Raw genomic sequence first — 144179 nt, forward strand, 5'->3', positions numbered from 1 at the left:
AAGGTAGTTTGAATTTAATGAGGCACATGGAAAAATTCTGCCCACTGGTCAACTTATTCAAAACTACCATATTTTTATTTCCCCTGTGAAACCTAAACCAAATAAAAAAATGCTGGTAGAAATTTTAGAGGCTATAAAAATACAGCTATTGTTTCCAAAAATGTTATCAAAATGATTTATGCTTGAATATTTTCTCTATAAATGTTCAAAAATTGCACTTGTGACTAATTTCCACAAAAAACGACATTTTCAGACACATGTAAAAATCACACGTATCACATGAAAGTCATAACAATCTCTGTAACCACGGTATAGAACACCAACTTTAAAATGGAGTTAGATTTTGAATTTATTTGTTGATAAATCTAATGAAAATGATTATTCCGCTTATTTTTTGTTGCAATATGCCACGTTTTAAACTTCTAATTACAAAAAAGAAACACCAATAAGGTGACTGAGTTTTTTGATATAGCTAGCTCTAACCTTCCTCTTTCACGAAAATTGAATCTTAAGTTGTTCCCATGAGTGATGGTGCTTCCATGATTTATTTAGAGATGGTTGTAAAATGGCAGGCTACGGCACTAATGTTTCACGGCTTTCCCCAAGCGGTGAGTGGAATTTGAGTATTGAGGTTCCTGTAAACTCCTATCTTCCTTTAAATTTGGCAGCCAATCTATTTTTTATTTCTAAAGTTAATAAAATGGCAAACTTAAGCAAATATATGGATATACTGAGTGGAGTAGCTACGACTCCTCGGGATGATAATGTGGTGGTTTCCCCTTGCCTTCCACATCGCAGTACTACAGCCGTTAAAGTAAATGTTACCAGTGGAATGTGTGTCGCTGTACTGATCTGTATAGTCTCCACCTTCGCACATGTGAAGAGGAGCTGCTGCCCTCTACCCCGGATGATGACAGGCATAATTGTTGGCAGCCCCCAGTCGCCAAGTCACGGTATCTTCACAGATTTCGGTATCATTTAAGTGGTCTACCTTACCCAAGGGCAGCCCAATACCCCCTCAGAACCCCACCGCTTTTTGTCCAGGACTGCTTATTCGACGAGAGAACTCGCTTATCTTGCAGCTAGCATCTACGCCTAGAGGTCAACCCACCATCCGCAGTCCGGTGGACGCACTCGGTGGCTTTAAGCTCAGCGCGGATGTGAAAGAGAAGAAATACGTCGCTATGAAAAGGATAGCGGATAGGAGAGAGGAAAGGAGAGCTGCGTCAAACCAATCTTCGGATTGGTGACTTGTGATGATGTTGGATATACTAGATAGTTGCAGTTAGTCAAGAAATTGATTACATATTTGAAAAATAAGTACATACCTCTGACCTCTAAGCCTGAGGCTAAGCATTCCAGGACTTCTCAATTGCAGTGACTGCGAAATCATCAAGTGAACACAGGTGTATCAGGGAATAGTTTTCATGACATCGGCAGAGTGAAATTGTGATAATTATTCTGATTTCGATGCAATTATAGAGAATCTCAAACAGAAATGTAAATAATCAGACCGGTAAAAGCAGTTTTCTATTTTTACGGTAGTGCCAACAAGGTGGAGTATATTACAAACTGCTGAAGTATTCAATCTAACTGATTACCAAGTGAAGCAAGCTCGAGATATGAAGAAAGGTAAAGGTATACTTCCAGATGTGACCCAGAAAAACGGAAAACAGCTAGCTGAGGATGTCAAAAAAAAAGTGTAATTAAATTTTATGAAAGTGATGAGTTTAGCCGCATTTGTGTCGGAAAGAAATTCACAGTGAGTCTTGCCATTGAAGGCAATAGAGTGCTGGAACTACAAGAGCCCGTTCACAACGACTCAGTGAACAACACATTTCATCAGTGTGTGATTTATTTGAGTGGGTTGATAAAAATGTTGAAGACATTAGAGCATTGTATGCTTTCAGTGAGGATGTAGAGATTTGGAAACCAAAACTGAGCATGCGGTTTAAAACTTTAAAACAATTGAGGGAAGAAGAACTCATCACTGCTTCATTCCAATCAGTGGCAGTGAGTTACTAATCAATTGATTTTCTCTGCCCAATTTCAGTGTCGAAAAAAGAATATTTTCAAAAGAAAAAGGCAAAACCATGTGCCAAGAACATTATTAAACCTCTGGAAAATATGTCATCACTATTTATGAAAACGCTGTGCATACATACGCGTGCGTTATGCGGGCCCCCGAAGCTCGGGGCCCTCGGCGATCGCTGACCAGCCGACCTGGCCAGACTGCCCCTGCCAATAGCAATTATGCACATGCCTCTTTTTTTACTTCTGCCATGCCTTTCAGATCTCTAAGATGTTTTGGAATGCAATTAAAAATGTAAGGTACGTAGTATTCTGCTTATGTTTTACCGTTCAATTGCAATATCAATGTGTCACTAGTACTGGAGAATTTCTTTTTGACATATAGTGCGTGCTTGTACAAGGAATCTTATACTCTTTCTGTAATGATTTTCCATAATTATTACCCATTTCATCAATTGATTAGCAGCTAGCACATTATATTGTTTACACAAATGTCTTAATTCAGAATTATCGCCAAATTTACCTCTGTCTTCATCAACCAATTTCAATATTCTCTTCCTAATAATTGATTTCAGGAGAGTGTTAGAAGCCACACCCCAAACTGCTATTACCTACCTCAAAACACTTTGCACCATTGCGTTGTACATCAAGAACTTTCTGGGTGCCGGTATCTTCGAGCATGTAAATTATTGCCATGTGACCGTAAGTTTAACCTGCACAAATCAATTTGAAGTCTCTTGTGGCAAGTTTCATCAGCAGTCGTTATAGTCTTGATGCGTTTAGCAACTAAAACTATATCATGTGCATAAATGAGTAATAGGAAAGGCCCCGAAATTGAGCTTTGAGGAACTCCTTACCTCGTGAATTCAGTATCGCATTTGAAGACGAAAGTCAATGGTTCACATTTCCCCATAGCCAAATCAAACCTCTTATTCTTCATGTACTCCACCTATTTGTCCAGAGGAATTACTAGCGTACTTATTTATAATTTTCGTACATTTTCGTTTGATATCTGATGAAGCCGAGGTTTTTCATTACGAAGACTGCAAAGGAGGAAGATTCTCTAATAGGCATCGAGGGGAGTTGTCACGCACCTCGCATTCACAAGGGTTTCCAAATGTCGCCACTCGCGTCGCTGACGGCCACAGCGATCACAAATTCGCAGAGAAATGACTGCCGCTCTAAATCAAAATTTATATTTCTGTAATACATCGTATTTATAACTCTTCAATACTATTTCTCGCGATTGTAAATATAATTCCGTAAATATATTGATCTGTACTCATTAATCGCGGCGCTGTTGATGCTTTTGAAAACCGATTAAAATGCTTCCAATGTGGTGGGAACAAAAGTCACGCTTCCAGGGGACACCCATGATGAAAGACCACAAATCGTTATTTCCACCCTTTTTAATTCCAAATTTTAACAACCGACGAAGGCGTCGGCACATTGTGTCATTTTCAAGGTCGTGAAAGGTTTTGAAAAAAAATTACTCATTGTGTTGAAACCATTGTCGGTTGTTGAGTTTTGGAATAAAAAAGGTGAAAATTACGATTTGTGGTCTTTCATCATGGACATATCGAACTTCCACCAAATCAAGCCAGACACGGTTACATGCTTCCATATGACGGCCTGCTGCGTGTACTCACAGATGGATCCTTTATATTTACTCACCGGCTTTTAACCGATCACGCGGGTCCGATTTTCATTTGCTCCGACACCATGCACGTCGTAGGCGAAGTTATGGAAGAGGTGTTTGCTTGAACAGCAGTGAGGGGGGTGCAGCAACGACTGCCGTGCCTCTCCTGGGGAGCAGAAGGGCGCTTACTTTGCGTCGTGTGCCGAGTGAGACCGGACATAAATATGGATGCATTCACGCCTGAAGCAGTGCAGGTACTCAAAGCTGTGTGTCATTCATGAACGAACTGTTCCAACGGAAGATTCGTTCTAATGAATAGAAAAACTTGAATCGCTTTTCTTACTGGAAATCGTCCATAACGAGCGATGAATCTAAATCCAGTTTAGTTGGTTGTGGTTGAATGCGGTGCCACAGAATCGAAATACGCTGTTAATATCCGAAACATTACTCGTTCTAAATGGTAAATTTAGATTTGGTGGATTCAGGGTGAATCGGTTTTGGATTTTGTTATAACCATGAACAGGAAATCACTGGGGGGAATATCCTGCTTTACCACCTTTGGCGGTTGTCAATGTTAGGTGGTTGCTTATTGGAATCAAATTAATCGTCATGTTAGTTAGTATAGCTCGGTTATGGAATGGAATGCGACATATTTTAATTTCCTTGAACGTTAGTCTACGACGAATTCCAAAATTGGTTCCACTTCGCGTGCATCATGAATTTGGGAATTATGTTCAAACAAGGAATCGTGGATTTCTCCGGCTTCGTTCATAATGAACGATATGAGGAGTCGCGCTGTCACGAGTCAAATGATGTTGACCGGGTCTCGAGAACGAATCGGAGCCCACAGCTCTGGTTGGCGGCTGTGCGTCTTGGCTGGGCGAGGAGGGAATTCCTGCGGAAGTGGACGCTCGTACTTAATTACGACTCCGATGCCAGGAGACCTTCCATGCCTTCGATCGCCATGGGAACCGGTTCCGGCGGCGAGCGCACAAAAGGCCGATCTCTATTGGTTGACAGCATCTCGTTAGTCGTGGCGGCGCAGGACAGAAGCCGACGCCGCGGCGGCCTTCTCACAAGGGAGGGGAGGGGTGGAGGGGAGGGAGGGAATTTATAGGGGAAGGATCTTCCCAAGACATTCCATATCGTCCTTCGGATGAGCGCTGTGCTCCTGGCGGTTGCTCGCGGCAACGGCGAAGATCAAAACGATGACGTAAGACCCGCGAATTGTAACAATGATAACTAGGGACCCTTCAGTCGATTTTACCCTAAAGTAGAAAAGAAAACTCCCTCTGTGACGTAGGCGGGATCATTTAATAGCCTATTTTCATTTGCTTATATCCTTCTAAGATCCAAGGAATATCACTCCAGAATTGTTTTCGGAGTCAATCGTTATTTGGCCATCTGAGCCTGACACTTGACAAATAAAGCAGCTACCATAAAACATGAGGAAAAGTAGAAAATAACTAAAGGGAAATTACGAGCACCAGCCAATCAGACGACACGTAAACTCAATTGCTAAGCCTTACTTACGGTCAGTGCAATTCATTGCGAAATCTTACTCGGAAAGATAAACAACGCTTCCTGAAAATAGAAAGCAAGTCGTCTTCCGGAATGTCAGTGGAAAGGAAACGAATAAAGGCAATCGTTTTTATCCCGTTGTTGCTAATATCTCATCGGATCTGCCAAATCCAGAAACGTGTTTGACAATATTCGGATTGTTATAGCGAACATACCTTATCTAGTTTTCACATGGTATAGGTTGGCAAATCTTATAAATAAAACGATCAATTGAAAAATGTACCTGGCAGCAAAAAATTACATTATGCCGTTCTCCATTTTATTCTCCATTAGTAGCGCATATTGCGGTCAGAAATGTGTTTACCCTATGCTTTAAAAGACTGCGAATCCTCATCAGTCCGTGCTACTTATATCAACCACACCTAAATATATTTTGCCGTATCTTTACGGAACGTCTGTTACGTTGTCAAAATGAAGGCAAAGCTAGAAAGATTAAAATATTTTCATTCTCGCTGTAGTAAGAATATTTATGCAATAAGTGCCTGTTTATGCTTTGGTTGTCACGGAAACTTTAATGTCTTATGCGATTAACACCTGACAATGAGACCTAAAAAAACAACAACGAAAATTATAAAAATAATGAATTAATTCTTTTTTCCTCATTCAATACCGAAATGCACAAAAATTCCGAAAAGTTTGCCCGTAGAAAAAATAAAAGGAGCCCTTCTTTGTACAAAGAGATGGCAGATGGAGATTGTCAATCAGCAACAGTCCCAACAAAGTAGAAATAATTCTCATTAGGGGGTTTTAACTACGCATTTAACCTGAAACCCTTTTCAACATTTTCGCTGAAACTTACAGTTGGAAATTCCACCTCCATATATTCTCAGAGGTGATTTTCTTATGATCGAGATGAAGACAAATGTGGACGAAATCCTTCTCTATACTGTCTTAAATTACCAATGTGACAGCGTATGAATTGAAGGGGTCAGAGGCCCAATTTTTTTTTAACCCAATGGCAGTCGCCAGTCGGGGAATCAAAATATTTCGTTTCATTTGAGGGAATTTCCGAGCTGATCCCATCTGAGCTTCGTCCCCACACCATCGAAAACAAATTCTCGCCCTGCGCACCTGCCGTAATGGCTACGCGAAGGCAGCACCGTCGCCTAATTCCGAAAGGCCTCCCGCAGCCAAAGTGGCCGACAATTTATGTTCCGTGTATAATGTGCGCGGAGACAGGTGAGGCATTTGAGTGCGGCCAGAAGTGTGTGCCTCCTCAAATGGAGAGGAAGGGACCCGCAGAGATGGCTGTTGGTAATATTTCAATTAAGATTCAAGCCTACCGATCGATGGAACAATACGATGGAGGCAGCCATCAGGGCGAGATAAAACGAAGGAACAAAATTATTTATAAAACCATTGAATGGCCTATTGTGGTACCAGAAAATATATGCATAGGAAAAAACGAAGATTCCGGAGAAAAATAATTAAAGAGCGTAGTAATAAGCGAGAGTTAAAGGGTTTGTCCACGAATGGAGAATGGGAAAATTATAATTTTGGTGGTTTCCTATTATTTTTTTATTGCCTAAATCGAAATATTATTACTCCTAGAGTACGTATTTCACGCTTCTAGATTTTTAAATGACGATATCTATTTTTCGCGATTAAATGAAAAGTGAAAATTTTCAAAGACGTGAAAACGCGACGCCAAAGTATGAATGCTGGGAAAACTCCGTGTGACGTTACGTCGCTCTGGTTTCCGCTGCCGCAAGTGAGATGACAGGTAGCAGAGTACCCTGCTAGCAGGTAGCGCTTGGCTTAAATAAGGATTATTTATACCTTATCAAACGAAAGAAACGTTCCAATCTTAGCCAGTTTTAACAGCCGGTGATTATTAAGACATGTTCCCCTGAGCTCTGTGCCTCATGAATGCATTAGTAATCTCAGACAATGTAAATCTCCTATGTACTCATATAGAAACTAGGTCCCTGTGACGTCACGTGGAGTGGCATCGCATGGGCGCCAATCTGGCCTTTTTCAAATGAGGATAAAATTAACCATTGCCATTCGTCTACACTGGGATTTCTAAAACCAAATTACTTGTATATTATGACTGCACTAATGGTGGGTAACGAATCGCAATCAATGCATTCCGTTTTCTTTGATGAAGAAAACTACCATATTAGGGTGGGAATGAAAGGGTCGCAAAGGTGAGCCGGCAAATCGAAAGAAAAGGAAGAATACGGAATGAAACGATGAGAGTCTCACATTACAAATTATCATTCACGGGATCACGAATATGAATAACAAAGGAGTTGAGGCAAAATCACGGCAGTTGAAGTGTGCAGGCACTAATAAGAAGTATAATTCTCGCAAAAGAAATTGGGTAACTGCGGAAGGGAGGCGACGGAGAGAAAGGCCTAGCAGAAGCTGGATGCGGAGAGAAATGGCCGAAAGAGAAACAGATGAAGATCGGGATGCGAGGAGATTGGAAATTGGAAGACGATGTACCTATATAGAAATCGTCAAAATCCGATACGTAATATGTAGAAATTGCTGCCAAGGATTATATTACATTCCCAATAGATTACGGAGCCAGTGCAACAATGGGATGCTAAACAAATTTATTTCTCATTGTTGCGCCCACAGCATCTGCATGCCCATTAGCCTGTAAGCCATGCATGAGACTACGTCACAACAACTGACTATCGGATCTGTCAGTTTTGGACATTACTGGAAAGTAGGTATGCGTTAAATATCCATTTGCATGGGATATCAAATTTTTTCGACATATTTTGTGTCAATTAAAATGCAAATGCACCACATTTAATGCTTGCTTTTAAATTCCAATGTAATGAATTATTGCAGTCACAAATGACTTCATTCAGTTCAATATGCCTCCATCTCGACTGATGAGTGGACTAACCCCTTTGCTGAAATTGCGAATTAATCGCAAATTGAACAGCAGATTGTGAAATGAGAGAAACACTACGTTCCGTTTTTATATCGTAGTTATACCATACTTTTCAGGAGCATATTTATTTTAAACTTTGAGTTTTTTTAAATATATGTTGAAATATCATAGGTATATAATTAAGAGATTATTTTCAGGAAAGATTATGGTTTTTGTTTCGGGTAAAATTAAAATGTTTAGTACTTAGTCAATTGACGATAAATGAGAAAAATATAATCAAAACGCTTGCCATTAGGAGTAGATAGACTGATGCCAATGCTGATTCCGAATGGTGCAGATTCCGACGATGTCGTGGGTTTGCGTGTTGTTCATTTTGATGAGCAAATTTAATTTCCGTTTTATTCGCGAAGGAATAGAGGCTTATAATAAAAACTATTTATAAACATTCCACCTGTTCCTTATCCATTTATCATAACGAAGCTGAAGTTGGGGGTTTTGAATGTTGGCTAAGCTCTCGATTTGATGCGAATCCATCATGCACGCTACTGTGTGCATTTCCTTTGAGAGAAATCCTGAATCCTTATCACTGGCATCCCTAACAGCACATTTGCATTTCCTCATCACTGTTGCTCTCCTTGTTTCATCATAGCTCCTCGTAGCATCCATGAATCCATTCTTTCTAACGCGTGCAATGTTATCGTTTGTAATTTATTCTTTTCCGCGAAAAAAAGAAACCTTTCCATGGTATCATGACAGCTAACTCAAATAAATATAGCTAATGGTTAACGTTGGGGGGGGGGTTGATAATTTGATATCCTATTGGAACAACACTGCTCACTGTTCAAGAGAGAGACCCCTCGTCTCTTCAAGGCTGCCACTCGAAAGGCCGTTTTACACGGAATAGGGTGGTTTCCTATTATTTTTTTATTCCCTAAATCGAAAGATTATTACTCCTGGAGTACGTATTTCACGCTTTTAGATTTTTAAATGACGATATCTATTTTTCGCGATTAAATGAAAAGTGAAAATTTTCAAGCGCGCGAAAACGCGACGCTTAAGTATGAATGTCGGGAAGTCTCTCCGCGTGACGTATTTCTGGTTCCCCCTCCCGCCCTGCGAGGTGACCTTGAGGCGAGGCTTAGCGCTGATACGACGCAGGCTGCTAGCGGCTAGCCTAGTACCCTGCTGGCTGGTAGCGCTTGGCTTAAATAAGGATTATTAATAACTAATCAAGCGAGGAAAACTTTCCGACCTTAGCCAGTTTTAATAAGTGATTGTTAAGACATGTTTCCCTGACCTCTGCGCCTCATGCATGCAATGGTAACCTCAGACGACGCATAACTCCTATCTTCTCGTATAGAAACTAGGTCCCTGTGACGTCACGTGGAGTGGCATCGCATGGGCGCCAATCTGGCCCTTTTCAAATGAGGATAAAAATGGACCATTGCCATTCGTCTAACCCGGTATTTCTAAAACAAAATAATTTGTATATTATGAATACACTAATGGTGGGTAACGAATCGCAATCAATGCCTTTCGTTTTCTTTGATGAAGGAAACCACCCTATTGCGCAATCTGACGTACGTGCGAAGGCGCAATCAAAAATGCGTCGTGTAAAGCGGTGAATTGCTAGAACACATGCGAGAATGCGTGGATGCGAGACGGCAAAATAGCCCGTTCTAATTTCGTTCATGCATTCGCGCAACTCCACGCCATTTTAGAAATTAATGCAGCTCTAGCCTGCGCAATTCCGTGCCCCGTGTAAAACGGCCTTAAAGGGCATCTCCTTTGCAATTTCTTCCTTGCGTCGCCTCCCACTTCCTTCATTTCGCTCCTTCGCGGCATTTGAACGTTTTCTTTCGGCCCCATTTGACGTCTCACTCGAGAGGAAATTTCTCTAACTGAGCAATATCACGTTTCCCTCCATTGCATTTCCTTACACTCCAACAAATTTTCTGCTTCACGATGCACCTTTCCCTGTCCCGTAAAAAAATTATCTCCCACGACGCGTCTTCATATCGTGCGTATTTCTTCGCCCTCGCCACCCATTTCTCATATTTCTCACACATAATTCACCGCGGCTTTAAAAATAATCTTTATCGTGGATGTCGGCCCCGACCGTATTATAAAAGCCACCGCCAAAGTCGTCCGAATTGTTCCCATGGAGTCGCGGACGTTTTGAAGCGCCTCTAATGCGTCTCACGGCTCGTGGAAGGCGCCACCTATCCCCTCCCCCTCCAACTGCGGTCGCAACGGTCGTAAACCTCAAACGCGGTGAAGAGCTCCCCCCAGCCTCATCGCTTAGCGACGGTCGTATTTCAAACCCCTAGGATGCGTTTCATTTAACAGCCCTTGGCTTTTATATTCTCCCCTCCCGAGCGGCGTTCGCTCACTCCCAGTTAAATGGCTCGTTCCGGGCCATTTGACTCCGATGCCGTAAGAGGAGCGGTGGCCTAAAAGATTACTTTCCGGTATCGACACAAATAATCCTAGTACCCTTTCAGCGCCTAGTACTTACTGCGAGGCGATTATTTCGACTACTCGCGTAACCCACCTGTGCCCACTAACACTGTCGATTACCTTGGCCGACTTCCAGTACCACCTTGAAGATTCCGGGCCAACTTAAATATCTCCATTTTCAGGAATTGACGTTTCCCGTATTTCGACTTCACGAACACTATGAGAAGTACTCTGGCTGATACAGCTCAAGTCGTACTTTGGAGCTGTACCATCCTCACCGAGGAAAAATGGCGGACAACGAATCGATGACCATAATATTTGCTTTTAAAATATTTTTTTACTTTTCCGATAAAATTGTACCTGCACTTTTCCGATAAAATTGTTGAAAGTATTCAGCTTATTAAAACAACTTGTCTGTTTCCATACTATTTTATTTTTACCGACCATGGTTTCGGCAGCTTGTGCCATTGTCAAGACCTTGACAATGGCACAAGCTCCCGAATAATATAATAAAATAAAATAGTGTGGAAACAGACAAGTTGTTTTAATAAGCTGAATATCAAAGATTTCCACCGCATCCCGCCGGACACTGTATCTTTTATTGTTGAAAGTACTTACGTTTAAATGTCTCATATGGAAAGGTTTTCTCCTCATTTTTGACTCGTAGTTTTGCTAGTATACGTAACAGGTAAAGAAAGAAGAGATGAAGTTCACCTTTGAGTTACGATAACTTCGAGCTTGTCTTGGGGAATGCAGGGAGGAAATACTCGAGGCGGGGCTTTGAGCAAGTTAGGATTCGTCGATCGTACTGTAGGAAGAGCTGAAAAAGTGCAAGAGAATTGCTATTTCGTGCTCGTCCGACCACACCTTGAATATGCACCGAGCGCATGGGATCCGGCGAAGACAGACGTCATCCGTTGACTCGGCTCTTTCTAACCCAGAGCTGTTTCTGAGAGAAATCTAATTTCGAGATTTCTTATTTGGTAAACTTGAAAATTTTGCATTTAATCATAATTATCGTGGCAGCTAACTATTTTGTCATTAAACTCTACACCAAAAAATAATACTTGTTTAGATATTTCCTAAATAGAGGTGGAAATTCATACATTTTTGAAGTTGCTTAGAAGCAAAATTGGGTTATAATGGGTTAAAAAAATTCAGAGGAAAGCTGTGCCATACTCAAAAACTCACACAGAAAGCGTTACTAACTAAGATGTCAAACGATTTAGACTGAGAGACGCTGGAGACTCAGACTACGTGTTGGGCTTGGATGGCCGAAGCAATTGAGAATGGACTTTTCAGTGCGACACGGTAAATTAATAGAGATATGTTGGCGATCGGATTGGTTCGCTTTTCCTCCGAACCATATAGGAATTTAGGCGTAATTCCGTCCGAGCATTTCCGTTTTATTTTTCAATGGCTGGTTCCATCCCCACCACATGCCTATGGTAGCCGCTAAAGAGGTACCTAGTATGTAAATGCGATCAGTGGCCGAAGAAAGCTAAATGTTCAATTCCTCGTCGAGGGAAGTTTTTTCTCATGGCAATTTCACCGCTTTGCACACGACAGGATTGACTTCCACAAAACTGAAATTCTGCGAATGCGATCAATTCCTGCGGAGACTCTCCGTTCTTTTCTAAAGTAGACTTCACGCCCAGCGCGCACCAATCCCATGCCTACTCCACATCATACCCAGTATACCTATCACTCATTCAACGCTCACACATTCTATTTTCCGCCTTCCCCCTCTCTCTGATTGTATGATCTCTTTCTCATCCCTCTTCAATTAGTCACTCTCATCATCACTCCTTTATTCACTTTCCAAACGATCCTTGCCATTCCCTCTATTTTGACGACGCTGTCATCTATCGCGAAATTAGTGATCACTCTGACCATGAAATTCTATCGTCTGACTTAAACAACGTTCATTTGTGGAGCCAAGAGTGGGGACTCGAACTTAATCTGAGCAAATGCATGGCGGTACATTTCTTGCGGTTTTCGTCCAACTCCAACCATGTTTATGCAGTGGATGGTATTAACATAAAGACAACAGACGAAGTGAAGTATCTGGGAGTTACGATAACCTCGAACCTCACGTGGGGAACACATATAAAGAATATTTGCGGCATAGCCCTGAAGATATTAGGATTCGTCAAGCGTATTGTGGGAAGATTTTCGGATGAGAAAGTAAAAGAAAGGTGCTATTTCGCTCTCGTCCGACCGCACCTTGAAGATGCAGCGAGCGTATGGGATCCGGTGCAGAAAGACTTAATCCGCAAACTGAATAAAATACAAAGGAAGACTGCGCGTTTCATCAAAAACTGCTACGGGCGTAAAGACAGTGTTACCCAGATGTTAAGCGAATTAGACTGGGAGCCGCTGGAGACTCGGAGGCTGCGCGCTAGGCTTAGATTGCTTGAACAATTAAGAATGGATATCTTTAAGAGCGATACGGAGAACATAATATTAGAGCCACACTATATTTCCAGGTCAGATAGAAGCGATAAATTAAGAGAGATGTTTTGCCGAACGGATAGATAGGGGAATTTGTTTCTCTCCCGAACCGTAAAGGACTTTAATAAATGCTACTCCCAACTTCGTTAGAGCACTTCATTTTTTTTTAAGTTGTAAACTGCTGGTGTCCTAACACCCCCTGCCACACGCCTTTTAGGCGACTTGCGGGGTATTTTGTGGATGTATTGTGTTTTATACATATGTTTATATTGGACCACTTTAAATCGGAAATATTATGCCTGTACGTGGACCTTTCCGATGAAACTAATAATTTTTAAATTTGAATTTTTGTTGCATTTATGTGCGGCTGAAATGGGGATTATTATGTGTGGAGTTCATCATAACTGTGCAGAAACGTAAATCCTTTAAAGAAAATGCGCGTATCGCGTCACACTCTGCTTTCTGTGCTTGGATACTTTCTGAATGAGCGTGCGATGAGAAATCCAATTAATATACCGTGCATCCATGATGCACAAAATGATGCGTGATGTGCAACTTCGTTAGGAGCTGGCACGATAAAACTTAGTGTTTTCAAAAAATGAAATTATTTCTTCTTATTTTTTGCGGGTCCCGCTGTTGTGCGATGCACAATGGCTGTGGGTTGGCACGGTCAAAATCGCTTCGTCTTCGTTTGAGGCCTCTGCTTTGCAACTCTAAGGCCGTTTTTCACGGTACACGGAAATGCGCAATCTGACGTACGTGCGAAGGCGCAATCAAAATTGCGTCGTGTAAAGCGGTGGATTGCTAGAACACATGCGAGAATGCGTGGATGCGAGACGGCAAAATAGCCCCTGTTCTGATTTCGTTCATGCATTCGCGCAATTCCACGCCATTTTAGAAATTAATGCAGCTCTAACCTGCGCAATTCCGTGTAACGTGTAAAACGGCCTTAAGGCAACTTCACTTTGCAGTCGCCAATGATGACGATCGTCCTTATGTTATTCTTCCCCTTTCAAATATTATAAATACTTGTATCCACAACAGGAAAGCCATTTATGCCAAAATCTGTGCTTTGCCGCGGGTGCGTGACGATGAAGGTGTTATTACTTTCATTCATGCGAAACCGTCACTCATTTGCATCGTTCTCATCGCTCTAAGTGACAAAATTGACCCCATCATGATGTATTATAAATCCCATCGAACATTATCAGCCGCACTCCCGATATCGCAATACACCAAATGAATTCGGTGGAGATATGTGATGACGCAAACAATCATCCCTATTAAGTCGTTCTCACGCAGGTTTAAGATAGGAAAAATTCGCGAAATGTGCCGCCCACTTTTCATGAGTTTGTGGCATCATTAAGTTCTCATGCATTTAACCGTTCAGGGTGAATCTTTCATGCAGGGAAGGAATCACCCTAAAGTTTGTAAACGGCAAACGAAGACCCACGCACAAGACCGAGAAGTAGCTATGAAGCGGAAACGTATGCGGCATGAGTTCGTGACGTCACCGACTTGTCTGTTTAAGGATTAGGCAGTCAATTTTTCTCCGAAAATAGCTCAGAATGTAGGCAACGGATCTGAAATCGAAAAATCGTGGGTCACTTTATTTTTTTAACCTCTATTTCAAATCGACAATAAAACACAATGGAGATCGCGTTCACTATTTTATGGACACGATTTTTGTCGCATTGAACCACTGTAGCCGCCATTTTGCTATGCGGCAGATGAAGTCGTCATGGCCACCGCCTCTTTGATAAAGGCCTTCCCTCCTCTCCCCCCCCCCCCCACCAACCCCGCGAATTACAATCACAAATGTGCCTGTCCCCCATGAGATCCGTAATGTCGCCATGCATCCGAATAAATGAATGCCGCGAGGAGGAGCATTTCAAAGCACGCACTCCTTTCTTCTTTTTTGCTTCGCAGCGCCAATTAATGTCCAATTGGACGGCGTTTTCACGCTTGAAGCCTCATTGTTCATCATGCATGCCGCGTGTCACTCGCTCGGCGATTGGCCGCAAGCGTTGTGAAATATTGATTGCTCCATTCGTGTGGGCTGAAGGGCACAAAAAACACATTACTTACAGCCATCTGGAATTATGATCCTCATATTCCAACGACACATACACTGCCTCATCAAGTTACTCTTCTATGAGTCTTTGCTATGCCCTGACCTCCTCCTAATCTTAGGTTTCATTATTCATGAATTCAATTTCAACGGTATTTATTTGTTTGTATTAAAAAGTAAATGTAAAAGAATTATAAAAAATATATAAAATTACAATGGAAATGTTTTTGCTAATGCTATGAAGCAAAGATAAATTTAAAAAAATACTTAAAAAGATCAAAAAGGTATGACAAAAAAGTAATAAAATATTTGAAAAAAAATTATTAAAAAAAGAAATAATAATAATAAATAACGTACATAATTGTATCCATTGTAATTTTATATATTTTTTTATAATTCTTTCATATTTATTTTTTTAATACAAACAAATAAATACCGTTGAAATTGAATTCATGAATAATGAAACCTAAGATTAAGAGGAGGTCAGCACATAGAAAAGACTCATAGAAGAGTAACTTGATGAGGCAGTGTAGGTGTCGTTGGAATATGAGGATCATAATTCCAGATGGCTGTATAATGTAATAACATCTGTAATGTTGTACCAATGTAATGGCTACCAAAAAGCCAATATTCCTGTTTTAAATATTTTAGTTATAAGTTTCTATTTCACCCAGACAACACAATACACCCACAGCAGTACACGTGCGCCATTTTTTAAATTGATCATTGTTAACTGGCTGGTTGGGGTGAGCCAAGGCTCACCGGTACAGCATTAAATGGCGCCTTGGGTGCGACCAGGACGTGACTAATTGTGTGAAGTCGGTCACTTGCCTGCGGATATTGCGAGTCCAATTCGAGGGACCAAGTGATGGATCGGGAAATGGATCGCAGACTTTGTGGGTTCTGTAAAGGCATTCTGAACCGATGCGACAGAGTGCCAGCCTCACATCTAAGTGTATTCCCACATCTTGTAAAGGCATTAATTTGATGAGCGAATGATATGCATTTTAAAGGCTACACTACTGTGATAATCTCGCGGGGCAAAATCGTCAGTAATTTTAATTTCCCTAAAATCTCGCAACCCTCAATACTTACTCGTTCCTGAAGTTTCTTGCTTTTTTTTACCTCGTTATCATATATAGATTTCTTTTTCGCCTATAAATGCAAATGCAATATACCACCGGGCGATTAGGTTTCTGTAGTGGCTTGTGTGTGTTTGGCCCGGGTTCAAATCCAGGCGGTGGCAGAGAGTTTTCAATGATTGCCCAATCACTGCTCGACTGATATGGAATGGAACGCTATTAAAACGTAGCACTGTGTCCGTCGGATGGGACGTAAAGCCATGATCCCCTTGGCGCCCTTCTCTCATATCGTGCAATGCCCCTTAGATCCCTCGTCCATTCAGGGCCCACCAAGTTTTGATCGGGCTGTCACAATCACCGGCCACAACCCCACCAACGCCCACCCCTAACTTGCTCTTCTCCACCCCTTGAATTTCCCGAATATTTACCACACTTGATGGTGGAGGGAGTTTATTGTTTCGTGAATAGTGGCGACCTTCGCTCGGGTCAACGCCATTCTTAGCGGGCGGATTTCCATCACTCCGAGTTATACGAGGACCTCTTTAAACACAACATTGGAAGTAATTACACTATCCTCTGTTAAACGCACATGACGACTCATACTTACGTATCAACAGAAGACTGGTATGTGGAATCAGCCGCATTTTGATATAAGTTATTTAAAGAATGCGAGATATTGTTGCAAATGAACAAATGTATCAGTTTGTGCGCCGTTAACGTCAGGAATATTTAACGTTTTTTTAATATTTAAAAACCAATTTTAGGAAACAATAGCAATATTTAGGAAGTAAGATATGCCATCGCATGTTCTCTGATAAATTCTGTGCATTTTGGTACCTAATTTGTAGAGTTTGGTTGCGTATAAGTTGGGAAAAAGGTATCTATACAGATGAAATAATATAGAAGATGGGAAACCACCCTATTATCTCCATCTACTTGTAATCCAAAATATATGGGTATCTAGTAATCATGAGTCCCGATATGTTTGTCTCCTTCTTATAATTAGTTCTCATGAACTCGTGTTTTGGTGAAGCTCCGTCATGTCTCTATCACAAGGACATGCACGTGAGGAACGATTCTTTAAAAGGCATCATCTGCCGATTGGGTAGCTTCCTCAGTGTTTCCGTGGGGACCCACTCCTGGCCAATTGCAAGAGACACATCAGTACCCCTCACCCCGTCATCATAGAGTGTCAGTGGTGAGCAGCGCCAGTAATCGACGAGCGGGCAGCGGGAGAATTAAGACGAGTGGAACTTTGAGCGCTTATCTTGGTGCAGAAAGGCTAGCCCATCGGTGCAGACAGATAGCGGATTTCCTCTGATGACTCAACCATGTGATTGACTAGCAGCAGTGGGGCAGCGAGGGGGGGGGGGGGGGGTTTGGGAGATAAACCCCCTAGAGCTCAGAGAAATGTTTAAGTTTAACTTTTTTACTTATTTGCACGCTAATTAACATCACTTGTAGAATAGTGAAAGGATTAATAAAATATTCCTCCGAAGGCCGCAAAACTCACCATTTTGAATCATTTATATTAAATTTTTTTGGAGCAGGGCCCCTGCACCTCCCGCTTACCCTGGCGGGTATGCAATAACCGCAAGACTCCCAGAATTAGTTGCGCCTGAAACCCTCCCCCAGCCTTAATTCCTAGCAGCGCCCCTGACTTGCAGCGCCATATAGCACCTGTTTGGGAGATTTGACTGCTGAGTCCCTCCTAGCATTTGTTCTTCCTTATTATTTCTTATTACTCTTATTACTTCTGCCATAAATAAAAATATAGGAAGTTCCAAGAAGACGTTCTACGTGACGCCTTGAAAGTTATCTGTTTTTAATTGATCAAGCAAGCTAAGCCATGCGGCACCCTTGGAATATCTAGTGACTATTGATCCAATGCATATGTAAGCCGTGAAGCGCTCTTCGCGATCTTAAAACAGTTGCAAACGAATCGCATCAATTATCCTGGCCATTTTCTTAGCTGACGGATTATCTACATCTGTATACGCTGGATCCTCTGTTATATGATCTATGCTGATTCGACGTGTGGCCATCACAAATGCGAAATATCGTCCCTATTTCGATTTTTTGTCTGACTACCTTCCCAAAACACGCTTCATGAACACCTATGTTATTCAGGGATCTGCCACAATTGTTCGCACGGATTCGATAACAACTGCTCCCGTTGCAGCTGTCGTTTCTCCGTGTACCCATCGTGTGTCATACGCCCATCAGCCGGTTCGCCAAATTCATGCTTCTGACGACACATTAAAATGAACGAATGATACGTGTCTCTTTATATTTAAACTCTTGATATATGTAGTTGACAGCCCCTCGCGTGACGTCTTGATAAATATCAGGCAAAATTAGTTGCTAAAAATATAAAGAAACTAAATTGAGAAGAATTAGGTTTCGAAGTAAGACTTCATTTTGAGGTCTATCCTCGACAGTGTGAGCACTTCTAACAGTTCCCCCCGGAGGTACACAAGAACAGTTGTTCCTGTAGAGTAAGTATTTAAATGTAAGCGATAGGCTTAGCTTCAATTTGTTGGAGTATTTCAATCGTCATAAGAAGAAGAACAGTTATAATATTCCACACTAACAAAAATTAGGCCGACCTGGCTTCCAACGGATAACTGATATCTTGAGAATGGCGGCTATTCGTTGAGTCCTAGGTCGGTATCCGTATAATTTAAGTGTGGAAAAATCTTAAAGTTTGTTTATCTATTAATGAATATTTTAAGGCCGTGTAGCAGTTGAGTGAAGTAATTCTCCAAGACCATACTGCGGAGTGGTAATAGAAAAAAGCGAACGCCGATAGAAAAGTATTGGGCCGGAACACTCGAGTACGTGTGTACCACTGACCTCCGTCTGTCCTTGGGAGCAAATCTGCTCTTTAGGTGAGAGAGTAAGTGCTTTTGACTTCTTTTGTTTATATCTTTCCTTCCCCCTTTTTCATAACCATTTTGCTCTTCGCATTCCGTTGCTTTTTTCCTTTTCCTACTTAACAACACTTTCCTGTTACCATTGCCCGCTAACGAGTGCGGCTTTGACAATTACTTTGCTCAAAGGTCTAAGTGCTCTTCGATCATCATGAGATGTCGTCCTCGGATGAGATGATTCCTAGGGATGTCGTCGCACGTCGAAACTCGAGTAGTTTCAATTCAGTTCTTTTTTTGAGTGGAACAACGAAGTCAGCCTAGGAGTCAATTCTATAATCGTTTTTGGAGAGCTTTCGACAGTATTATGGCTATTAATTGGAAATCCCTTTTTAATAGTTGCAATAGTAAAAAGTTGACCTCTTCTCAACTAATAATTGAGCTCAAAATTGCGTCGTGTCACTCTCATTTTCAAACTCTGTCATAATATTGAACGTAAAATGGATTTGGAGTGAGCGCCCATACCATTTGTTGTATTGACACAGCGGAATATTCCCTTCGGCCATTAGCATTCCAACGAAGGAGTTCTCCCGATGTTCCCCCTGAGCCCAATGTCAACTCGGCAATTCCCACCGACTGTTGTGTCGTGGGAAAAAAATCCTCTCTCTCTCGTCCGACTTGGCGTCCTTAAATAATTATAGAATCCAGCATCACTCCGGAGCCGAAAGCGACGACGAATGCTTTATGGCCCACAGGTCGTGGATGAGCGCTGGACGCTGTGATTTATGTCTCGGCCGCTCGGGGGCAGTGCGAGCGGCCGATAATGCAGTCGAAATAATGCTTACATGGTGGGGTGGGTGGGTGGGTTGGGGGTGGGGATGGTTTGTCCAATGCTTTCTCTCGTTATATGTGTCTCTCGTAAAGGAGCAACGGCGGCAGCGATGGAGGGATGGGCGATCGCAGCGCGAGATGCTGGCAGCGGCGCCCCTTTGAAGTTACCTGTGTGACTGTGGCGGCCGCCGCGCGCGAAGGACGTTTCCCTCCCCGCCCCCCCACTTCACGATCCCTCCCCCTACCTGTTTGTTCCAAATCTGCTCCACCACCTCCCCCCCCCCCTTCATAAACCTGCTCCGCCACCCTTTACTATATGTATACTTACGTAGTGATGGACAGAGTCGGTCGTTTGAGAGATGTCGATCACCGTTCACCATTCAATCGAGCGAGTCGATCGCGAATCGGACGCTAAATATTTTCAATTGCGACCGGCATTGGTAGCGACAGTTTTCTCGTAATTTTGGCGCCAAATAATCGGCATTCATTCATTATAGTATTCTACCGATTAAGGTAGGTTTCCATGGAGTATTCAAGAAGTGATCTGGGAGCCTCCCTTTCCTTCCAGCACTGCCTTCTTTAATTCACTGTAAGGCCTACTCCCTCTCAATCTATCTAAAAACCCTATTCTTTTCCTTCCCTCCCTCGTTTCCCTAACATTCTACCCTCTAACACCATTTTCAACATCCCCTCCCATCTAAGCACTAACTCCATCCATACCTTCTGTCTCCTACGTAGAACCTTTCCCTTGGGCTACAACCTTGTCGCGGTGGAAAGGCTTGCGCGTTCCTAAGATCCCTCGAGATACACTGGCGGGATTAATTCGCAATTATTCCGATTAGGGTCACCCATGCCAGATAGGTAGGAGCCAGACAAAAGGTAGTCCACGTGATGGTGTCACGTGAAAAACACTGTTGGAATGGAAGTGGGAATCCCTACCAACTATCTCTTTCTTCCCTGAAAACATGGAGTACAATAATCGTCATATACCAATTATAAAAATTTCGAGAAGATATGCGCAGTGGCCTCATGGAAGCAATGCCTGATTTTCAAATGACTCAAGAGAAGCCTTCTGGACGTAAATCCCGCTCGTACAACTATTTCGTTGCAACGGGCGAGTTGCTCAGAGCACGTGGTGCTCGCAATAGTCGCACTGCATGCGAGTTTTACTATTTGTCTAGTTGTAGGAGAGGTCACTTTGGAATGTTTGTTTGCACGGCTCGTTCTTGAGCTTTTTGGAAATATATTAAGTTGATTTTACATTTGGTGTTTTTTGTCTTTCGTGGAATTTTCATCCACATTATACTAGAAATTTTATGATGTACCTTACCGTAGACTTACAAAAAACAGTAAATATTTTTATATTTTAAAAATTCGTCTCTTCGACAGTTTGCCGCCACAGGTCTAAGTGTATTCAAATCAGCTATATATGTCTGGTTTTCTAAAAAATGTTTTTTACGCTATAAATGAATATTTTGAATGTGATGACGCTGTGATTTCCTAAGGTGTTGTTTAATATTTTGTCTTATTGTGTAACCCATCATAGTATATATATTATTATAGCTTACAAATATGTGCAATACATTTTCTCTATTCCTGAGTACATCTGCATAGCGTATGTGTTTTCCACTTTCCACAAATTTGATTACATTCGACGGCCTAAAACTATAATTTATTAGGAGACGCTTTTCTAAGAATGAGGTAAAACGATGATAGTTGATCTTTGCTTTGCCGAGGAGTCATTTTAGCTCACTAAATTTGGTGATCCATTGAGTCCAGTGGAAAACCATTTGACCTATTATGTGCAGCGTTATTAGCGTGCATAAATTACGCTACAGAGCACCCAAAGTTTTTTTTTCTATCGGCACCATTCCTTGAGTTTGTGTATCATGTGCTAAGGTATAACGTCGGAAAGCGTAGGCTCTGATGAGACATGATAATTAGGAGTTAGGCTTGGGATTTCAGAGTCAGGTATGAAGGAGAATGTGGAGAGGGCGAGGGTGGAATAAAGAAGTTGGAATAAAGAAATCTGCATGCTTGTAATTTTAGCCCGAACCACCTCGTGGTCTGAGGACTCGGGCTCATGGAAAATTTCAAGAGGTTTTTTTTTCACGCAATAGGAATATTTAGTGGTCTATTGGCGAAATTTTCATCGACAAGTGTGAAGTTTTGCGATTCCTGCAGACATCGCTGGCATCTCATCGGAGGAACTCTCGCAATGTTCCTCATTGACTGCCCTCCCGCTACGGCGAGCGAAATCAAATGAACCTCACAAAGCGCTGAGGAATGCTTCCGATACGGCATTGATTTAGGAGGGTGTGATTTGCGAATGGCGAGAAAGAACAGTGTTATTACTTACGTGTTTTCTTTAAATCATTACAATACATACTGTAGGGAAAGGTTTAGCTTGGTCTGAAGACAGATTGTTTCCTTTTTTCAAGAATGGACGATATAAGAGTTCAAATGAATAGGATTCATATTTGCATTCGTGAAAATTCGTGCAACCATATTTTCCTATCAAATGATTCTAACTAATTACAAAATCGCCAATATGGTGAATCAACGTTAACAAATGAGAGGTTATCGTTTATCTAAAAATAAATAGGATATTAGTTCCCGTATTTTCGAGGTATATGACTCCTTCGGACGACTCCATGTTGACTTCATCGATAACATGGGGGTCGTACTATCGGCGTAATCTAGATTGTGATGATACGCAGTAGATGTTCCCAAGTACTCAGGATAAAATAAACACAAATAATAATTTATGGCATTTCTATTGCTAATGAGAGAATAGCAGAAGTCTTCGAGGTTTGGGGAGAGAGAGCGCTGTTGATGGAATGGGCGTAAGGGGTGGGAGACGAGGGTGTATGTGTATGAATTGGGGGGGGGGAGTTGGAAGAAGGAGAGAAAACCCATAAGACATGGAAATATAATAATTATAACCCCATACTATGAATACCACCCCAAAACAGTGGTTGAAAAAAGCGCATTTAAAATTTACTACAATTTGCCTATCCAAACAGATAAAACTATGGTTAAAAAAAGACCAGATATAATGTTGACTGACTAGAAATATAGAACTTGTTACATAGTTGATATTGCTGTGCCACTGTCGCATAACATCGAAAAGACAATAGCCGAAAAAATAAATAAGTACCAAGAATTGGCAATAGAAATAAAAAGAATATGGAATAGGTTGATATAGCTCCAATATTCATCTCAGCTACCGGTATCATCCCAAAGCATATACAAAACAGTTTCAAAATACTCATCCTTCATCCAAATACATACATAAAATTGCCAAAAGCAGTAATAATTTCAACCTGTCATATCACGAGAAAATGTCTTAACGCAATTCAACAGTAAAGAGTTACCTTGGTAAGAACCCGTGCTGTTAATACTAGAACTACTCAGTGAAAACTGAAGAAAATTAAAGGATAATAATAATATATCTAGTAATAATATATTTATTCCACATTATGGTCATGAAATTATAACAGCTTACTCAAGCATGAGTTTTTACAAGGTGGAATATAGGCTTCCCTGTGGTAAGGACCAGTGTTGGGGTTGCCACCTCTTAAATTAACAATTGACAGCTGGCTGGTACGGCCAAAACAAAAGAACATGCCATAACAAATGAGTCGAAGTACGCATTTACTTAACGTGTGTTCCGTTGAGGATATTATGAAGGATTAAAACATAAAAACAAATGAAAACAAATGCATTAATTACCATCATACATAGAAAATCAGGCGAGGAATATGGTAATGGAGGAAAAATTGATGGAAATTGAGTCCCCGGAGGAAGAGCAAGGGTCGAGTAAGTGACCAATGGGTCAGATGGAGAAAGAAGGAGAGGGAATTGAAAAGAGCTCAGATAAGGAATTTAATGCGAATAAGTGAAGGAATCTTCGGACAAATCCTAAGCAAGCCACCTAAATTGGCTTGCGTTGGGAGGTGCTGTAACACCATCTGTAAACTTGTGCGGAAAAATTCATCCATTCATTTATTTCCAGACCACCGAAGAGAGCATACATTGGCCATTTTACATCGGGGTGTTCAGCAAATTTAACAAATATATGTGCTCATGTCGTGCGCACGCGACGTGGAACGATCGAGTGCCTATCACGAAGCGGGCACAACTTGGGGTCCTTGTCAGTTCGTCAGTCCAGAGATGCACTCTTGCAAAGGTTTTAAAATCAGTTTTTATTTTTCAAACTCCGCTTACACCGCTCCACAATCTCACAATCAATTACACAGCTCCCCCTACACCACTTTCCGCAATGGCGTCCCGCACAACAATCCCCCAACCAAATCAACAACCCCCAGACAACCAGCCATCGTCAACAAACCCTGGGCCTGTCGAGCCTTCTGCATCCGAACTCGAGAACACCACCCTTGGTGTTCACAGCACTCAAAAAGGCATGGCCTGGATAAGGAAAACATAACAAGGTGGGAATCGAACCCGTGACCTACTGTTTGGCGGGCGAGGACTTAACCCAGCCGCCTCTGAGGCCGGCAAATATTTATTTCGTCTGATAATAGATAGATAGATTGCATGAATTGTAGTGTAGCCATCTAACCTATGTAAAACTTATTGCACGTTTCTTAATTTTATTATTATTTCTAACAGCATATAGCAGTATAATTTGTTAGTATACGTGACGTTCTTTGGACGGTGTGGTGTGCATGTGGGTATCCAATGCATGCTGCATGCTGGTGATTGATGACCCCCTGCCAAACACCTTAGAGGTGGCTCGAAAGGCATTATGTAGATAATGTTAAAAGTGCATTCTGAGTGGTTCAAGGTGATGTTCTTCCTATCGCTCTCAAAGATGTCTACATATTCTCAAATTTGAAGCAATCCAAGCCTATCGCGGCTCTAGCGTCTCCAGTCTAACTCTTTTATAAACTGTGTAACGCTTTCTGTTCTCCAGCAGAAGTTTTTGACGTTTTTTTCGCGCAGCTTTGCTTTGTACTGAGCTAAGTTTGCTTATTAAAGCCGTCAGTGCCGGATCTTAATGCTTTTCGCGTACCTATCTTATGCTTTCGGTTAGGCCCTTGCAATGACACACCTCTTTCACTATTTAAACCAAGGGCTTCCCCAAAATCGCTTGATGAAATTAGCTTCTTCAGGGGCCTGCCATAAATATTTAATTGGTCTAGTTTCCAAAATAGAGTTAAATTTCTCGTAATTTGGAGAATTTAAACTCCCCCCAAGGCCTTTATGTTACATATATATCCGCTAACTTTACATGGGGATAGTCTTGGTAGCGTAATTTTATTTATACGAGACAGACTATAACAGTTTATAACTATCAGAAGTTTCACAGAACATAAAAAGTGGAAATAGTGGGTAATCATTGTACAACCTTTCTTTCTCCACTCCTCGAAGGGCTCGTATTTCTTTACCTAAACCTAGCGTTGCGTTATATAAACGACGCTCCCCCCATAAGTCCCGTAAGCGGATAGGTGTCACCACAAGGCATAATTAATAATTTAATACCTTTGTTGATTAACAGCAACAATCGGCATCGCATGCATAGGGAGTATCAAAGTAAAACGTGTACTTACGTCTGGAAAAAATGCGATGTGCCCGCCATTTTTATTTTTCGCGGGCTAATGGAGGCAAAGGCTTGAAAATATTGTTAATTTCTAACAGAAAATATTGTGTCTGATGTTCTCACAAAGTTTAAAAGAATTTGGTCGGCTATGTTTCGACGAAATGATGTGTTAACCTTTATAACAGCATAATTTTCGGTGACTTTCGGAATTTAAAAAATTTTTAGCTTGTTTACCAAGTGCAATGAGTTGAAACTGTTACCTGCATAAATTAAGTACACTGTAAGCATGCACATTAATAACTTTCGAAGTCCATAAATCAAAGGAACGTCCAAGACAGCACAAAGTATTGGTGAAAATGCAATTTTTTTGTTAATTTTTTTCGGAGATTTTTCGCAGCGATGCATGAATAAATGCGCTTCAAAAATAACAATAATACGTGGCTACATTAATTAGCTTTCATAAATAACCAAAATGACACGTATGGCATCCCTGTTCCGGGAGTTTGGCTCCATTATTTATGCATTATTTGGAGTAATAAAAGTTATTTATTTCACTATCTCGAATGTCTGCACTCTCGGTTGAAATTAAGTCGGGCGAGCGATGAGAGAGGGGTCACATTGTTGTCCATAATGACGCAATGCCCAACAATGGGCACTTCCGGCGTGTCGGGCGTCGAAGTCTCTCCCGTGCTGTTTTCCTCTCTTGGTCGAATTTAAGGGAAGAATTTGGGATCGAAGGCGAGGGCCCATTTGATAGCAATTACATGTCGATGGCTAAGTTCTAACAACATGTATCTCAAAATTTGTCCGATTTGAGACAGGTATCTTAAACAAAGTGTAATGGCACAAAATAAATAAAATACAAGCAAAAAACAACTCTCTGTTTGAAAATGAATGCTTCTTTTTCAGTTTTATGAATTTTTGGTTTTTGATTTCAGTGTACAATTAAAAATGTAAATAGTTTCTTTTACTCCCCTGTAAAGTTGCTATTTTTTTAGATACGTGTTGTTAGAACTTATTGTTAGCCATCGATCTATGTGATTTACTCGGTAGTGGAACTTTAAGATATGTGGAACTTTCGATAAATTATCTCCTGTCACGCGGATATGGATCAGAAACATCAACTACAGCACACACAAATCCATAGCTGAAAAATAAAAAAATATTCATGTAACATAACTATAGTAAAAAAGTTCAGCAATTCTAGGGCAGAATGTTTTCAATTTTAAGAAAATCGACCAGTTAACTTGAGGGACCAGTAAATATTATTGTTGGAATCCATGCTCGGTGAAGATCTTTAGAGGTATAGTATAGTGGAATGGTGGCGTGTTGAATGACGTTATATTTGTTACTTCGGTCTTAAACGGTTACTCTGAACTTCGTACTCTGCGCAGTGTTTTATTCAGGATCTGAATGTAAGAAATCCCTTCATATTTAGATTATTTACCTGAAATGTTCCAACCTTGTTGCCATGGATGCGATTCCAGATGTCTTACAATGATAACAGGTTCCTTCTATCTCCTCCGAAGTAGGAATGAAACTTTCCTATTAATTCATGGATGGGCAAGCGTAAAAGCCTAAAACCTTTTCATTGTGACATGCATACAAGATGAATGTGGCTAAATGGAGTGCACTTGATTTTCAATGCAAGAAATCACTATTGCAATTTTGCAACAGTACTCGGTGGTGCAGAAGGAAGGTAAATCTCACTAGCGGACATTGTTTTTGTTTCATGTATTGATACTGTACGGAATGCTCATATAATATGTAGTGGTACGCTTGCTAACTATAATTTATTAATTAATACTACTGAAGAGCAAAATGGCATGCTTTTTGATAGTTCTTGTCTAGAATTTCTAAATAAACGCAGAAAAACAGCTAAATATATCTGTTGTTTTCTTAACACTGAGCAAATACTTAAAAATCTAACAATCTGGTATGGTCAGGGAGGTAGACTTCGATTAAGTATCAGTTGAGGGCGGGTGACGTCATTGATGTGGTCGCAATGTACCTCGGGAGTCTCATAGGTGACGTAGCATCGAGTCACGTGACTCGCGTGCAATAAGCAAAATGGCACAGGCACACCAAATGGTGGAATGTGGAGGATATTTCAATGCACTTAGATTGTATTTCATTTTTGCATGAGCCTAATTTTTTCTCTTATCTCATTTCTGTTCAAATTTCCCACGGCCCGCGAAACGTGTGTTTACTGAAGACATGCATCCATACCGCAAGGGGACTTGACGCAAATGCGTATTTTTGCTCGCAAGGGATCGAAAATGACCAAATTATGTCCATGCGTAATATTAGAACGCTTCGCTTCAAGTGTTCACCAATCTGTCCCTTAATTACACTGAATGTTGGGGTTTCATGGTTTCCTCCCGGGCCTTTTGTCTCGACGGTCTTTCGTGCACGTTTCCTCGGCAGGAGCAGAAGCAGCGTGGAAGAAGAAGAAGAAGGCGATGTTTCTCGGTTGCGCCGCCAGAGAGCATTGGGGGCGGGGGCGCAGTCGTCACAGTTGCTGCTGCCGTCGGCGAAGTTCAAAGGGAGCGTCGAAATGTTTGCTTGCCTTTTTAGAAGTGGCGGAGGGGGTGGGGGGGAGGGGGTGGGGAATGGCCGACGCGTAATTGACCTCGGAGTCGTTTGGGTTGATTTCGAGTGGGGAGGAGGGAGGTGGGGGGTGGAATCGGGCACTGAGGGTTGATCGGCCTTCACGACTCAATTTCCATCACGCCCTCCCGCTGACCACCAACGGTGACCCTTTCTTGATCTGCGCCACCTCACCTATTCCCTTCAATAGAGTGGTCTCCTATTATTTTTATTGCCTAAATCGAAAGATTATTACTCCTGGAGTACGTATTTCACGCATTTAGATTTTTAAATGACGATATCTATTTTTCGCGATTAAATGAAAAGTGAAAATTCGCAAGCGCGCGAAAACGCGATGGCTATGTATGTATGATGGGAAAACCCCGGGTGACGTCTGGCTGCTACTGTGTGAGGCTACCTGGGTGCGAGGCTATGAACGCCGCTACGATGCAGGCTGCTTGCTGTCGAGCATGGCGGTAGCGTAGAGTACCCTGATAGCAGGTAGCGCTAGGCTTAAATAGGGTTTTTATATTTAATATATAAGGTTTATTAATAAGGTTATTATTAACTTAGCAAACGAAGGAAACTTTCCGACCATAGGCAGTTTTAATAGGTGATTATTAAGAGATGTTTCCCTGACCTCTGTGCCTCATGCATGCATTGGTAATCTCAGACGATGTAAAACTCCTATCTACTCGTATAGAAACTAGGTCCCTGTGACGTCACGTGGAGTGGCATCGCATGGGCGCCAATCTGGCCTTTTTCAAATGCGGTTAAAATTGACCATTAACATTCGTCTAAACTGGGATTTCTAAAACAAAAAAATTGTATGTTATGAATACACTAATGGTGGGTAACGAATTGCAATCAATGCCTTTCGTTTTCTTTGATGAAATAAACTACCCTATTGTAAAACACAGTAGAGCGCCTTAGCTTAAACTGAATAATCGGGCCAGGGCCGTTCCGGATTACCAATTTTCCCGAATGATTTATGATTTGCGATTTTTAACGTCAGATTTGAAAAAACGCACACATATTGGATTTGCCCTACGTCAGTGTAATTGAATATAATACGTCCACAAGAAAACGGTTATTTCTTGAAATAATCTTCAACTTATTCTGCGCTTTTTCTTAGCATAGGTTGCGGAAAGCCTTATCTCGCCATCTTTTAGCGGAATAACATCAGCGGGCGTGGATTCTATTGTACGCTCAACGAATCCCAGTGCGATTAAAAGAGAAAATGTACTCGCTGTACCTATTTTTAATGTAAAAAACATAAATAAAAGAATTTCAAACTAGCGTAGTTGATAAAACGTCCGACGGTGCTTTCTGTCTAAATTATTTGTTTATCGATTTTCCAATTAACCCGGTTGATCCGGGTCCGTTAAAGAGGCCTTCGTCTCAGTTTGAAAAACGACCCTTTTGGATCCTTCGAGACGAAAAATTGACGGCCTTACCTCTTTCACAGTCAAGTTGATGATGTCTGTAACTCATGCGTGTACCTATGTCAGTGCATCTGTGCGACGCCTCAGTGTGCCTTGCGTGGGCCTCTGTGTGGTTCGATGTTGTTTACACTCTCTTTGGCAACTCCTTCACCCAGAGAAAGTACACGAGCCAATTATGATGATGTCACCAACTCTCGAATGAAGGGCGTTAATTCTGCGTTTTTTTAGTATTGCCGGAAACCGCAAATAGTAGGTCTCCGTTCACTTATGGTCCACGCTTCTTGTGACCCTTCCTCTAAGCGTTGTCTTCGGTCGTTTTAATCCATTAGGTACTATGTTAGTTTATTTCATAGTGCGACTACGCGCTCTCATTTCACAGTTCTCTGATTTTCCTTCGCTTCCCTTCAACACTCAATGCACAGCCGAAGAGACGAAAAGCCAAATCTTTCTCTAAACTAATACCACCACCGAATTATCGTCTCCTTTCCATCAATTCAACGGTATTTATTCGGCTTGGCATCCGGCCTGTTGATCTCCAATCCATGCTTTCATATCTCAATGCCACCTCCGCACCCCTTTGATATAATGGCGATAGTCTCACACTTTGTCCAATGCTCGCCCTGTTTCTCCGTAGACTGACTCCTCATTCACGTGTGCATTCTGAGCCACCCACAAGTGATTGGAAGGCTGAATTATCCATAGATCTTTTATACAGTAGATGGCGCTTTCCCCTAGCCCCTTACGGCCGGAGCGCGTAGCCAACATACCGCCCCCCCTTTCGTTCTCGGAGTCACGTGGTTCGGGTCAAAATTAATGGCGGCGTTTGAATTCTCTGTTGTGAATATCGTTCCCGCTCGGGTAAAAGACATGTTACTTTTACTTACAGCGCTAAAGAAGTACGTGTCTATTTTGATATTTATTTTTATTTACGTTTTGCTGCATTATATGTGAACCTTATAGCAAAATATAGTTCATTTTAATTCAGTTTTAGGAAGAACTATAGTAAAACTGAATTAGTTTCCCCAATTATGCGCAACTGAAGCAGCCTTCAGGAACACATGTTTGGTTTCGTTTGTGTCCTTTACAGAGGAACACCTGCATCCAAAGGCTCCGTTTTTTTCGTAAATAAAGTTAGCGATAACACAAAGGTAGATTACATGGTTTGAGAAAAATGTATACACAACCATAGGCTATGAATTTCAACCACCAATCCAGTACATTAATAAGTAATCTTTCACAAATGATAGGTACTATCTTTTTTTCAATAATACGCCATTAATAGAACGTCATCGTTAAAGGAAAGACACTTCCAATGTTGCATGACTTTCAAAGCCAGAGAAGAACATTAGGAGCTTTAACCAGCTGATTATTCCTCCTATCTGGTAATTATCTCTCGTTGCACGGGGCAAATTGATGAAAATATAATTTAAGATTCCTCAGAATGTGAATTAACAAAAGTACCCACAATAGTCACAGTGTTGCAGCCAGCATTGATTTTAAGAAATTTTATACGTGAACATCTCTCGTACGTAATTCAGTTCGCATAAAATGATTAAATATCCTTCAACGTGTGCTAGTAATAAATCTTTGTTTATTAAATAAACCTTTAGCAATATACGTCCGCTGGAGGTGTGATGAAAACATCGCAGATAATAAAGATGTTTTGCCGACAATGGAAAACAAGCCATACATTTTGTTCAGGTAGCCGAGTGAGTTGGAAATAGATTGAAAATAAATCTTACTTGCTCTCAATCTTGATTGATTAATTAGGTGTTCGAATATTATTTCACGAACTAAGTTATTTGTTTGATTTTATTCAAAATCTTGCTCCAGAATATGGTCCCTTAAATGTAGAAATAGGGAAGTAATAGCTGTGAATACTTCCATCGTCAATACAAGGAAAATATACTTGTTCCGTAACTTGCCGGATGCCTGAGCTACCCTACTGTCTGTAAAAAAAGCAAGATACTCGAGTTTGAAGAGCTCTAGCGTCTAAACGAAGCAATCGATTTCAATGCAATAAAAAGCATACGAAAGAGAATTTAGTTCTACGTTATATCATGCACTTTAAAAATTCTTCGGCTAAGTAGTATTTCCTGTACTTAATTTTTTCTCAAAAAAGTACCCGTTTTTTGCGCGTAAAATCAAGTTGCCCAACTTTGAGCGCTTGGCATTCCCGTAGTTTTCGTTCCTATAACTTGCAATTTTGATATAAAGAAGCAACATCTATTACTAGCAGTTTGCCGAAAACAAATTGTTTATACCACAAAAATTAACGGAGTTGTTGTAAACAACGCAAACCTCTGCTAACTTCGAAATCAGTGAGTCAATTGAAAATTGATTGGTACTGTTGTCTTCCGTAGAATGTTAGTAATGCAAGCACATATGAAATGTATATTAAATATCAATAATAACGTCGATATCACTTATTATTTATCTAGACGTTTCTATGCGCGTACGCGCGTATGACTTCGATAGACTTTCTCTTTTCTGGTGCTTTGTTTAGGGGCATCCTCGTCAGGCAGGGAGAAGACGACAACAAGAGCTAAAAACAAAAATAAATATAAAAAGATATTGAATATACTGCTGACATTTAACGTGTATTATCTACGTATATACATTACTAACATTCTACGGAAGACAACAGTACCAATCAATTTTCAATTGACTCACTGGTTTCGAAGTTAGCAGAGGTTTGCGTTGTTTACAACAACTCCGTTAATTTTTGAAGTATAAACAATTTGTTTTCGGCAAACTGCTAGTAATAGATGTTGCTTCTTTATATCAAAATTGCAAGTTATAGGAATGAAAACTACGGGAATGCCAAGCGCTCAAAGTTGGGCAACTTGATTTTACGCGCAAAAAACGGGTACTTTTTTGAGAAAAAATTAAGTACAGGAAATACTACTTAGCCGAAGAATTTTTAAAGTGGATGATATAACGTAGAACTAAATTCTCTTTCGTATGCTTTTTATTGCATTGAAATCGATTGCTTCGTTTAGACGCTAGAGCTCCTCAAACTCGAGTATCTTGCTTTTTTTACAGACAGTAAATGCTTTTATTTTCTTATTAAATAGCGCATGCATTGCATTACACGTATCTTTACTCAGTAATAAATATATCCATGGCTAACACGGCTTTAATTTTAACAGGGACAAACTTTGCAGTGAAAAGAAACACAAATTCCTTTCAGGAATCTCTCATCGCAACCGAAGGCACTACGCGTATTCACCATAACGCTGACCCGAGTCACGTGATACACGACCACGCTTATGTTGACCACGCTTGCGTGACGTCATGCGCCATCTACCTATATGAAAGATCTATGGAATTATCAACTGGGCAGTCATTTGTAAATTCAGCAGGTGTGAACTTACTCTTAATTATGCCCACGCGTCCATTGCCCTCTCATTTGCATTTGCACGTTGAACGGCAGTGGCGATAGTGGGCAACCTTGTCTCACACCTCGGCTGTTTCTTGCCACCCCCTCACTACATGGAGCCCTCGCCTACTCTTTCATTTACATCTGCGTACTACCTCGCAAGACGCCTCATTAGTTGAGTGGCAGAGGATGTTAGGACACGAGCCATTATCAAAAAAATAAAAATAAAAAGATAAGGTGATGCGCGTAATGATTCCCACCTCCCCCCAGGATTTTGTTAGAGTCCTTATTTGTAGTTTGGCGGAGAAAACGAATTCCCATTTTCAGCCGCTCGGAAAATATTTCTTTCAAATTATCATTTCTGTCACACCGAAAATTAAAGTGAGGTTCCCTTAAAATGATGTTTATCGTGTTTCTCCGAAAGATATGTATTTTTTATTTCACATGCTTGAAATTAAGCCTGTCACTTGGTCTACGGGTCTCTAGCGCCCCCCAGCCTAATTTGTGTAAAATCTGCGCAACGATTTCTGCTATCTCGTAGCAGGTTTTGACGAATGGCGCAGCTTCCCTTTGTATTTTATTACGTTCACGGATGAAGTCTTTCTGCACCGGATACCATACGCTCGCTGCATATCAAGATACGGTCGCACGAATGTGAAATAGCACCTTTCTTTTACTTTCTCATGCGAAAATCTTCACACAATACGCTTGACGAATCCTAATTTTTTCAGGGCTATGCCGCAAATATTCTTTATATGTGTTGCCCACGTGAGGTTCGAGGTTATCGTAACTCCCAGGTACTTCACTTCGTCTGTTGTCTGTATGTTAATAACATCCACTGCATAATCATGGTTAGAGTTGGACGAATTCCGCAAGAAATGTACCGTCATACATTGACTCAGATTAAGTTCGAGTCCCCGCTCTTGGCTCCACAAATGAACGTTGTTTGAGTCCGATGATAGAATTTCATGGTCAGAGTTATCATTAATTTCGCGATAGATGACAGCGTCGTCAGCAAGTAAACGTGCAAGGTTTTTCGAGGTACCGTGTCGAAAGCTTTCTTAAAATCAAGAAATAATGCATCAACTTGTCTTTTCGGTTCACCAGATTTGAGAACGCCGTGAAGAAGTAGCGCGAGCTGTGTTTCACATGATCTACCTTTTCGGAATCCGCCATGGAGGAAGATACGACTGTCCAAAAAAGACATAATATTGCTAACGACGATATGCTCAAGTATTTTGCCTATAATCGCTGTTAATGAAGCCTGGGTCATGTCTGTTTCCCTTCTTGCATATGGGTGTAGCGGTTGCAAATTTCCAGTCTAGCGGTAACTTCCCTTCGGAGAGTGACTTCTTGAATATTATCTCTAGTAGGTGCGATCTGTGGATCTAACTCCTTGAGGACACGCGCGGGTATTCCCTACGGACCGAGAGATTTACTATTCTTAATCGATTGTAGTTGTTAAGTTACCCCATCACTTTGTATAGGTACCTATTTCTTCCATCGATTCCTCAGCATAAGGGATTTCTAAATTAAATTCAGTATCGTGAGTTGTGTATGCACTTTCAAAGCGGGAATTTAACCTGTTGGCTTTGTCAATGTTTTCGGTGACAAGTTTATCATCTTTGTCAAATGACGAATCTAGGGCTGAGGATAATTCCTGAGGCTCTCTCACGTACGCCAAAAAGATTACGGATTTTCTTCGAGTAATTCACCGAGTACTTTTTTCTTGAACTTCCGCCGTGCCGAAGAATAAGGTGTGACTGCAGTATGCCCTCGTAAGTTTTACTCTCCGTCGATCGTGTTGCGTCTATCAGACGACAGCCCATTTTATTTTGTTTGCCCACATCGTATTTTCACAGTTTGGAAACTCATATTAATTTTATCTTATTGTTTTATGATTCTGAAATAGTCACCTATATGATTATACGTATAGTCACATTCATAGAATTAACATTTTGTTGTTTTTGAAGTCTATTATAGGCGCCACGTCATAATTTGAGTTGCTTTATTGTAATAATTTAAATACCTGAACAAAACTGTTATTTCGAAATATTTACCATGGTTCTCACATTATGAGGAATCAAAAATATTACACTGATTATTTACGCTTGCTGCGGCTCTATTTTTATCTCTCTCTTTACTAGCATTAATTTGTAATGAAAAGGCAGTAAAAATTATTCAGCAATCAGTATGAAATTTGCTCACATAATAATTTTCATCTAAAGCTTGAATGCCTGAATTATTATTAAAGTATTCTACCGATTAAGGTAGGTTCCATGGAGTACTAAAGTAGTGATCTGGGAGCCTCCCTTTCCTTCCAGCGCTACCTTCTTTAATTCACTGTAAGGCCTACTCCCTTTCAATCTATCTAAAAATCCTATTCTTTTCCGTCCCCTCCCTCGTTTCCCTAACATTCTACCCTCTAACACCCTTTTCAACGTCCCCTCACCGCTAAGCACTAACTCCATCCATACCTTCTGTCTCCTCCGTATCTCATCTAAAAGCTGCCTCTCCTCACCCACCACGTCCACTACTTCGTCGTTCCTTTTCCTCTCCGTCCATTTCACCTTCTCCATTCTTCTCCATACCCACATCTCGTATGCCTCCAATCTTCTCTCGTCGTCTTTCCTCGATGTCCATGTTTCCGTACCGTAGAGCGCTACACGAATAGTTACCAAAAATATATTTTCGATAATTCGCGGTTTTCCGCTCTGCTTTGCTGATCCGCTAACTCGCTGCGGACCTAATCTCTGATCACTCGTGATTCACTTATTTACTGAACCCAAAATGAGGAATTCGATTCCGGAACTTCGTCTAGGATTTAACTATCGTCTAAAATGCGCCAATTGACAACAATTCCGATATATTGGCTGAAAGATAATGCATTTTTCCTTCCCGGACATCAATAGCAGTGATGATTTCACAGGTTATGCACCGGGCAATGCCCTCCTTATCTCCTTTAAACGTTTCGATGAGCTGCTCGACCATCGCCCTCAGGGATTCAGGATTCCAACTCCATTCCGTCCACTGTCGCTATACCCTGATTGGCTGCCAGACCCATCGGACAAAATGGCGGTTCTGCTTGCGCATTAGCCACTGTTTTTGTTAGTCGTGTTGTCATGGTGTCGGATTTCAATGGATTCGTTCGCAAAGCGATCGAATCACCAATGAGTTCGACAAACGCGCTTAATATCCCGAGTGAATCATATAGTTGCTGTTTTTAAAGTGAATAAACGATATTTTTAAGTAAAGTCATTTATTTAAATCAATTATATTAATTTTTTATGAAAAGTCGAAATTTTCAGATCCCCGTAACTCGGCAATAGGTAAATATTCTCTGAAAATTTTTGATAAATGAATAATATTGGATAATTCAACGCATACGGAATATTTGATCACAATATTGTGTGGATTAGATAGAGTCGAGGGTCGATGAAAATGACCGTTATGTATTTGGCTCTCACCAAATTCAAACTTTTATGCAGGTGGGGGAGTCGTCATTAGTGACTCACAAGTGTTCTTCCGTTTCGATCACATCACTGCGCTTTATTTAAAACCGACAATACACGCATATTTTCCATTTCTGTGGGATATAACACAAGATAGATCGATTTAGCTAGTAGATATGCGCGATTCAGAGCAAATATAGTGCTTATATAATATTTTCATCACAGAATAAATCCATTGCGGCATAACAGCGAAATCATTGCTCTATAACATGTGAAAATTTTAGCCCTTATATTGTTATATGCAAACAATTATTCTAACTATTAGATATGCATTATTTAATACGCCATAGGCAGGAAACCGACATGACGGGTTTTAAATCGCCATTTGTCACGCCTACCTTTGATTTTCTCACCAACATTAAGTTCATTCCAATCAAAATCTAGGTGATAGTAAAAGTTCGCGACTGTAAACTCCACACTTAATATTATTTCATCCGATCTCGTCTAAACGTCAATTGTATTTTCACGTACCCCTTCGGATAGGTATAGTCTTGATACAAATGACACTCGTTTCAAGACCATAATCTACGTTCCCCTATTCTCTATGAGTATACAATGGAATAGGATACTATGGTTCGGGGGAAAAAGGAATTCGTATACCTATCCGTTCGGCAAAACATCTCTCTTAATTTATCGCTTATGCCGCAGCTGGAAATATATTGGGGCTCTAATATTATGTAACGCTTTCTACACGCCCGTAGCAGTTTTTAACGAACCGCGCAGCCTTCCTTTGTATATTATTCAGTTCGCGGATTGAATCTTTGTGCACCGGATTCCATATGCTCGCTGCATTTTCAAGGTGTGGTCGGACGATTGTGAAATTCTGATCTAGTGGTAATTTCCTTCATACAATGACTTCTTGTATGAATATTATCTCCATTACTTCAATGTGGTCTTCTTAAATTCTTTATTTTCAATCAAATACAAGAGTCACATAATCTCGTACGTTTGGCATTCAATATGGAATTATTAATAATCACATCCAACTCGCTTCGTTAACCTCTGTTCACAGGCAAGCGAGAACAAAATTTTTGGAAATGTTTCCTCCTTTTACCCATCTTGTGTCAGCACCATCTAAGTATGGTGACGTTGTGATGTTGGCAACAAAGATTGGTTTATGCAGCCATGTCAACCCTCTTGCTATGTTCCGCCTCTGTGGTTCCAGGATTGAAAAATCTCTAGGATTTAATGTTTTATTCGAATTGTGAAGTTTAATAAAGTCAGTATAATTACTATTTCACTCATTGTAACCGAAATATTCAAATTCACAGTATTGATAAGTGATCGGTAGCATTCTTTCATGCCACATGACTGTGACGCTATGCCCATCTGGGCCGAATTAGTATCGTAAGAAGCGGAATGAATGATACATGCTTGCTGAGAGAGAACTCTCTTGCCACGAAATCGCTCGTTCAATAGGGTGGTTTTCTATTATTTTTTTATTACCTAAATCGAAAAATTATTACTCCTGGAGTACGAATTTCACGCTATTAGATTTTTAAATGACGATATCTATTTTTCGCGATTATATGAAAAGTGAACATTTTCAAGTGCGCGAAAACGCGACGGCTGAGTATGAATGCTGGGAAAACTCCGTGTGACGTCGTTCTGGTTCCCGCTGCCGCATGTGAGGTGACCTTTGGGCGAGGCTTTGAACGCTGATACGACTCGGGATGCTAGCAGGTAGCACAGTACCCTGCTAGCAGGTAGCGCTTGGCTTAAGTAAGGATAATTAAGATTATTAAGTGATTATTAAGACATATTTCCCTGAGCTCTGTGCCTCATACATGCAATGGTAATCTCAGACGATGTAAAACTTCTATCTACTCGTATAGAAACTAGGTCCCTGTGACGTCACGTGGAATGGAATCGCATGGGCGCCAATCTGGCCTTTTTCAAATGAGGATAGAATTGCCCAATTCCATTCGTCAAAACCGGTATTTCTAACACCAAATAATTTGTATATTATGAATACACTAATGGTGGGCAACGAATCGCAATCAATGCCTTTCGCTTTCTTTGATGAAGGAAACTACCCTATTGTAGCACCACTAACCCGTAGCTGAAAGCACATTTGCGGGAAAATATTCAGGCCCTACCAAGCACCCAAGAGGTGGCTCACGGTATGGTTTCATGCAAGCGCAGCATTTTCATTGAATTACACAGTCACGACCCTGTCTCTGTAGGGAGCACTTAAACTTGTAGTCCGAAGAGAGAGTGCGACTCACCTTTCGTTGTGGCATCGGAGTGGTCAAAGGGACTCGTGCTGACAGGCACCATTCGCAGAGTCGTCACTGGTCAGGGAAATATCAAGGAAGAGACGAGGAGCGATAGCCACGGCTGCGTCCAGAACAGTCCTTCTTGTTGTGAGGAGTGAATCATAAGTAACTGTTGAATTGCGTTCACTGAAAATAATTTTGTATACGTGAACAACAACATAAATACATCAAATTTTCTCTTTTTCTACGTCATGTTTTATTTTTGAATATTTTTCTTTAAAAATTTGATGCTAATGATTGGAAAAGTACTCCCAATTTCAGTTGAGCTGATGAAAAGCCTCACGAGCATTACCTTATAAATTAATAAAATTAGCAGTAATAGGAGAGATATTTATTTTATTCTTTAGCCATCACATGTCGACTTCACTGGACAATGTCTTCACTGATAAAGGTAAAATAACCGGCTAAGAAAAAACAAAGAATAAATATAAAAGTCCAGCTTTACTTTCCACTTGGCCAGATTAACTAATCCTTTACATTGCCATGATTTACAATGTATTTCTCTTCTTCTATAACTAGAAGTTCTTAATAGTTTAACACACTCCTTGCAAAGGATTAAAGGAACATTAAAATGCACTTTCTCTTAAGTTCACAGCAAACACTTCAAGTTCCACTTCATTGCAGCACTCGAAATACAGTATGGCACTCACACTTAACAAAGTGCTCTCCTTAGATTCAAATGGCATGGAAATGGAATAATCGATATCACCAACATGCACTCTTTAAACGCGCCGATTATAGAGGCACGTTGGCCTCATATCGCTTCTTCCGAATTCACTACCAATACGAGTTCCTAAATAATGTCCGCTAGTTTATTGGGTGAAGTACAGTTAGCTCTAACTTTGACCAATCGTTTGAGGCTTGCACTTATTTCAGGCAGGGAATTCGAGTGCTCTCCCCTTTCTTCATTTGCGATTTCTAATACTAATCCTTTGACACCAGGAGGTCGTTTCGCTTGCATGTTTTCCTTGAGCCCACGGAAGATATCTACATTTGAGCGTGGAGCCTCTCTGGCCGCTGCCAAGAGCTCAGACCACTAAGGTGTTACATTTGGTGCCTTCATCTATGGTGCCTGCTCGAGATTTTTACGGTGAGATTTTGTTTGAAGGCATGAAGGACGGCTTGAATGACAGAAGACCTCTTTGGCAAAGATAGCGACGAATGCGAGTCAGCGAATTGGAAAACATTTCCATTGAATGAGGATTTCCAATTTTTACTGCGTACTCTCTCAAAAGTCGGTGTGTCAACCAGAAGGTTGATTTAGATAAGTAAAGTTAGAGCTCACACCAGACTAAGCAAAAGTGTGTGAATTAACATTTATGCGGAAAAAATTGAGGGGTAGAGAGAGGAGCTGGAGTACACGTAATGTGAAGCATTAAGCAATATGACGTTTACATCATTTAGCTCGATCGGTCCTTGATTTTGGTGAACGACGGACCACTGGCTTAGCGACTCGAGGAGACATTTAGACCGACGTTTACAATTCTGATGGTAAATTTAACTTCACTTTTTGAGGATGTGATTCCTTCCATAACATGAAAAATTAAATTGCCCATAAACAGTTAATAAAATACTTTTTATACGATGGCCTCATGATGATTTTCTAGGGATTCTGAAACAACTCCTAAGAAGTTTTGAACAAATTTTGTGACCCTAATTGTCATTTTAAGCTGCTTTATCTCAAAATTACCCATCCTTATACATTTTAATTGATGTGTATATTTTCTAATAATAAAAATATGCCCAATACGTAACAAATAATCCATAAAACTATCAGGCCTTTCTGAGATTATTTACCACCTATTGACAAAAAATGATTCCTTTTTCACATGAATTTATGACTGCGGTCAAAATAATCGCTCAGGCATTCTACGATAGGAGAATATGTTCAGTCGTTCTAGTGTTAAAACTAATGCTATCCTTTTACAAATTTTAGTGCAGGTATTTGTTGAGTAGACGCCGAACGACATTTGGTGTTTTCCTTAAATTTTGAACGTTATGCCTCCGTTTCCTTTTTGGGTACAAATTGTTCATATTTGAGGTATAGAAAATATGTAGAAAAAGGTCTACAAGATACATATGCGCTGCAAATTTCAAAACGAATTCTCGAAAGTTATTAAGAAAGAATAAGTTAAAAAACGAAAAAGCCGTCGAGCGAGAGGATGGGAAGCCGATTTATTCAGAGAATAAGCAGTGCATTCAAATTAGGTATTACGGAAAATAACTAGCCACACAGCATCTAAAAAAAATAGCGAAGACTAGACTCCATCTGTTTTCCATATGGGGAACTATAAGAGCCAACTACCGCACACAAGGCAATGAAATTGACAGGCGCATCGATGTCTGTTCCGCAGCTTCCATCTCAATTCCACGTTACGTCCACGGTAGTACTTCTCACTCCGAGGTGTCCTCTACCACGAATCACAGTTCTAAATAACAAAACCCGGATGCAAAGGGCATGAAACAATTGAATACGACACAGCGCATTCCAAAGTTATACGCTGATTTTCCTGTCATTTCATGATCGAATAATTTTCGCGCTAGTTTTATGAGGTAATGTATGCACTAATTTCTTCTGTGAGCGCCGCCATTGACACCTGGGCAGATACTGGACTAACCTCACGCTGAGTGCTCCTCCCTACGAAATAATTTATCCTGATTTATGTTCCAGAAAAAGGTATTTATGTTTGTTATGAATCAGTGAGCGTGTGATCGCGTTCGACGCGGTGAGCACATGAATGAGGCGAGGACATGAGTCCTCGGAGGTTCGTTTCTTTTCTGCTTCGCATGACATAGTCGTCGGCGACGGTCCGGGGGATTGAAAAACGCGAAATGTGTCGATGTGTTCGGTGGTGGCACTTTGAAATTCAGTTCCACCACGGGGAGCACAGTACACGACAGGTGGCTGTGTAATCACTGTCCTCAGTCTCCATGGCGACGCTTCCTCAGGCGGCACAAACATTTCGGCGCACGTCAGCCTCTTGTTTCCGCACCGTCGCCTTGGAGTCAAAACTGCGTCGCTGGCCGCAGACCAAGATTGTGGGGGGGGGGGGGATGAGAAGTTGTAGGGGTGTGAGTGGTCACCCCCCATTTCACGCGATCACTACTATGATTCGTACGATCGTGAGGTGCATTCATGTGAGGAGAGTCGTAACATGTGATTGGGAACTCCGAACAGTGACGAATTTCGCCGTAATCCTGGCCAAAACACATAAATAGCACATTAGGCCTAAAAAAAAGCCTTAACAATTTCAAATGACTACAAAATTGTAATAAAAAAGAATAAATATGTATATTAGCCGAGTAAATATTTATAATTTACTCAAATATTATATTTCACCATTATTATAGTTTGGATAAGGTAGCTTAGTAATCACCCTTTTTAATGAAAACATTCGCTCACTGTAATTTTCTAATAGCCTTACAGAATTTAGCAGTAGTATCGATGGTTTTTCTCGGGTGTGTCGACAGCTGAGGTAATTAATAACAGCAGAAATGAATTTTAGCTCTTATTCTTATCATGAAAAATATTTAGAAGTGATTATTTCCGTTTAGTTTCCTCTGAAGTTAAGCACATGAACTTTCTATTCTCTCGCTGCTGTGAAAAGACAATTAAACAACACAACAACAAAGACAACAAAAAAATAGGTTAGGCAGCTCTTTACAATCACAGCCGTTTTGTCAATGAAACCATAAATAGTGATGAAAACTATCGTAAAACCATCTCAGGTCACCAAAAATTAGGTCGCACTCAATGACCTTAAACACCCTCAAAACACTTTTAATTTAATGGTTTTGGTCCGGATTCTCGGAGAATTCATGATTCGTGGCAAAATCACTTCTATAATGAATTCCATAAATGAAAAAAGATCATTACTGTTTTGCAGTTGCATACGCCATAGTTAAACATGCTGCTTTCCATTATTCATCGTAGAATTTTATAGCGCAGCCGCTCAACCGTCAAATGCAGCAAAGTCCACGTTGCTCAGTCCCGTAATGTAAATAAATAAGAACGCTCGACGTGACTGCCCAGAATCAAAACCATTTAGGCAAACCTTGACAATGACAACTTTCATGTTATTTTGAAAAATGGGAAAATTTTGCGAAGGATGTATTCATGAACATATGTAATTGAAATGCTGACATTCCCCCTTCGTAAGCAGCAAATGTAAGTGAAATGAAATTTCAAATTGGAAGTCAGCATCAATCGCTATCTTCGCGGTCAGCCCATCAGACACGTCACGTGGTCTCGGACTTGGTCATTTTAATCCGGGACGCCGAAGCGCGGGAGCCGAAAATCGCTGCTCTCTTGTCTATCAGGAATCAGTGTGAACGCATGCGTGATTTGTACGATCGTGCGAACGATAGCAGTGTGATCGGGGCGAGAGTAATCCGACCCGAGATGAGCCTAAGTCGCATTCCTCTCCTCATTTGTTTTTCGGAGCGCGCGTGTTTCTGCGCCGTGAGGATTAATTTCGAGTGCGCATGTCGACTCCGATCAGGTATTCTCAGGCTCCGTCCGCCCCTTTGTCGGCGCGATGATCATGTGACCCGGATTCGGGGGTGGGTTCCCGAGGGGGAGGGGGCGGAGTAGCCACTAAACCCCACCACCACCCCCCAGCCTCCTTTGTCGGCTTCCTCCCTCCGAAAGGTTTTCATCTGTAGTATCCGTCTTGGGCAGTTAAATGTCCTCCCGTGCTTCCTTTGGGTCCTCTTGCTTGTGGAGGTGGGGGGGAGGACCTCAGAACCAGTAGAGGTCCTTGGACATTTCTTGGGAGTGGGCCTCCAGGCCTGAAACGAAAGAAATGGATTGTGTGAGAGAGAGGCAGAATGCGGTTCGGTGGCTTCTTTCTTTCTTTCTTTCTTTGGCTGTTGGTCAAGGGGGGACACCTACTGGACGATTGCAGAATCATAAACCATTGTGAACTTCGATTTATAGAAATCAGAAATTGAAACAGAGAAAGTAAATTGACTCAGTTGCAGTTACTTTTTTAAACTTGCAGTCAGTTACAGGTGCCAGTCACTACAATTTCAAAAAGTAACAAGTTACAGTCACAAGTACAGCTAGAGTTAGTATTCACGTGACTTTGCACGAAGTCGCGAGCACAAAATATTTACGCCAAGAATGAATTCATGGCGAATACAATTTTTGGTGTCAATGTGCACCCCTGCGCAATGAGTTACTTGTTGTGTGCAATGTTGTATTAATGTCTGTCATTCTTTCCACTATGTTTAATTTCTTTTTCGCAGTGGTGTAGAAAAAATATTTGATTTTTTCGTCTCACTAGGGACACTGAATGTGCGATTTCATACGAGTGAAGTTAGCTTACCTCTTCGTCTTTTCACTTTACATGTTAATATAGTCTACTGATTATCGCCAGCTTGAGGAATTATTTGGATTAAACAATAGACTGGCCAAAATTACTAACGCTGGTGGTAATCGGTACACATTTGATGCAAAGGATGAATTCCATAATTATTTATCCACTAACACCGAATTTGAAGTAATATTTTACATACACAATGATTTAATTGTGCTTAAACAATAAATATAATAACTATAAAATGATCAATTGAAATAATAATCTTGCCAAAAATACTATATTTTGGCTAAATACCCAGTCTAATGTTTTTCCTCCATGGAGGTGGACTTCTTCGAAATTGGCCGATTTCACGCGAATGCCATTTTTGCACTGAATGCTGTACATTTGCTTGGTTCCAGTGATTTCTCCGATAGACGCAAACACCGGCGAAGTAGCGTATTTTGTTGAACACAGCCAGCCGAATCCGAATCTATCATTCAAAATTCCAAAATTGGAAAAAGTGGACAAAATGACCCCTGGCCCGCTTTTCCCGTGGGGGCCACACCTTCGCATTGGCCATGTGTCGTGGCTTCGCATCGCTCCCATTCAATGCTCCGCGTCCTCGTGACGAACTCTTCAAGTCGAAGCATTCGCTGTATTAAATGAGCTGTGAGTCCTCAGCGGAGACGAGGTCCGCGCGATCATCACGCCACGTGGGTACCGAAGGAAGGAAGCTGCGAAAATCGACTCCGCGATTTAGTGTTTGCGTTCTTTGTTCGGTGCAGAAGGAAAAGCGCAATTGTCTTTCGGTCCTCATCCGGCCAAACTCCTCCGATTTTGAATTACAATTGATTATCGTTAAATCAGCGTACCCGTCGTCATTGGCCTCCAGACACGAGTGGGTGACCTGCCCAGTGGCATACTGCATTCCGAGGTCAAAGGTCACTGATACCCAATGAAGTATATCATTTTTATTTCTAATGATTTTTCAATAACTCTATTTGTATGAGTAATTGGCTCATTGAAAATATACATCTTTCGCAGAAGACTGCTCGCCTACCAATGGCGGAGGGCAACGACTACCGATGTGCGGATTTCACGATTTTAAACAATTTATAACAATTAAAAAAGGAGGAATAACTTCTAAATTAATAACCATTTATATTTGCCATCTGCACCAAACAAATAATACCAAATTCAAGTCGCGGAGTGAACTTTTGGAGCCGTGAGATGGAATTCCAATGATGTCGTCACTGTCCATTGTTGGGCTGGGGGATGAAGGGGGTTGTCACCCATCAGATATCCGTCCCAGAAGGCCGATAGCATCCCCCTCCCCATCCCCCGAAATTCCTCCCGAAGACAGATTCCCAGCAATCGCCCCGGAGCACAATCTACGGATCCCATCTGCCATCCCTGCTCCGTGTATCTATCTTGGCCTCGACACAACCGACCCAAACCAAAACCATTTCACCAAACCATGAAATGCCCACCATTAACCATTCCCACCTGCTGCTCCTCATCCTATATCTATAAAACTTTCGAGCCGAGTTTACGCACCCAAGTTGTTGTCCGCTTTGCAGGTTTACAACTACAATGCCAGGGGCAGCCCGGAAATCGCTGCCTTAATCTGGTGGCTGTACCGCGCAGCGACTAGTGACATCTCTCAACGCTCTCTGCAGCTTAAGCAGCAGCCCCCGCATTAACGGTGGGAATTTTATAAACGTGAGGGATTCGGTGGGCGATTTATCTTCGATTGCTCGAAAAAATGGAGGTCACACTAGCGGTTGCAATGCAATTGTGTTGGGGGAGGATACTTGTATTAACGTGGTAAGAGAAGATCTGCTTCCGAATAAGAATTTCCATTTATAATTTTATGTCAGTACAACCATTCGCACTTTTCCGAATGAATACATTACGATTAGGCTTCCGCTATGCCGGTAATTAATTCACCTTAAATCATGTTTTCGTTCATTCCTTTACGTTTCAATAAGTTCTTATCCAAGAGTAACTTTGGTAGCTTACAATTAGTGTTGGAACTTTATGAAACGAAGGTATTTTTCCGATAATTTTCGCTATTGCGGTGATTTATTTGCTTCCGTTGGAATAAAGTGCAGTTTTTCCATTCCATTCCATCGGTTCTGTGACTTATTCTATTGGGTCATATCTGACGCATTCCCAAGATTTCAAAAGCGGTGATCATATTATTATTTCCGACATTATAGCAAAAGTAAGTACTGGCAGTATAATTTCGGAACACGGCCGTAATAGAGAAGGGCCCATCGCAACCAATTGGAGGTTGATTTCTGTTCTAGCCACTTCAGGCGCTTTTGAATCGATTTACAATATGTAACTACGCAAATGGGGCGATCCACTCTTTAAAAAAGTTTCGCAGGATAGCCTTTGAAACAGTGAGGAGAAGCATTGAAAATTATTTATTTGATGGATCACATTATCAGTATAAATATTATTTAAAAATATAAAATGATGTTTCCTTGAGTTTAGGTCAATAAATTAAAAGTTAGCAGCCAACGTTTCGTTTTATTTTAAAAACATCTTCAGGGCTATGTTAGAAAAAAAATTATGAAACAATATAAAATGCAGAGAATTAGGCAATATACAATATATATACATAAAAAAGGAGCAATCGTGCCTTTTTTTATATAAACAATATAATTAATAGAAATATATATAAACATATATATATGAACAGAATGGATTATACAAAAAATTTTGACATACCTCTAAACTTTGAATACATTTATTGATATTTGGTTTCTACGGTATTGAAACAACCTAGGAATATTACTATTAAATATTATTATCCTCCGAGGAATTCAGAGAGGATTCAGCGACGCGTGTGGCGACTTTTGGAAACCCATTTAAATGTCCTGTGGGTGACAACACATAATGAGACCGATTGGAGAATATTTTATCCTAATATTTGTGGTGTGGATATAGCGAAGAACTGACTCACAAACAATTGAATTCTGTTACCCTCCCAATTGGAGTTGCGCATCTGGCCATCTTGTGAAGGACCTCTAAAACCAAGAATATTACATTAGAGGATGTCCACCGCAAGATTTGTTCTCATTCCGCGAGCACTAAAATCAGTTTTCAGATGTCGCCATTTGCGGCGAGGTCAGACAAATGTATCCACGAGGATATAAACCACAACATAACGAATAACTGAGCCAATAGGTCATATAAAGCACACCTAACGCTGCGAGATGACTTTCTTCTAAAATGGAACGCTCCGATCTTTTGTGTCATCGACCACAGCGTAAAATCAGAGCCACAAAACAAAAGGTAAACAGTTTTGGGACGCATTAACGTTGCACAAGGAATCCAATTACCCTATCGCCTGACGTAGGTATTGATCACGCCCAGAAATTTGTCGTCGTACCAACTAAGGGCATTGTAGCATCAATAGTAGTCCTATGCTGAAAAGAAATTTTGTCACCCTTTTCTGTGGCGAATTGAAACCCAGGCTGTGGAGGAAGCCTTCTCTTCAACGCGAACACCTCCAAATACCGCCCAATCACTGTTGGAAGCACTAGTGCGAACGTCTCAAGTCTACACAATAACCATGAGTGCAGTGGCATAATTATGGGGAGGGGGAATTAGAGGATGAATCCTCCCCAAATCCTCAGAGAAATCTAAAATATATTTAAAACTCTTGTCTGGATTTGATATATATAGTAACTGTAACTGCTTAAATTTAAATAAGAGCCAAAATGATATAAAATACATTTTCGGGCATGTTATCTTTTCCTAAAATATTTCCTGAAATCTCCGCTTCCTGGAGGGGTAGCCCACACTAACCCCCTTTCACCCCCCAAAGACACCTCTAATTCCCCCAAAGCATATTATTAGTACGCCGATGCATGAGTGAATGTAAAATAATCAACAATCACATTAATTGAGGCGATTCTCTCATAATGGAAGTTACAATCAGATTCAACGGATTATCGTAAATCATTCCATGAAAATACGCCAGCAACAGAGATACAGTAAAGTTAGGTGCCAAGTACTAGCTACTGGCAGGTATGCTTTGGATATGACCAGAACCTAATTTTGCCCCTTTTTGACTATCATAGCCTCCTCTATTCCCAGGTGTGAGGGTTGGGCCCCTTTATGAAAGCCGAAAAAACATAATCTGCGACTCTTACTAGAAAATTAATTACTGAACTAGAAAATAAGTGGCTTTCCTAATGGTGCGCCACTAGAGATGATTCAGGTGCAGGCGCAATCGGTCGATGAACTGGATCACTCCGACGAACGACGCAATCAGTTTGGTCGCCCGTGATCGCAGTGGGTCGGTCATCGGTGACCAGTCGTCGTGTGCGATATCAGTCACTTGTGACCGAATTCGTTGATCGGTCATTCGTGATGAACATTGGGGATGGTCATTTGCCCTCCAAGCGAACGCCCGTTTTTTTCAACCAATACGCTTTAACGCAGGAAAATTATTCAAATCGTGAGAAAATCAAAGAACGTAGCGACTGTTTTTTTTGTTTCAATCCTCAAACAAGTCTTAAACCCCGCGAAAAAAGGATCTTCGAGTAACACCGGTCGCCACTAACTGCGGTCGTCCGTGCCACAAGTAAGGATGGGTGATCGACCAATAAAGATTCGAGTGAATGGTGATCGACTCGGTGCGTGAGTGAGCGCCTCTTTCCCCGTTCGCAATCCACGCTTTCTTCCCTCGAAAAGCACGGTCGATATGGAACCCATCCCCCCCCTCCCAAACCCTTCCTCCTTCCCCCTTACCCCCCTTCCGCCGCCAAAAATTACGACTGAGTGTCGGAATGTCGCCTCTAATCCTCTCTCGCCGTTCCCACGATATTCTTAACTCTTCTTCCTCCCTCCCCCCCCTCACCCCCCTTCCTCTCCACGCGATCAACAAGAAGAATACGCTCTCACCACAGCAGCTATAATTCACCAGCAGAAAATTCACTAATTCACTGTCGATTGTGGTAGAAAAATATCGCAATACGTTTATTTTATTAAGGTATTCTTCCACAGAGTGCGTTCTGGGAGCCTTCCCATCCTTCAAGCACATCCCTCTTCAATTCAGCCTACTCTCTTTCATTCTATCTCAAAATCCTATTGTTTTTCTTCCTCGCCCTCGTTTACCTATCATTCTACCATATAGCACTGTTTTCAACATCCTATCCCCGCTAAGTACTCCCTCCATCCATACCTTCCGTCTCCTCCGTTTCTCATCTAAAAGCTGCCTCTCCTCACCCACCATGTCCAGCACTTCGTCGTTTCTCCGCCTCTCCGTCCACTTCACCTTCTCCATTCTCATTCACACCCACATCTCGAATGCTTCCAGTCTTCTCTCGTCCTCCTTCCTCAGTGTCCACGTTTCTGCACTTTAATTTGCAACACTCCACATCAGACTTTTCATTAACCTTTTCTTTAATTAGAGTGCTTTCCTATTATTTTTTTATTGTCTGAATGGAAATATTATTACTCCTGGAGTACGCATTTCACTTTTTTTAGATTTTTAAATGACGATATCTATTTTTCGCGATTAAATAAATAGTGTAAGCACTAAGCTTATAGGAAGGGCCAGGTTCGTAGAAGGCAGAATGAGTTGACAAGTCTGGTTCCACACGTTTAATTCAGAGCACAGTTACAAACTCTCCCTTCGAGATACCGCGTAAGACTCCCTGTGTCTATTCCCTCCAAGAGGCTTCCTTCCGTGTCGCGTCCGTCCCGTGCCCCTCTCGGCGTCCTCCTATTGGCTGGAAAAGGCCGCAAGATCATGCACATCATATGCCTTCCCACGCCAAGATACTGCAACGTGTTACGGCATAAAGTGTTGGAGGAATACGCGGAGACCAATTCCCACGCGAGAGCAAGTTGTTAATCGGAGTAGGGTGTCAGAGTCATGCACGAGGATGGATCCCACGCAAGAGGTTGCAACGTGTTATGAGTTTCAGATACTGGACCCATCACTCGAACGTGACTCTGCGATTCTTCCATTACCCCAGAGCGGAACCGAGCTGACACAAGACGGCAAGCGACACCCTTACAATAGTGAAAAATTTTAAGCGCGCGAAAACGCGACGTCTAAGTATGAATGCTGGGAAAAGCCCGTGTGACGTCTGGATGCTGCTGTGTGAGGCCACCTGGGTGCAAAATTATGAACGCCGCGCCGGTACGATGCAGGCTGCTTGCTGCCGCGCATGGCGGTTGCGTAGAGTATCCTGATAGCAGGTAGCGCTAGGCTTAAATAAGGATTATTAAGAGCCAATCAAACAAAGGAAACTTTCCAACCATAGGCACTTTCCTTCTCTAAATTCAATCTCTCCGGCCTGTTTCTTCCGTCATACAGATCCTCCACGTATTCCTTCCATCTACTCTGTACCTCTTCTCGCTCGGTTAGCATCCTCCCATCTTTAGCCTTAATTTTTGACATGGCTTGCCCTCCTTTGCCGCCCGATAGCGACTTAACTTTGGCGTACAACGCGCCTTACTATCCTTCCTTCTGGAACTTTTCAATTTCCTCACACTGTCCTTTCCACCAAGTCTCCTTTTCCCTCTTAGTTTCACGTCCTAATCGATATCCTTATACATCCTTTTGCCCTGTTCTGTGTCAACGTTCTTCCACTTTCTCCTCTCCTCCATTTCTTTTTATCATGCCCTCCGTAATCCACGGCTTCTTTACCTTCTGTCAACGTATCCAATTGACTTCTCCGTCGATTTGAGTATCCCCGTTTTAATATTATCCCTCCCTTCCTCTACAGTCTAGGTGTCTATGTATTATCCATCTCCCGGATACTATTTGCCTCTAGTTCCTGACATTCTTTCCCCATAGTCCCCTTTAGGACATCTAAATCGATTTCTTCGCCTTTATAGCTTTCGTAAGTCTTTTGAAAATTGCGTTTCCTTTCATAAGTACAATGCTCTGATCTGAATCCGCTTCCGCCGCAGGGAAGCTGCGCGAGTTTTTCACACAATTCCTCACTCTCTGTCTTTCCTTGATGTTGTCGCCATTTGATATCCCCGGACCTCTTCCTATGTGTATCTTCGCCTTCTATGACGATTTAACCACGTGTTTGTAAAGAATAACATGTTTCTCCTGCAACATTCTGCTGCTTTATCTCCCCTGTGGTTCCACATTCCTAATCCAAATTCTCCTATTTCGTTTCCGTCCCTCCCTTCCCCGACCGAAGCGTTCCAGTCCTCAATCATAACTAGACTTTTCTTACCCGGGGCTTCTCTAACTATTTCCTCTAGCTTTTCATACACCTCATCTAATTCTTCCTCTTTATGATTGCTTGTGGGCAAATGAACTTGAACCACCACGAGGTTCGAGGGTCGCGTCTCAATTTCTACCACAAGAATCCTTTCGCTTACTTGATCGATACCTACCACACACCCACCCATCTGCTCACACACATTGGAAAATAAATTTATAAATTGCACGTTTATAGTACTCCATCTAAAAAGAAGAAAGTTAATCACCCTGCCTTAACTTCGTAAAATTTTACAGATATAAGACTACCAATTCAAAGCCAAAAACCAGATGTGCATGCCTCATTACATTTGAATCTGTCGCGATATGAATTTGTCTACAGTTTCAGATTTCAATTTTAGCATTATGATTTTCATTTGATGTGATTGAAATTGTCTTCTACTACCCATTTGTTTTTTTTTAACATTAAGACATTTATGTGTAAATTTTGAAGAGTATGATATTGAGCAAAAGGAAGATAGCTTATTCCTTTTTTTGCTCGAATACAAATGAGGTTTTTTGAAATTAATATTTTAAGTAAGCATTAATATTTTGTCCTTTTAGTTTTTGTAAAAAATTGTTTATAAATTGATTTTTATACCTTTTCATATCATTTTTAACAATATTGTTGCATAAAAGTGTGACCTTTAATGGTGCCAAAAAATTTTACTTAAAGAAGTGCGATATCGGATAGACTTTTCGGGAAGTTGGTTGCAAGTTCTTGAGTAGCATGATTTTTCCCGGAATGTCAAGAAAAAAAAACAGGATTATTTTTAATTATTTTCATCGACAGTAATCTTTCTGACCACTAAACCGAATCATTTAAATGAAAATTTATTTGGGCTCTGACTGTGAGAAAGAACCCATTATTCTAATCCTACTTGTGACGAATCTCGAGGCGTGTTAGGTGCAATGACACGGTGTTAAGGGATGGGAAGAGCATAGTTGATAATGGATAATAGAGCAGAATAGCCCAAGCGAAGAGAGCATTCCACCAAAAGAGAGACTAGCTAACAGCAGGAAACGTCTGGAAGAAAAATACGGATTTTTAGAACTTAGCATTTGGACTTTAGAACTTAGCACTTCTCAACGGAAGTGAGGCATGGATAAAGACCATAGTGGAGAAAGCTAGGATAGAGGCTTTCGAAATGTGGTGCTACAGAAGAATGATGAGGATGAAATGGGTCGACCGATAAAGAAAAGAGGAAGTCCCAAGAAGAGTAGGAGAGAAGAGAAGCCTCATGAAAACCTTAAGAAGAAGACGGAGCAGCCTTATAGCCCATATCTTGAGACATGATAGCCTGATGAAGAATATCGTCGAGGGATAAGAAGACGGCAATGACTGAAAAGGAAGAACTCGAATGAAAGATATGGGACTGGTAAAGAAGCATGTGAAAGAAAGGAAATACGTTGGTATAAAAAGATCAGCTGACTGGAGAATTGAGTGAAGAGATGCCTCAAACGAATCTTAGGCTTCGCTGACCAGTGATGATGATGATATGTAAAGCTAACAAACACTGACTTGCAGTCATCGACAAGAAATATGATCAACTTCGCAATGTATAGGATTACACAGCTTTTCAGTGGGGGTTCATATTAAGTCGATGTGTTGGGGAAAATGTCCACAAAAAAAGTGCCCCCTCGTGTTTGTTATTATTATAGTATTCTACCGATTAAGGTAGGTTTCCATGGAGCATTCAAGAAGTGATCTGGGAGCCTCCCTTTCCTTCCAGCACTGCCTTCTTTAATTTACTGTAAGGCCTACTCCCTTTCAATCTATCTAAAAATCCTATTCTTTTCTTTCCCCTCCCTCGTTTACTTAACAGTTTACCCTCTAACACCATTTTCAACATCCCCTCCTCGCTAAGACTCGCTACATCCAAACCTTCTGTCTCCTCCGTATCTCATCTAAAAGTTGCCTCTCCTCACCCACCATGTCCAGCACTTCGTCGTTTCTCCTCTTATCCGTCCATTTCACCCTCTCCATTCTTCTCCATACCAGCATCTCGAATGCCTCCAATCTTCTCTCGTCTTCTTTCCCCAGTGTCCACGTTTCCGCACCGTAGAGAGCTACACTCCAGATCAAACTCTTCACTGTTGTACTCGGCAAATAAATATAATTTTACGCATTTATTGGTGTTGTTAGTAAATGACGGCGAAATTTGGTTGAGTGTGTTGTGATGCTTCTCTTCCCCTCCTCATCCCTGGCCACCGCCGAGGAGATCTCGAGTGACGGGGACGCCTCGCGCGGCGCCGATGTTTTGTCTCTCGTCCCATGGGAAGGGCAGCGGGATGAGGAGAAAGCGGAATCCACGGAGCGGCGAAGGGGATGCCGGCGACCTACAGGCGCTCATTTATTTATATAGTTATTGTTCAGAAAAGCGTTTACATCAGCGGTTAGTTGGGTCAGTAAAGTGCTGATCATCGCACGAGGAAAATGTCACGGGAATAGTCCGATGTTAAGGAGTATGAGAATGAAGGAAGCGAAATGAACGGAGAGGAGGAACGACGAAGAAGTGCTGGACATGGTGGGTGAGGAGGGGCAGCTCATTGATATGCGGAGGAGACGGAAAGTGTGGATGGAGCGAACACATTTGTAAAAGGACGGTCCATTTTTCGTAGCAAATAGCTGGAGATTGAGGCTACGGATGGAATTATGGAAAAACATTGCTGGAATATATGTGTGACACAATGCGAACAATCTGACCGAGGAGAAGCAGTTAAAAACCCGATTATTCAGGGAGGCACTGGGGATGAGGATTACATTGTCAACAGATACGAAAGACACAATATTAGCACATACCGGCTACCTACTCTCTACATGAAAGAAAGAAACTTTTAGAAAGCTCCACACCTGTCCTCAACCCCCATTATGAGGTATTAACTCAGAGGGGGCAATTAAGGCAGATAGATTATTAGCCCTGAGAAAGTCTCCAGCATCGGGGACGAAACGTTGGTGTTTTGATGCGGGAATTCCCAAAAGGAACATCGCTGAGCATCCATGGACCGCGAATGATTAAAACAATGGGCGAGATAGAAGCGTATTAATTATTATTTCGGCTTATTTAAGTATACCGGGACTAGCCGCGGTGATAACTTTTACGGAGTCACCCGCAATGCACAAATTATGCGAAAAATCCACCAAATTGTGCGAAAAATTTTCCTCTGTGGATTTTTCGCACAATTTGTGCATTGCGGGTGACTCCGTAAAAGTTATCACCGCGGCTAGTCCCGGTATACCTAAATTAGTCTAAAGCGAACACCTCTCGTGTTCGAAGTTCGGGCTTTGCTCTCCGGCTGTGGCGTCATGCGCATGACCTGGACAGCTAGTCGCATAATATGCTCAGCAGTCCATACCATCTTGTCCGGTATAGTCCACAAATTTCCACGGGGGAGAACGACGCCTCGGTCGCTAAACTGGCTAAAGCACTCGGCCGGAAATCGAGGGATCCGGGTTCGAATCCCGGTGAAGGCGAATGATTTTTTCACTCCGAATTTTTCGCATTATTTCAGCTGTTTTGGTTGTAAGATGAAAATAATCGCGGTAGGTCCAACAAATCGACTCGAGTCGACTTGTGTGTGGGATCCGTCTTCCGATTGCGTTCATGACTCGCTACGCACCGCTGACCACTCAGGAGATATTCGCGACAGTGGGCCCACGTGGCACATCCAAGGGTAAGGGAAGCGATGCCTTCTTAAGGATACTCGATTAGTGAGGAGGTAAGAGGTGGAGGTAGAGGTCGCGGTACCTCGAGGTAACACAAATACATTGTGTGTTACGGGCGCGCGCATATTGAGCAGGTCGAGGCAGAGGTGTACCTCGCGGTTCACCAGGAGGTCGAGTGGGACCGCTTTCAAAGACAAACTCGTTTGTCTTTCGAGCGGTGTGTCGCGAGGTATATCGGGAGGCTTCTCCGTGATTGGTGCGTCCAAGGCCCGTTTCATGTGACATCCTAATGTTTTCCTGAAATTTGTCTGGGTAATACTTCAGTTGCAAACACAGATGGTGATATTCTCCCAGATCTTGTCGCGTTTGATTTATGGGATGAGCACTGAATTCGCGATCACTTGACGACCAGCCAGCCACCACTAACATGCTGATAACATGTCGTCACCATCACCACTACTATCGCTTAACACTGTGAAAATGTTTCAACTCACCAATAACCAATATACTTGATGCCATATAGAGAAAGACTGGCTATGACGTGATCGAGGCTATGGGAAAGCTGCGTGCGTAAACCTCTTCACTGTGCGATACTACCTCTACCTCCACCTCAATCTCCATCTTTACCTCTATCTCCAACTCCACCTCCTTACTATGCGAGTACCCTTAGAGAGATACGCGCAGCAGGCTGTAGCAACACGTGCCATCGCATCGCTTCAGTTAGACTCGCAATACGCTGTTCTTATGGCAGAGTCAAACAAAGGTCAACTATTATACTTATCGCATGCCTCAGTCTGTGTTCGAATTCTATTACTTATTCATGCACCTGGAAAAGTATTAGTATCAGTTAGGACCGAATATTAGGCAGTTATTACCGGAAAACAAGTTTCTACGCTACGCTACGCTGATTTTTCACGGTTTTTTTAGGTCTCAAGTTCCCAGCTGTTATGGCTGTCTACTGAGAGTTTCTTGGCAATTAGTACTATCAGGCGTTTAATTTTTCGTTGTGATCATGGTATATCTACGGCTTGCTTAAGTGGGGGAGGGAATACGGGAGGGGATAAGGGCAGTTTTGGGGACTTTGTGTTTTGCGTTTTCGGAAGGGGTGTAGTCCCAAAGGGTTTTCAAAAGTTCGTTCTGCGTCGCTGCGAAAGATTTTTCAAATCGGGGAAGATATTATTTGAGAATGGGGAGAAGAGGAGTTATCTTCAGGTATTTCCTGATATTTCTGTTGGAAACAAACCAAGGAGCCCCAACAATTCTTCTTGCAATGACATTTTCGGCAGATTGGATTCGTTTTAGGTGCGTTGCTGCAGCGTGGAGCCAGGCCGGGGATGCGTAAGACAGGAGGGGCTTGATGCAACTGTTGCATAGGAGCAGTTTGGTTTTGAGGCTCAGCGGCGAGGTAGATTTTAGAAGAGGCCGAAGCGCTGTGTGTGAGCGTTCCACATTTAGTTGACAGTACGGGCCTTATGGATAACAGTGTTGCCAAGCTTCCGCTCCGCCGGCAGGCATCCTAACAGCATATGCAACCACACGTATTATGGCGCCAAAACGGTTTAGTTCAAAAAGGAGTTAGGGATCGCACGAAAGACAGCGTAATTAAGGAATTTTTTAGCGTATATTACAATACCTTTGCTGCAGTATAAAAGGAAAAGTCTTTTGTTATTTCATGTACGTACTTATTCAATGCACAAACTGAATAATGAATAATCTGTAATGTAAAAAATAACAATAAATTGAAGGATAAAAAAAATTATAGCCGCTCCTGAATGAGACAAAATTTCTATTCCTTCCATATTATGCAATATTTTTTGGCTCTAGCTAGTATTACATGAAAGGCGATGTTGTATAAGACATCATCAATCTTCAATTTTTCAAAATTTTCCCGTACTTGGTTTATTGTAAATTAAAGATCTCTTTTCAAGCTGACATCTTCAAAGCTAATTTCCTTAATGTTCTCTTTCCTTCACCTTGTAGTAGGCAAGGATTCCAATTTCCTTGAGTAATAAGAGGCATTATCTACCACTATAATTGATCCTTCGGGTAAGTTTGCAAGAAGGGAGTGCTCAAACCATCTCTCGTAACACTCGCCACCCACTTCTTCATGCTCATCCATTGAGTTATTTTTGTACAGAAACACATGCGATGCTCCTTTTATGAACCCATTTTCCGTTCCTGCGTTTGTAATTGCAAATCGTCCTCCTCGGGAAGTGGGGGCCAAGCCCAGTATTTAGTCCAGCAAGAAAAGCTTGACGCGGATTTTCTAATTGTTTGTTTCGCAAACTAATGTTCACTATTTGTCCAACATTAATCCAACTTTCGCCTGTAAATACACTCGTCCAGTGTTCGCGACGATATTTTTTTAGCTACCTTAGATGTTTAATTGTGCCACCAACTAATAATATCATCCCTTTCGATAAGGATGATTCTTTTCCCCCTGCGTTCGTACACGAAGCCTATGTCCAAAAGAAGACGATATAGTGTTGTCCTTTTGTAATCTAGGAGAATACTATCCATATTCACCGGGTTTCAGATGGATTTTAAAGTCGGAAGAATAATTTTCACGAAGGATTCATGTACCTTCCTTCTAATTCCCGATCTCACAAAATCGTCGAAAATCACTGCCCTCGAATTTTTGTAAGGCTGTCTAATTTCTTTAGTTTTTGAAGGAGTTACCAATGGACCACGGGAGCTTTCCTTTCTCACTCCGTGAATAGTGAACTCCTAGCACCCAGTAGCCTTCGAAGCTTCTCGGCAGGCCTCACTAATGCTGAGAGATTTCCTTAAATATGAGGAGGCTTTGAGCACCAACTGTCTTTCGCGGCTTATGAGCTTCTCACCTTTTCTCCTCTTCTTTTTATCGGACATATTGATTGGGCAATTTACAGCAAAGATAAGTGTAAAACACACTTCACAATTCTCAAGTTCAATACACCACACAACACTTGTTCACTCCAAAAAAATGCAATGACAAACTGAACGCCTTCGTAAATTCTTCCCTCGGCCTCTTCGGCTTGGGTCGCTTTTGGGGCAGGTTTTATGGTACCCTATGAAAGGAACTCAGAAAAAACCCAATCCCCCTTTTGTAAATGCGTGCACTGGATGGGGTAGTGTTTCGCACAGATTTTGATATATTCTCTTTCTTGGTTTCCGTGATGGGACCTAAACACCCAAGGCGAAAGAGTCTTACTTCCAAGCCGCTTGCTTACTTTCGTGTATCAATGTATTCAGATAAAAACACTGCTGTTACGACGTATGAGTAGGTATTCTCTGTTTAGGATATCAAACGAATAGATAAATACATTTCATAGTATGCATTGACAAAAAACTCCATTTCCGCCCGAGAATTTCCCTCTGCGCGCAAGAAAAAGCAAGAAGCCCGTCCAGCGGCACCGTAATATTTTTTCTTAAGATAAAAACCTTGTAACTCGCTTCAGAATTGATGTAAGTTAATGATTTTTTCACCAAAAATAACCTTGCAGTTTTCTTCACATTTGGTACGCTGCATATAGGGACCTACGACGTAAGAAACGTAAGTAAGTAAGCGACTACTTTTTACCTTGCAAAAATCAAAATTTTCTTGTCCTAAAGTGTGTTACGTCGGCATAACAACATTAAAACTCAATATTTGTACAATTGGTGAAGACCCTCAAGCAGAAAATAGTGTGAAGAATGTTTTGCAAAAAAATTCAATTCAATACAGACAACGGTCAGGCAGAAATTGCGAGAAGAAGATAAAGTAAGAAAATACACGTTTCTGACGGAAATTTACGGAAATGTTTTTTATAGCTTTTGTTATACTTTTTATCGGAAAACTATTGGCGCCAATGAATGCAGCAGCTTTTTCTACATTAGAATAAACTTTTTAATCAGTGCATAACGCAACTTTAATTTTCGTGCTGTTGTTGACAACACCGCGCTCCTGGCCTTATGGAGATTAACATGGGAAACGATTCTCCATAAGAGCCCATACTGTCAACTAAATGTGGAAATAGAAACAACAGAAACAACTTTCGTCATTTCCTGCCGCATCCTTAAGGGAGAGTTCGAGAAAATTTAATAGTTCCACGTAATCGCACAGCTTCTTTGAGGTATTCTTTTATTTCATTTAAAAGATTAATGCATTGTTGTATAAATCATACGTATTACGCCATTCGAAAAAATTGCATTAATATCGTATGAAACGCTGATTACTTGAATTCTGTGATTATTATCAAATATAAAAATTACGCTAGTACGCTATACGATTATATATATTCGCAGCCCATAAAGCGTTTAATATGAAAAATTTAATGGTATCCCCATAAGCTCACGCAAAAAACAGGCCGCTTTTAAACGATTTTAAATAAACGATTTGAATTTTTCTCCTAGTGAATTGTAATGATGCATTCTCCTGGGTTTTCAACCGGGTCTATTGAGTCGTATAGGCCCACGTTTCGGAATACGACTTTTCTCCGATTTTCAAGGCTTGTTACTCAATGAAAATGGAAGACAATTCGTCTTCCGAACCGTCGGTCTATACGACTCAATTAACCTGGTTGAAAACCCGATAAGAATTCCTCAACAGGCTGACTATATTTCAAACGTTGACGATCGAAATCCAGCCATTCCGGCTTGTGCATTTCGGAGGTCACGGTGAAGGTAAAGGTGGAGCTGTCGAGGGTGGCAAGTGATGGGGCATGGGTGCACGATACCACGTGACATCGATGAGTGCAGACATCTGAGGGCAATACTGCTGGCTATTCATCGCCTGAATCACGATTATCACAATGATTTATGATTTTCCAAATGGCCACCAAATCTGCAGTCACCAGCCGCGCATTTGATTGAGTTTATGAAACTGGACACTCGCGACACCGGCGTCGGAGCGATCCGAATTTCACTTTGACATTACGTCCCACATTCGCAAGTTGCATCTTCAATCCGCAGTAAGATTTATTCTCTTTCATTCTATCACATTCTCTCCCTATCTTGCCTAATATCCTTCCCTCCAACACAGTTTTCAACATCCTCTCCCCGCTAAGTACTCCCTCTATCCAAATTCTCTCTCCATCATCTCCTCCATATCTCGTCAATAAGATCCCTAAAGGATCGGCCTAAGAGATCCCCTTGCGTTCGGCATTGCAGTGCCACAGTTAAAGTAAATCATACCACGCCTGAAGTGAAATGAGTGTCGCTGTACTGACCACCGTGGTCTCCACCTTCACTCATATGAAGAAAAGCTGCTGCCCTCTCCTCCGGGTGATGTGAGGCATAATTGCTGGCGGCCTTCAATTACTAAGTCACGGCATCTGCACAGGTTTTATGTATCATTTAGATGGCCTATCTTACCCAGGGATACACCCATACCACCTCGGAATACCGCCGATTTTTGTCCGCGACTGCGCGAAGTAAACTCGCTTATATCGCAGCTAAACTCTATGTCTAGCGGTTGACCCAACATCCGCACTCGGTGGCCTAAAGCTAAGCCGCGAGGTCTTCACATTTATGCTGATAAAGAGAATTTTTAATGCACTTTTGCTAGAGTGTGAAACACTGTGAAGCATTGCGTCAATTCTCATTCAAAGCACAAGAAGAGATATGCTGACTTCTGAAAGCGCTCTGATCCATGACAACTACCTTCATCTGAGCGCTAAATCAACCCTACTGCTCCTTGAGCAATTTCATTGGGACATTTTCGATCATCCACCATGGAATGCCGTGTGACTTCCATTCTAATGAAGATGTGGCTTGGAGAGAAGCGTCGTCAAAAGAGCGATGATCTTCTGGACAAAGGCAAAATTAGTTGGAAGTAATTGGCGGCAACATCCCATGAAGAAGGTATAGAAAAGCTTGTCCACAGGCACTACAAATTCCTCAATCGCCGAGGCGATAATATCGAAAGGACGCCACAAGTGCGCTCAACATTTATCAAATGGAATAATTATAATTATCACTTCGTCTTCTGTTTATGGCCCATCGGATGTTGAAAAAAACGGCTCTCGTAGATTGAATAAAGAAAATGTTTTTTTTAACAAGTCATTGTAATTCTTATTTTTTGTAGCTTTCTTGACTTAAAAAAAATAATTATATTATGCTAAAATTCTTAAAACCAGTGCAAACACTCTTGATTTAGAAATGTTGCAGCTAAACTGATCAATGGTTATTTGGCGGTACGAAGTTCGTCGGGTCTGCTAGTTAAATAATGGAAAAAAGGTTGGAAACGTTATAGCACGTGTAATTGGAGTGAGGAATGCTTTGTGCGTGACACAATTTAATTCGCAAAGGCGGCGCAAACGCGCGCTGTATGGGGTGGCCATCCATGCGGATGTGGATGAGGTGACGATGACAATAGGCCTTTGGCCACCCCTCCATGCCATCATGCCATCTATTGTTAGAAAGAGAGAACTTGGGAGGAGGGTGCTGAAGGGGGGCTGTTATATCGAGAGAGAGGAGGGGTGGGGGATTTGAAATAAAAGAAGAGCGATACAGCGTGAGGATTTGCTAAATATAAAGCGAATCGCAAACGCATGGCCACTTGGATGCGTGGACACTTTTTGATTTTCGGGAGAGATAGAGATTCTTTCTGGATCCCATGCCGACTTCTGTTTTTCGTCATCCCAATGAAAAATGCCTGGTCTATAATTGGACTTACGCAGTGAGTCGTAAGAAATAGTTCGCCTTGGTCACCTCATGAACAAACAAAAAATTTCCTTTAGCGGATTAATCTGTGACGCCATCCGAATTTGAGCGCCTGAATTGTGACTGACAAAGGCCGCCAGGGAAAATGATGATACTTACGCTTGCTGGGCAACCTACGGGATACCAACATCGCATTCTCAGATATCTGCACGGCAGAGATCTCATCACCAGCCGGCAGAAAAACAAAAAAGAGTAATAAAAACATTGATGCACTGATCGACAACTCGCACTGATGAGGATCGAAGGTAGAAATTATTAAAGAGACTGACAAATAGTCCACTAGTAATGGGTAAGAAGATAGTAAAATCAGAAATACTATCTTAAGGAAATTGTGACGACAGCCAACCTGATAACTGGGTGATAATAGAATTGACGAGGGGAAAAAAGCAAACATGCCAAACATCAAAGGATCAACGGACAAAATAGTAAGTATATTAGTTAAATATAATAATAATAATTTTATTACTCCACCATGACAGTGACAATAGTAAATTTTATTAATTTTTGGTAGCCTCGAAGGATAACTAACCTGTTTGAGGCTCCACAGTAGATTTGTTTTAGCTACACTCATATTTAATTTATTGGAGGCAAACCAACGTCGCAAATTGATCATGTGTGACTGCATATCATATTTTACATCAACCCAGTTTAAACCTGAATAATTTAAGGTGACATCATGCTGCAACATGTCCTTTAATATTGAGATTACATAGATCATTTACATAAATTAGAAATAGGATTGGACACCTTTGCCTTGCCTTGTGGAACTCCAGAAGTTATCATACTATAATTAAGTACTATAAAGATTACCCATTTTACACGCTGCATTCGCTTGCTACATGGGGTATATCCATTTTTCCCTTAGGCTGAAACAAAAATTTTCTGTCCGATACATCAACGAAAACTCTTCTTTAAATATCTAAATGAGCAATAGGAGAGTCATTAAAACGTTTTCGTGGGACTAGAAGTGCATCATAGGGCAACATCTATAAAAAGTGCTATTCAATAAGTATTGTGTCATAGATTATGATGAATGGCAAGCAAATCGCTGTCTTCCATTTGGAAAATAAAAATGAACGCGCAAATAAATTAGCCAAATAAGATATTATATAAAACGCTACCGCTGCGGATATAGACCTTATGTGTACTGCGAGCGTGTGAAGAGGTCAATTCGCTATCGAATGAAACCGGATATGACGAATCAAAAACGCACCGAATGGCGAATGGAACCGAATGTGTGTGATACGTCGAAGAACAGGCTGGCCGAGGACGCAGCTCAGACGTCGAGAACACCGCCATCCTCGCAATGAACTCGAGCCATGCTAGTTTTAGACGAGCAGGAGACTTCGAGTGACAAGAGTTTAGGTAAATGCATTATTTTTTAAATGTTGCGACTGAACGTCACCAAAATTGCTGTAGTGCAAGGGAGTTGAATCGAAGCGAGTTCCTGGAGTATGAAAGTCTCAAAATCATGTTGAGTCTTAGACATGAACCACTGAGTTACGATTGAAAAGTCGAGATTGGTGATGGTTCTCGATTGAGTGTAGTCCTCAATTCAGGTGCAAGCCAAGGAGGGATTTGTGGACATGCGTCCTTGTTGCGGGCCATCAGCAGGAGTAAGTATGTTTCTTGGGATTCAAGTGAGCAGAAGGAAGAGGCGGCCTCCTCTTTCACTTGTTTGCCAAACCCGATTCGAGTGCCCCCTGGCGTGTGCGACCCTAACTAGCAAGTGGCCGCTGTAAACAGTGCGCACGCGACCGACAAAGGGGGGCCTAACCCCCCTCTGCCTTGACCCCCACCTTCCAAAACCAACCCCACTTCATCTCCCTCTCCGCTCGGTCGCATTTCATATTGACCTTTTCCATTACACCCATTCGAGACGGTTGCGCGTGGGGGGGGGACCCTCTTTTCCCCCCCTTGGCAACCACCGGCGGTACCTCGGGGCAATATGCTGGCTCCCCTCGCCGGTCGTACGCGAAGCGATGATATTAAACGGCCGGATCGTTAATCTGTGCTGCGAGGGTCTATTGTGTGCGGCTCTGTGGAGGGACGATTTGACGGCATTACACGATGCGATTACAGATCTTATTTGGCACATTCCCTCTTCTTCTCCCTGGATGTCAGGGGTCGGGAAGCAATTACGCGCGAGTATTAATCATTGGCGAGAGGGGGGGGGAGGATATTTGAACTAAAATTACTCCTATCGTGTGTGTGTGTGCTTATGAATTTCGGATCGAGCCACCTGCACCCTCCCCCCCGCAAGCACCCCTCTTCGCCTGCACCCCCTCGGAAATGCATTTCCCGATATATTTCATGACGCCCGAGTCCTTCATGGAATATGGGGCATTTACATATGAATGATATGGAAGTAAAGCGTTGAATGAGATGGTTCCGTTCCATTGAAACGCACAGTCAAAACCCGAAATCCAAATGCATTCAAAGCGCACGGAAGATGGAAAGGCAAATATGTAATAAGTGGATACCAAAATTAATTGTTCCTTATTTAATCATTATAACATTCGCAAGCAAAAACATTCGCAAAAGCCTTGCAATTTTCCAAAACAAATCTCTCCGTACGTTATCCACTTTCGAGACTTTCGAAGTCAATCCGTCCATCCGTCGTCCCTAGCACCCTTGAAATACCAACAAAATAATTCAATTCATTTATATAATCAGAAAATCATTTTAAGTTCAGGCTCGGGGCAACCAATAACACAATACTAACAGACAAGTGAAACTTCGATCGAACAGCTCCACCTACATACTCACTTTCTGCCTCATTAAGTTAGTACTCTCTTTCTGATGTCTCTCCTTCTAATTTTTACGTTGTTAATTCTTCAATAAATCTATTGTTTGAAGGAGAGTCTTATACATGCTTTCCGGCTTACTCTAGTTTTAGCATTTTTAAGTGAATATTTTCACCTAATTTAGAATACAAAAGAAATCAATCAAAGAGAAAAAAATAAAAACGGCAACATTTTCTACTTGCCAAAAAAATTACATGAGCAAATGAGGAATAAACGAATAAACGTAATAAAAAAGTATAAATTTGTAAAAATAATCCGTCTGCAAATGTTTGATAAATTTCGCACCCACGCGCGAGGAGAAGAATCAGTGGAAGCGTTAAAAAAAAAAAAATTAGTTAAATTATAGTTAACGAGCATGAAAAAAATAAGTTTATTCATAATTTAAGTGCGCCATGTAAACGGAGAGAGAGGGAAGCTGGACGTTTATAGACGACCTTGCAAAAAGAACGGAGCACTCGCAATCAGCTGACGTCAGAAGAGAATGAGCGACCGAGCAAGCAGTGCCTCCGAACAACGTTTCCACCAAGCCCAAGTTGATCGGGATGCCATTATTTATTAATTACTAATGCCATTATTAATTAATACATTCGCAGAGAGCGACTTCGCACCAGGCATGGGCGGTCCTTGAAAAAGTACCGGTATTTTTGTGATGAGTATTAAAAAGCAATAATAGTACTCTCCGGGTAGTACCGGCGAAAAAATACCGGTATACCGGTACTTTCATAATTGATAAAATATGTTAATAAGTTGAGATTTAACGTTTGTCTTACCCTAATTATCCGGTATTTCGGCAAATTAGCGTAACATACAGAAACTATACACTGAAAAAATCATTAACTGCATTATTTTACGAAAATTTATCGGAAAAATATATGGAGGCTAGATTCTCTAATAGGGGAAGGGTGATAGCGATGAAGTTTAATGATGCAGCCAATGATTTTGGTGCATACCATTAAAGTTTGGTGTTTTCCTGGCGTATATGAAGTGTGAAGTTCTCTCGGAAACTCCATCAGATGACTTGTTTTCGTAAAGCCACCGGTTTTTTTCGGACTCCAGACCAACATTAGAACGTCTTCTGCCGAGAACTTATAATGAAAAGTCTTATTATTCACAGAGCTTAGGTTGTCAGTCTGAGATTACCTAGAAAAAGCTCCTCTAATGTTAAGACATTTAATTTTATGATTTTATACAACGAGAATCGGTGTTAGTTGTGCCTAAAATACTGCGATCGAATAAAATTTGACGTGTAGGTAGCTGTTCCATTTATTTCAGAGAGAGAAATATAACTTTGATTTTTCTTGTCTTATTTGAGCAAATAAATATCTTTATATCAATAATGATAACACTTTTCTCGAACTCACAGTTTTGTAAAAGTACCGTTAAATGATGAGAAAACAAGAAAGAAACTAAGGAAGGAGGACACATCTAAGTAATTAAGAAGCAAAATTAATTTGGTCTTCTTTTGGTGGTGCACTTGATTGGTTATATGTAAAAAACGAGAAACAGATGAACATAGTTAACACATTAAAAAAGTTGACGACAATTGTATACAAGCTTAGCCTATATCATGATAGCATCGCTATTTTTCAGTCTCTTCTTACGTTGATCAACTGGTTCAGTTCTTATACCATCAGTTTAAATTAAAATAAACAGATGGTGTTATTTTAGTGTGCTTAAATACAAGTTGTGCACTTATTGCATAAGCCTGCATCTACATTTTCTTATCTCTTGTTATGATTTCTTGAGAAATATCCTTGCCATTAATTAAATAAACACTTCTTGCTAAAAGCCATTGTGAATTGGTGCTTATTTCTTGGAAATGACCAAGGAGGTTGTAAATACATAGTATATTTACAACCTCCTTGGAAATGGCCTACTTCGCTTGATATATTATCAACACTCAATTGCTTAAGTAGCTGGGTAGGTAGTTGATTGATGACACATAAGATGGCAGCGCCGTCGAAGTACCGGTATTTCTAGAACCGATACTCGGGTAGTACCGCTAAAAAAATACTGGCCGGTACTACCGGAGTAGAAAAAAATAGTACTCGGTACTACCGAATACCGGTATTTTTGCCCATGCCTACTTCGCGCAAGGAAGACGGAAATCGGAGAGGAGGTGCAACGACGTTCAGTCACAAAACAAACAAAAATGCGACAGATGTAAGAAGTGGACTCGTGAATGCAGTATTGAAGGAGGGGAACTTTTCAGTAATGCGCGCTTCGTGAAAGCGACGGCGATTACGATTAAGCTTCACTGTGCAATGTGGCTTTTAACTATTCTTCGTTTCGGCTGCATGGTTCCTTACAAGTTTATTAATGAGTACCAGCTGTGAGTACCAACAAATATACTGCTACTCCGAGCACAAAAATTTTTAAAAATTACTTCCGTATCAAAGAAAATAATGTACATAGGTAAGAATTAAAAGAACAGAGAGATGGCACTTTTCCATAGGTTTATTATTGAGAGAAGTACGCGTTTCGACTGTTAGGTCATTATCAAGTGCAATGAGGATTAATTGGTCAAGGAGCTGTATGAGGATAAACCTGTGGAAAAGAGCCATCTCTCTGTTCTTTTAATACTCACAGGATGCTATTCCACTATATTTCGCCTGCTTCTGTTACTTTTATTTAATATGCATAGCTCTATCAGAAATAATGGCTTTAAATGCGGATTAAGTTTGCCTTTTAACGATAGTCTTCTGTATGTCATAGTATCAGTCTTAGAAAAAATTCGGAATAAAAAAGTGTGCCCAAAAAGCCCGTCTAGCATTGAATTGAAGATTTAGCAAGTTGTTCCTATTATTCTTCAATGCAATGCAATTTACGCAGCGATTTCCCGATCAATGGCAATATCAGCCATAAGAGGAGGTTGGTTAGGATAAAATGCCATTTCTACGTTCTTCGAATCATTTGGGGATCGGGTTGGTGTGGTGGCTCCCACCCCGTGGGCTCGGGTTCAAATCCCGGCGGTGGCAGAGAATTTTCAGATACTGCCCGATCTCTGCTTGAATGTTGTGTGGAGGACATTTCAAGCGCAACACTCCGTCCGTCGGATGGGACGTTAAGCCGTGGTCCCATTGACGACTTTCGTTAATAGCAGGCTGATGCCGACGCCGGGTTTCTCTCCGCCCTTCCTTCCCTAACATTACCAGTGGCACGAATTACCTCAGCTGTCGGTCGCCTCCTCCAAATACCATACTTCAAATCATGTATGGGTTCAATAATAATACGGTATTAAATTTTTATAGAATACAAACATGCAATGAGTTGCCCAAGATAATGACGCCATCAATTTCAATGATAGAAACACCGCAGCTGATGGCGTGAGGAAAAAAAAACGTGTTAAATCTTTCATTTTTGTAGTCTGTTTTCTTTACCTATCCAATTCTTCTGATCCCGTCAGCCATAGAAGGACGGTAAACAAAGGATATTTTTCACGTCATCTGGGAAAAACCCTTACCCGAATGTACCCAGTAAATTTGTCCTACGCCCCTTTTAATATTCCCATCCCCTGGACTCATGGTGACGCTGCCCGCCCTCCCCTCCCCCGAACTGACACATGCGAAAGAGGCCCCCCCCCCAATGCGCATCCCGAAGACAATGCGCATTTAGGGCCAGCGACAATACTAACGAACACTACTGCAGACGACAAATGGACAATACTGTAGTATAATTAGTTGTTTCAGGCGTGACTTTATGAAATTTACTTAACGTAATGAAAAGTAAAGAAAACTTTGTAATTCCGCACAAGTGTTTAATGTGCGGTTTCACTTGTCTTCTTTTCACCCGACCCTCGTGCCCCTGCCTTACCCACTCCCCTCTTTTGGAGGCAATGCAAGCACGGAAATCCTCTCCTTGCTCCTACTCCCATTCCCCTGCACCTCTTTGGCCAAACTCCGCCCCTGGAAATCCCACCCCTTGACCCTCTCCTCAGACCCTTGTGTTTTTGAGATGTTTTGAAATAATCTTGTGGGTGACTGTTTATTCCCCGTGTTTTCTGCATCTGTACCAGACGATGACTTGCCACGTCGAAATCAGTGGTCGCACATTAAATATTAAAGTGGATATACAAAGTTTTCTTTACCTTTGAATACTATAGTAATTGGCTTTTGGTGCCCTCCCCATGCTATTTTGTCTCCTCGACTTCAAGCCGAACACGTCGGCTCTTGGAAAGGACCCTTCCTCCTCCTTGCACCCCCTCCCCATATTTCTAACCATCCCCTCCAACTCCGAAACAGTTGCACGAATAAGCTCGCAACATCCATCTTGACAATGAATGATATGCGTTGTCGAAACTTGTGGCATTTCACAATACAATGCAACCGTTTTCCCCTCTGACTGATGCAGCCACCCTCTGGGGGTGCGCTTGCTTCTGCTGACGTGTGGCAGGGGGTGTGGTGCATTTATTTCTCTGCGGTGGAGACTCACCGACGGGCGGAGGTCCGTAGGCCGGCGGCGGATGCGGCCTGTGTCCGTGGTGCGGCTGCGCCGTCCACGAAGACGCGGATGTGGATGCGGTGGGCGGTGCGGAGGGGGGTGCGTGGTGGTGCAGTCGGTGGTGCGGCGCCCTCGGGAGCAGGTGGTGCAGGGGTGCGTACGCGGGAGGCCCCCCCTGGTGGTGGTGGTGGTGGTAGGGCTGCGGGTGGTGGTAGTAGGGCTGGTAGGAGGGCCAGGGGTCCGCCGCCGCCGCCCCTGAGGAGGTGGACGGGGTCGACGGGAAGGGGGATTCCTCAGAGTGGGAGGAGGAGGAGGGGGCGGGGGCGTAGAAGTCGTGCCTCCGGGGGTGGTAGGGGAGCACGAGGTGGGGGCCGTGCGACAGTTGGTAGTTGCTGTTCCAGAAGGACGGTGGGAAGTTCCGATTGGCCATCGGGGAAGGCGCTGCAAAAAACACACAAGTCATCAGAGCTCTGCACGTGAATTAAATCATGATAAAAATTGTATTTCTGTAATTTCATGTTTTGGGCCAATCAGGGCCGTTCCCGGGTTCCGACGCCGGTTAGGATTAGTCTTCCTAATTTTAGAGTGCTTTTGCACGCGCTCACTAGAAGCCTGTCTTTCTAATTCTCCTTCACTAACCCTGGAAAGGTTACACTGGTCCCTTACACACTTGTTTCGCCATTATTGTCCCGAGTACGCACTTGTGTGCAATCGTAGCCGTTGACGAGGTGGTATATATATATACTCACCGGCAGCTGGACCATCCGCAGGTTTTCTTCTTTGGTAGTTGTTGAATAAGTGACTGGAGTTCGGTTGGAGAAACTGGAGGGAATGTTAGGCTAGGGCAAAGAGAAATGGACGAGTTGGACTCTTCGCAGTCTTCATTAGCGTCAGAGTGTTCATCGTCACGGAACGTTTCCGCCAGTTGTTTGGCGAATAGATTTGCCTTATCTTCGTCCGTGGTGGCTTGTGTGCCGTTGAAGTCCACCGGGGGGGGAGGGGTTTTTCGATTTCGGAGGGATCTGGCAAGTTGCCATACGGAATGATCCTTGTGAGAGAGTGATGCAATTTTTTCGTCCCACAGCTTTTGCCGGTGGGCTCTTATGGCTGACGTTACTCGGTTCCTAAGGGTCTTATATAAGTTCCGCACGATGGGGTCTTGGGTGCGTCGCCATTGTTTCAGCGCGCTGTTTCGCTTTTGGATGAGTGGAAGAATGGACGGCGGAAGTGATGTGTCGATCAGTGGCGTAGGTTTTGGGGTGAATGATGCTTCTTCTAGGCAGTGCTTTAGGCTGGCGTTGAGCAGGGAAACGTGTTTTTCCACGTCCTCCGTTGTGGAACTGGAGCGCGGATCCGGAAAACTGATCTTGGTTGCTGAATCCTTGAATAGGGACCGGATAACTTCACCAACCATCTGACCAAACAGCTCCCCCCGAACTTTCTTCTCTACCTTCGCCACCTCCTCAACACCTGTTACAAGATGTCATACTTTCCAAAAGACTGGAAATCCGCCAAAGTTATCCATATTCCGAAACCGGGGAAATCTCCAAATGACCCGAACAACTATAGGCCCATCAGCCTACTATCGGTTTTCGGCAAACTGCTGGAAAAATCCATCCTACTCCGATTACTCCCAGAACTTCAAGAACATCACCTCATCCGGGACGAGCAAGCAGGATTTCGCTCCAGCCACTCCACCGCTCACCAAATAACCAGGCTTGTCGAAGCAATCCAATTCAGCTTTAACGTAAACAAGTACGTCGTAGGTGTCTTCCTGGATCAGTCCAAGGCCTTCGACCGTGTATGGCATAAGGGTCTCCTCCCCAAACTCCACTCCACTCCCATTTCCATGTACCTAACAAAAATTATTCAATCCTATCTATCCGACCGTACCTTCTTCTCCTCCGTTAACCTCGCACAATCTCCACTACAACCAATCTCCTCCGGAGTCCCACAAGGCTCTATCCTTTCCCCATTCCTATTTAACATCTACATCAACGACATTCCCTCCCATCCGAATACAGAAACCTTCCTCTATGCTGACGACCTCGCCATAATATCCAAATCGTTCGACCCAGACACGGCCGCGGACCGGATCCAGGAACACCTCGACGACATCGAGGACTGGATGTCAACCTGGAAACTGAAGCTAAACCCGGCCAAAAGCCAAGTGATGCAGTTCACCAAAAAGACCAAACGATCACTATCAACCCCGATTTATTATGGAAACAGCCGTATTCCACGCAGCAACACAACCAAATTTCTGGGCGTTATCTTGGATGAAAAGTTGACATGGAGCGCAAACACCAAAGCAGCAGTGCAAAAGGCAAAGAGTGCGTCTGCAGCCATCTTCCCACTCCTCAAAAGTCCCCACCTGGGTCTACACACCAAGAAAATACTCTACACGGCCATGATCAGACCGATACTCACGTATGGCTATCCAGCGTGGGGATCCATAGCCAAAACACATTCACATAAACTCACAGTAACACAAAACAAAACATTAAGAACAATCACGGGAGCTCCCTGGTTCGTTCGAAACTCTTACATACACGACAACCTAAAAATTAAAACAATGACACAATACCTAAACGACATAGCAAAATCATTCGAACAATCACTCAATAAAACACAAAACAACCTACTGACTCCTCTATGGAACTACACAGACAATCCACACTTCAAACACCAACGAACTAAAACAGCACTCACACACCCGATGCAATAATCTCATAAAAGCCACTTAACACAAAACCGCCAACTTCAAAAATAACGCCAAAACGACGATTACCAGCAACGGCTGAACATCGAAAACATAACTGCAATGCAGTTACCAAGACAGCGTAGCGTAGCGTAACCATCCGCAGGTATGATTTTGAAGTGAAGAGGAGGAGGAGGTGAATACTGGGGGATTTAATCTCAAATCAGGCAGAGGGGTGTCAGGTGACCACCACCGATTTCTCTCAAAGTTATATACGTGAAAGCATGGTCCTTATGATGAATAATGATCACTTCATCTCAGCTCAGAACTCAACCGTTATAAAGTTACCATCCTTTGAGCATCGCAGAGTCAGGCCTCAGAGTAAAAAAATGAAAAATCATATAAATGCTGATTACTAACGAACCATGGCACGTAAAGCAGTGGTTATTGTTTCATTTTTGAAGAGAATTCATTTATGCACATTCTGGCATAACTTGCAAGCCATTTAAAGCAATAACAAACAAACAGGACATGTTTAAACAATAAAAATTAGTCATTATTTAACAGTTTATTACTTAAAAAAGGCCACCTTTTATTTTCTTTAAAATTTATCAGTGGGTAGTTTTAATGTTCTGCTACTTATATTTATAAGCCTCATTCACACCAACATTTCTTCCGTCCTCAGAGTGAAAGCAACCAAAGGTTTTCAGCAACCAAAAGAGTGCTTCCGATGAACCATCGCTTCCCCAATCAAACGTACGTCCCTTTCTCCATTTTATTTCCGTCGATTTTATTATTTGCAAGTGATATTTTAAAAAATCCACAAGTACCGTGACAATAATTAACAGTGGTCGCGCGTTCTGATTGACTGATGGACGGTGCCAACGATGGATCCAGCGACATTAAAAGGGACGCCCAGGGTAATGGAGAAGGGATGAGATTCCCACACCTCGAAACATAGCGGAAAATGATCATTGCGTGAAACGGGGATCATTGGAGCGATAATTGGAGCTTTCGCTCGAAACTTGATTTAAAAGTGATTGCATTACATTCAGGCTTTTTCAATTTTCGATGGCTAAACGTTTTGTTATATCGTCACATTATTGCGAGTAATGGCGACTAGAGGTGCGTTTTCAGAAAAATTACCAATACATATATGAAATTGAATTAATATTGATCTCTGCATTCTCTTCGGGTTTTCACCGCGTCCGTTGGGTTTTGGCGACAACAGTTTTGCTGACATTGCAGTCAGCCTCTTCAGGTCGAAGGTTCGAACTGACCTTCCTGACCTGACCACCTTCGACCTGAAGACGCTGACTGCAATGTCAGCGAAACTGTGGTCGCCACAACCCAACGGACGCGGTGAAAACCCAAAGAGAATGCAGAGATCATCTGATCAACGCTGCGAAAATCTTCGAACCTACTTGAATTAATATTGTTCCCTCGATCTCATCATAGAATGCAAGAATCTCGAGGACAAGATGAAAATTAAATAACTATGACTCCGATATGAAGTTTCTGGAAGTGATGAACACCATCGTCGGTGCTACAATCGCAAGGACAGCAACATTATTAATAGATGAGCATAATCGACCATCAACAAACAGTCTCACCTTAATAAATCAAAGTGTCGTCGTTGCTCATATTTATTGTTTGTATGGATTGGCGTTGACAGAGTGCGCATAGAACATCGCCATAAGTGTCGGGTTGCTTCGAAATGAGCGATTCTATCAAAGTACGAGGGGACTATATCAGTCGCCAGCAAATCGCTTGGTCCAGATTAAGGGGAAGGGGCTAAGTGGGGGTTAAAACTGCGACCGTAATGGGGGTTGGAAAAAATACCATTCTATCTAGTGTAAATTGGATACCCAAGTGGGGGCTATAGCACCCTTAGCAACAACCCAACGGACGCGGTGAAAACCCGAAGAGAATGCAGAGATCATCTGATCAACGCTGCGAAAATCTTCGAACCTACTTGAATTAATATTGTTCCCTCGATCTCATCATAGAATGCAAGAATCTCCTGAGTCCCCCCCCCCCCCCATAGATCCGTCAATGTAGTAGACATACTGTTTACGTCCATAAAAAAACTATAGTTGCGCATATTATTGGAATAAACTGTGCTCGAAATTTGTTATTCACGAAAACTAAGGGACTTTAATGATGATTAAAATGAGGCGTTTAAAATGAAACCCCAAAATGATGTTGATGGATGCTTAAAAAACCGAAAATTTCAAGTGTTTTATGAAAAGAAAGAAAAAATAAGAGACAGTCGTAATCGGTAGTGCTGCGCCGACTTAATTTTCACGGTGACTGAAAGCCATTGCGGAATCGCTATTCAATTGTTTCTGCCCTCCAGAGCCAGCCAATGGGATTGTTGCTCTAATTGCAGAGGGGGGAGAAAGCGGTCCAGTCAGTCTCTGGGGCAGTATTGACCCGCGGTGACCGCCCAGCGTGGGCAGAGGGCCGCAGTGGCGCCGCTTTGCGGTCGACGCCCGAACATTCGCTATGGCGACTGCCGTCGCGTCCGAAAGTAAGTATTAAAGACCTCGGCGTCTATGCACACCATCATGATTCGAAATTTGATGAACATAGCATGAAGTAATTAAATGTTACAGCGCAGTCTAAAGGCCGTTTTACACGGGGCACGGAATTACGCAGGTTAGAGCTGCATTCATTTCTAAAATGGCGTGGAATTGCGCGAATGTATGAATGAAATTAGAACAGGCGCTATTTTTCCGTCTCGCATCCACGCATTCTCGCATGTGTTCTAGCATTTCACCGCTTTCCACGACGCAATTTTGATTGCGCCTTCGCACGAAAGTCAGATTGCGCAATTCCGTGTACCGTGTAATACGGCCTTAAGGAAAGTACGTGGTTGCGAGATCATAGGCGGCGTTTAATATTCCAGTGTTGCAGCTGAGGTGCAAAAGACAAATGTGACGTTCCTCCCCTCTTCAGCTCCGTATAAAAAGCGTGGTAATGAATTTCTGGAAAAAATATAGCCCCACATAACAGAGCTATTTCATTCAAAGTACCCAATTGTAGACTGTGGATTCCGTAAAATATCTTGGAGTTAGACTGAATAATCATCTATCGCGGCATAAACGTATTCGGGAAATAACAGGTCAAGCTAATCGTAAATAGAGTTTGTTAAAAGAACGTTACGAAAGTGCGACGACAAAGTGCGAGAAATTAGCTACTTTTCCCTCGTTAGACCACATTTAGAATACGCTACCAGTGTTTGAGACCCTTATGAAACAGGTTTAATTACAGAGTTAGAACGCGTGCAAAGTAGAACTGCCAGGTACGCGAAAAGTCGTTACGATAGTCTTGTTAGTGTAACTTATCTCTTATTGTTAGATAAACTCGGATGGGAATCTCTGTCATACCTTAGATTGAAAAATAGACTAAACCTTTAGATAAATTCAAGAGCAGCGTGTTTCCCGATGGCGTTTGCCATATCTCACGAACGCCAACTTACTAGGGAAGGTCAGATCATCTAAATATAATAAGACAGATAGACTGAAGAACAGACAGATTCCGAATGTCTTTTTTTCCACGATCAATAAGAGTCTATAACGGCAGCATTAGAACGCACAAACAGATCAGATGACTCAAAGTGTACCCTGCTAACTTGTGCATACCTTAATGCATGTTTCTGAATTTTCTTATTATTACTAATAGCATTGTTTGTGTGCTCTAGTTTTATTTGCAGATTACCTTAATGAGTAGTTGACCTTTTCATGATTATGGTTGCATAATTTGTTATTATGCGAGACGTTTTTTATGACTGTGTGGTGTGTATGTGGAAGTCAAATTGCTTGCTGCAATCTGATGATAGATCACCCCCTGCCAAACACCTGGGTCGCAGGATATTATGTAGGTATAGATAAAATGAACTTCGGCGTTATAAAAATGAGATTGAAATTATACTGCTCATTTTAGGTCAAAGTACCTACTTGATAAGGCATTTTGGTGGTATCCAGGTAAAATAAAAATAATTCGACTCTATCATTAATATTTTCATGCATTGAAAGACGATGGATCTCTAAAGCCTTGGAGGTAAATTAAATATCGTCATCCTAGAACTCCTCATAATCATATTTCCATTCACTTAACTCGTTACGTTGTTGCTACGATTTGATGGCGTAAGCACTTAACTACCTCTTCTGCCACATACTTTCTCTTGCGCTAAGGATTCGTGAATGGGAAATGCAAATTAACGAAGCGCTGCTTGGAGTCCCGCACGGGAACCATTTCGACATTGCATTTCATTTGAAAAAAGAGGAAAAATTGCCTTTCATGTCGCATTCTAAAAACCCTGAGTAGAAGAAGATGGGATAGCTTAGACCACGTCATCGGGCATGGTGGGCAGATGGAGGAAATGGACAGGTGGAAGGGAAGAAGTGCAAGGGGCTGCCCCGAATGAGTTGCATAGGACAAGAAATTTATGAAATCAATGGGGAGAAGTATGTGGATATAAAGAGTCTAGCAGAGAGGAGGGTGGAATGGAGTCAAACCAATTTTAAGATTGTCAACTTATGATGATAAACGGATTTTTCGACATCTTTCACTCATATTTTAATCGCATTATTCGGAAAACTAGGTGTAACTGATGCGCTGCATCAGTAAAAAGTTTCAAAGAGTTTTCGTATAAACATATAGGACGAATAGGGGAAGGTGGGACACAATGCGACAAAAATTCACTTTAATATTTTTCATATTTTTTCCAATTTATAGAATCGAAAGTATTACTATCTTGTCAGCTGATAACTTCAATATTGTCTACATTATATTTTCTGCTTACGATGATGTATTGTAAATTTGAAATGCACTAAAGTAATTTTATAAAAAATCCATGCTAGTGTCTCAATGTGGCCCAATGTCGACCCACAATGAGAAATGATTATTAAAATTAGAATAATACACTTGATAACAATTTATTGCAAATCTTAGTTATAAAGGAAGTTTATTTTATAAATAAACATCTTTCACATTTAAAATCCTAGTGTTAAGGTTATATACTTTAGTTTAAATTTATCAATTTAAAGTTATCAGCAAAATTATAAAAGGATATATAACTTACTACCTATAAAAGGATATATAATTAAAAAGGAAGTACATATTTTTGATATAATTATTTTGCCTGCAAAATCACTTAACTATTGGTGAAGGTTTTGGCAAAAAATCAATTTATCAAATAGTCAAATCAATGAAACATCTAAGATAGGAGGAAGAGAAAAATAACCTTTATTCTTAGTTCTATTATTTTCTTCATTTTTTTAAAGCCATCCTTAATGTTAGTTGGAGTCTTAGCTTTTTCCTGAGCAATTCCAACACAAATTTTCTTTATAAATGGATATTTGTTTGCCTGGACGGAGTAAAATCACCTTTAAGAAGCCAATCAATTTTTGCAAATTTTATGGTAGGAAAAGATTAGTTACTTACAAATTCAATAGATCTTGTCAACAACAAGGATTTTTTCAATTTTAGCGATGTTTTTTGTCTTATTCATTAGCTTTAATATTTAAGATTTGAATTTTAAATGCTGTACAATTCCATGGGCCACATCATGACACCTGAAATCTGTCTCATGGTGGACCAAGCCTAAGTGTGTCATTGTGGTCCAATGTGCAGTCTTTGATTGTTTCCATCATACAACGTGTTTCAAGAGTGATAAAGTTAATTTAAATTCATTGAAATGTCACATTTAAAACACTTAAATGATTTACTATGAAAAATCAAAATATCCATCCTAACTGAGTGGTAATCGACAATGAAAAACAGCAGTGTTTTCACTTTTGCACTATAAAAACAATGAAAGTACATCAATCTGCAATAGAGTTATTGCAGCCATATGCAATGTGGAAGATTGTTAAAAATGAATTATATCCTGTTCCCAAAAGATAATGGTACCTGTCACACGGCTCCAAATGCTCGCTGTCCCACAGTGGGCTATGTCTAACTGTGGTCCATTCTCCCCCACACGTCATTTCTTTTCGATTTCTTGCTGTTTTTCTCAAGTGCCTTAGACCATATAGGCGTACCGTAGCTTATATGGTCTAAGTCAAGTGCTAGCAATGCATAGGACATTTAAAGAGTGAATGCAACGCACCGTGAGCATTTTTGAGAACCGATTACATTGAGCGCAAAGTGTCAACTAAGCTACATGTGAAGGACTGGAGTTCTGGCCTGGCGCTGTTCTGTCGAGGCACGCTAAACATTAGATATGAGGACATTGTGGCACGCGAAACGGCCTCCATTCTAACCAAGCCGCATGTTTACGATCTCCCTGAGTACACAATAGCTTAATTATTCTGTCGCGCGCTGGCAGATTAAGGGCCCCGCGGCGAGCGTGTTTAGCGCCAACAAAGGATTTAGAGATTATTGGGATCAAACGGGAAGGCTCAGCCCCTCCGGGGTTATGTATCCGCGGAACGCGACGCGCAAGACAATGACAGCGGTGGCGGGAGACGACATTCCATTGTTCGACAGGGGCGACATATCTCCGGCGGCGATTGGAACTACTTTCCCTCGGTCTGAGTGATGGGATGAAAGGCGGAATTGTGCGCGCTATTTCAGACCGGGATGGCGCTAGTATATCTCCCCCGGCGACATGGGTGGGATGCTAAATATTCGCCATGACCCCAGCGCTATCCTGCGAATGTGAATCTTCCGCTATCTGTGCGTCGTTCGCAAGTGAATTTAAGTATAGACAGAGGAAACCATTTAATGAATAGAATAGATCGCCCTGTGAAATTTCCCTCTATCACTCATATCTAATAGCAAATTGCCTGAATTTTAGTGACTCTCCTTAAAGTTTGTTCGTTTTCGGGAATTTGCCAGATATCCAAAGATCGTTTCACAAGCGAGCTGTCTTGCCCCTTCAGTTCCAATTGATGACAGGTGCGTGGCCAGAGGAGGGGAGCTTCGACCCCCTTCTTTTGGCGACGTTTATTTTTCGTTGTAGCGACTTCCCGAGATGCACCCCCTTAACTGGACAAGTAGCCGAGGGGGCCCTTAGCCTCCGACTTCCCTCAATCACTTCAAGTCGTGGACTGATTGCGGAACCTCTGATCTGAAATTTTCCTAGAGTTGTTAAATATTAGATCAGATATTCAGAGTGAAAAGTATTGGACGACACAATCATTCCATCTTTTCGTTCGCCAAAATTTTCCCTCCTTTATTTAAGCATGATCAGGTCTAAAAATTACACAAATGACAAAACATTTAAAAATTTTATAGCAAACATTTTTGTTTCCATGTATTCACCTTGTTTTGTTGAATTTTTGTTACCAAGATGTCGTAGCCATTCTGTATCATTATCTAAGGTAGTAAAATTCATTTTTTGTTTGACATTATTGCATATGTATTTTTTAAATTTGTAGCATTTTTTCACTGTTACTTGTATTTGTGATTTTTTTCCCTGGAGATGCTTCGCTAAAGGAGAGAAACACTTGCGAAAGGAAAGAGAAAATAATTGTCTTCCTCAATCCCCTATTACCTGAATGCCTGATCTTAAATCGTGGTCAGTAATTTCCCCCAATTTTATCTGAATACTAACTACTGGTGCTCTTGGTTTAAATTTTTTCGAAAAATGCGATTGTGGATTTCGTGAAAAAAACTCCAATGGTGACCCAGACGCAATAACTATGGCCGTTTGGATAGGAACATTGACGAATGCCAGTGTCAGCATGATGCAAACGAAATGTATGATTAAGTTCAACAAATGCAGGCTTCAATTGGTGGAAGTCAGACATATTTAAATAGATAGAAGATCGTAGCACTTTTCCGCAAAATGTTTTACTGCGTACAAAGCGTTTCGACTCACTGAGCCATCATCTGAATCAAGTATCAAAGTACTCTTGTACCACATATTGGCTCAGTGAGCCGAAACGCGTTGTACACAGTAAAAAAATTGTGGAAAAATTCTACGATCTTTCATTTATTTAAATAATAAATGTATGACGTTTTTACAAAATTATAGTTTACTGCTGCGCGGGCATTGGCAAAAAATCATCAGTATTGACAACCTTCATATCACCTAAGCCAATTTCTGACTACGTGCATCATTGATGAAGTGTTATTGTTCCTGGGGACGTTTTGTAGCTGTCACCAATAACGTAAAGGTTGCTATTGGTTCATGGAACACCACAGAGAAACACGGTTTATTGGCCACGTGATGAGACGCAGCAGCAACGTGGGAAACAAAATGGAAGGAAATATTGGTGAAAAAGTCCCCATGGGAAAGGAGGACAAGCGGACTAAGGCTTCCACTAAAGGAGACTACATGCCTTCAATTCGTCTCTTCTCTGCTGCATTTCTGGTCCCCTTTATTTACATGTTGACTTTTTGGGACCAGTCTTAACTTTTATAAAATCGTTTCCGGCTTAATTTTGTGGAATAATGATATATCCATGATTGAAGCACAAATGATAATATCCACACTATTTTATTTATCACTTAACCGACCATGGTTTCGACACTTAGTGTCATTTCACCTTGAAAATGACACCAAGTGTCGAAACCATGGTCGGTTATTTGATAAATAAAATAGTGTGGATATTACCATTTGTGCTTTAATCATAGTCTTAACTTTATTTAACTCCATTTGGAAATCATATTAAACCGATAGGGGGGAGGGAAATTCGTTGGTAGGCGGTGTCATTCAGGTATCGAAAGTATTTCGTGCACATCGATTCACGCATATCGAACGCCACCGAAAACGAATCGAATGCGTACCGTTCCCATTGGAACCGTATGTTTGTGAATCGAGGGTAAATCGGAAAGCATTCGGTTGCCATGGGACCCACCCTTATCCCTGTCTGCCATTCCTCCGTCAATCTGTCCGGGGGCCTCGGTGGGGCTTCCAGCGGCGGCGGGGGCGGCCGCAGAGGGGCTGCCGCCGGGGGTGGAGGTTGAGGAGGCGAGGCTCAAGGCCCGGCTGAAGTGTTCGTCCACCACCGACGACACGTCCCCCGAGTAGTGCGTGAACACCACGCAGTTGGCAGACACGTACTGCGCGCCTGCCGACGTCACGCCACCGCTACCTGCTGACGTCACGCCACCACCACCACCTGCTGATGTCACACCACTGGACGTGGAGGGCTGCGATTCGTTGCTGTTGGGGCCCTTGGCGTCCTCCACCTCTTCCTCCTCCTCATCATCGTCTTCCTCGTCCTCAGGGCCCTCTGCGGACTTCGGCGGGCCCCGACTGCTGCTGCCTCCGGGGGCAGGGCCGTCCTTGCAGCTGAGGTTGGCGGGGGGCGAGGCGGACGCCCTGAGGGCATTGGGGGCGTAGTGCCCCGGAGGCGATGGCGGGGGACCGCTGGGGGCGGGGCCGAGGCGATGCGATGGGAACTGCGAACGAGAGAGAGAGAGAGAACGGGTCAATGTGGATCACACGGAAATCGCACTCACTGTACACCACTAAAAGAACTCGGGAAATGGATTGGAAAGAAAGTTTGGTTGCCGCCACGAAAAAATAGTCTATCGCATTCAGCCACTCTCTCATAAGTTGATATTTCGAAAAACGAGGACGCTGCAGCCCATTTTCCGTGAGTTTGTGACGTTATTCGAGTTTTATGGGTCATTTACTCATTCAGAGAGACCCGGTCAAAATGGAAATGAATCGCTCACTCGGGTGCGAACAGCAATTGGCCACGTGGGGGCAATGTAAGGGAACGAGGAGGAGAGAAGGAGCGGTGACCCGTCGGCATGAGCATGGGAATCGTCATCAACTTATCTTCGAAAAGTGTTGAGACCGCCAATTACTCGCCGCGGGATGCACGCGAGGAATGGAGAAATAAAAAATATGGGACTCTGTTTATGTTAAACCCCATAATAACCGCCAAACAAATTATAATTGTTGAAGGAGCCCATTATAAAATAAATAAAAAATTATTTCATTTCATTTAGGCTTTCTCACTCTTTCCAGATGTTAATTAGAATGAGCGTTTTCATGGAGTTAAAGAATAAGTGAAACGAATTTTATCGTCGCCTATTTCTGGCGACGGATAGGTCAGGGGGGGAGTGAAATAATTCCTCTTTATACCTATTTTGATATCACTATGGCATCCAAGTCATGTGATCGTAACATATGCCATCGGTGGAAGACTAACCTGAACAAAAATAATAATTGACAAAGACTTCTTTAAAAATTGTCAATACCATGGAATCGTAACGAAAATCATTTCACTCACAACTTTCTGAAAAATATATTCCTGCTCTACGATTAAGAAAACAAACGTATTATCGCCTTAAATTGAGCATTTTTACTCCGAGAGAGCACAACTGCGAGCGGAAATTGAAATCCTTGGGGAATTATTTCATTAAACTGCTCCTTGGCCTTTGAGCGCTCATTTATTGATATCTCCATTACAGTTTTTGGTCAAATGAGCCATAGATTTCGGGATTTTTAAAAAATATATCCGCAGAGGCTTAATCCTGGTTAATGGCTTTTCATCCGCAGTCGGAAGCATGGCTGGTGTGCGCGACACGACCTGTCATTCGACGCAGGTCTTATCCGACCGCTCGCGCTGCCAGTCGGGTCGTGTGGAATGCGGGCCCCGTGGCGGTGAGGGCCCTGGGGGCGCAGATAAGGCGGCCAATAAATAACTAGGGAAGGGATGGATGGCCTTGCTTAATGAAGGCACTATTTTACTCTGTGGCAGCCAGACGGACTCGCTCCTCTCTCCGCCACCCCTTGACTAAATCCAGGAATGCCAGGGGTGGCAGGCCCACGACTGACTTCTCTCAAGTGCGGAAGGACTTATCCTTGTGCCTAACCGTGAATTTAGAGGAACTCATTCTTTAATAATATCGCAATCCTTTGATTGGCATAGCCCTCCAATTTACCCTTTCCCAGGAAAATAATTTCAATCTTAACGCACCGCTCCTTCTTATACTTGGTTGCTTTTTTAATTTACACTTATTTTCAACCATAAGTAAATAACAAATTGGCGGAGCATGTTTTATGACAGTATTTCTTTAACAAGTACGCATAGAAAAAGCAGTTACATTTGCCTAATTCCACCGAGTGGCTCTCGCCATGCCTTTCACATGAGCTTGAGTATTGCCAAACAAAAGTGCAACGAAAGCACGCGACCCATGCGATTGGCGGAGAGAACGCGCAGCGGGTGACACGCATTCACTCTTCGATAATCGATTCAATAGAGCATACATTTTAAATAGTTTCCGAAATTAAAATGAAGCAAATTCACTAAGTGACGCCTAAAATTCATGATATTGATATTTAGGGATGCCGCCTTGACAAAAATTGTGGGGGGCCAAAACCGGGGATCTTGCCCCGAGAACTTTTATAAGTAGTGAGTTTTCAGTTTTTTAAGCATTTTAGAAGATTCATATGATCAACACAAGAACCCTAATAACTCGAATCTCGATATCAGGACACTACAGGGAAAATGGACAAGCTTTACAAATGTTTTCCTCACACCCATAACGAATTTTTGAGTGGGCTCGGGCCCCCTCAGACCCCATGGAGTCGGCGCCACTGTTGATATTATATTGATGATCGAATAGACATTCGAAAAAGCAAGCATAAGTTTATTTTAATAAACCATACCAGAAATTACACATGTTTTGGATTTGAGGTCGAATTTGAACACATTTCGTGAAAAAACCACTCTCGTATTTTCAAAAACATTATAGGTTCCAGCGCTTTTCACAGTTCCTCACGGCAATGCACACTTTCTTACTTCCGCGTGGTTGTTTTATAAAGATTTTAATTTATTTTAAATGGCTTTAGTAATCCAATCGCGTCGCATAACGTGGGGTTTGTCAAACGTCTTTTAAGTAGTCTCCACAGAAGATGCAGAATGACGGATTTTTTGGTGGAGAATCTCCGCTTACTTTTCAATTTTGGGGGTTTCCGCTGCGTTTTGGAGAGAAAAGGGGTCTCAAAATGGAAAAAGGGTTCGCGGTGGACTTGGAGCGGAACGAGCCCTCGGCCTCGTCGACGGCATTTGGTGCGTGGCAGGGGCTGCCTGCCCCCTTGATTACATTCTCGCCTCATTTGGGAAGAATCCCGCGTCGGCGTCTATTTCGGTTGTCTTAGGCTTTTGTCTGCACGCATCCAGTCACGGATTCTCCGCGCTCAGCACCGCGTCCTTTCAATCCACGCTCCCCTCTTTTGTTTCGACGGTTCCATTACACGCCACCCCAAAAAAACGGCGCCACGCTCCGGTGCTATCAGAGTAAATATAAACAAGAGTGCGATCAACGTGGATGAGCTGTAAACTTATTAACGGCATTAAGCCTCAAACTTCATTACATATTAGCACATTGCAATTCAATCCAACAAACGAACAGTGGAAAATAGTATGAGCTAATGCATCAATTGATGCAGTTTTAATTTGTTGATACGTTGTTATGCCGACAGCAAAAATCCGGGTTTGAAACTCCAAAAAAACCTGTGCGACCCCCGGGAAGAGCAAAAGCCGCAGATACTTCTTTTGGTTAAGTACTTGCTGTTTTCTCGCGACGTATTCGTATTTGGAGTAATTTGTACTACAACATTTATAGGAGAATACATTTGCCGCACAAATAGTTCTGGATATACAGTTATTCAAAAAGAGGCTATTTTTCGCAGAGTAGTTTTATCTATTCAGTCATATTTTAAGTCACACATTGGTGAAAGTGTTTGTCCTGCTCCAAAAATTTTCATGAATCATATTGTGAAAATTTAATTCCCTTCAATTAATTCAATTTAAGCGCATGACTATTATGACCTGTTAGTTAAGCAATTATTGCGGAAACGCCAAAAACCGAAAATGTAATTAATGTTGATAGAAATTTAGTTGAACGCGATTTTGTTATTTTTTGCTCACATAAATACAGAACAGCTGATAAATTTAACAATACCAACGAAAATTCTTTAAAATGAAAATATTTGTGCCATGTTATAATGATTTTTTTCTTTTTTAAAGCTAATCTTCGGTGCTTCATATTGACTAAGGCTAAAAATAAAAATCAATTATAAATCATAGAATAACGATTGGCCGCGCCGTTTACCAGTTTAAATGCGATGTATATGAAGATAAATATTTTTTTACACTTGGTAATGCTACATTACACTAACGGATACCTCACAGGGTCGTCGTCATCGCTGTAGAGATCCAACGAAGAGACGTTCTGAAACGATTTGCCGCTTTAAAAGGAACACAACGACCGACTTGTCCTTTGCTGCCTCATCCAGCATTCCCAAAGGTGGCACTTCTCTTCGCGGAAACACTTCTCCCCACGCCGATGTTCAAATTATCCTGCTAAGTGCAAGTTGAGCTTATAATAATTTCAGATAGCGCCTGAAATTCGTCTAACCTTAAGCCGTAAAAGACAATTTATTTATTTATTATTACATATTGTTACAAGCAAGCTATTGCCTGGTGGCAGCATGAGATTTAAATAAATGAATGAAAAGTCTAAATAAAAAATAAAATAAAATCATTATCAATCTATTATCATGCGTAAGAAATGCTCCTTCAGCTGTGCGTGCTTTAGGTGTTCTCGACTGTATTCATCACTATCTCAATATCTTCTGTAATGAGGGTGGAAATAGAAAAATAGATTCGATGACTGGAGCTGGGTTGATACATCTGGATAATCGATATTACAATAGCTCCTATGCTTTCTTGTAGTAGTGTGGTTATGGACGGTGACCGCAAGGAGGGAATCAAGCAAGGGAGAGATCATCATGGAAGGAAAACCGACCGACCGAATGAGAGGAAGAGATTCCCAAGAAGACGACGCATCAATTTAACCAGTCAAATGTAGAGGCTCGGTGGCCTGATGATGACATTCGTAGCCCACTTACTGTTTCGCACTGATACTTACTTATATTCCATTCTCGTTCTGTTGTCTTTCGAGTACAACGAATCAATGCAAAGTGGTTTTGACTTGTATGAAAGTATCCTTTCCCCACGGTAGGCACAGTAAGTTTATACTACACAATAGCAGCCACAATAGGCGTGGGGTAGGAACAGCAGCCGTTTGTAAACACAAACGATGGAACGCTTTCATTGAATTGACGACTGAATACCGCCTACCATTTATTCAAGGCGTTAATTGGTTAGGGAAAAACGAATTCCTCTATCTATATCCGTTATGCAAAATATGTCTATTATTTTATCGCCACTGACGGACATAAAAACTTATTGAGGCTCTTACATGAAGTTCTCTGTGTCGCTCTAAACGATACCTATTCGCAATAGTTAGAGCAATCTAATCTCAGCCTAGCAAGTCACGTGAAAGCAGTGAAATGCTTTCTGGCCAATCGCAGCAGTTTTTGACGAATCGCTCAGCTTTCTTTTGCATTGAATTAAATTCACGGATAAAGTCTTTCCGTGCCTTTCGGCTCGACGCGATATCATAAAGTAGCCTTGAATATTGCGAAGTCACACAAAACTCTCCCACAACGAGTTTCAGAAATCCTACCTCCTTCCGCAAATATTTCTCATGCTTATGTGTTCCCCTCTATCGGTTTCAAAGTTTTTCCTACCTTTATTCCCTATTCTCATCTAATACCGAATGGCTATTTTTAAAGCCAAATTCACTGCTTTAGCAATTGAATATTACGCTTAACTCTAATTTCAACGGACTGCTCTGCAAAGACACTACGAAGTTATTGATGACATGAGCGATATATTTTCAATCTGAAGCAAAGTTGAATGACTTGGAAATCGATGACTTTAAAGTAATCGCAAGGGGTAAACGTTGAATTATCTCCATCATGCGTCGTATGTGCCGATGCAGATGAAAATTCCACGAGGAAAGTCGATCCGGCACCGCCGACGCGACGTTTCGATGTCTGATCAACATATCTGGTGGAATTCACGAGATGCCCTCGCCCATAAATAATTACAGATTACTTAATTCCAATGTATATGTAACGAACGAGATAAAATAATAGGGAAAAACTAGCATAAATGTTCTAAAAATGTAAAATTGGATTAAAATCATTCTCTATCGCCGACTATCTTTCTTTTGTTTTTAATCTCTGCCATCACTAAGTGCAATCTTTTGACACATTTTTGTTGATCATAAAAATATTTTAAAATATAATTTGTGGAAAATGTAAGAGTATAACATTATCGATGGTACACTTGTCTTTAAGAAAAGTAGGGGATAGTCTTAAAGAGAAATTCTACATCCTAAAAGAGAGAGAAACGAGCCGCATCTCGATGCATTAGCAAGTTGTGTATTTCGACGAGTAATGCCTCGTTCACATTACGATTGTTCCAGCAATCGTCGGAAGACTCGTGCATTTACACTACGATGGTTAAAACCTGTGCTGCCCTCTAGTTCTGAAATCCAAAGTGATCGAGAAATTGGCGGTTAGCAAAGCTGTTGAGGTATGCATGGTCAAGAAATTATCGTGTTCAACGTGTATTTACCGAATAATTTTTCTTCCGCCCACATTCTTCCTTCCTAGGACAAATCCATGAAAAAATAGAGCTTCACGAGCTTCTCGTCTTTCTCTTGTCGCTTCCGTTTCCGGTCTCCCAGCGCCTAACCATCGTAAAGTGGCTACGCTCGGAACTACGTGAACTATTGTCAGGACATGCATTCACACGGCTAGTTCGGCCAACAATCGTTAGGACGATCGCTCGGACAATCGTAATGTGAACGAGGCATAAGCCAACCAGCCAAGCCTAGAGACATAGAGAGAGAGAGAGAGAGAGAGAGGGGCTGATTTTTGGACGCCACCACCGTTGACGCGCTGCACGCTAGTCGCTTCACTTTCTCTCTCTCTCTTTTGCGTGCTTCGATGAAGTGTTTCCAAAACTGCGATGATCCCCTTCGAATGCGTTCTCTATTCATACGCCTCCCCCGCCATTATTATCGACACGCTTCGGAGGGAGGGGGGGGGGAAGGCGGAATTCCAACATGGCGGTGCGTCTCTTGGAGGGAGATGGGGAATTTGATTGGAATTCTTTTGATGCCGTCTCGAGGGGGTGGGGGAGGAATGCGTGCGGAGCGGGGGAGGGGGTGAAAAATCGAGCGGGAGGGCACACGCGGTCGGAAGCGATATATCGATGCAACTGTCGACCTTCGCATCTTCCACCGACTGAACTCTGAACAGTTGAATGCTAATTGGCGTAGATCTCCCGGGTTACTCCTTCCTTCGTTTCGTTTTCGCGTGCGACATGCTCGTCGAGACGTCGGAAGGAGACATGGAAAATCTCACCCGGTGAAAAACCCGCGAGATCGCTACCGATAGATATATGCTAATCCGCCTTCCCGAGTTTCTCAGCCCAAAAAATGCGCAATTAGCCATTTTGAGAAGGGTCTCAGCACCTGAGCCACACATATTTAAATGAGTAAATGGAAAATCAAGTAACTTCGAAATTATTTTTCTCAGCTCATATAATTCCGGTGAGATTGCGGCTGGAGAGATAGATTACTTGCATTCCAAATGACAGTCAATAAGCGCGTTATCCCTTTAAAAATGCATGTGAGCCGATCGTATCCGGATGACCTTTAGCCTGCCTTCAAATAGTGCATCGCGACCATTGTTTTGAGTTGAGTGGAGCACCATGCCGGTGGCAGTTGATGTATCGATGCTATTGCGCAACTGTCGGCCTTTCTCTCTCTTATCGGCTGAACCCAATATGACGGAATGACAATGAACAGCTACAACCAAGGACCCTACATTTAATTCTATATCCTGCTGGTCACAGTATTTCTTGAAGTTACGTATAAAGTGAACTGAATACATGAAAAAATTTCAATTACGAATCATCGATCTTGCATAGCAGACCAGTCTTTTTTAAGTATAATTTGATTTCGGAACCATATACTTCGTCAACCTTGGATACCTATGGACTCTTGTAATGAGTGATATCGTAGCAATTTGTTACAATCGTGAAATGAAGGAATAAATATAAATTCCTAATGTATTCATATGACGTACTAGACTGTAATGTGAGTGTAACATTAGCAACTAGTAAAGTTAATCACTGCTCTCAAAACGTAAATTTTATGTTTCGAGGGTTAAATCAATCGTTTACTATACATAGTCATAAATTTTGAGCACTTCTATGTCTGTATAGCGTCGGAGATAGTGGTTTAAAGTCGTCAGCTTGTACCGAAAAATTGTAAACAAAGATCCGCCATATTACAATTGAATCGGTAGACTGCAACATCACCTGAGCTTTTCTCGAAATAGTCTGTCAAGATATCATGGCAAACAAACTTGCGTGCTGCAAATTTCTTGTAGATTCATTCATTTATCGATTTTCTTCCTTGGTTATTTCGTACAACTGAGGTTAATTGGCGGATTTTCAACTTTTTCATACAGTTAAAACGGTTTCTAGTGGAGGGCACCGGTGTGAATATAATTTCATTAAGCTGTACTATCATAGCCATCTGGGTCTATTCCATCCCATCAAATACAGATCTGACTATTATCTAACTCATTCTATCAGAAAAAATGGTAAAACTCATCATTATTCACCGTTATTTGGTAAAACAAAATTGAGAAATAACATTGTTTCCCTATTGTAACGTCTGCTGCCTCGCCTGTGGTTGGCGGTGCCACAGCGGCCAAAGTTGGAACTTGAATTACTTGCGCAGCCATTGGTAACATTTTAGAAATAGGATATTACCGTTCTTGGCTACAACCAATCGGAGACCGACGACCGATCGATGAGCGAATGCCATTCATTTGAATGAGAAATTATCTGTATTAAACTCATATTATAATACAAAATACAAACATAAAGATATTTCAACCATGGAAACACTTCGTCACATTCAACTGTCAAGGGTTTCATTAGTATTGAGATATTGCTGACAAACGTAGTTTAACATAAAGATATGAATCTTTACGTAATGAAAAATTTATGACATTGATAAAGCAGCTGAAAGAATTGAATACGATATAATCATGGTCCATTTCCATGCATAGAAACCCACATTATAAAAAAAGTTGCGAAAAAAAAATTAATCAAACGCAAATACTTATTTTCCTGGCAAATATTCCTTTACGATTATCTTACTTTTGCTTCTGTAATCATTGCTCTCAAATAATGTGGTACTTGGCTGATTGTTATTTTTGGTGCAATAACTTCAGACGCATCATTTCCTGATCGTCTTATGTGCTCAATTATTATAATAATAATCATATACATATTATCACAGAGAGATCTTTGTCTGTCATTGCGTATATGCTCAGTTATTACTGCACTTGCAGTGATGAATGAGATATCACTTTATTTGCTCTCGCCCACCCCACTCACATTTCAATGGGTGAAAAAGAGAGTGTACATTTTAGTCGGACACTTGTCACCCAATAGGTACGAATTAAGTGTTTGCACAGGCCGCCACTTGCAACGCCGATGGCATGGTGATCCGAATTTCTCGACGAGGTAAACTGTGATTGGGTGTGTTTGCATATGTCTAATTTATCCCATTCATTACTCTTCAATGCTATTTCTCGCGGCTGTTCATATTGCATGGTAAATATTGAGGAGAAAAGTTCCGCTCTCACTTAATCGACGTAATTATTTGGGAAATGAACAATATTAAAGGCTGTTTCTGGTATTATATAAACGAAGTGAAATCTAACGAAAGCGTACTTTTTAATACTATACCTCACGAGTGTGGATACTATAGTGTCGATAGCAACAGAGCATCATTGGTTCGCTCAGCACTAATCGAAGCGTTGCGAAATTTTTTGAAGTCGTTTGAAAAGCGATCAAAGTGCCAACACTGACAAAGCTTCAACGGGACTGCTTTTTATCTATGCACTATAACAGTCGAGTCTTCCAAGCGAATGCGTCGCCTCCTCTTTACTTCCTTCTTGGAGCACTGCTCAACCGCGAGTGTCATCTGTTTCCCGTTCCAATGGCGACAGCAGCGAGAAGTCCACGTCAACCTCATTCCTGCGTTGGAATGCAACCCTCAGTGCGACACACTCTGATTAGCAGATGTGCCGCAGCGGCGCGCGGGTGACGCCAGCGTAATTCTGCATTAATATTTCATTTCCTACACTTTTCCCATGGGCTATGGATAGGCTTGGGCGTTCCTATGTGGCCTAAAGCTGCACTAGTTAGATTAAGTCTAAATTACTCCCGGTAAGGCTACCCATGCCTAGGGTCGGAGGGTAGGAGCCAAGCGAAAGGTAGTCCACGTGATGGTGTCACGTAAAAAGCACTGTTGGAATGGAAGTGGGAAACCCTACCAACTATCTCTTCCCTGAAAACATGGAGCACAAATGAGACAGCGAGGTCGGCAAGGTCTTCGGGGTCGTCAACATGCAACCTTGACGATGCAAACCCTTGCCGAGACTTATCACCATCATCATCATCAGAAGCAACAGCATCTAAGAAAGTGGAAAGGCTGTTTTACACGGTACACGGAATTGCGCAGTCTGACGTACCTACGTGCGAAGGCGCAATCAAAATTGCGTCGTGTAAAGCGATGAATTGCTATAGAACACATGCGAGAATGCGTGGATGCGAGACGGAAAAATAGCGCCTGTTCTAATTTCGTTCATGCATTCGCGCAATTCCACGCCATTTTAGAAATTAATTCAGCTCTAACCTGCGCAATTCCGTGCCCCGTGTAAAATGGCCTTAACGGAGCATCCACAGACAGCATGGTGCAGCCAATTTTCAGACGGCATCCATGACAAACAAAAGACCTTTACTCTAGCGCGTTAAGCGCGTTCAAAGGGTGAAGACTCGGACAGAGTGCGTGAAAAAATTCGCAAGGTCCTCGATACACAAGAGACTTGGAAAATCGAAGCAGGCGAACTGAAAGCACTTGAAGCCTCAGAAGCTGGTGCTGTCGAGGGAGTGCTGGAGGAGGGAAAGGGTGCGGAAGGAGAAGTGACGATACGGGGAGAAAGGGAACTGAGGAGCACCAGAAGACAGAGAAGGAGCGGATAGGGCATAAGAAATAACGATTTCGTCAGGAATGCAATAAAGAGGAAACTTGAAGGAAAAGGTGTATGTAGGAAGGCCCAGAGACGAATTCTTGGGATGCATGAAGAAGGACACGAGTAAGATGGAGGTAAAGTGAGTGTCATGTGACTTAGGGATAGGAAGAAATGGGGGTATGTAGTAGGGGGATGATACCAATCTTAGGGTAGCACACACCATAGGTACTAACTATATTTCCGAAATATACCTCTATTATAGAAAACAATCGCTACGCTTAACTTAAAGATTTTTCGCGATAGTCCAACGAACGCTATAAAAGCGTTTTGAATTTCGTTTGACTGTCAGTTTATCGAGTACAAACTGTATTAATTGAAGAGATTAAAAAAACGAAACATGTTGCTTGGAAACACGGTCGAAAGCGTCGTCTCTCTCTTCCTCTTTGTCTTGACCAAAATATTTTATTCGAGCGGTTTATTGTAGTTTTTGCAAACACACAAATATCTCCTCGTTCCAACTGCTATTAAAATTTTACTTCACCCAGGCTTTGGCTTTTTTATGATGACCAAAGCCCAAATTTCACAATCGAAAAGTATCAATACCTCGCATGCATCATTAAAAAATGTAATAACATTTTTAGCGTTATGCATTATTCCTACAAATTCATGGTCATTTGGCTTAGATTGTTGAAGCAATTAAGAACAGGTCTCTCTCAGAGCGACACAGAGAATATTATATTTGCGAGTTTATGACGCCATTAGATCTCAGGTCAATTTTCTCGTTCAAGGAGTAACCATGAGAACACACAGAGAGAGAGAGGGAATCGCTCGAAAGATTGCAAGCAGCAACCTGAAACAAGAAGACTTACTTAGTACGGTGATGATTGCTGATAAGTGGCAAATCGCTTTGTATGAGTTCATGACGTCAACACATTATCTCGGAAAAGGTTACCGCCGTCGATTTTTCTCGGGAAATATCTCGAGACGCAGGATATAAATCGATAATCGAAAAATGAAGTGTCAGTCAGTTATAATACAGAATGATTAAACCAATCCATCGTAATTTTCGCAAGACAAAGATCGTAAGATACGAAAAATAGTTGTTGAGAATGTGAAGTAGCGTGCATCGGCCATTCCAATAAAAATGTAAGAATGACGTCCATCAGAGAAGTGTGGTGGAGAATTGAATTCGATTTTGTGGTTTTTAGGAAATGAGGAATGAAAATGAGAGGGAATTTTGTGGATTAACACCCAAACGTGTGGCACTTCTCTCCTTGAGGAATGTGCTTTCGTCTTCCTAAGATAGGTTATCCTTGCAGCTAAGCCTTAAGCCAACAGTATTTATGCCTGAATCGTATCTCCAGACCTCTTCATTTCAATATTCTAGGTACATCGCCAATGCTCCTAAAAAGGGGACCACATACAGAAGGCCCAATTCCATCCCAAAGTAGGCTGATTTCTGTTCTTGCCACTTCAGTCGCATTTTAATCTGTTTTCAAAAATGTCCGCAGCGCTGTGATGAATGCAATTCGATCTACTTTTTCCCAATATTTTTCAGCGTAATGCTTGTAAATACGAGGAATAGCATTGAAAAGTAATGAATTTGATAGATCACATCATCGTATGTATAAATTTCAGTTAACACCCTATATTTTACCATATTTCCCCGTGAAATTCGAATCAATTTGTCCGTCAGCGACGCGAGTGGCGACTTTTGTAAACTCATTTAAATGCGCGGTGGGTGACAACACATTTATAGGCCGGCTTGAGACTGATCCTCTTTTGTAATATTCGTGGAATCTAAACACACAACTCTCGGTCGCCATATTTGTATTTTGCCAAAATTAATTCCTTATATTTATATTCGGTGTGAAGTCGTCGTGCCTTATTAACTGTCCAAATGAACTTCGCTTTTCTTCACATTATGTGGCGCGCCGAAGGCGCGTAATAGCCGTTCCGGTAAAGCCATGTTTACCCCAACCAGCCAGTGTACAATTCAAAATTTTTGAGCGCATATGTATATGTCGTCAGAGTAGTGTGTTGTTTGTGATAGCAGAAACTTACATACTAAACATTAGAAAAATACACAGAAAATTTATTTAAATGTATACGTATTTTTTTTTACTTGGAGTAATACTTAGAACAATATTTCCGCTTCCAAATGTTTACTCTATATATTTACTTCATTCAATAATTGCTCGTTTGACTTTCTGTCGGATCTCAGAGTCTTTGTACCCCTCCTCAAAAGCCACATTTCTGCAGCTACGAGTTTCTACATTTGTCAGCTTAAACAATCCATGCGTCTTCTTTCTACATCTAATACTTTCAGGTATTCCTTTCCTAGTATCAGTTCAAATGCTGTTACATACTCGGAGAATCCTCACAAAGCCGTAAAACTCACAATTTTGAGCAATTTATCTGAAACATTTTCTGGGGGAGGGCATCGACCCTCACGCTAACCCTGGCCACACCCTCAGACCCCCCAGTGTTTGTTGCTCCTTTAACCCCCTCCCCCTAGCATTAATTCCTAGCTGCGCCCCTGAGTTCTGATAAATTGTCTCTTTACTTCTCTGTTTAAATTCTCCGCTGTAACCACTGCCTATTAAAATTCAAACCACCTTGCATTCAACATGTGTCTATTTTTTGCATTGTGGTATCTCATGGTCGTGGAGTTTTCGGCCAGACGATGAATGCTCTTGGGCTATTCCTCCCTTGAGCGGACAGTCAACACTGTTATTAAGATATTTCACCGATTAAGATTGGTTTGCACGGAGTATTTAGGAAGTATTCAAACAGCCTCCCTTCTCATCTTGGGCTTTCCTTCTTCAATTGGCAATAAGGCCTTTTCCCTTTCATTCCATCAACACAATCCTATTCTCTTCCTTCCTCTTACTGGTTTACCCAACATTAAACCCCCAATAAACACTGTTTTCAACATCACCTCCCCGCTAACTGCTTCCTCCATCCATACCTTCTCTCTCCTCCGTACATCATCTAGAAGCTGCCTCTCCTCACCCACCACGTCCAGCACTTCGTCGTTCCTCCTCCTCTCCGTCCACTTCACTTTCTCCATCCTTCTCTACATCCTCGTCTCTGAATGCCTCCAGTCTTCTCTTGTCCTCCTTTCATGCTTCTGCACCGTAATGCACTGCACTCCATAACTGACTCTTCATTAGCCTCTTATTTCAACCATTACTTAAGAATGCTCTGATCATATCCTTCGCGTGTACACGCCTGCATCACTACATATGGGAGATCTGATTACATTGTACCGGCTCCTAATTTGTAACACATCGGTAAAACCGGGGGAGGTGGAATCTTGAGACTTCTGTCGCGCGCAGCTTCAACTAGGCTTCAACTAGACGCAGAAATATCAGTCGCCAGCCTAGTGCGTTAGAGTTTGGTCTGTGTGTGAGAGAATAAAATATTTTTCAGTTTTAAAACAATTTTTTCTCCACGTAGCTACGGGAATAACAATACTAAGGCAAATAGAATCAAACTGTATCACTTATTACCTGAACATGCACATATGTACTTCGGTTTTCATGAGCATATGATTCTGTAATATTTATGGTTAGTTTGGAAGGAAATAACGGAAACAAAATGGTGGAGCTGCCCATAATGTAACACTAGCAGTTTCATATATTGTACCGGTAGAATTTCGGACACCGTAGTACTATTAAATGATGATTTAAGTGTTTTTGTATGTAAAGATATTATAATTTGATGCACTATCGTTAATGTTATTCATTGTTATTGTGGTATTTATCGTGATTAACTAAATTACATTACCGTATAGGTTCCAAAAGAAAATAAAGAAAGTGGAGCGAAGATGAACCCCATTTAGCCGTAGCAGTATATTTAAATGGGGATATCTCCAATGCCCTTAGTAAAAGCAAGATTAGTTTCTATTGAAGCTCCAAGACCTGGACAGGGAATCTGTGGGTTGAAGAGTAGTCCATATAAGGAAAAACTCAGATTAGCAAAGGAAGAAACGGCCAAGCCTGCAAAATAACCCGTTAAAAGGAAATGTTTTGGTGACACGGCCGTGAAATGAACGAAGAAACCAAGGAATGGAACTGTGGTATAATGTCATTGTGAACTGAGCGAGGAATATAAAATAGAAGAGATGACAAGGTGCATGTAATGCAATACAAAATGGATTCATGCTAAAAGCGCGGAGGTGGGAAAAAGAGCGAAAAAGTTTTTTTCTATAATGTCTACAAATTGATGTATTGACTAGCAATGTACAGTACAATGCAATATCAATGACATTGATCTAAATTGCGATGGATTTATTCAGCTTCGGCCGAATAATCGGTAAAAGTAAATGTGTGGTCCAATGTAGGAGACCAGTGGTACAAATGAGGAGTACATTGTCCTAATTTGCACCACTTGCTGATTTTTATAAATAATGAAATATTTTGGTTTTAACGGTGTGGCTTTGAGAATTTTATAATCGAAATTAATGCATTACATCACGCTGAACAAAATAAAATAATATCAATCACTGTGTAACTTATTATTTGAGCTACATAAAATATAATGTAAATAGTGCTACCATAAAGGCACCTCTCCCCTAATTCTCATCCTGATGTCCTTACTGCTGGAACCACTTTCCTCTAATGTGCTGCTCAAATAGTTGAATTGATCTAAAAGCTTACAAGCTGAAGTTTTTCCCCGACTGCTTTTACCCTGAGTCTCACATTCCTCGCTCGCGTTGTTTTGAAAACCGCGTAACGTTGGTCTTCTTGTGATTGATTCCCATGCCACACGCCTTGAAACACATGCAGTGGCGTAGCCAGGAATTTCCTTCGGGGGGGGTCTAAAACCAGGGGGAAAAATGTTTGAAAAACAAGGTACTAAGCAATGGGTTTTAAATTAATTTTAACACTATTCATAATCGGAAAAACTTCATTTGTTAAAGAAATATTTTTTAAATTAACGATTTTTAAATATTTTATTGTCTTTTATGAAGGAAAATGATTGCGTATTTATATTCGGGGGGGGGGGGGTCCAGACCCACCGGACCCTCCCCCTAGCTACGCCACTGAACACATGTCAAATGCATCCATTTCTTCACGGCTGATGCCCCCTAAACCTGGCTGTAGACAAAAGTGGATCGAGGTCTATTTTTAATTCTCATCATCAGTCAGGAATCCAAAGATTGATATGACTCAGGTCTCCGATTTGCGAGATGCCTTTGCACGATGCCCTTTTTATTCTCTTTTACATCCATAATAGACTATTTCGTTAATTTTGGGCCGCGATTTGCACTTTTTTCCGTGAACCTGTCCTTCTACGATTGCTTGCATCAGCTCATCTTGCCCCCTAGCAATAAGTACACCCAGAGGTGTTCAAGATAAAAGCGTAAGATCTAAGCGAGCGAGTAATCCGCCTCCGAAGATCGTTGTTGTGCTGTCTTGTTTTCCGTTGCCGGGGCAGTTGAGGTGGCGATGAAGAGGTTCTCGAAGCGACTTCCTTTCTCTCTCTCTCTCTATTTATAATTGGCGGGGCCCTTCGGGGGAGGGGGGAGCGAGAAATGCGAGGGGCGCAGGGGAGGGGTGGGTTTATTTCCGATCCCCATTGTCAGCTCCTCCCCCCCCCCCCCCCCAGCAATCGCCCTCGTCGATGTTTGAATGCCACGGTGGCGGAGCTCAATAGCGACATCTCGACACGATCGAGGCCGTTTTTGGAAATGCCAATAATCAAGTCCACTTGATTGCAACGATCTCATTGGACAATTTACGAGCACGTAAATTTCCCAACGAGATCGTACGATACCTCCAACGGTTGAGATATCTAGAAGTCATCGCCGCGTTAACGACTTTGCTAATGAGTATACTATTAGAAATTCGACGTTTATTTTTTTCACTTGGCGGCGACCGGTAGATGTCTCGTCCGTCGGTGGTTATTCGTAAACGTCCATATGTCCAGTTGGTTGCCCTTCCTCATCTTGTGAAATCAATTTAAATCGATTGATGGCGATTCCGGAAACGGCCTGAGCCTTGTTCAAGCGTCCAATTGGACTGGAATAGCAATCGATTATTACGTGTGGGCAGTGACTGCGAAGGAGCACGAATCGATTGGTCGATCTCTTGGCGAACGTCACACTGAATCGAATCGACCGTTGGTCGAACTCGGTAGCTAAGGAGTCGTCTTTTGATTGACTAATTTTCACAGTTTTCCTTTGAAATGAATTATATTCTTCACTACTAGGTTTAATGGAATTTACCATAGATGTGCAAGTATTTCTCCGGTGTAATCCAGCAATATTGTATTGCAACTTCATTGCATTGGGGCCGATTTCAATGGCTTCCTCGATTATGCGGTCCCAGTAAATTACAATTTATTTTTTAATCCCGACTAACAGTCAATTCGAGTCAACGTGATATGAAACACGCTGAGATTAGCGCAACCCTTAGAAATGGCTTGCAAGTCGTTTTCTGAATGGTCGGTGGAAATGGAGCCAATAACCCGGCGCACAGCCCGAGAACTACTCCTAAATATTATTGAACGGGAAAAGCTAAAATGGTGATTGTATCATTACAGATTGAGATGTTAGATTTTGTACTTTCGAGGTAAAATGGTAAGGAAAAGTTTAATTATTTCACAAAGAAGAGGGCATGATATTTCTTTTCGCAGTCGTCATTTCTACTTTTGCCTTTCTCTAACCACTTAGGCGCTTCCGAGACACTTCTGTGCTGATAATTATATTTATAGCTAAGATATTTTGTTATTGAGCTACTGCTGTTGCAGTCTACTTCGAGAAATAAAGCAGGTTCCATGCATCAATACACACAGTGCCCCAAAAATGCCAATACGTTACGTAAAATTTGGAGTGGAAAAAACAAAATAAATGCCAATGACGAAAGAGAAATGTTTTCATTCCCAGTGAATAATTCAATAAAGGATTTTCCAGTGGGGCTCTGGATTTGTGCATTTCAATGAGTTCGCAGAATTCGCAAAAGGTGTCTCTGACGGGCAGAGCGGTCGAAATTTTACGGAAATACAGGCCAACATTAGGACGGGTAGTCAGGCTAACACGACCGAAGTGTTATTCTCGCAGTGATTTATCAAATTCATAACTTTTCGATGTTATTCCTCACGATTGCTAAGTATTAATAGCACTCACAATCTAAGTGTAATATCACTAAAAATATATTTCATCGTTGATTGAGGGAAAATTAAGGAAACTTTTAGATAGATATTCGGTTACTTGATGGAGACTTAAAAATATTGAAAAAATAATTTAAAAATAACAATAGCATGCTGAAAAATTGCTGACGTGCATTGCATACTTACGATACCGTCAGACTGTATATTGTTAAAACGTTAAGATAGAGATTTTTCTCGATGCTTAAAAAATTAGTGAAACTAATGAGACATGGCCCTTACATACTTAAGTAGTTGGATTATAAATTTACTTTTGCCATCATCCGCATCATCACTGGCCAACAATCCAAGGATTGCTTTGACGCAGCTCTCCTCTCAATTCTCCTATCAGCTAATCTTTTCACACCCACCCATTACTTCTCTTTCACATCTTTCTTTACCTATTCCATATATTTTATTCAAGGTCTTTTTTTTCGGATCTTGCCACCTACTTGTCCCAAAAAGGTTATCTTCATCAGGCCATCATGTCTCAAGATATGGCCTAAAAGATTGTTCCGTCTTCTTGTCTAGGTGTTCACTTTTCACACGTTCTTCCTTTTCAGTTATAGCTGTCTGTTTATTCTTCAACGATTGTCTTCATCAGGCTATCATGTCTCAAGATGTGGACAATAAGGTTGTTCCGTCTTCTTGTTAAGGATTTCATGAGGCTTCTCTTCTCTCCTACTCTCCTTGGGACTTCCTCACTACTTACTACAATCCTTTTGATCCTCAGCATTCTTCTATGGCACCACATTTCGAAGGCCTCTATCCTTGCTCTCCACAGAAAAGTACAATCCAAACGCTAAGTTCTAATAAACCGTATCCTTACTTCCATATTTAAGTTTCCTGCTGTTAGCTGGTCTCTCTTTTGGTGTAATGCTCTCTTCGCTTGGGCTATTCTGCTCATAATTTCTTTCTTGCTTCTCCCGTCGCTAATTATCCTGCCTCCCGAGTAACAGAAATTATCCACCTCCACCAGTGTTTGCTTCCCAATTTTAATTTTGGAATTGACTTAATCCCTTCTCCTGCATACTAATATCTTGGTTTTCCTTTTGTTTATTTCAGCTGATGTCTACCCATTACTCCACAAATATAAACCAAAATATTTTTCAAATCCTTCTTTTTCTCTGCTCTGACGTGTGTGTCATCGGCAAATCGTTATCGCTAATTTTTTCCATGGATATTCACTCCCGAGGCCTTTTCTTTTGATTCCATCAATAGCTTTATCGATGTAAAAGTTGAAAATTACTGGAGACAAAGCACAGCCTTGTCTCACTCCTTTCCAAATTCTTACTTCCTCACAGTTGGGTCCTAATTGTATCACGACTAATCATTCTTGTAAAGGCTGTGGATGATTCTCCTGTGATTATAAAAAAAAACTCTATCTTCTTCTTTCAGTATATCCAGAATCGTGTTCCATTCCATATTGTAAAACGCATTCTTTGATTCCACGAACTCAACAAAATTTTGCTAGTTCTTTTTCATTCTCTTCTCTGTGAGCCAATATTGCTTCTTTGCTTTTTCTGTATCTAAATTGGTCCTCATCCAAGTAATATTCTGCTCTTCGTTCTATTCTTCAATAGTTGATCCTTGTCACTACCTTCGACGGATGTGTTTTCAGACTTATGGTCCTAAAATCTTCACAAATATCCGCTAATTTCCTTTATCAATTGGGATTCTCAAGTTCCTCTCGAAGTCTTTTGGTACCTCACCAGTCGAATATAGTTCTCTCACGATTTTGTACAGCTGGTTTCACGGTTGTCTCCAACATTTGTTGTTAATTAAATCCAAATATTGAAGTGTGATGGAGAGGAATTTTTTCATATTATAATAAATACCAACAATTTTCCATGATTACATACATATTCGCAATTCCAAAATTTTCCACACTTGCATGAATAGTCGTGGAAAATCGCGTGTATTCAGCATTTTTAATTGGCTCCGCCTGAATATCGTCAATTCCAGATTCTTTATTCATGCGTAAGTTTCTTACTTCCGCATCAAATCCTTAACTTAGAATTGGGGCCCCAAAGTATTCTTAATCCACTTTCCTTTCGTTTTCGATAGCTTGCGTTGGTAGGCTGTTCCAGTTGCATAAATTTTCCAGGTATTCTTTCCACGTCTTCGCTTGGTTTTCGTTTTCAATCTATATCTCACCATATTTTTCCCTATGGGTATGACACCTTGAGCCCCTTTCTTTGAAGAACTTTTGCCATAAATTTAAACAGATATATCTGACGCTGTTGAGATGAATAAGACGCCTAGTGAATGCAGTAAGCGTTAATGGTGTTGTTTCCTGTAATTGATTCTAAACTAGATGCTAACTTCACCTAATGATGTATAGGAACATATTTTCGTCTTTTTTCCGCTGATTAGCATGAAGAGACACAGCTGTGGAGTGATTTCTGAATTTGAGACTCTAAAAATCGATTTCTTTTCCACCTAACCAGTGAACGTTCCTCACAGCATTCCTGCAAGATAATGAATTCTCCCGATGATCAATCCGGCACTGAGATCCAAACGGCGGAATGAAAGTCGTCGAACGGAATGGAACGCAAGTGCCAAACCAAAAGCGAGGTGCGAATCATTTTCTTCGTCTTGAACTGAATTATTCATTTCTAAATATTCATAGCAATGGTAAAAATAAAGTCTCAAATACAGGACGATGAATTTATTTCTCTCCAAATTCAAGTGTAAAGCGAAAGCGCACCCATTTGTTGGTTTTGAAAATGTAGTCTTCGATGTGTGGAATTTTGAGCGTGGGCCAACTCTGGGTGGGCTATTTGAGTCTGTCCATTTTGCAAAAGAACGCGGATTTTTAAGTTTATCTTTATAGAAATTTTAATCTTTCAAAATGTTTAGTTACTTATAAGCTTCCCGTTTACGCATACATTTTTACACAGTAACGTCGTGTAAAAATATGCCCAGAATAAATTATTTTAGTCTATTGTAATATTTTCCGCTCGCCTGGCCTGCGGAGGTGAAGGGAATATTAGGTGGGCAGCAATATAAAGATCGGTTGACTTCATTCAATGATGAAGTTTGAGTGACATTTGGGGAATCCAGAGGTGCGTCTTCAAATTATTGGGGGGGGGGGGGCACGGGTTGAAGGGGGCGACACAGAGTGCAAATGGGCGAATTCATTATTGGGAGTAGCAACACTCGCGAGAGCAGTCGCGGATTTAAACGACAGGTGTCGCCACTTGCATCTCCGCCCACACCTCATGTTTAGGAGCTCCGAAAGATGACACTGCGATCAAAATGTGGCACTATTTTATTTGGTCAAATACAAATGGTCACTTGGTAGCTATTCGTTCAACTACTTTGTCGTTAATTCGAAAAATCAGCGCGCAGTGTGTCATCGAACCGAAAGTGCTTTGCGATCAACCTGCGATAGTGATTAGCACATTTTAATGTTCGCTTTTTCGATGCGCAACGGAGGAGATTATTTTAACTTTACGAATAATTTTTTTATATTTCTCAAATTATTTATTTTTTGTTTGTATTTGACTCATACAAAATAGATTTCATTCACGGCTGACGTAAAAACTCTCTACTACTTTGAAATGTAATTTTAATAACGTACTAAAGTTTGCAGATGCGAAAGTTATGTTCGTAAAATGGAGGCAGCTTCCAATCTCGCTCCTGCTTATTATATACCCTGCTTATTGCCATAGTACCTGATGTTCATTCAGTACAATTTTTTGGAACAACAAGAATTTGCTCAACAAATACTCTAAACTGGATAGACTGGAAATATTTCAGGATTCCTCAAATACAATTTCGGAATTTTTGCGTCCAATAGTTTTTTTATTTTGTCGAATTGTCAGATGTGGATTGGTCGTCAGCTACCTCAACAACCTGTTAATGCTACGCTTTGGCGTCGATAGTTTACCGAGCGTCGCATCCTGGACCAGGGGCGCAGCTAGTAATCAAGGCTGGGGGGTGGGTTTAGGTGCAACTAATACCAGGGTGTGTGGGGATATGGAATACCCACCAGGATAAGCGGTAGGTGCGAGATTAATGAATTGCGGAATTTTAAAGATAAATGGTTCAAAATGGTGAGTTTTACGACTTTCTGAGGGATATTTTATTAATCCTTACACTATTTTATTAGTAATATCAATCGAATTAAGTGAAATGGATTGAACTTAAAAAATTTCTCTGAGCTCTGGGGGGGAGGGTTTATCTCCCCCCTCGCTGCGCCACTGTCCTGGACCACGCTGCAACTCCGTGCATGAATGAGGGTGAATCGCTCGGCCGTGGAAACGATGGCATCGATTCGAAGGCGCCCTCGGCTGGGAAGGGAAAGACATCGCACCATTGTCCCGTTCATTAATAAGCGCGGAATGTCTTTCGAATGAGGGGATTATTACGCGGGGAATATATGGAGAAGTTTGGGGGGGAGGGGCAGGGGGGGCAAAGAGCATTCTCCCGAGTGAATTACGGCTCGATTAAATTTAGATTCGACGGAATTAGAGCGATCCCCCCCCCTCCGAAATTTCACGCAATAAATCCGGCGCTGGCTGTCACTCCCCCCACTTCAGTAAGCTACCGCGCGCCTCCGCGACGGGGCGCACCACTTATCTTCTTCCTCCCCCCAACCCCCTTTGAATTAAGATCCATCCCCCCTCCCCCAAAACCCCCCCAACGCAACCACACACATTCATTCTGTTCCACGACGCTTTCATTTACACATTTCTCTTTTTTTTTCTATTCTTCCCTCCCCTCCTTGCGGCCTTCTCAATTTGACGCTTCCTGTTCATCTTTTGTTTTTATCCTTCCTTCCCTGCCTCTGCGGCTCGTCGAATACCACATCTAGACAGCCTCACCCACGCATATATTGCTTCCCCACTTCGGCCCATTAAAACCGCGTATGCCACCAGCGACGCATGAGATACCACGAATATTCAAACGCACCTGTCGCCCTTCATAATTATTATTCATAATTATTATCCCAAATTCTTTCTCCACGCACAGTAGCACGAATGTATCCGAAAGATGCGACTTAATTTTGTGAATGTCATAAGATTAAGACAGGTTTGCGTTTACAAAGGGCTGTATCAACTTTTAATATTGCCCATTAAGTAATATCATTAATTATTATTATTAGAAATTGTATTAAGTGAAGTTAAAGTATTGCGGGAAAGTTACCGGCATTTATTTAATGGTGTCTCCTCTATTTTTATCTTTTCAGTCGGTCCTGGAAATATTATTCAGCTCTAACATGATGGTCTCCACTGCTGTCACTCTGAAATGTGAGTGCTCTTAAGCAATTAATTAATTTATTGAATCATTAAAAACAGCCAAAACGGCCTTTACACTGCATAGACAACTTAAAATCTGCAGCTTTAACTAATATAAACTATAAAAAGGACCTAAAAAAAAGGGGATTCAGTAGATGGCTTTTCGAAGCTGCCTCTTGAATGATCTGATGGGCATTGAAAGATCCAGGGAAGGGTGAGTACTCGAAATGGCATTGAAGGAGGTAGGGAGTCTGTAAAAAAGTGATCTCTGAGAGAGAGAAAGACGGAATTTAGATTGGTGTAGTAGGTGGTTATTACGGAAGGAGCGGGTGGGAATGTGGAGCGAAAAGAAAGGCAGTATTTCTGAGGATCGGAACTTGCCAATTTAGACATTGTAAATGAAGGAAATATCATGGAAATTCCTACGGGAGGGTAGTGGGACCAATGATAGGGTAGAAATTACCTCAAATTAATCTAATATTTTAATGTAATTGTTCGAGGACGTCTTTAAAATGTTTCGTTTTTTCCGTCGTGATGGAATCTGGGGCTTCCTCGCTCAATTTTTTTCAAAATATTCCCGTGATCAAACCGTGAATGCACGGCCAGTGAGCCGAAGCGAATCCATGAGCAATCGTCAAAGGGCTAATGGCGAGTCACCAGCTGACTGGCGCATTCAAACATTTTGCTTCTCACGTTGGCAGCCATTAAGATGTGCTTTGAGCCAATCGAAGGAAGCATCTGACACACATTTTTGCTACGATCATCCTTTCATCATTGTATTCTGCCGGTCGAGGTAGGTTTACACTGAAAATTCATCGGATCACTCCGTCCTGTCTCCCATCCTTTGGGCATTTTTCCCCCTCCGATTCACCCTAAGTTACGCCCTCATCTCTATCATCTCATCCATGAGTCTTATTCTCTTCCTTCCTCTCCCGCGTTTACCCAACTTTCTACCCAAATCTAACAATGTTGTCATCTTCCCCTCCCCACTCATTACTCCCTCCATCAATACCTTCTGTCTCCTCCGTATCTCGTCCGAAAGCTGCCTCTCCTCACCCACCATATCCAACGCTTCGTCGTTCCTCCTCCTCTCCGTCCATTTCACCTTCTCCACACCCACATCTCGAATGCCTCCAATCTTCTCTCGTCCTCCTTCCTAGGGGTCCACCGAAAAGTGCTACATTCCAGATCACCTACCACCAGCCATTTCTTTAAACTCTTGGATGACGATACTCTCGTAAGCTGTTTCCAAGTCACGAACGACTGCTTTGCTAACGCAATTCTTTTCACAATGGCCTTTCTGCTGTGTCCGTTTTCCTCTCATGAGCCGTCCAAAGAACTGATCAAACTGCTTAACTTAATTTCCATCCACTTTTGCCACTTCATATTTCTACTCACGATACCTCATCACCTAATATAGTTTCTCCGCAATCACTCAGCACGTCAAAATGTTTAACAATGAAATGATACATGAGGGTATATGAAGGAAATGAATAACTGCAAGCTTAAATGTAATTATTAAGTGAATATTTTCAACGTAATATCCCATTGCCCTTAAGGTGTCATAAGTATAAATACGAAATCGCCGTTTCCATTTGCATTGAACTCCAAGCAAGTGGAACCTGTATCATAATAATTCTGTATCGTATTAGCTTTAAATAATAGCTTCAATGTGGCATTAATCAATGCTTCAATCACGATTATTATTAGTATGATAGGCATTTTTGCTGTTGATATTTATTCTCAATCAATAATATTACAGACTGATCAATAATCATTGATTTCAACAATCAAATCAAATTTCTCTTGGAATATTTAGATGCAAATGGCGTGAAGCAGTTATTCGTGTTTTTGACCGTGTTCCATCAATTTTAAATATCTGAAAAAATAGGAATGTAGGGGTAACAACATACATTTTTTCGGCGTGTCTATTGCATCCTAAAATGTTTAATTTAATTTTGAAAATTTCAAACCTACGTAGAATTACAATTTTTGGTCAAATATTTTTGAAAAAAATCTGTAGGGTGGAACGTAATAGCATATACCTACATTAAAAATCAAGAAAACTTTTTTCCAAAAATTAAAACTGGAGATAAGGCTAAAAAAAATCAAAAATCGTGTTTCAATGTTTTTGGGTTAATTTCCATTGTTGAGGCCTGAAACTTCGGGGAAAAAGTATTTTTGATGCGCTTTAGGTGTGTATATTTTTTATTTTTCAAAATATTTGGAGTCACTTCTCTCCATCTTAACCTGCTAGACTCTTTGAAAAGGCTTATTGTAACGTAGCGAAAGGCAACTAAGTAAGCGAGTAACGCATTAGCCAAAACCAAGGGAGTAGTCTTTGAGAGCAGAAGTTGTTTTAACTGATTAATATCCATCGTATTTAATCTTATCGCGCAAACATTTTCTGTTGGTACAAGAATAGACTTACTTCAGTTATTTTTGACGTTAAGAGTGATTTAAATGTACTTGTAAGCAATTATTTTAGCATAAAGAATTGTCATTGAGATCTTTATCGTGGTATATGTTACTGTGGGTCATCTGCTTATCTCACGCAAATATTTTTCTCTTCAACTCATCACAATATGAGCATAATTTATTAAATTTATGGTTAATAGCATTCATTAATAGTACTTATGTAACGAGGGATATGTAAACAAGCATCAATTACTTTAAATCTCCGTTTAACAACGAGATACATTGCCGCGACTAGGCTACCAGCGTGTTAAACATCGACAGGGGGTGGCCGGAGTGTTATCGATGTCGGCTTAAAGTTACAGAATCGCTCCAGTCAATCCGATGTTAACGCACTGGCGGACGCATATTAAATCCAGCATTGAAGAAAATTAATCTAAAATTATTTTATCACTTCTTCGCCACAAATATTAGCCAGAGTCTCACATGTACGCAATATCTCCTCTGATTCTGAGCTGTCTTCTCTCTCCTTATCTATCCTTCCTAATCTAATGGCTAAAATGGATTTCAGACTGCCTCACATTACCTACCCTGAATTCGACCATTGGCTGCCCTTAAGTGTTTTCTCGTTTCAACTTTTATAAACCTCTCTCTTACTTAGTACAAATCTGCCTCATCCTGCCGATAGCTCATCTCTCTCCAAGCACCCTTTACATCGCCTCTCCGCTCTTCCAAAATCCACTCCCCCACTCCATTGGTCCATTTTATTCCGTACGCAACAATTTCACCACTCTTTCCCACATCCGTCAGCCAATCAGATGTTTTCCTCCCTCGTCTATTGTCTTCGTCGCAGAATTTTCCATTGTTACTTTATTTTGTCCCATTTCATTTTTCCTCACTGTCCCGTTTCCCTTTTGTCAAAACTTTCTCTGCAAATTGACGCTACTTCTGTTCTTGATGATTGTTTAAATAAACAAATGATGGCCTTATGTATTACATATGGCTTGTTGAATTGGGATTTCACCTGTTATTTCTACATCTTCACGTCTGCCCGAAATTCGTCGCTTTAGGTGTGTGATGGTAGGTATTAGGGCATTTATAAAAGTACATTATAGTTTTCGGGAGAAGTGAATGCCTTAGCTATCCGCTTCGTTCTGTCTCATCTCTTGCAAAGAGGCGTGTCGGGCTTCATCTGGTGGAATTAAATTTGATGAATTGGATGGATGAGGCAGATGCTTTGTGGAGATTCATTATGAGATATGAAGAGCAAAGTGTTTCACTTGATATCTCGGAATTAAATTTTAAGTTAATAGCACTTCTCCGCAAGTATACATGCTTTGTTTTTTACCTGATGTATTAAGGTCAATTGAAGATAATACAAAATTTATTGAAACCGGTGGTAGTGAAATGCAATCAAAGTATTTTGGACAATTTCCTGTAGCAATGAATTTACTACTCTTTCCCCTTCCACCTTAGCTGTCCCTCTTGGAAATGTAATGCCCATCCAAAATGATATTCTCCGTGACATTCTAAAAGATGCGTGCTCCAAACTCCCAAATCAGTCTAACATCGTAGAATAATTGAATAAATTCATCTTTGAAATATTATTGTTTCCCTTGTCAAATCGGATGAATTGCTCTGTGGCTGCCTCGTCGAATTGCTTTTAACTTCTTTGAGAGCTAAGAAACCTTGAGGTATGTTTGGAAATGCACAGTTTCAGTGGCGCCAGGCGCCATACCGATGCTCAAAAAACATTTCCCGCGCTTAACTATAAAGCCATCCACCAACTTTAGGTTTTGCGAATATTTTGTGCACATCTTTGAAATACTTTGGTTTTGCTTGGATATCGTTCCTCTGGTAAAGACGAAGGAGCTGTCCAATGGCATCGCTTGAATCATCAAACGGAGCACAAAAAACCATGATGTATGGCAACGGCCTCTTAGGCGCCGGGCGCCACTCGGAGAATCGTCTCTCGCGATGTGGGTTTCCATAAATCTCTCACTATCAGACTTGAAATATTGCACTGGGACTCTCGAGGGCGGGAAAAAAGCGACCGTGTTTTGTTCTTGCGCATAGTTGACAGTGAAATATCGGCCTGGGTCAGAGAGGGCGCGCGCGGGGGGTCGGGGGTTGGCAGTATTTCGAGTAGTTCGTCCTCAGGGGCCGCTTTTCCCCAATTTCGTTCGTTTAGGGGTTTCGCGCCGGGGACAATAGTATATCCGCATTGGGAATGATTTGCAGCTCACACGGCCTCGCATTCGTCCAAATACAGTGGGGACCACTTGCGAAGAGGAGTCCGTCCTGTCATTCGAAGAGAAATAAGTGCCGCCACTTCGCAAAATTTTTTTAACCCATCAGTATTGAACCCCAGTCGGTGCAAAAATGCCATGAAATTGATAAAAAAAATGAGTGACGATTAAAAAACTATCCGGGTATTTCGCCGCGTCAATATTTGAGTGTCCTCCGAAGTTGCCCAATCAATGCTGGTCGCTTTCTTTCCCCTTCTTTGAACGAGGAAATTAATTATGATGAGGGCCGTTGACTGAAATTTACATTCATAGTAACTGGAAAGCGTAATATGCAACTCTACCGCAATTTCAAAAACTCTCGAGGATAAACGGCCGCACTGCGGATGAGAGGCGATGTTGAAAATGCGGGTGAAGTGGAACAGAAAACTCAAGTACGTGTGTGCGAGGCTCCTTCATACTATCTCACTAAATTTGTTCGTGAAGTTCATCCAAATTGGCGTCGATTGCGGTCACTCGGGAAACTAAAGCGTGCATTCGAATCCTACCTCGAATCGTATAATGATCTGTCTCCGCGAAGATCCCTTCCTGCATCAGCGGACGCTCACGGCATCTATCCCTTCGAAAATGACCGCAATCGGAGAGCTGCCGGACATTAAAATGAACCGTTCGATAAGTCATTGATTGCTCGATGCATATCACGATGGGAATGAACTGTTCCCGCAGAAGTGAACGGCCTTCAAGTGAGCCGTTACTCGCGCGCCGAAGGCGGTCACTTGTCGGACTTCCAAACTATGCCCGTACTGAGATAAATCTGTGACTTCATCCGAATTTTAGCCACAATTCAGGGATATAGAAAAGCCCCCTTAGGTCGTGCGGAATTTTCAATGCTAAATATATTTATATAAATGCCGGAAAACTGTCTCTCCTTGTCCTCCTCCGCCGCCTCGCAGAAATTGCAGACTCCGCTTGCATTACACTCCCATCTTTCGACTATTGTCCTTCCAGTTATCATGCATTGCTGCCCCATTTGAACCAATTTAAACTTCAAAGTACTTCCATGCACACCCACTGCCGCGTACACATTCGCACCTCCATATTCCCAGATCGTCCAAACTGACCACGCCCTCTCTTCCTTCATCGATTCTCTTCATCACAGACCACACTGACACACGATCTCACTCTCTGTATGGCCGCACTTTTATCAACCGGGCTCTTTCCCATCTGAATACAAATTCTTAAAGTCGATATCATAGCATTTAATGCGTTCTTATGTTTTTGAATGCTGTATGTGGGCAATCACCTAAATAAATAAATCACATTCAGGCCCCGGGAAGCCATGGCCTCTTTCAGCACCTTCCATTATCCTTGGACTTTGCAAGTGCTTCGATTGTAAAATTGAAGAAAACGCGAGGCCCCTACAGTGGTTACGGCACACCTATATTTCTTCTCGCACTCATCAACGCTCCACATAGCATTGTCACATTGCTTCGGGTCGCTCCAGCCATTCTTGAATGAGTTCTTACATTTAAACTGTTGACACCGAGCACCTCGTGCTCGTTGATGTCCTTGGACCATGGTACGCTGTCGCCAGCGCCACCCAACGGTGATGGAGCATTGAATGAAGCGCAGAAAGTTTATGGTATCGGAGGTGGTGACAGGAATCTGAGTGATTTGCACAGACTGCTGGTGTCAAAGATAGCTTTTGCTCTTTGCCGAGAGGAACGAGGCCTGGAATACACTACCCCTCGATTTCCGTTCACGTTCGATTTAGAATATTCTATGTTTGAAAGTAAGCAAGCAACCTCTTTCAAATAATCTACGTTAGGTTTAGGTATGGAGACGACATTTATTGCCTCTAATTTGGTGGCAAAAGGCAGTTGGATAATTTCCTTGTCATTTTAAATAATTTGACCAGAAATATATATTTCACTTATAAAATTGGTGAGAGTAAAATATATTTTTCTAGATGTTAGGATAGCTGTCCTTGAAATCAATCAAGAACTGTCGCTTTTTGGAAAAGAGAACTTGGTCGATACGTGATGATTGCCTCCGACTCCAGTCATCACCGATCCCTTAAACATTTTTTCTCTCAGGTTCGTAGGAAACAGACTTTGACAAACACCATCTTCAATACAAATTAGGTTGAGCAACTGACCAGGTGTTGAGTCTACTCAGTGGTATATAGAAATGGTCGATTCGTCAGCAAAAAAACACTCAAAATATAACCGTAAACGAGTTTGTTTGTTTCCGACGTACCCTTAGTTGTCACGTTTCAAACGTTTGCAGTGTGAATTCCCGGCGATCTTTATGCGTTCAATACACCTAAGAAAAACATGCTGTAAGTCCAAATCCCCCTTGAGACTATAGGCTTACAATGGCGAACACCGCCTTTCCCGCTGGGGATGCGTATGCAATGACTCTACTTGCTGGCCTTTGTATGTCATGAAAATTCGAGATGGCTTTTTTTATAAACAATTACATTTTATGGAATGGAAAGAAACTGATCAGGACAGGCAGAAAGAAACAGATAGGTTTAAGCTACTTGCTTAAGATTGCGTATCACGCGAACGATACCGAAGAAGCTAGATAGTGTGAAGAACTTAAAAATGAAATTAAGAGATTACGGAAATCAGATAAAGTACACATAATACCAATAATTATCTCTGCCACAGGAGTAGTGCCTCATTCAATCCATCAAGGTCTTAAAACTATTGGACTGCCGAAAAACTTATTCGTTACAATACAAAAAGCAGCAATTTTAATACATGTCGGATTGTCAGAAAATTTTTCAACATAGAGTAAAAAGACGAGAGTGCTTGGTGATACCCGTACCTCGCCTAAAACCATCAAAAATGCAACGAAATAATAATAATTTCGGTGCTGAATAAATCAATAATATATGCCGACAATAACTTCACACCATTAAACTTTAAAAAATGGCACGACCTATGGAACAACCTGCACAAGAACCATTCTATTAAATAGAAAAGTAGAAATATGGGCCCAGAAGGAATTACATGGACGACACATCGATGGCCTCAATCAACCATATGTTGATAAAATCTCATCAAAAAATGGTTTTCATTCGAAAGACAATAACCGGAAAAATAAATAAGTACCAAGAATTGGCAATAGAAATAAAAACAATATGGAATATGGAACAGGTTTATATAGCTCCAATTGTCATCTCAGCTACCGGTATCATCCAAAAACATATACAAAACAGTTTCAAAATGCTAAACCTCCATCCAAATACACACATCAAATTGCAAAAGGCTGTTATAATTTCAACCTCTTATATTACGAGAAAATTTCTCAACGAAATAGAACCATAACCCTAGGTGAGAACCCGTGCTCTTTACACTAAAACAACTCTAAGGAAAACTGAAGAAAATTTAGAGAAGAGGACGATGATAATAATAATAATGTTAATAGTTTATTTTATTTTTTTATACTTTGATAAATGGATTTTTAATGATAATCCAAGACAAAGTACTAAAACGCATAACTAAGGAAGAAATTTCCTGAAGCAAGAAAATAATTGATGGATGCAGGAAATGTGGGAATGCTGGTGAATTCATGGAGCATAAAATCTCAAATTGCTCAGTGCTTGCAGTGAATGCCTATCGTAAGGGGCATAACGAGCTGGCAAAAATAATCCACTCACACCTTTGACTTAATTACAGCCTCGTAAAGAATAATGTATCCATCCGTAATACAAATACCAGCCACCCGCGGCACTAGAAACACAAATCCATTTTCTTCGCTACGAGCTACGACGATGCTCGCTGAAAAAAAACTCACAATGCAATAGAGCGGATATACTATGAACCAGTGAAACAGAAAAATCAGCAAACATAGCAGCTATTGCTGTGCCACTAGCAAGTGTTAAGCTGCTGCAAGCCACATTATAATGTCCATAGAGAGAGAGAGAAAATAGCTTATTGTAAGTACAAAAATTTGGCGTGCGAATTAAAATGCATATGAAATGGATTTATGCTAGAATTCATCTGTTACTAATACCTTCAGAAGGAGAAATGTGATATACATTTTAAAAATAAATTGAGAACGTGGGATCAAAAAGAATTATAATAAACCTCGGGCAAGAAGTAGTTTTAAGCAAGAAGCCTTATTGTGAGGAAATTTCTGGGCCGATTGAAATCGGACATTTTGCGATGGGCGAAGTGAATTCTCTTCCTTGACTGCCGAGTCTAATCCAAATCCATCTAAAGGATGCCTAATCTTAATCTAGCCTATTCCAAATCTATTTATAAGATGGGTGAAAATATTCCGGCAATTGGTGCAAAGCAGCTGAGAAAGTGCGATAAATTGGAAAATTATAAAAATAGTAATTTTATTCTATAAAATACAAATACTATTTGAAGGATTTATCCTCAAAATTTAGTATTGAACGCCTTTGTCTCGCTTTAGGGTTGGCGACTCACTCATCCACGTGTAAATATTTCATTGGCTTGAACAATATGAATATTTTAAAACTTGCACTTAACTGCTTGGTAGCAAGAACAAAATATTCATAATTAGCTCATGCAATACATGCAGGTTATGCAGTGTCCAAATAAGGAAATTACCATATGAGAACTGTATTAAAACACTTCATATTGACCCTGCATCCAGTGGCGCCGACTCCAAGGGGCCCGAGCCCCCTCCAAAATTCGTTATGGATGTGAGGAAAAATGTGTCAGGCTTGTCGATTTTCCCCGGAGTGTCCAGATATCGAGATTCGAGTTATCAGGGTTCTAATGTTGGTCATATGACTCCTCTAAACGGCTTAAAAAACTAAAAACTCACACCTTGTACAATTTCCCGGGGCAAGATCCCCGGTTTGGGCCCCCCCAATATTTTTTGTAAGTCGGCATTCCTGCCTGCATCAGTCTTCGTGCATTGGCGGCGGTCGTATTTTTAAACGACCAATTTTGACAGATTCGTCGAAGTTTATCTCGCTACTACCTTCGGTCAAATCTGGAGGTAGGATTCTACTAAGTTAGGTAGATAGGTAGTGTCCCTAATAATTAAAGGAATGCGGCATTCAGAATGTGACGATAGTGGTCCAAGGAATACCTACTCCTCATGCCAACTCATGGAAACGTATTGATGCCGCTTCCCAAATTTTGTTTCAGCATCGCGTCCTCTGTTTCCTTGTTGGAATACCAAAACGTATATACCGACAATATAGGCTTCGACAATCACGGGGTAAGGATAAAAGTGGAGAGGGGTAGCAAGCATCGTCTTCAGCCAACACGAGTGCCCCTCTTATGTATGCTCAAGTGACGAGGGAAATTTAAACACCAATGAGACTGGGGGGAAAAATTAGGCAATTGTCAAAATGAAATGCAATGATATGTTAAAATATTATTAAATTTACTCACTTATGAAAGGTCTCAGAGCTGATTTTTCTTGGATTGCAAATGCACAGCAACATTATACCATTCGCTATTCGTGGGAAAGTCACGTGACAATACACCACGTTGCCATCGAGACGCTTGATGTACGTTGAGATCATAGTAGTGACGTCATCCGCCCTCGATCAATCCTTAAGGCCTGTTTACACGGTACATTAACACCTACGGGTTAATGTCTAAATGTATGAACGCGAGAATGAACGCCAAAATGCACCGTGTAACCACCCAACTTGTGCGAATGCATGCACAGAAATTAGAACCTGTTCTAATTTGGTTAATGCATTCGTACATGTTCCGTTCCGGTCAACAAAAATCATTCGCGCAAACGTAGGTACATTAACTTGTGCGTGTTAATGTATCGTGAGAACAGGCCTTTACTGAAAGGCATGAAGCCTTCGTGGTTTGCCTTTATTCGAGGGGAGATAATGATGAAGATCCGGGGAGAGGATCGCTGTGTAAGAGCGAAATGATTGGGTCGCGTGAAGTGGACACAAGGTGAGTGAGATGAATGAGGAAGGCGGGAATGGATGGATGGGTGATTGAGGAGATGTGAATGTGTGTCACATGGACATGGCCCCATATCCATTCCTAGAACGACGAACGCGGCTTGACCGGAAGCAACTGCGAATGAAGCAATTGCATGCCCTTCCTCTGTGGTGGTAAAACTAATGGATGCGCTAAAACTCGAGGGCATTGATGAAAAAGACTGAGTAGCAAAAGACGGGGAAAATAGCACTGAAAAAGTTATGCATGTAGAGAGGAGGTGCGTGACTAGGAGTTGGCTTTGGGACATCAACAGGCCACTGAGTTACTTTAGGATCATTTGGCTGACATTGAGACGAGTCTAATAGAGTAAATTGTGCCGATATCGTTTCATTCGTTCGGCATTTTGTTTGCTCGGACCAATTGAGGGAGTGCCGTGTACTGTACTCCATTTTAAAACTGATTTCTTTTTTGACCAGCCGTTGATTTTTTCATGCTAACATTAAGTTTGTCGCGTGCATGTGAATGCATATATTTACCTGTCGATTTCCTTGGCATTTGAATATTTGATAATAGATTCGAATCTCGAATGGTCACTGCTAAAAACAAAATGAAATTTGGTGACTACTTTCTTGAGCTCATGATTCAGCAGCATGTATCGGATCGATTGCACGGGATCCGTTCTTTTTTGCGAACGGGACCGAGCAGAGACGAACGGAGATTTTGGAATGGATAACATTGGACTCCAGACAGTGTACTCATAGGCGATATTGTGGTCTGTGTGGGGTGTATTGTTTTAAGGCAACTGTTATAATACTACGTACCGCACACTTAACACTGCGTGCCCACACGCCTTGGTGATCTCAAAGGGATGTAGGTATGACAGCTGTAATGAAAGAGAGTTGCAGAAAGACTGAATCCGCGAACTGAATAAAATACAAAGGAGGGCTATGCGTTTCGTCAAAAACTGCTACGGGCGTACAGATAGTGTTACCCAGATGTTAAGGGAATGAGGCTGGGAGCCACTGGAGACTCGGAGGCTGCGCACTAGGATTAGATTGCTTGAACAATTGAGAATGGATATCTTTGAGAGCGACAAAGAGAGTATAATATTAGAGCCGCACTATATTTCTAGGTCTGATAGAAGCGATAAATTAAGAGAGATGTTTTGCCGAACGGATAGATATGGGAAATCGTTTTTCCCCCGAACCATAAAGGACTTTAATAAGCGCTAGTCACAACTTCGTTTGACCATTCATTTTTTTGTAACTGTAAACGGCTGGTGTCCTAACACCCCCTGCCACAAGCCTTTTAGGCGGCTTGCGGGGTATTATGTAGATGTAGATGAGAGTTACATGCATGGCTATTTGAGGAAATAGAAAAATTTAGCTGGATATATATATTCAAAATAACTTTGGCTAGAGTGTACCTGCATTCAATAACGTGGAAATTGTATAAGCAATGGTTAATGTTCTCAATTAGTAACATTATAAAAATGTTGCGACAAATGAAAAAACGACTTCGTTTTCTTCCACTAATTTATTTTGACGGTACGACATGTTTCGACCTGAAGCGGTCATTTACGAGTACAAAATTTTGTCAAAAGTCGGGTATTTTTTTCGAAATCAAGCCATAATAAGGTAATTTACACCATCGCAATTTTTCACTGTTCACTTTCCCTGGATTGAAGAGTAACTGTTGAGCTTTGACGGAGCGTTTCTTGAGGAGCATCTTTTCAATTGAGTTCACATTGTACCCGTTTGAGATGGCTATTGTTTTAATTGTTTCAAGCTCTTTGCTGCAAGCGTCCTTGGATAGGGGGATATTCAATAACCTGTTGAGAAGGTAGTGAAATACGGACAGTTTTTGAGAAATGTGATGTCGAGAGTCTGAGGGGATGACCTGGTCGGTTGCGGTGGCTTTACGGAAAATTTCAAATTCGAAATTATCGTTCTTTTTATTCTCTGTCACATCAAGGAAGTTTAGTTTTCCGTCTTTTTCCTTTTCGCAAGTGACCGATGTAAACCATGCTGGATGCATTAATTACATTCACGAATTAGAATTCGTCCTTTGTGAAAATAAAATACTAATACCCATAAATTAGAGAGGTGAAATTAAAACTAAAACAATTTACTAATTTATTTGAAACAAGTAGGATTGCAGTATAACCAATATATTTTTTTATTTTTAGGGCTCTTGGGGGGGGGGATCCATTATCAACCCCCATATAATGTCACCACTAATCTAGACCTCTGATAAGAATACTCGATTTAATCATTTCGAGTTTATATCCTCTCAAATGAAAATTAATGTCACCAAAAGAATTACCACTGCATACGCTGAAGACTTATATGTGTATCTTCAATCGTCAGGGCATTACGAAATGACAACATAAAGGTACAATGAACAAAAAATGTAATTAAGGGTCAAAAGTACTGGAATAAACTCTTGTGCCGATTTCACCGCAGATATTATTTTCATTGCGATTAAAAAAACAGTGAATGCTCATTAAAATGGAAGTCCTAACAAGAGTGCGAGAGAGCAGTTAATTACTTTGAGAGCGTGGGGCGGGAGAGCTGAATCGGTTAAATCTACATCTACATAATACACCGCCTGCCGCCTAAAAGGCGTGCGGCAGGGGGTGTTAGGACACCAGCCATAATCATTAGACACGAATGTGTAACTCATCGCTGAAAGAGAGAGGGCTTGGAAGGGAAGAATGGCGCAAGGGGACGGCTCACAATCTTAAGGGTAAAAGCAGAAGAATTAAAAGGTGTTAAACGATTAGTGGACCGAAGCATAGAGTGGAGAGCTGCGTCAAACCGACGCGACCGCTGGAGTGGTGCGCCATCTTAAGCCCTTGCTTTGGGGTGTCGTTGTCATTAGGCCCCATAAGGATCTCTGCCCTTCTCACCAGAGGCGTAGCCCGGGAGGGGGGATCCGGACCCCCCCCCCCCCTCCCGCAATATAAAAGCACAATTTTTTTCCTTAATAAAAGAAAACAAATTATTGAAAATCATGAATTTGCTAAGTATTTTTTTTAACAAATGAAGTTTTTTCGATAGTGAAAAGTGTTAAAATTAGTTTAAAACCCATTACTTAGTACCCTATTTTTCAAAAATTTTCCCCTCTGGTTTTGGACCCCCCCGAACGAAATTCCTGGCTACACCACTGCTCCCCACGACCCTATAGCCAAATCATCCAAGTCGTACATTGGTGAGTGTCCTTAAATGAAGGTTGTGCAGCTCCCTGACATTTTGGGCCCTCAGTTTCATGACATAAAACTAGACGGACAGGCTAGGCACTTAGACGGACATAAAAAAGTAGACATTGGGAGAACTGAAAAAAACACTGTTAATGTAAGTAGAAATTCGAATTACTTAGTGTTGGTCCTTCGAAAAAACTCATACTAACTTCACTTTGTCAAATGGGGGGAGGGGGGGCGTGGCCCCTGGCGATAGGGCCCTTGACTATCCTCCTCGATACACACATGTGTGAGGTATGCGGATTAATTAGCCAACAGTAAACTGGGATTTGCAAAAGGAATTATTGGTAAATGCGATTGGTAGGTGAAAGAGTTAACTGACTTCAGATAGGCCTCCCTTGAAATAAGCTGCTAGCGTGTGGGACTCTTATGAAGTAGGACTGAGAGGCGAATAGCAGATGGGATACAACAGCGGCGTAACTAGGAATATGCTTTAGGGGGGGGGGGATGGGATTGGCGACCCTCCCCCCCCCCTCCAAGGCAATCGGGGTCCGGGAAAATTTTTGAAAAATGACATGCCTGGAAATGCATTTTACATCACTTTGGCGCTAAAGATTTTTCTTTATGCAGGTGCGGTTATTACATGTCAAAAATAGGCAATACCTAGTTTCAAATATTTTTTTTATTTCTCTAAAAGCTTTGGGGGGGAATCTATCCCCTCATCCCCCCGCTAGTTACGCCACTTGTCGTGACAAAGAGTGCAACTTTATCATCATGTTTGATGAATTAAGGTGGGAATATTTGCAGGGGAGTAAATCAATCTATAGGCCAAATTTATTGAGAACATTCGAAGAATAGTTTTTCTCATAAGTGATGACAGATATCCTTCGTTTACCGTTATACTATAGTAGACGGGATCACGAGGAATAAATTAAGGAAATAGACAAAAAAAAACAAGACAGTTTAAAATGTCATTCTTTCGCACTATCAGGGAGAGCTGCGGTGTTTATATTTGTAAAATTACTTGCGTCACGTTGTGTGTTTATCGTTTTCAATTATTTTAACTTGGTATGGATTTCCTTCAGGATATAATAATCGTTGGGAAGTTTTACCCTTGCATGAATGTGCACGCATTTTTTGTAATTGTGTGGAATACTTTTTTAACCGTGTGGTGTACAAGTGGACATCTTGTTGCTTGCCGTATCCTCGTGAATGGCCATCCGCTGCCAAACACTCGAGAGGTGATCGCAGAGTATTGAGAACACTTTGCCCTTGTCCGTGGATACGGATGTAGTGATCTTGACCAGTTTCCCGAGGATGGATGGAACTGTGTGATGACGCCCGTCCATTTGACGTGCGTGATAGCGACCCGTGGGAAAGCAAAGCCTCGTGACGGACGATTGATAGTCTCACCCTGTCGGCGTGCATCCGGTGGTGGTGGTAGTGGTGCTGGGAGGGTGCGGGGCTGTGGTGGTGCGGCAGTTGGTGCTGAGCGGCTGCGGCGGCCGCTATGGACGCGGCGAATGGAGAGGCGGGGGCCCGCTGGTACAGGTAGGGCCCGTAGTAGGCCTGGTGGTGGTACATGGCGGCGAGGGGCCCTGAGGTGGGCATACTCCGCTGCCCCACGCCCCCTCCCTATCACATATCCAGCCAGCACTCGCTGTGATCGGACGTCCACATCAGTTTCGCCGCGCCCTGATGATTCAAGGCGATTAACACGTGTTTCGTTGCCTCCTATATGCGGGCGAAATGCTTACGTTTGGCCCAAGGATATCCTTGCATGAGTGGCAATCTTTTCGACGCAGCAGTGCACTATGGCGTCTATTTGCGACACTTATCGCCGTCTGATCAGTTTTGCTGTCACACTCGTAAAAGAGGGCACAGAAGCAGTTTCGCAGATCACTCGTTCTTGCGAGAGAGAGCCAAGTATTCGCGAAGGATCGCCTAAGTTCAATCATTGGCGGTCCACATAGTTCTGCGAATTGCTGAGCCAACTTCTCACGCGGACACACTGCGAATGGTTCGTGCACACGCGTTACGAGAACTTCGGGAGTGGCTGCCGGCTTCGGTCACTGGACATATCGGTCGTTGGTTGGCCTCGCCACTGCCACACTGCTGTTAGAGGGAGTGCCGGCTGAGACGCGCATTTGCAGGGTCGAGGTGTGCAGTCGCGTTCGGGGAGGTTCTATGTCAGCTGCGCTCCCAAGTTGCTGTAGTTCCGACACGCCGCGTGCAGCAGGGATGATGGTCCGGGCTCGCGCGGAGGGTTTCCTGGGCGCCAGGGCCTCTGGCGAAGACGCTGCTTCCACTGTGCTGGGCTGGCGTCGCGCGCGCTGTGCGCCCGGCGGAAGGGGGCGTGGTCGAAGGGGAGGCGGGCCCGTGGGGGCCAATCCGGACGACGACTGCCCCGCCCCCTGCGGCAACCAATGGGCGCCCTTCTCCCCGACGCCAGCCGTTCGTCGGCTGTTTAGCTGCTTCCACTCCAACCCCCTCCACTGCACCTCCCCATTGCGGGGAATGGTTTGGCGCGCATAGCGCACCCGCATTTAAAGAAAGCGCACCCTCAGGAGGGCAGATCTCGATTGCCATCGGTTTGAGTTTGGTGGTTTTCGAGTAAGTCATTGCGGGAATGCTTCGAAAGTTTCCTTGATTAACGCTATTTGGGCCGCTAATATTTGCTTAGTAGCAGATTTTTATGCATATTAAATATCATTGCTATCAAATAATCACTAATGATAGTTCATGAACGTTTATACAATATTATCAAATGTATTACCACATTGTTTAGAGAAACTTGACGATCTAAATTATTTGTATTTACCATTGATCAGGTTATATTTTCCTCAGTATGCAAATTTGCCATTATCCTCTATATTATTTCTACTGTAGGTATAGATACCTTTTTCTCCACTCATACGCAACCAAACTCTACAAATGAAGTACCAAAATGCACAGAATTTATCAGAGAACATGCGACGGCATATCTTACTCCATAAAAATTGCCATTGTTTCCCAAAATTGGTTTTTAAATTATTTAAAAAAAAACAAAAACCGGTAAATATTCCTGACGTTAACGGCGCACAAACTGATACATTTGTTCATTTGCAACAATATCTCGCATTCTTTAAATAACTTTTATCAAAATGCGGCTGATTCCACATTCAAGTCTCCTGTTGATACGTAAGTATGAGTCATCATGTGCGTTTAACAGAGAATAGTGTAATTACTTCCAATGTTGTGTTTAAAGAGGTCCTCTGCCCTCAATTTGTACATGAACATTCCAATTAAATTTGTACATAAGACCCTGCCTTTTTTTTCTACATTTTAAAATTAGAAACGCGCCTCTCCCTCTGTGGACCTGCATTGAAAAGAGCGGGGGAAGCGGGAGCTGGGAGCGGGGGAAGCGGGAGCTGGGAGCGGGCGCAGCACGCTCCTAGATATTTTAAATGAGAAAGAAATGACCTATAAAACAAATCGCTCTGGGGCAGATCCAGGATTTTATTCTGGGGGGGGGGCAAAAGCAGGGCCGTATCCAGGATTTTATTCTGGGGGGGGGGGGGGGCAAAAGCAGGGCCGTATCCAGGATTTTATTCTGGGGGGGCACAAGGATACCTCGTAATACAAAACGAATGCAATGATGATGGGACCGCATAAAAAGTCTTCCATGTTTTTTAAGGGTCTGGGAGGGGGCCCGTGCCCCCGTACCCCCCCAACCCCCCAGATCCGCCTTTAAAATCGCGCGAACATGTATATTTTTTATTTTTCTCGCACTCAGCCTCAAGAATACTATCAGAAGCGAATACACTGTTCATTGTTTTGTTGTAGTAATTGCCTTCAATTTGGGCTTAAATAATGCTAATACTTTCCCTAGTGCTTAACTATTTTAAATAAAATTGAATTGGCGCATTAATCGAGGCATGCCTCCGACAAAGTATAAGTTACCTGGGCTGTGTGGAAGTGCTGTGACCATAGTATTAGTACACCATTGGAAGCGTGTCCCGGCGGGTACACATATCAGTGGCGTAACGAAAGGGGGGATGAGGGGGTAGATCCCCACCCCTCCCAAAGCCTCAGAGAGTATTGTACAGTACCAATGTTTTCCCTGATGTGATGATTTCCCGCGGAATTGCGAGTGAAACCCAAATCTAAGTGCCAAAATGGCGTCAAATGTATTTACTGGCATGTCATTTTTCCAAAATTTTAAGTTGCCTGGGGGGGGGTGTCACCTCCCCCGGATCCCTCCATCCCCTCCCCCCCCCCCCTCCCCTCCCCAAAGCATACACCTAGTTACGCCTCTGAAAACTATTGTAGGTACCTTCGTGTAGGGGCGCAGCCAGGAATAAAGGCTAGGGGGGTTTCAGGCGCAACTAATACTTGTGGGATTGGGGGTATTGCATACCCGCCAGGGTAATCGGGAGGTGCGGAGACCTTCCGCCGCAAAAAAATAAGATAAATGGTTCAAAATGGTGATTTTTACGGCCTTCTGAGGGATGTATTATTAATCCTCACACTATTATATAAGCAATATTAATCCAATTGAGTAAAATAGATTTAACTTAAAAATTTCTGTGAGCTCTGGCGGGGGAGTTTATCCCCCAAAACCCCTCCCTCGCTGCGCCCCTGCCTTCGTGCATCTCGCCTGAGGCACCAAGTAGTCGTATCGTTGGGGATATTCAGTGTGTGTGCATTGCACGGCGCGGCACCTACGTGCTATGCAGCGAGGTGCCTTATACAGTGGCTTATTGTCTCAAACAATTGCTTCGGCAGCACTTCGCTTTTCTTACCAATCCCTTCCACTGCGGCGGCGTGTTATCGTGATGTGCCATTGTGATGAAGGACGCATTGCGAATATCCAGGCTTGCATGCACACGGCGATTACCGGTGAGGATAGTCAAAGAAACCATCATCAGTGCTTCAAATATCGACAAATACTATATCAATGGTCCATGAAGACGTAACTTCTATAAGAAATCATGTTGCAAAAGTTGAAGTGGATGCCTAATTCACAGTAATCTAGCATCACGACACAGGGGCGTTTATAACAAAAGTTTGTGGCGCCACTTCTGCTTCTTGAGAAATTTTAGTTTCCCTTACTCTGTTTTTTTTCCTTGGTCACTCACCGAAAATATTTCATTTACCAATGAACATAAATTCACTCGGAGGCAGATGTTACTTGAAAATTGATCATTCTGTTTCGATTTATGTCGGATTTAATGATTATTTCGTGTTCATTTACTGCGTAACTGTCCCGGTTTTCATTGTTGGTTTCTATTGTCCGTTTTAAAACGCTTCCGTTGTAAATTAGTTGAGGTGGACCAGTGGGTTAAGCCTGCGACTGAGATAGTGGTGATTATGATATCAACTGTGACAAAGGAAAACAAAAAGAGCAAGGGAAACTAAAATTTCTCAAGATGCAGTAGTGGCGCCACAAACTTTGCCCAAAACTTTTGAAAGTGACCGTACCTACGTTTTCATGAATGCGTCGTTGTTCGCGTGAACTATTCTCATGAAAGCGAACGTACCCTCGCATAGGAGGCATTGAGGTTGAAACCTCTCTGGTAGGAGGCTCCCGCTCGCTATCTGCATCGGAGAAGACACAGTAAAAACAAATGAAACGTGACGACCGTGAAGAATTCCACATTAGCAGTGCCATAATTATCTTTTGTGGATTATATAACCCATATAATTATAATTCTTCCATTTTCTCTGGGAACCCATTACTCTAATCCACACGTCCATTTGCAGTAGGTACAGAGTATGATATTTGTCTCGTAGTGGCATCCATCTGGCAGACACATCTTTCCTTGGGAAACACAATGATGTTACTACTCAAGCTTCAACATTCGTGACCTCTGAGAATCACCAGAAATTAAAGTTCGCCTTGCATTCCTTTCCAACACATACTCCTATCTCCCTCCGCCTTATATTTAAATTTTTGTTTCGGTATCTGCAGTCTCTAAAATTGTGTACGTAAATATTTTTTCCCCAATTTCGGATGTAATGAATTATTTAACAGAGACGAGACTAACGCAAGCAGCCATGTTGGCGAGTTCCACGCGTTTTGCGCGAGCCCACGCGAAGGATTCCAGGCTCCTGATTGGCTGAAGAGTCCGTTTTCGCGTCTCTTCGCCTAAAACGCGTCCACGATAACGTACCTTTCCAGTGGTTGACTGATACATATTCATACAAAAGCTAAAACTCCTACGCTGAGCCATCAGAACGACTTTAAAAACGATATTATTATATGAGTTTCATGATAGCGCTTCTTATTGGCAGATTTCCGAGCCTACTGACTTCGACAACTCTGCAACCGAAAATGCTCGACTCGACATTCGTAATACCACTCGAAGCAATTGCGTCGAGTTGAGGTACCAAGTACTCGACTCGACTCGAATTTTCGAGTTCTCGCTCATCCTTAAAAGGAGGGTGTGAGATATAAGAAAAAACGTAGGTGTACAATAAAAAGATGACATGAGAATTGAGTGGAGAGCCGTGTCAAACTCATCTCGGTATTATTTCCTATTGATGATAATGATACATGGAATTATGTTAAATGACTAAGATAGTATCGATTTGAACTATGTAATGGATTTCTTGATAGACCTATTTCGATGGGTGACTTTGTAAGCTGTTTGAATTTCTAGCAGAATTCCTAGCACGGTAGAATCACCACACAATTGGATCTATTGGTTCCCACGTGTTCTCTCAATCTCCCATTTTTATTCTTGCAGTAGCTTGTATTGTTTCCTTTATGCTGCAACCTTGTCGCGATGGAAAGACTTGCGCGTTCCTATGACGCCTAGAGCGTAATTGACGAGAGTGATTCCCAATTGCCAGATAGATCAAAGGGTAGGGGACACACCAATGGTAGCCCACTTGGCGTTTTCATGTAATGAGCATTGTTGGAACGGACTCGGTTGTCCCCCGAAAACATTGAGTACAATCAAATGAGCCTCGGAGACTCATCGAACGGGACCCGTCCACAAAAGGGTGAGTTATGTTCACGACATCGAGGTCGGCAAGGTCCTCGGAGTTGCCAAAACATGAAACCTTGCTGAGACTTATGACCATCATCAGCAGCAGCAGTATCGAAGAAAGAGTAAAAGAAGAAGAGAGGAATGTACGCATGGGAATGGTATGCCTGGGCAATGATGTGGGCGGTGAAGCTAGAAAATATCAAATGTGGAATGAAGAAAGGGAGGATCTTGGAACTTAGCGCTTTAAGTGGAAGCACAGTGAACATTAGATACTCTAGGCATGGGTCCAAGGCAATAATTGGTTTTGGGGAGGAAATTCAGCGAGGAGTAGTTTTTGTGTAAACGGAAAACTCGATGAGAGATTTGGGAAGTTTCTCGGGCTCTCCACTGATTTGATTATATGGTCCCAAAATTCCATCGGCTAAATCTGCCATCGTCTCCAGGGGTGGAATATGGAGCCAAGTTTTTTTCGGTATTAACGCCCTCAATTACCTTTGTAGTGGGGGTCTGATTGCCCCCCTCTCTCTATATTGGTGTTGTTTTGAGGTTAATTACGATTTTCCACGCATTGCTTTACTGGATGTCTCTGTCCCCACCGATGGCCTTTCTTCCAAGATATTATGCATCTCTTGTCTAACGAAGCGATCCCAGTATCTGTCAGTGCGGCATCGAATCTTCGTATTTTTTAAAGTCATTCTATGCCTTTGGTTCAGGTAATGCCCTGATTCGGCATCGATAAGGCAGTGGTGGGTATAGACCAGGGACGCAATAGAATTCTGATGATAGAAACTCAAACCTTACCAACTAAAAATGACTTCAAGTGTGCGCTGCCACTGGCAATCACAGGTAGGATACTGTGGGTAATGTATGTTTGCTAAACGGAGCAAACAATCAGATGTGGCATCTAAGAGTTGACTATGCATTTTGGAGATTATTCGTATCTGGCTGAATCTGAATCAATGTCTTTTGGCGCTCACAACCTGAAAATTGAGCACTTATAGAAACTATTCTTCAATATAAAGTATTTTCGTAACCGCTAGGATTAGTGCGTAGCAACTGCAGTTGACTCTGATGCAAGGATTCCTAGTTCATATTCCGAGGTAAGCCTTCTGACATCCCGAAGTAAAATCATCGCAGCATAAAATAGCACAGTGCGTATCAGAGGAAGAAAATGACTGAAACAGAATATCCGAGTTTACATGCCCCTGGATTAGTTTGTGGTGAGCTCTGACCTCACCTATTTAACCTTACAATGGGTTTGAACACTGATGTTGACGCACCGTGTTTTCGGCGAACTGTAAATTTAAAAAAAATATTTACACCCCAGAAGAAATAAAAGAAATACATTTCCAAAATTCACCATGCATTCATTGAATAATTACAGCAAAGTTTGACTCTTATTGTTTAGTTTTTCAGCTTTCCTTAGCTATATTTCATTGATAATTCTTTTCCAGTCTGTATCAGCCTACTCAGGCACAGAACTACAGCACCAAACAACCATAAATGCCACATACTTTTACTATTACAAATAGTAACGATCCATTAAAAACTTAACACTCTAACATATCTTTTGTACTAACAATAAGAATTACAGACCTTTTGGTCTGTATATTGCAATTCAGAAGTGAATGCAGCTTGTAATGGATTTATAGTTTACATTTTATAAAAAAAAAGACGTTCCGAAAATCTCACGTCAGTCATGAATGGTCATCGGTTGCTCCGACAGAAAGAAATCGCTCCGACAACTTCCAACCCACCAATCCAATCGATCCACTCCATTTTAGAATACTTCTGTTTCGGTGCACGCAGAGGTTTAGCAATAGTTCGAAAAACTCATGCATACTCATGTTTGTATTACTCACCTGTACGCCTCCATGTAGGTATTTGTTGAAGAACTCGTTGGATATACACGTGAACGGGTAATTAGGTCGATGCATGCACCCTGGAGAGGCTTAGGTTTTGGAGAAAGGCGACAAGAATTCCACAAAGGCGATGCAATGCAAGGGGCTGGCAAGTAGGTTCGTTCGCGACGGTCGAAACTTCTAATGGTGCTCACAACCACATCAGTGTAAGGCTGATGACTTACTTGTTTTCCGCCAAAAATATTGTCTGCTTTTGAGATGCCACACAATTACTTGATTTCAAATGTACAGCAAGAAAGATTAAAATTGATTAAGTATAAGTTTTAAAGTTGAAAACAATTTTTATTATTTCTTATGGTACGTTTCAAGCTAGTTTATGGAGACGATTTCGTGGCATTCCTGAAATCTGCACATGTATATGAAGTGAATATTGTGGTGTCCCGACTTCACGAAGCGCATAGCAGAAACGGAGAGATCGACCCGAGTGGCTAGGTCGACATAATAAGTGGATAATGGTTATTTGGTACTTAATTACGAAATGAAATCGAAGACATGCTAGTGGGATAGAATCTTTTATTTTACAAAACCATACAGTTTCCAGTCCCCGAAGATGCGAATGGCCTTCGACTGCGGGATAGTCCTCTTCCCGGCAGGTCCATGGATTCATATTCTGATTCCTCGTAGGCGGGGAGCCAATGTCTCTCACCGAGGGAATGGAAGGGGAGTTCTCCCCCCCAAAACGGATACTTTTTGGGAGCAATAATCAGTAAGGTTGCACACATCCACTCCAGCGCTCTGCAGCCTTGAGTGCTGAGGAAAATATATGAATTGGTGTCCTACCTGTCAGCCGAAACATGATTCTCTCCACCCTTTCAACGCGTCACACAGTAGGGGCATCTAAAACAGTGAAGCTAGGCAGCTGCCGCCATTAACGCTACCCTCCCCTCCATCCCACAGCACTCCGCTTACAAGTGCAATACACTACAATGTGTTCTTTGTATACATATTTGAAATGATTTTAATGGCACATTGAAATGTACCCATCTTATGTGTCTGCTTGGCATTAGCGACATATTTTACGTAAGTAGTTCTCCATTTCCTTTAAAAAAACTTCATCTTCACTTGAATACTTAGATTCTCTTAAAGCATTCCTTATTTCATACCTCAGGCAGTCGCAAACATTGAAGGAGAACCTTCTGCCAGCAGACTGCATATATGGCTTTTCATATCCTTTTTCCATTAAAAATCTGGTGGTGTGATTCTGAAACGATCAGAAAAAATAGTAATCAGAAAATGAGATGAGATACACGGTTCCAAAGAAAATTTGGACAAAAACTTACTTGACATTCAGGACGATACATAGAGAAATTAGAAACTTAAGTATCGGTACGGAGCACTTGGCAATATAATGCAGTGCCGATACTTCAGTAGCCACTGCCACAGAAAAAATAGCGTGGATAAAGCAACCTGTTGAAATTAGCTTGAAGGGGTTTGGTCGAAATCGAATCAAAGGGAAATTAAGTGTGAAAGTTGAGTGCGCGATGTGTCGTCGTCATTTATTTTCATGGACTTCGCGTCCGCATTTTGTTAGTTCTAACCTTAAATCGTGCAAGAGAACACCTCGGAAAAGAAGAATGTGGATATTATGATATTTAATCTAGAAGTAAACTCCGTTAGAGACATCGATGTGACCAAGAAACAATTGGACACCGCATGTACGGATGGGTGCGGCTGGACTGCAGAAGAATGATACAGGGCATCCTGTCCATGCTTTCTCTTTCAACGAACTGTAAGGCTACTCTCTTCAGAAGCGCTCGTCGTCAGGGCAACACGCCATCGCGGATGAAGCGGTAAGTAATGTGGTACCGTGGCGGAATTTTTCCCGTATCGCAGCGGCTGCATTCAGTATGCGTGTGAACCGATGGGCCGAGCGATACTTCCGCTGAGCAAACTCATCTCGCGTTCGTCTCCAGAATGGATGGAAAGGAAAGGGTTTTCTACCTCAAAGCAGCCACCGGCTATTGACCGAGTGATCATAAGGTCACCGTGGAGCAGCATTGTGCCGGTTACGAACCCGTGACCAAGCAGGTGTCCTACCGTACCTTCCTCACCCTTCTTCCTGATTTAATGTTGCAGATTTCCATGGATTCCTCCCCAATCCCCACCTCTGGTTCCCTTCCACCGTGCCAGCCAATAGTAAGAGGCATTCTTACACCAGTACTATAGCGTGAGTGTATAATGACTGCATCAAGGCTGTTTCAATTATCCACTCCTAGCCTTCCTGCTATGAATCACACCCACAATGTCTTAAACGGCCATCATACGCCTTATGGGACCTAAGACGACCTAAATGCAATCATTCAGTCATTTTCACGTAAGTTAGGAATTACAGAACGCAAAAGAGACAGACAACTGTTTACGAGTCGGCTACGTCATTATAGATCCGGTTCATTAACTCGTTCATGGTGAACCTTTCACTGAAGGAGGAAACACTCATAAGAGTTAAAACTACAACGCACCACACGCGGACCATGCACAAGGCCCAGGAGTAGCGGAGAGGCCGTGAACAGAAGCTGTGAGTTCGTGACGTCACCAACTTATCTGAGAAATGACCGTCAATTCTAAACAGCGAATATCTGGAGAAGTGGGCGACGGATATAAAAACGGTAAAATACGAGATTCTTTATTTCCCAAAATTCAAAACATAGTAATCGTCAGCAAAAGATATTGGCGAAGGGGCCCGTGATGCACTATGGATTGATTCTCTTTTCAAAAATACTTCTTTATTATAATTATCAGAATCATAGAATAAATTACTGAGTCAGGAAGATTGCCATAATGGAAATAACAGAACTGAAAGACCTGATTATTATCGGATGACCTGTTTGCCCCCAGAATTCACTCTCGTTTTATTTGCATTAGTAAAGCAATTTCACAAAATGACGCCTCAAACTATTGATAAATGCATGCTTCACATCATTTAAAAGCTGTAACGTTTGATATTTTCGTGGAAAAAGTTATTTTGTATGAATGTGGAACGACGGCTCAGCCGAGCAAGATTCAGGAAGAACCAGATTTTGCTAGGTAGGTGCTCTGGACTATAAAGAATGAAATAGGCTTTAAGTCACCTTTATACTCTCTGACGTAGGTCCCAAGGAGATGGCTTCCTTCCAAAACGTAGCTGCAGAGATAAGCTCATTCCTGTGAAAAAGTGCATACTCTCCTTTGAGAACCAGCAGTTCGCATCGTAGGGGCATCCCTTTCTTACCTAAGTTACCAATGAACTCGTCAATGTGTGGCAATGGGTCGTAATTCTCCTCTGTCTTCATTTGAGCCTTCAGAGAATACACATAGAGAGTGGAAAATTAGATAAGCAGTTACCTACTTTGGTACATAAACAACATACAGCATATCTAGGAGACCAACGCGCACTAAGGCGACGGGCAAACATTGACTTTTACAATCAATGTATAGCCTTTTTTCAAGCGCATGTACATAAATTTTATGACTATTTGTAATGAATTATTTTATTATAGGCACCCCTTGAATGTCATTTCTTTCCATTTTGTAATTTTTTCATGGGTAACTTTCATTTTTAATTCAACGTTTAATGTACAGCCTTTACATAACACTGTAAACAATAGCTTACTAACTTCAACAAACTTCAGTGAACCTAATTATACCAATAATGGTAAAACGCTGCAGTATTCTGAAATTAAAACACAAATTGCATAACACTAAATACTTAATTTAATTGAATAATTGAAATCGATTGATCAGATTCGTACCATGCCAAGATCAGTGATTAAAACACCGAGTCAAACTTGCGATTATGTTGCTACAGCTGAATGGTTAAAAAGAAGAAATAGCAATATTCAAGTACATTAACATATATTGCGTAAAAGAATTCTCTTAAAAAAGGGCAGGAAACTTCAAAATTAAGATTTCTGCTTTGCGTATACTTGCAAAATGGTAATGAACATAGCTGTCTCACCTCCAGGATAAATAGTGCCGAGATTTGATTTCCATTTTCATAAGATTTCTTATAATATTTTAGGGCTTCTTTTGGATTTTTGTTATATCTATCTTCCAACCTTCCAAGAGCTTGGAAGGCGGTAATAGAATGTGGGTCTGCTTGGATCGCCTTCTCAAGGCAAGTTTTGGCGAAAGGGATATCTCTATACGGAGGAGGCAATTTCATCAAACCATTCCCGCATCTGAAATAAATAAGCTTCTATCAAATGGTGGAATAAGATTGTAGGGCTGGTATCAGCTGAAATGCAATGCGAAGAAAAACAAGACATAAGTATGCAGCAGAATAGAGTAGGTCAAGACTAACCATTGAATAGGGAAAGAAAAACTGTTGGAGAGGGATGAATATAGTTTTGAATCTGGGGATCAAAATGACCGGCGACGGAAGAAACAGGAAAGGAGACTGACATGACAATGAGTAAAGTGGGGTCCTCCATGTCTGTGAGTCATTGACGTTGACAGTTTCAGAGAAAATAGCCAAATGTGGATATTCAGAGTTAACTTCCAGATAGCAGCCGGGAATCAGGACGAGGAAAGTTGAAATATTAACAATAAGAGAGTTAAAGTGAAGATTAGTAAGTATGAAAAAAGAGAATCAAAATGTGGAAAAGAAGAAAGAGTCAGATGTCTTTAGGATTAGAATAACAATGGATGGATGAAGCAAGAAGGAAAATAGCAGAAGAGTGGCCAAGGCAGAGAGGACAATCAACGGTAAGATGGATGAAGTACTTAGTGCAGAAAGTTTAAGCATTGAAGCTTACCTCTGGAATATGTTTCTCTGTTGCAGGGAGCAATGGACGATGACAGTAATAGAGCAATCAAGGGTTGAGGCATTTTAAGTGTGGATCCATAGAAAAATGATGAGGATAAAATGGTTCGACCGAGTGAGCAATGACGAAGTCAATTAGAAGAATAGGAGATAAGGGAGGCCGCCGGTTGAAAACCCTGATAAGAAGAGGATACAACGTAATAGGGTAAATTTTGAGACAGAATGGCCTGATGAAGACAATCGTCAAGGTACAAGTGGATGGCAAGAAGAAAAAAGGAAGACCTCGAATTAAATATGTCGAAGAAAGATGTGAAGGAGTAGAAATACGTAAATGTGACAAGGTTAGCTGACAGGGGAATTCAATGGAGAACTGCGTTAAAACAATGTAAGAGCTCTTTAAAACCGTTGTTTACCTGGAAAAACGAACATGTTTGCTATCATTGGATATTTTAAGGTAAAAATTTCTATGTGCAGTTTAAACAGAGAAATAATAACTTTAGAAAATATTATGGCAAAAATAATTTAAATATAATTATAGCATAGGTAAAAAATGAATGGTCAATATATGGCAACATAGAAATGTATCGTATTACAAAAAACCGTTTATGCCATTTTTTTCTGCGATGTATTTGTAACCAATGATAGTAATATTTGGATTTGAGTTTCCTGTTTACCATAAAGACAATAATTCACCATTAACGCAAGCGAAATGTACAAAAAATAATTTTCCATCGTTCGAGAGCTCACCCTAGACAGCTGAAGATGGCACACAACCGCATTGGATGAATCCTTATCAGCTAGGACTCGAGACGCATTCAGTACAAGAAGGAGAATAGGACCATGTTGTCAAGGAAACCCAAAGAACAATCGAGTGCCACGAAATATGCTCAAGAAATGGATTTGTTTTTCATGTAATGAGAGCTGTCGTAAGGAAATTTGACCAGAATCATGTTGCGATGTGTCCGAGGCTACCTTCTTAAGACCTCAAAGTCGTCTGAGTCCATTTCGAATGCTTTCTTATAGAGGTGCTCGGCTGTGCTAAGCATCTTTGCATATACTTCCTCAGTTAGTCTCCATGAACTGCTCAATTTCATATATTGCACATCATCCCTGTATGCATCTGCCAGTGCTGCCAGACTGCGCGGGAACGGATTCACTTTGGTGGCCCTCTCCAGCATTTCCAGCTCCTCTCTAGATGGAATCTACAAAGACATGCATCATTCATTAGGAACGTCTCAAATCGCTTAAGTGTGGACTTCGCTAAAGTAGTGAAACCATTTTTCAAGCGAACAAGGGAGCCCTTTTTAAATACCCTTCATAAGATATGTGGCGCATTAATATGAAAAGCCCAAATTTTTCGTGGAATTTTTTTTCTTCCGTAGAGTTATCTCTCCGTGAACACACTTCCGGCTGCCTCAGCAAAGATTTCCACCGGGTATTCAGCGGCTATTTTTGAAGATTTATTTTATCAATGCTACTTGAAGTGTTAAACGGAAGATAGACGCTTTTTTTTTAAATAACATCGTCCACGTATCGATCGAGGCGATGCGAACAGTCCGGCGAGCATGCATCGTGATAATATTTCCCTTGTCAATTCCTAGAGAGGTTTGACCATTTAAGAATCGGAAACCCTGACGCAGCCTACGAAAGTAAGTCTCCTAGCAGCTGGCATAACTGTCAGAGCCGGCAGCTCCCCCCTTCTCATTAACGCAGTTTAATAGTGGAAAGGTTCCATTGAAGTAGCCTATATTTTCAGTTTTTTTAAGTGAAGAAATGAGGATGATGGTCTGCAGTGCAAGGAAATGGTGGGAGACGATCCATATTGGTGGAAAAGCAAGGGAACTCCACAGAAAAACTTAGAAATTAATCAATAATACCGAATCATTATCTACCGAATGAGGATAGTTTCCTTGGAGTGCTTAAGATGCATTCTGGAAGTCTCCCCTCACACATGGACTTCCTCTTCAACTAGGAATTAGGCCTACTCCCTTTCAATCTACTTGTATGAAAATCCTATTCTTTTCTTTTCCCTACCTCGTTCACTTAAAATTTTACCCTCTAACACCGTTTTCAACACCCCTTCCCCGCTAAGTACTCCTCCCATCTATACCTTCAATCTCCTCCGTATCTCATCTAAAAGCTCCTCACCCACCATGTCAAGCACTTCGCCGTTCCTTCTCCTCTCCGTCCATTTGACCTTCTCCATTCTTCTCCACACCCAGATCTCGAATGCCTCCAATCTTCACTCTTCCTCCTCCCTAAGTGTCCACGTTTCCGCACCGTAAAGAGCTACACTCCACATCAGACTCTTCACTAACCTTTTCTTTAAATTCTTGCATAGCGAACCTCTCAGAACCTCATTCCTGCTCACGAACACCTACTTTGCTAATCTAATTCGCTTCCTGATGTCCTAAGTAATGTACCCGTTTTCCTCCAACGTAATGCCTAAATAGTTGAATTGCTCTACCGGATCAAGCTTCTCCCCCATCTACTTTTTCTTGAGTCTCACATTCCTTGCTCGCAATGCTTTACAAAACCGCAATAACTTGGTCTTCTTGTGATTAATCCTCATCCCATACTCCTCGCACCGCTCGTCTAACGCATCCACTAGAGCCTGTAGTCCCCTCGCTGACTAGCAAATCAGATCCTGATCATCCGCGAACCTTACCGATCTAAATATAATTCCTCCCACTTTCACTCCAGCTTCCAACTCATCCCAAGCTTCCCTTACAATACCTGGAGGGGGAAGATGAAGAAATGTTGTGGATGATTGGGTTCCATGCATTGCTAATTCTCAATTCGGTATGTCTGTTATAATTATTTTGTTTTACTTTATCTCTATGGCTTCGTGGATGAGTCGTGTTTTCAAATGCTTCGCCTTAGCGATAATTTCTTGATTTTATTAAAATGGCGTTACCGGCGGCTTCATGCTACGCTACAGCTGACTTTGGAGAGTAACCGAGTCGAATGGCCCGCTTATGCTCATCTATAAGAGTTTTGACTGTTCGTCCTGTTTTCTCGATGCATTTCTTCTCGCAAGTTCCGCAGGGGATTTCGTACACTCCTTCAAATTGAAGTATCCTTGATATTTCCCAAGAGGTGTCGTACTTGGGTCTGTATTTATAAAAATGCCTTTATGTCAAACTTCCGTAGGATATTGCCGATATTATCTATCGTTCCTTCTGCCTCATTCATTACGATTGTTCCAGCGATTGTCGGAACTATCGTGCATTCATACGACGATTGTTAAAACCTGCGCTGCTCTCTAGTGCTGACATCTAAAGTGAAAGAGAAAATGACGGTTGGGAAATTAACGTGTATTTACCGAATAATTTTTTACGCCCACATTCTTCCTTCCTAGGACAAATCTAAAACAAAAATGAAAAAATTGAGCTTCACGAGCTTTTCGTCTTTCTCTTGTACCTTCCTCTTCCGGTCTCCCAGCGCCTACCCACCATAAAGTGGCAACGGTCGAAACTACGTGAACTATTGTCAGGACATGCATTCACACGGCTAGTACGGCCAACTATCGTTTGGACGATCGCTCGGACAATCGTAATGTGAACGAGGCATTCCATGTAGGGGAAGAAGGCTTTCCTTTGTTCGTCTTTCGCTTGGATGTTGGGAAGTGGCGTTTCAATGAAAAATCAATGAAAATCTTAACTTTTAACTTGAAATGTGCATTATGTTATGAAATATGAGTCGTGTTCATTAAACATTAGCAATCATGTCTCTTGCGTAGTGTAAGCTTGAAGGTATTCAATTCAAGGAAGTGGAGTCCATTTTCTCACCCCTGCTCTGTGGTCCATTCTTCTGAGTTCTCCCAGTATTTTCCCCACCCTGTAATACCAAAGTCCTCTCCGCTTTCCTTGATCGTCTGGGTCCAATTTAATTGCCTTCCGCATCATGTCCAAAGCGACTTCGCGATGAGAACGTTTAAAGTCCCCCATCACCGTGGCATGCACGGCAATAAGAGCCGCTTTGGAGGGACCATTCATCTCCTGAAAGAAAAAGTGAAATTGTTAGAAGGGTCTCTTTGCTCCAGTTAGTATATCAATCAGAAATATTATCGAAATCACGTGAAAGCGATAAAAAAGTCGCAGTTATTTATTTTGACAAATGTCGCTATGGCACAATTAAAGTCATAAGTCCTACGATTGGTTAGACGCAGCCCTCCAATCAGCTTCACTTTCAACGCCTACGTAATTCTTTTTTTATTTACAGCCTTCATAATCAGCTCCATTTATCTTATTCTGCCGTTTTTCACTTCCAACCCGTCCTTCATCGATTCTCCCTCGTGTCTCGCTGTTGTGTCACGGGCAGCCAAACAACGGATTATTTTCTCGGCGTGTCATGGCAGAGGGTTCCTTGGTAAGTTGTCAGCTGATCAAGCCCAATTACATATCTAGTCGTGCTTTATATGAGCTTTTTTTTACTGTTCTTGGAGTCCTATAAATGCACGCAAAGGATTTACGACACTCCTGGCGACTGGACGTCGGAGCGGGAGAGAATAACATGGTTCGCAGAGGGTGCTAAATCTGAGGCTCACCCTTATCACAATGCAAGCAGGATTCGAACCGTGGTTCTGGTGAAGCTGGGTGTTCTATTGGTCGACCTTTTGGTATTGTTAACAATGACAGATATTAGGAAATTGTTTAGTGGGTTATCAGTCGAAATTAATCGACAAATAGATTTTAGAAATTCGTTTTTGAAGTGTTATTGACCTTCCTGATGGGAAAGTTAAAACTACTTACGGGAGGTGTCTAGTTATTATTAATATTATTATTTTTTACCTTTAAATTTTCTTCAGTTTTCACTGAGTTGTTTTAGTGTAAAGAGCACGGGTTCTTACCGAGGTAACTCGTTACTATTAAATTGCGTTGAGAAATTTTCTCGTGATATGACAGGTTTAAATTATAACAGCCTTTTGCAATTTGATGTATGTACTTGGTTGGAGGTTGAGTATTTTGAAACTGTTTTGTATATATTTTGAGGTGATAAAGGTAGCTGACATGAATACTGGAGCTATATAAACCTATTCCATATTCTTTTTATTTCTATTGTCAATTCTTGGTACATATTTATTTTTCCGGTTATTGTCTTTTCGATGTTATGCGACAGTGGCACAGCAATATCAACTATGTAACAAGTTCTATATATCTTGTCAGTCAACATTATATCTGGTCTTTTTTTAACTAAGGTTTTATCTGTTTTGATGGGAAAATCATAGAGAATTTTTAATGAGCTGTTTCCAAGCACTGTTACTGGGTGGTATTCATAGTATGGGGTCTTGGTATCTATTAAATTTTGTTGGTAGGCCATATTTGGTGGATAATTTTTGCAACTTGATTATGTCTACTTAAATATTTTGCATTAGATAGCATCTCACAGCCAGATTTAATGTGTTGGATTGTTTCAGGCACTTGAAAACATGTTCTACATTTGCCATCTGTTATGCTTTTATCACCCAGGATGTACTTTGCATAATTTTTAGTGCGGATAACTTGGTCTTGTATTGTTAGCATGAACCCTTCGGTTTCTTCATTAAGTTCACCCACTGAAAACTATTTATTTGATTAGATTTTATCAACATATGATTGATTGAGGTCATTGATGTGTCGTCATTGTAATTCCTTCTGGGCCCTTGGTTCTACCTTTTTATTCAATAGAATGGTTCTTGTGTTGGTTGTTCCATAGGTCGGGCCATTTTTTAAGTTTAATGGTGTTAATTTATTTTCGGCATATGCTATTAATTTGTGCAGCATCGATCCGTTTGATTTATTGTTTTAGTCAATGAATTTGATTTTTGAGGAGCTGCTGCATATCAATTAACCCCCTACCTCCCATATAGCGGAGTAACGTTAGTCTCTCTAATGCAGCCATTGGGTGATGCAACCTAAGAGGAACAAATTAAGATGACCGACAAACTCAAGAGCAGGCAGTGCCCCTTAGATGAAGACGAAAGCCCTACAAAGTACTGTTGGACAATCGTCATACTCAGTGAATGTGAGCTGAGCGATGCTGATAAGTCATTTTTACCCAAGGCTTAAATTTTTCTAACATTTATACGTTTAAAATATAGACGGCTCTTCAAAGAGAAAGGTAGAAATCTTAGCTGCAGCGGAATCAAAAACTGAAGATCCTATCACTCTGCCACCACACAAGACAGACCGAGGGCAAAGTTTTTGCAAGTGCTGATGATCATGCAGTCAGTCTTGAAGGCCAAGACACAGTCAAACCTGTGTTCATGCTTATGCAGCAAGAAGAAGAAGATCAACAAGGGGAAGATGGCATCTGCGGATCTTCCAACCCAAATCGCATAAACTACGAAAACAACGCGGAAGCCAATAAGAGATACAGCCAAAGAACAAAAATGGATAAATAATCCATTCTGCCCAAAAGAACACTCGAGGTGTCCTGTGCAAACCGGAGGAGTGACGGGCGTTCCTGAAGGAAAAGAACGCGTGCGTCGTTGCCATTATGGAGACCACCTTTACGACTGGATAATGCCGGTATTGACGATCCACAGCAGCTATCCAGAGACGATGCCAGATCCTAGTGCTGGAAGGGCCTCAGCTGCGACACAAAAGCATCACCTATCGAGTTGCACCAGTGAAACGGGTTCCAAAAAAAGGCGCAGTCACGCTGAATATCCATACCAATGCTCTGGGATGGATGAGAGTGTACTAAGTCTACGATCGCCCTGCGAAGCCTATAGTTCAACCTGAAAGTCATAGAAAATGGTGACGACGCGTCCATCACCATCGGGGAAATAATGCTACGCATAAATCCAGGAACTAATGTTCTCTCAACCAGCGAAGAAAACAACTGAGGTACCTGGTAGACGAAGAAGGCCTTGCGCTTCATGGCCCAGTTACCAGTTCTATTGTACACACGAACGAGATTTCCAAACTTCCACCAACAATTTCACTCGATCTCGAGATGGCTGATTGAATCAGCTGTTGGCGTCATGTTGCTCGATCGCTTCCAAGAATCTCGATGACGCCGAAGACTCCGGGTGAAGCTGATTAGATGGCTGAACATCTCGCAATCACGATCATTGCCTCCTTGGAGGCAAACATTCCGGCAAAAACCGCGAAACCGGGAACCTTTCGCGTACCTCTTCCACATGCAATAAGGACTCTGATAAAATGCTGGAACATCATCCGGAAGGAAGCGACAATGGAAACGCTACCGCACGAAGTTTGAGTTCATTGAGTCCTAAGCAAACTCGTCAAGTGGGAACTCCTTGACGTTGGGCGGAATAACAGCGAGACGTACATGAGCACAGATCTCTGCCACGAAAACGAAAAAGAAGACGCTATGACTATTTGGCAGACGTGATGCAGACTCAAAGTAAAGCGAAAGTGGACCTAGTTATATATAGTGGCAGGGAGTCGGCCACTACTCCGGTGGACAAAACCTAATTGCTTGCACATCACCGGAAGATTGTCTTCACCCCAAGCACAGGGACGGTGAATCCCGGGAAGGAGCTACCACCATTGCTACAACGTAGCGGATACTACTGGAGCCAGAGGAGATGACCCGACATCGAAAAAAACGATAGGAGGTCGAAGAATTCTTGAGAATACTGCCCTCCAGGAAAGCTCCCAGACCGAGCAAATACCGTCATCCGCGAGCTACCAATAGTGGTGATATTGTACCTAGCCAGCATCATGACCACATGCACGACGATTGGCCGCTTCCAGCCAAATAGAAACCTTCCCGAATTATCAGCCTTACGAAGTCAAATGGCTTTAACAGACTTTTACCCCATTCCTCTCCTCGACGGCATCGGAAAAGCCAATGAGTACATCCTACTACATCGCATACTGCAATACGTACGAAGCAAAAACACGTATCCGAAGGTTCAACTCGGGTTTCGGGAAGGCTACTTTGTCATACATCAGCTTGTTAAGGTCTCCGAATTCATTAGCGACGCCTTCATCAAGATGGGCTCAGTTGTCGCATTGTTTCTCTTCATGCGGAAATCTTTAGAACGTGTATGGCGCCAACCCCTTCTAATCAATATGCACCGCCTCCAGTTCTAGCCATAGTGTCTTCGCTTTCGCCCCTTATTGCCCAGAAGGAATAGATATTCTGCGTGCTATGGCTCGGCAGGGACTTCTCGACACGTTGGATACTCTTTGGCATGCGCATGGGTCTTTGCGAGGATCATTACTTTTTAGCAACCATTCACATGACATCCACTGCCCAGGAAGAGATTCACTGCCCTCTTTTTACGCAGATGACGCTTTTCCTCTCCAGGATGACGGAGAGGCCAGCCACTAGACCGCAAATCACCATGGAGGATATCTCACCCTGGCATCACCTATGGAGGATCACGGTCAACGCCGGGAACGCGAAGTCGATAATCTTCCAGAGAAATGTACAGCCAAATTCACTGCAGGTGACGCGACGCTGTTCTGCAATGGGAATCGGAAGACCTGTATCTAGGTGTCGTACACGAGCGGGGCCTGTTCTCAAAGCAGCAAGTGGAGATGGCAAGGGAAGACAAAGGAGTCTTAGCTGTATTAAACTGATTCAGAGAAGTCCTGAGACCTCCTGTGGTGAGCTGTGACACAAAATTACACCCCAAAAGAACCTGCATCCAGCCGTTAGGATCTTATGCATCTCCAGTTTCCTCAATATCAGCACCATATATCTTTCGTCACATTATTCGTCTCATTTATGCTGGAATCAAAGAGTTATTATCATCATCAAAATACTATTTCGGGGACAATAATGGTTGTTCCCCGTGTTCATTAGTCATTGCTCTTTCAGTGAAATAAGTCAATTTCAAAATATCCTCAGACGCTTTCATCCTCTTTTGCGGCATGTATGATAATTCGACCTCCAGCATTGTTTACAGTAGATAAGTGCATTTCGTTTAAGATTCTTGCATATAATCGATATTTTTTTTCATTGAAAATTTTCTAACCTTTCTTAGGCACGATTCTTGAATACATGTGACACAAAAATGTGTCTTAACTAATTACATTTACAACCCGCTTGCATGTGCGACCATTCAATTCAAAAAGGAACTTTCGACACTTTCATCGTTAATTTTGTAATGGCTGGTCACAAGACTTTCTGAATTGTTAACATTGAATGTAAAGGCGAGTAACTCGCACAGAATACAAGAGTATTAGGTGCCAATTACAAGCTTTTACTTTGCGTTTTTTGCGTATTTTACATAGGTATATCTGTCACAAAAAATGTGACAGAAATAGGTATGATTTTTATCCGCACGAGTAATTCTATAACAAATCATTCAATTCAAAAAGATATTTCGACCATTTTATGCTCACCTTCGAAATAGCTACTAAGGCGACCTGCAGCTTTATTCAGCTAATCCATTACCGTTGAACGGCATACCAATACTCTTTTTTCCTTTTTGAAACGCTTGTGCACACTATAATGGAACTCACGTTACAAAACTATATCTGTTCTCAAAAAGGGTATTTTCCTTCATCAAAAAAACGAAATGCATTGATTTCGATTCCTTACACACCATTAGTGTATTCATAATATGCAAATGATTTGGTTTTACAAATCCCGGTTTAGACGAATTCCCACGGTCAATTAAAAAAAATGAGAAATATTCGGCCATGCAGTTCCACTCCACGTTGCGTCACTGGGACCTAGTTTCTCTACGAGTAGATAAGGGTTTTACAACGTCTGAGATTACCAATGCATGCATGAGGCACAGAGCTCAGGGAAACATCTCATAATAATCACACATTAAAAATAACTATGTTCAAAAAGTTTCCTTCGTTTGATAGGGGAATAATAGTCCTTATTTACGCCAAGCGCTACCTGCTAGCAGCCTGCGTCATATCAGCGCTCAAGCCTCGCATCAAGGTCACCTCACTCACCAACAGCTGGAACCAGAAATATGTCACACGGACTTTTCCCATCATTCCTACTTAGCCGTCGCGTTTTCGCGCGCTTGAAATTTTTCACTTTTCATTTAATGGCGATAAATACATATCGTCATTCAAAAATCTAGGGGCGTGAAAGGCGCACTCCAGGAGTAACAATATTTCGATCCTGGCAACAATAAAATAGGAAACCACCTTAATACATATCCCATAAAGATTTCGAGCGTTAACCATCTCGTTATTACATATTATTAGAATAATGGATGTGAAGCGTGTTTGAAGCAATTCAGATGATGGGCCAAGTCGGATGTTTCAGTCGTATTGATCACCGCTCACCATTCACTTGAGTGAGTCTATCGGGAACGGACTCCATCGTTGGTCTCTGTCAATGCCCATAACGACCGTTATCAGTTGCTGCTTATGTGGGTCTCAACCAACGCCCATGTTAATTTCCCCATGCATATTCCTCGTGGATCTCCATGATTACTTATTTTATTCCAAAGTAAGAAAAACCACGATTATCCGAGACGTGACAGTAAATGGAGAATTCTATTCACCAATGACAGTTTTCGGTTTAGAATCACTGGACTCCTTTTATCAAGAGCGACACTGTCTTATATTTTGCGAATGACCGACTTTGGTCGATAATGACCGACAAACGGCTTCGTTGCAGAAAGATTCTGTCATTCTTCGGAGTTCTCCCGTTCACTTATTGATCACACAGGTTACGATTTCGCATGTGAGTCGCTCACAGCGCATCGGTCGCATAACTTAATTACAAGACTCACCTCGAGGGGAGAAACCTTGGCGATTGTTTCATCCGCCATCTCAACGTCTCCTTTCAGGAAATAAATATGTGCTCGCGATGCTTGGATGCAATGAGTCAAACCGTCCTTTATATCAACGAAAAAATCATCGTCGCTCTCGTGCAGCTCCTCCTCCCAAACTTCCTGTTGTTCCAGCGCGACTTGCAGCATTCCCATTCGGGCGTTGACCCAAGCGAAGTGAACGCTATAGCAGAACATATCCCATTCCAACCCCTCCCTTGACAGGTAAACACATCCCTTAACACTCTCGAGAGAAGCAAACTCATCGATGAAAGGTAAATCCGGCCAGACGAACGGACAGCTGACAGCGTAGAAGGGGTGCCCAAGGGGACCATATACCACAGCCTTGGTCCATCTTCTTCGTAGAATAAATCTCTCAGGCTCTCCAAAATATCTTCAGGATCTTCATCTTGGGGGGTCTCCTGCTCCTTGCCGTCTGATAGGCCTAGTTCCCTCTCCGCCTTTTCGTCGCACATACCTGAAGAAAGAGACATTCACAAAATATCATCAAATGAAGTGAGGAGATGGTGAATTTGGGTAGGGGAAGCGATCGATGAAACAGAAGCTGTTAAAGTTCCCCTTAATGCGACCGCTGTTCAGAGCGGCCCTCAGTGATCGCTCAGTCATTCCTCTGAGTTTTCTTTTCGGCGGCTACTTGCCTGAGCACTCGTCACTGATTGGTGGGAGCTCAAGTCTTACAAGGAGACGTCGCCAAAGTGATATTCAGGATCTGGATACGGATGTTATTTTCTGAAACTATATAGATAAGGTAGAGAAATTGTCACTGCTTTCTTCCACATAGGCCCGCGTTCGAGAGATATATTCGCTTGTAAAGACTTCGCGCAACATGACATCCCTTGAGTAATCGCCGTCGTAAGGTATAATTCGGAGTTTCGTTTAAAATCCATAAATTGATATTAAATTTAAAAAACCGCGAAGTAACTAAATAAAACGATTGGGGATAAAATTTAACAGTGATTTCAAAAAGTAGAGGAGAAAAAATCCGGCCGTAGTTAAGAGGTAGAGATTACTCAAGGGATTTCATGCTGCGCGTAATCTTTACAAGCGAATATGTCTCGAACCCGGACCTATGTGGAAGAAAGCCGTGACGCTATTTCTACCTCACATATATTGTTTCAGTTAATAATATCCGCATGCAGATCCCGAACATCACTATGGCCATGTCTCCTTGTTAGTTTTAGGTGGCCAATGGTGTGTTGCTATATGATTCTTAACACTCTTCTTTAGTAGCTCCCGCTGAACATTTCCACCCTGGGAAGCGGCAGAGAATTCGCTCGTATGTAGCGGTCCACTCGCAATGTGGACACCAAGAGCTCTCCCTCAAGATATAGACATTTTACAGCACTAAAGATAATAAAAATTTAATTCCAAACATCATTCGTCGTTTTGACGTATTTATGGTGAATTAAGGTAGTTATCAGTGCAGGCAGACATTATTCCATCCTATCATTTTCGGGTATTTTATGGCCTTTATTTCCTCATGATAAGCATTTTTTTGGGACAGAATCTACTGTCAGGCTTTTTTCAGCGTCTACCGCCGGTCCAGTGTTTAAAGAAAATCCTAATTTATCCTTTAGTAAGAGTCCATTTAGGTAAACGAGAATAAAATATTTTTTTCTCAACGTTGGAAGAAACTACCTTCTCAAAAGATGACCAGTGTTTAAAAAAGTGAACCGAAGATATAGTACTAACTACTATTTTCATATACCTGCAGAATGGGCGTAAAGACCTTTGTCCGGGCCATACGATACGGCCCCTCGTGAATGGAATCGGCGTCGGTCGTAAGTTCTGGTCAGGCCATAGAAAGCATACGGTCGGCCATAAGTATGGCCCCATTTAGCAGAATATTCCTGATGGTTTTAAGTCAGCATTTATACATTTTCTCGATTGCTAGAATCATCAGGTGCATTTCTCTTCGTTAAGGTAACAACGGCAAAAATAAACCACTAATGCCAACAAACTTAAATGCACCTGATGGTTGTCCGCTTGGTAGTGTAAAGTTGCTAAATTACACAAAAAATTGAAGACTATTATAGAAAACAAAATGTTTAGTGATGATGTGGCGATCAGACCCTCAGCTGTGTTGTGAAAGAAATCTTTGATTCGGAAGAACTCCACTTTTCTAGTCCAGATTTACTTTTCCATCGCCAGTGCCGGAGCATTTTCTCCCAGAGTATAGCCCAATGACTGAGTTTGGTATGTATAAGTGTGTGTGTTAATCTAAAGTTAAGCGA

At 41.7% G+C, this 144179-nt stretch overlaps 2 protein-coding genes across 2 annotated transcripts; both read right to left on the minus strand.

Moving 5' to 3' along the window:
- Positions 1 to 38964: 38964 nt before the first annotated feature.
- LOC124161584 (protein vestigial-like) lies at positions 38965 to 119284 on the minus strand. Its single transcript, XM_046537963.1, has 4 exons — positions 118987 to 119284; positions 80314 to 80860; positions 68788 to 69237; positions 38965 to 43437 (listed from the first exon to the last, which is right to left on the minus strand). The coding sequence occupies exons 1-4, from the start codon at positions 119182 to 119184 to the stop codon at positions 43388 to 43390; spliced, it is 1245 nt and encodes a 414-aa protein (XP_046393919.1). The 5' UTR covers positions 119185 to 119284; the 3' UTR covers positions 38965 to 43387.
- Positions 119285 to 134962: 15678 nt separating this feature from the next.
- On the minus strand, positions 134963 to 142379 carry LOC124161588. Its single transcript, XM_046537970.1, has 2 exons — positions 141886 to 142379; positions 134963 to 135214 (listed from the first exon to the last, which is right to left on the minus strand). Exons 1-2 carry the CDS (start codon positions 142120 to 142122, stop codon positions 134978 to 134980), a joined length of 474 nt encoding a protein of 157 aa, XP_046393926.1. The 5' UTR covers positions 142123 to 142379; the 3' UTR covers positions 134963 to 134977.
- Positions 142380 to 144179: the final 1800 nt, after the last annotated feature.

This window comes from Ischnura elegans, chromosome 6 (assembly GCF_921293095.1).
Source record: "Ischnura elegans chromosome 6, ioIscEleg1.1, whole genome shotgun sequence".
Lineage (NCBI taxonomy): Eukaryota > Metazoa > Arthropoda > Insecta > Odonata > Coenagrionidae > Ischnura > Ischnura elegans.

Excerpts from the sequence above, each read along its gene's own strand:
- LOC124161588 (XM_046537970.1), bottom strand. The coding sequence starts at position 142,122 with ATGTTCTGCTATAGCGTTCACTTCGCTTGGGTCAACGCCCGAATGGGA. Across the intron at positions 135,215-141,885 it reads CCAAGGTTTCTCCCCTCGAG|GAGATGAATGGTCCCTCCAA; the intron begins GTGAGTCTTGTA and ends TTTTTCTTTCAG.
- LOC124161584 (XM_046537963.1), bottom strand. The coding sequence starts at position 119,184 with ATGCCCACCTCAGGGCCCCTCGCCGCCATGTACCACCACCAGGCCTAC. Across the intron at positions 69,238-80,313 it reads AATGGCAGACAGGGATAAGG|CGCCTTCCCCGATGGCCAAT; the intron begins GTGGGTCCCATG and ends TGTTTTTTGCAG. Across the intron at positions 43,438-68,787 it reads CTACGGACCTCCGCCCGTCG|GCCTGGAGGCCCACTCCCAA; the intron begins GTGAGTCTCCAC and ends CTTTCGTTTCAG.